This window comes from Lissotriton vulgaris, chromosome 10 (assembly GCF_964263255.1).
Source record: "Lissotriton vulgaris chromosome 10, aLisVul1.2, whole genome shotgun sequence".
NCBI lineage: Eukaryota > Metazoa > Chordata > Amphibia > Caudata > Salamandridae > Lissotriton > Lissotriton vulgaris.
The window spans coordinates 89,459,756-89,603,934 of NC_141698.1; the positions used below are offsets into that span (position 1 = coordinate 89,459,756).

Below are 144,179 nucleotides of genomic sequence, written 5' to 3' on the forward strand. Positions count from 1 at the left end.
GGGAGACGTCATGAAGGGACTGTCTCTGAAATCCTTCCTGGACCTTCAGAAAGAATTTCACATGCCGAAATCCCAATTCAATCAGTACCTTCAAATTCGGCATGCCCTATCCCCCAGCATAGAGGGTTTGGAGTCCTTGGCAGAGTTCAGCCCGCTAGGGGCAAAAGTTTTTGTGGGTGATCATCAGGATCGCAAGATCTCCAAGATCTATCAATCCCTAGTTACTCGTTGCTCCCCCACACTACAGAAACTACAGGGGGATTGGGAGGGCGATGTTGGCCCTTAGATGAAGAGGACTGGATGGAGGCCCTGGCTGCTCTGCGGGGGCGGCATAGCGGTACAGCTGCACCTCGTCCAGTTTAAATATTTGCATAGGGCTTACTTTACACGGGTACATTTGTGGAGGGCGGGGCTGATTGCCTCTCCTGTTTGCCTTAGATGTAATCGGGAGGAGGGCACACTAATACATACTGTTTTGCATTGTCTCTCCTTGGACCGCTTCTGGAGGGGGGTTCTCACATGTTTAGCAGAAGTACTGGATTGGAATCTCCCCCGCTCGCCGAAACTTGCTCTGTTACATGTCATGGAGGGGATAGGAGGCAACATCTATAAGTGCCACTTATTGCAGTTGGGCCTTGCTCTGGCTAAAAGGGATATAGCAATGGGCGTGGAAGGCACCAAGGGCCCCTTCAGTAGCTGCGTGGAAGAATGGATTGGACTTCTCTATGAGCCTGGAGAAACTCATCTTCATTGCAAGGGGGTGCCTGCACAAACACTTTAAAATCTGGAAAAGGTGGGCGGACAACCATGGACTGCTGCTAGAGCCGGTCTCAGTGGCAAGGGACCCCACCTTACGTGATTCCTCTTCTATTGGTAGGATTAAGGGGGTACTGTGTGATTGGGAATTCCAATGGTTGGACCAACTGTACTATCATAATGGTTCTGTCTAAACATGGGTGCTCTCTGCGATCGGGGGGGGGGGGTTGGGGGCTGGGGGAGTTAGATTTTATTTCTATTGCTCTTTATTTTCCTGTGTCTTAGGATGAAAATGTCAAAGTCAGTCTAATAAACTTTAATTTTGCAGATGCCTCTGGGGTACAGAGCCCTGCTATAAATGTGTAACTTGACAAATAAAATCTGTTTAAAAAAAAAAGGTGACTTAGGCTTCTGCTGACCATGGTGTTTCATAGGCACTTGCATGCTTCATCACTTAAGCACGCACACGCATCACCGCACAAGCGCGGTCCTACAGTATGACATGGGTGCCATTTTCTTTTATTTCCCAAAGTGAGATTGTATTGTAATTGTATTGTAATTGCATTTATATAGCACTTACTACCCCTGACGAGGCGTCAAAGCACTTTTTCGGCGAGTAGCACGCTACTCCGGGACCCATAGAGGATTAGTGTTGAATTAGTATAGTGAAACATGCAAGTACATTTTAAGTGGTGGATCGGTTAGTCAGTTATTTGGATTTGGAATGATAGCAGAAGGATAGAGGAGGAAAAAAGGTTTGTATTTATATAGCTCGCCTTCTTTTAAGCATTTCAGGTTGTTGTTAAAATTTGTACATCATGTAATAATAATTTAATTGTACATTAAAAGCAAGATGATCTTAACTAGAGGAAACACCTGTTGACTATTTTCTGACATAAGTCATATGTGTGCACTTACATGCGTCATGCACATCCACGAGCACACTCATGTGGTGTACTATGTGAAAAATGAAGATTTTTGTAAATTCCTGAAAACTGTTTATTCTATTTCTCAAAATCTGTACTTTGTTTGGGCATTGACCTTCGTGGTGCACAGATCTACTTGATCAGTCCAATGAAAATCATGCTTCGTTAGGTCTCTCAGCTTCTGAACAGGTGTTATTTTTCAGGTAAAATTGAATCTAAAATTTACCAATTTCCTTAAATGCAAAATTTCTGAAAAACATTTGCACCACGAGATTTAGCATAATAGCAAAAGCGATTGTTATGCTATTTGCCAATTTTCGTATTCATATTTTAACTAAATCTTCACAAACCTTTGAGAAACGTAATGAAAAAAACATGACCCAATTTTGTACATCTCTTTGCGTAATCCAAATAACCATCCTTACACTTGATCTGTGGAAAACTGTCAGATTGGAGGACAAAGTACACAGTAAGATCATATAAAAATTATTTTAATTGATTTGCATCTCCAGAAAAAAGGGCCAAAGCAAGAATGATTGCTGGTATATCATTAGTTCCATTGGTCAAAGCTTGCCTTATATGTTTATTTTCTGAAAGGGGTTAAATAATGTATTGGTTCTGCTGTTGAATAACAGCCGCAGTGGCAGTAGTGTCAATTCACGGATCCATCTCAAAGCTTTGTCAAAGAACTCATTGGTGTTGCAATCTGTAAGGAACCAAATGAGATGAGACCTCTCAAATCTTAGATTTGCCCATTCCAAGATATCTGCCATGCCTTCCTGAAGCCACCATGCGTCAGCACAAGTGTATGGTATGTGCTAAAAAAAACTGATTTCTGCAAGACAAGGCCCCAATCTAGAGGAGAATCCAGGGACAGAAAAACAGCCAAAGTCCAAGATGATCAAAAAAACTTCAATAGAAGAACAGCAAAGGATCAGGGGGAGAATTCCAGCAGGCAACAAGGGCAAAGGGGAAGAGATGGAACTTCCAGGAGGACCAGCACAACAGCATTGAAGAGAATAATAATATTGGAATGAAAAAGTATTCTTAACTAGCACAACAGGGGAAAATAGAAAACAGATGTGCATTGAACCTGCTGAAAACTACTAGACTGTGCTAAGATGTAGCTAGAAGACCTCAGAATCCTCTTTCTATTAGGAAAATGCAGTAAACAGAAATTAACTAGTCACTTGGCACAGTGTTAGGAGGTCCCCCGGGGTGGCAAGCTGCACTATACAAGACCCGATAATTGATTGGTTGACCTAACAACTGATAGCCATCTTTATCTTTCATTGGTTTTTTAAAAGAATAATATTCTCCATCTTGGATTGAGGCAAATAGATAAATTTCAATTCCTGCCCACGATTTCTTTTTTAATAGGTTCCTTTCAATTCCTTACCTAATGACAATGCTCAGCCTCACCGTCCCACACTACCACTCAGGGACTGCCACCACTTGGAGGAGAAACATTGTTTTGCATGTGCTCCCCAGGCTCCCTGAGTGGGCATACCAGAGCAGAGAGAGCCCAGTGAGCCTGCCAAACCTTGGAAAGGATACTGGCCCAGGGTCCGGCAGCTTCAACAGAGCAGATAATAAACATTTGAAGGTGCAAAAGCTTGTGCCAACCAAACAAACAATCTAAGAAATTCCCACACTAGAAAAGCCATGCAGACACTACTCAACCTCACACAAGAGATAAGGGATTTTTCCCTATTAATTTCATTTTTCAGAAAATCTAAGTCTTCCTGCTAGAGATGGAGTAGATGAGAGTGAAAATAATGAAAGTCATCTACCATCCAGTCAAGCTAGAGTCCGCCCAAAAGAGAATTCCTAGACTAGCGGCCTGAAACTTCAGGAACGTTTTGGATCTCTGAGCAGAACTGCTCCTTGTTCCCAACCATCCTCATCATTGGAAGATTCTAAAGTGTCTCAAAAGACCATACAAAAATGTTGTCTCTGTCTTATTCAGATTGCTTTTATCTTCTCACTAATCCCTAATTGGATGTGCTCCCCCTTGGGTCTTCCTTATGCTTCTTTGGGGATCTAAAGCTATCCATAGCTGCATGACAGTGTGATTAATGTAGCATCTCTCCAGTAGACTCTTTCAGACATGAACCATTAAACTGAAGAGAATAAACTGAAAGGACATATACATTTTATTTTGCAAAAAGGTAGGTCTTCATAGGTTTCCTGGATACCTGATGGGTATCCAGGGATCACCATGTTTTGGCAGTGTATCCTTGAGACATGCCTACTAGCCATATCCACCAGGTCAATTTTTACTGAGTTTGCAAATTTGTAGCAGGGAATGTGAAGCTGAGGGAAGGTTAAAATGTCACGCTGAAACAGAGCTGCAAAAATGGCAAAGTCAATGCTCCAAAAACCTGTACACAGTGCACACAATTTCAATTGAATTCATTGATCCATTGGCCTCAAGATCCTAAATGGGACCTCTGATATTCTAGTAGCAAAGGAGGGATGCATTTCCTTAGAAATCTGTGCTGATTGAAGCACAATTTCAGAACAAACTCAAGATGAATATCAAGCTGCACATTTCATTTATCTGTACTCCCAAATTTTAACCTTCAGTGATAAGACTAGAACAAGTCACCAATATCTCAAGTTGATACTCCAAAGACAAGGAAATTTTTAATCTGTTACAATTTAACATCCTGTACTCTTAAGGAACATTTCTAACATCCTTTGGTATGAGGGCAATTAAGTCAATAGGCTTTCCAACCAATGTTCTGAAATATTTGGGTGTCATCAGTTTAGCTACAAATGTGCAGTTATATGAGATTAGTAGCTCAATTTACTTATTAAAAAACATAGTGTAGGATGGACCATATGGCAGTCCAAAGCAACAAAGTAAATCAAGTGTGAATGGTCTTATAAAAAAGAGTTGATTCATCAAAGGATTGGAACCCAAGATGCTATTTGAGAGAGTCATGCATATAGGATCCATTCAATTACCCTTCTTGACCTAAAACCGGTCATAAACAAGGTGTAGAAGAGGGAAAGCTTCTGTGTACAGCCCAAGCTCTTAAGCCTAGAACACAAGTGGGCTAAATGACTAACGCAAGGCCCCCCTTGTTAGCTTACCTTCTTTATTGAAATATGGCACTAGATCCATAATGTTGGGCCTCCACTGTCATATAGGGTGACCTTGGACTAGTGATTATACCACAGAATTAGCAGGTGACCAGCAGACCCCACAGACTGTCCCAGAGGCATCAGCCATGCTATATCACCCTCTATGTAGGCCTCTAGAGCTCAACAGTGGCACATGACCCCCAAGAACTAGGCATGTATCTTTACTCCATTAAAGTTTTTTGGCTCAAGAATTCTTATTGGCAATATCCCGATTTCCCATTATCAGTCGAGGACATTATACAGGCGATACAGAGCATGCCTGGTGACAAGCAGAGACACCCCCCCACATTTACTAGCTATCTACGAAGTAGCTCTCCAAGCAGGAAGCCTACCCCCCACACTGCACAAAACATTAATTGTAACAATCCTGAAACCTAGGAAGCCACGCTAGCGGTGTGATTCTTACCTTCCGCTGTCGATGATTATTATGGATAATAAAATCCTTGCTAAATTGATTGTGAACCAACTGGCGCCATTGATGCCAGACACTGTTCACCCAGACCAACCGCTATTTGTTCCTGGGCACAACACTTCCCATAACCTTCACACAATGTTTGCGCTCATGTACTTCTTCAACCCCAGGCTTAAGGTGTCAGCAGTCCTTCTTGAAGCCACTAAAGCATTCGACTTCTTGGAGTTGCCCTGCCTTTTCAATTTCTGTAATGCCTTGACCTTAGCTCCTGCTTGATTAAGCTCCTCTATATATTGCTTTGCGCTAGATCACACATAAATGATTAAGCTACAGCCCCATTCCCTGTGCCTAGGTGAACCAGACAAGGGTGTCCCCTATCCCCCAATATTTTTGCCATTGCAATGGAACCCTTGGCGGAACGTCTTTGGTACTACCACTCACGAATGGGACTTGCCTTTTATGCAAGAAATTTCCTAGTTTACATGTATGGGGATTATGTCAAAATATATTTGTGTGACCCTCAGACCAACATACCTCATGTGATCCGCAAAATCAGAAAATTAGGCGGCCACTCTGCCATCCTTATAAACTGGTTCAAATCAGTGCTCTTTCCCCTTACCTCTGTGACTGACCGTTTCACCACTGAAAACCCACTACAGTCGGTGGATGGAACTGTTTGTTACTATTTGGATCAGCAGAGATATTGAAGAAATCTCGCAAGCAAATTATGGAACACAGATGAGATGGCTTGGGGTACGTCTGCTTGTTTGGATATGCCTATATGATGCATCATGCAGGAGAAATCACCCATTTGTACTCCCAGTGCCTATCTCAGCTGGGATTCTGAGCTTGATTCCCCTCTTACTGTGGAAAGATGCCATTATTGCTGTGGGGGTTGACCACAGCACTCTCCCCCAGATGCAGACTGCTTTATATTACATTCCTCCACAAAATGTACTGCACCCCAACCCAGAAGCATCATATGGGCCTCTCTGAAGATGTACTATGTTGCAGATACAAAGCGGAACACGCCGCCTCAATTCTTAACCTAGAATGGGACTGCCCAGCAGGGGCCCCTTTTTGAACCGGTGTCTAGAGTGCCATTTCCACTATTACTGACCATTGCCCTCAAAAGACTCCAATGACCTCTTGGCCTATGTCAAGCATATTCCCAATGTAGTCGAAAACCTAACTGTAATGCTGATACTTTTAGTAAAATGCAGAATTGTGATGGACTGGGGCCACAATCCCACTCTTCGATTCAATAGCTTGCTATGCGATGTGACCTACTATCAAGAACAACTTACCTCATATCAGTAGTTGATGCCCCCGGGTTCCCACCCAGCAGGTTTCTGCCCTCCCATTTCTATCTACCTCTCCTCACTTTTGGAATCTGCAATGGCTCAAGATGCCCAAGACTCCCAAATAGGCGAAGAGCCCACCCCAACAATGACACAGCCTATACACACTTAAGCATATGCTTCCTAGATAAGGTGACTCCTAGCTGACACGTGTCCCGCTCACGGTCACAGAAGCACACAATTACATGTAACTCATAGTTTAATGTAAATATATATAAGTGTACCTTGGGCACTACTGTACCATAACCTAATTATGATGATTGCCCTGCTGCCTTGTTTCTAGGTCCTGCTACTAATGTATTGCTCTGCATGGTCCAATTGTATTTTTGCTTCTCTGTTACATTCTGGATGGAATATGTAACTCTTCACAAAACTTTAATAAAGAAACCAAAATACTGGCAATTAACATTTCATGGGTGATATGATATGTGAAGTCATAAGCAGGCAGTACATGGCTGACTCAGAACTTTATAGTTAGTTCACTGAACTATAACTGGTGACTATATGTACGTAGTGTAGGTATTATTAGGTCAGACTTTCCATAGAGTGATTTTAGTTCTTCTGACAGGGCATGCACTGCCGCTGTGATGGGTATTGTTTACTGTAAAGGGCTTGCAGTCCACCCATAGCTTACCATTCATTGGCATCATTGTCACTCTTTTTTGCTCTCTCCTAATTGTCCAGCATGTGCCAGAAGTTGCTTCCTTTTCTATCTTTGAAGCAATAACAAGCACAGATTTATTCACTTTTATTGCTGTCTGTCCGCTGCTCGCACTGCGATTGAGGTACTATTTCCTCTTCTCCACCCTTGTCTGTGTTGCTTCTCCCCCCACCCCTCAGCCCAACATCTGAGTGAGTCGTCATGGAGGCTCCTGATTTCACCTCTGGAATATCTTTGGTTTAAGCCTCCATCAGTCTGTTCTGATCGCCTCTTCTCGCGAGAAGGGGATTGTTGCGCACTATCATTCTCTATCATGATTGAATACTGAGCACATCTGCTACTCCAGTTTGGAATTTTTTTTAACGTTTGTAGATCTACAGCACTGCCACCACCTGACTCAATCTCCTTTATCCCCTACCTGTATAACATATCTTGCTCCCGCCACAACTAACCCCTCCCAGTCTAAAACACATTTATTTGGAAACAATCTAGTTCTTGCTGAGGCATTATACATGCTAATAAGCTTCTGCATTACATCAAAGGTGCCAGATGTTTACATAAATGATGGGTCAAAATAATCAATAACATATTGTATTTTAATTGCATTTATATAGCATGAGGCTTTAAGGAGCTATAGATCAATTCAGTGGCAACTAGGGCAACGTTCCAGATGACACAATTTCACTCCACTCCATATAATGGTACTTCAATCCACGGAATATAATTCCACTTTACTCAACTTCATGCCACAAAATACCACTCCACTCAAAGCCACTCCACTCCAGACAATGCCACTCCACTCAGTGCCATTACACTACAATCCACACAACACGATACCAGTCCACTCCACACAATGCAATTCCATGCCACACAATGCCACTCCACTCCACACCACACAATGCCACTTCACTCAACACCATGCCACTCCATTCAGTGCCATTACACTACAATCTGACAATCCACACCGCACAATAACACTCCACTCCACTCAATGCCATCCCATGCCACACAATGCCACTCCACACCACACAATGCCAGTCCTCTACACACCACACAATGCCATGCCATGCCACTCCACCCCATTCTTCCCAATGCCACTCCACTCCACGCCACACAGTGCCACTCTTGTTCATGTCAAACAATGCCACTCCACTCCAGTCAAGGACACATAATGCTACTCCATTCAATGCCACTCTACTCCACGCAATGCCACTCCACCCCACATAATGCCACTTCATTGCAATCCACACCACACAATGCCACTCCACTCCAGGCCACCTAGTGCCACTCCACTCCACCTCACTCCACACAATGCCACTCCATGTCACAAAAAATGCTGCTCCACACAGTGCCACTCCACACCACACCACAAAGCCACTCCACTCCACTTCACACAGTGCCACTCCATGCGATACAATGCCACTCCATTCTACACCATACAATGTCACTCCACTTCACTCCATTTAATGTCACTCCGCTCCCCTCTACACAATGCCACTTCACTCAATGCACTGCCACTCCTCTCCATTACAAGCCACACAGTGCCACTCCACTCCACTGCACTGCACTCCACAGAATGTCACTCCACTCCACATATTGCCACACAGTGTCACTCTACTCCACTTCACAGAATGCCTCTCAACATAATGGAATTAATTCGACCCAAGGACACTCTACTCCACTCCGCATGATGCCACGTCACTGTACACAACACAATGCCACTCCACTCCATGTCTTCCTTTGCAACACCACACTTCTCTACACCGCACATAGGCAACCCCTTGCTCAGTGCTTCTTCTTGCACTTCATTCAATCATTCAATTGTAATTATATTTATATAGTGTGACATACCCCTGACAAGACATTAAAGTGCTTTGCTCAGGTCTCTCCACTCTTGTCAATGCCATTCCACTCATCTACACACCACAGAATGCCACTCCACTCCATTCCCCACAATGCCACTACAATGGACTCCACTAAATGTCACCCCACTCTACTCCACTATAATACACACAATTCCACTCCATTCCAGACAATGCTGCATCACTCCACTCCGCTTCACACACAACAATGCAACTTCACACCACACAATGCCACTCCACACAACACATTGCCACTCCACTTCATTTCTCACAATGCCGTTCTATTACATGTCACACAATGCTATTCCACTCCGTGCCACACAATGACACTCCAATGCATGCCACACAACGCAACTCCACTCCATGTTACACAGTGTCACTCCACTCCACACAATGCCACTCTACTCGACTCCACTTCATGCCACACAGTGCCACTCCACAACACACAAGGCCACTCCACGCCAAGCCATTCCACTCCACTCCATTCCACATCACATCACACTGCTCAACTCCATTCCAAATCCATTCCATTCCACTCCACTCCAATAAAGCCAATAGATCTAACATAGGCACAAGCCACTGGCTTTGCCAATGCTTGTTTTGTTTTGCTAATAACTGTGCCACTGTTTGACAAATCTTCATGAAACCTTTCAAAAATACATTTTGTTCCCCCCAGCTCCATCCTAGAAAGTTTCAGGCTGATCTTTTGATCGGAAGTCGGCAAAATCACAATTTCCCCATTCAATTGCCATAGACGAAATTACGCAATGATACAGAAAAACGAGGCTGAAGCAAATTACACCAAATTTGGCAGAAAGCTAGATGTTTACCCATGCTTCTTGTGATGTGCTGTGAATCCGTTCAGTAGTTTTGGATTCATTTTAAAATAGAGATACATTGACTGATGGTCCCTCTGTAGTCTGTTGGGACTGCCGCAGGATAGGAAATGTATACAATGAAAGCATTGTGATTTTGCTCAAATGGGCTGAAATCTATCCTGTGGGAGTGTGCTCTCTGATTGGTAAGTCACAACATCAGAAAAAATGTGCGGCTGCCATTAGAGGTTATGGGGACTCGGATCCCATGTCCTGAAAATGTTTTTTAAATGCTACATAAATGGTCAGGGTAGTTGTACTCTGACTCATTGTCCTTTGTGGAGAGACCCACTTAGGCACAGAATAAAAAAATATATATATTTTGGGGTGTCGCTGCAATCCAACAGGACTCTTCCAGGCCTGGGGAAATTAATGACAACAAGAAATGTGTTGTGGGTGTCTGTGGGGGTTTGGCCAGTCACATGGAGTTGGCCATAAACTCTGTGCGGTGAGGGTTGGTTACCTACAAGGGTTTGGGCACCTGGCATGGCTGCAGGCCATGACCTTAGCTCGTCTCAGCGCATGGACTTCAGAGTGTTGGCCGCCCGTTAGGGGTTGAGTATGGTATTAAGATCTTACTTTACTTTTAAAAAACCCTAGAAATGTAACATTTAAAACTCATCAAAAATTGACATTCCCCAATTATGTTTACTGAGGTAACTAGAATTTGTGCCCCCACCATGCTCTGCTTATGACCTAACAGATCGCAACACTTATGACATGTTCACTGATTTTATTGATGACATCACTGATAACCAGGGGCGTAACACAGCCCCCCGCAGCCCCCAAGGTGCAGGGGCCCCCAACCTCCAGGGGGCCCCCTCAGCACCGCACTTCGCCTAGAGAGCTCTAGATTGAGTCCAGAAGGCAGGGCCGGACTGGCCGTGGTGGGCACCGGGCTTTACCCTGGTAGGCCGCCTGATTGGGGGACGGTTTTATGCCCCTGGGGGTCTGTTTTTGTTAGCGGGGCCAGCAATATCAGCCCCCTTTAACAAAATTGCACAAAACCGGCCCTGCACACTGCTCAACCGTACCACCTCCTCCCCCTTAGGGGGTCCAACCAAGCAGTTTGCTAGGGCTGGTTTCGGTTCCCAGTCCAGCCGTGCCAGATGGAGCCCCTCCACGTACCCGGCAGGGGGGGCCCCCTCAAGTTTCGTTACACCACTGCTGATAACATCTCAAGTTACATAATTAATTACAACAATAGGCATGGTGTATAAGTAATATATATATAAAAATATATAATATATTTCCCAGTGGCGGTTGCCACAGGGTAGTTATAGTTAGGATTGAGTTTCCAAGGAAAATGTATATCTTTGGTGCCATTTGCTAAATCTTCAAAAAACTTTCCCAAACAATTTTTTTTTCACCTCAGCTCCTTCCTGGAAAGCTTAAGGGAGATTCATCAAGCAGGGGCCAAGAAAAAGGGAGGGTCTCAAAGCGGGTTTTCCCTATTCCTATTTCCATATCAACTTTAGACATAGTAATATCCAAAACAGCTGAATGGATTTACACCAAATGTGTCAGAAAACTGGATAAAGGTCCAGAAAGAGTGCTTTTTGTGATTTGGTGTAACTCTGTTGAGTTTTTGAGAATTAATGCTCAAAAACTTTGTATTTTTCACACCACAAAGGATCAGTGGAGCGGACAGATCTCCTGCTGAGATCTGATTGGCTGCCACCATATCAAACAGGAACTAGTTGCAGCCATCTTATGACTTAAGGCTCAGTCCTGAGTTCTGAAAAAAAAAAGCTGAGAAATAGACATTGGGCAGGGTAGGGATACCCTGACAGCCTAGGCCAAAAACATTAAGGACCTTATTACGAGTTTGGCAGACCCGTGGAACGCGGTATCAGCAGTAGCGGATTGAGCATAGTGAGCTCAGCAGTCCAGCTGCCTTATTACAAGTTGGATGGATCAGCTTTGGGAAGACAGCCGCTGGACCGCAGAGATCGCCAGCAGATCGCCAACCACTGGTTTCACAGTCGGGGAAAGGCAGACACCACAGGGCAATACAACGGAACTACACCACCTTCCGTATTATGCGTTGCCTGTTCCACGAGCTGACCACGGCGGACATACTACCTGCTTCAAGGTGATGGTGATGAAGGATTTGGGCTGCATACTCACCCCTTTCTTCTTCGTCCAGGCAGATTCACATGTGGATCCCTTTCTCCAGATCGCTAATTCACAGCAGGATCTTCACCCAAAGGATTATGACCATGTTTGCAGCGATCTTCAGGTGAGTCCGTTTCAAACAATAAACCCATTGCCAGGACTGCCCATATATGGGAGGAGCCCAGGTAATGGGTATATGGTTTTTGCAATATATACCATGCATATGTGTGCATCTGACACATCTGCAGTCGAAATTAACACACAGGCATCAATATATTTGTGAAAAATACTTATTACCGCTGCAAGATCCCTGCCTCCACATTGCCGGCCTTGTGGTCATCTCGTAATACGGCGGTCTTTGGACCACCAGAGCCTTGGGCTGCGGTCCCAGGGCAGTCAGACAGCCAAACTCGTAATAAGGCACTTATTCTTAAATTGGCAAAGGATCCATGAATCTGCTGTAGAAAAAAAGCGCAGCCCCTGGGATGAGGTCCTATGAAGGCTCAGTGTTGGAGGCCGTATGCTCTCTCCCCTTTATATGTGGTTTTTGGTGGGTGCCCCCGGATGGGCACCTGTAATTTAGAGAGATCCTGAGGGATGGGGTCCCTGGGTCAACAAAAGGTTTGTTAAGGGGACCATAAAATGTCGCCCCCCTTTCTAATGGAATTCAGCTTTGGTAGCTGGGGCACCAAGGCCCTATTAAGGCTCAAGGAAGGGGGCCCATGTGGTCCCCCTTACTTTTTTGGGGAATATGGCCCCTGGGGATGGGGTCCACACGGCCAATTAAGGCTTGGGAGGGGGGCTACATGCCTCCTCGCCTTAATAGATATGTTTTGACCCTGGGGAATGGGGTCCTTGGAGCCCGAAAGTCAACCATATGCCGCTACCGCCAAAGGATCTGCACAGCTTGGGGCTGGCAGCCTGTGGGGGTTGTTGGCTGCCTACGGGTGGGTTGGCTCTGTGACCAACCTCCTGCTTCACATAGTTAAAGGGCATCTGCAGTGCAGGCTTGGCTGCCCGCAGGGGGATTGGCAACAGGGCCGGGCCTATGTGGTCAACCCCCCTCAACGAATGGCCAAATACCATGCGCATCATTGGGGTTGGTTGCCTGTTTGGGGTTGGAAGCAGGGCCTGGCCAGAGGCTAGGCCATGAGGCCAACTGCACTGCAAATGGCTGAGGGCTGTGTGCTGCAGGCTGTTGGCTCTATGATTGCTAGCAAAATATTACTCTACGTTAAAAAAGAATACTAGACATTCACTGAAAATCACAAAGGTTATAATAACATTATAGTTAGGTGAGAATTTCAGTGACACCGTAAAATTTACAAAACCACTGAAATTCACCAGTTATATTTAGCTCCAGTAACTATAACTCGTGCCCTATGGTAACTTTAACTCGCGCCTTGCACTGCTAATTTCCCCACATATTACATCACTTTTGGCATTTCTATGACACCATTAATAATATCACTGCAACATTTGCAATAAAATGAATGATGAGAAAACTGCATGGTAGGAGCACGAGTTACAGTTACCTTAGGGCATGAGTTATAGTTACCAAAGCTAACTATAACTGGTGATTTTCAGTGGTTTTGTACCATTAAAAATGTTACGTTACTTTCTCAGTGAATTTCTATTTATTTACATACATATTACCTACTGGCGATAGCCAGTAGGTATATATAGTTAGGACCTAGCTACCATAGGAAATCCGCAACATTCTATTGGGAATAACTTTGGCGCTGGTTGAGGAATTTGCGTGTAATTTTCCAAAATTTAGGCCAGCTCCGCTCCGCTCCTTCCCTGGAAGTTTTGGGGGGATTCATGATGCGGGGGCACTGAGTGGGTTTTTAGATACTTGTATTGCTGTGACAATGGATTCAAATATGATACTCTGTATTTTACAAAGAGTGATGAAAGATTTTACTAGTGTATGAAAAGGTGTATGTGATTGTCATGTGGATCATGTCATCAGTGATGTCATTTGAGATGTCATCAGTGAAGTCACTGACCATGTCATGAATGATCTAATATGTGTCATCATCAGCAGGTCATTCCGGGTGCGCGAAATTTCAATGGTTTTGTATGAGTGAAATGTCCAGCTAACTATAACACCCCTAAAACTTATAGTTTTTTGAGTGAATTTCAAAGGTTTTTTAAAAGCTAATTCCTAACTATATAAGGCCTGAAACCTATGGTTTTTTCAGTGAATATATATATATATATATAAGGATGTGGGCAAGCTCACAAATTAAAAGCAAGCCGAGCAAGACTCCTGGCTTAGCTGTAGGAGCTCATACACGAGCCAAGCCACTTTTGTATATGAGATGTTAACATGCAATAAACATCACATAAAGATAAGCTAACGTATCTTCAAAATTCAAAACGTATATTTCTTTTTTACCATGCAAAAACCTCTCACTGTAACACATCAGATTGTTTGATTCTCTGCCATGCCTTCTTGTGGCTCTGCAACCGTGATTTATACCAACGTTGTGCGGTAGGACAGCTTTTATGGCTGCAAAGGTGTTTAAGTAGCAGGGATTGCGCTGCTGGTGAATTTTCATTGGAAAATCACATTTCATGAAATTGCAAAAAGCTGGGGGTCATCCAAGAGATGGTCCAACATTGGTGGTTGTCTCTCTAGACATAGTGAAGGCATTGTACACAGTATGGTGGCCTTATCCTTTTGACTGGTTGCTGAAATGAATGAGACAGGGTTTTTGAAATGGGATTGTTTTACTCCTCCCTGCTAACTAGGGTGCAAACTGAGAATATAAAACCTGAACAATGAGATATAAACAGTCACACAACAAGGATACCCACTTTTTGCACATGCTTTTTGCAATTGCCATGGGACCACTAGAAGTTACTTTGAGAAACAAATAGCCTGACTGGGTGATTTAGCTGCCAGACAGACAGCATTTTAGATTTTCCTTTGTGCAGATGAAACACTTTTGTACCTGAACCGGTATAAAGCCTACCAGTAGTTGTGGACACACTTAAAAACTTTAGGAACAAATCTGGGATGCAGACTTAATGGGTGAAAACTTGTGTGTGGTTTCCACTGTGGCAATTACAGAGCAACAAGTTCAATATTAGGCCCTGTACGAAGAAAAGAGGAAACCTTTAAAAATTTAGGAATACAAATATATTAAGAAGACATTATTATTGGACTTGGCTTTTTTTGCAGGGTCATCCCCAAATGTTTTGCCTTGACCCTCCAGTCTATACTTAGAGTCTGACCACCGCCACCCTGCATACCCGCCTGTTGTATTACCAGTGTGGTGGGCAGACCGCCACTGGACCGTTGCAACGACCTAAATATGCTGGTGGTGGTGTTGTGACACCACCGGTCATATTTGGAGTTGATTCCCTGCTACCGTTTTCATGGCGGTGAGACTGCCATGAAAAGGGTGGCCACGAGGCAACAAGGGGAGCCCTAACATGGTCCCCTTGTGCCTCTATACCCCCTCGATTTGCACCTCCAGTTCCTGCCACACTGTGCAGGTAGGTGCAGGCAGCGGTCTGAAAGCGGCGGTCTGCCTGTTAGGCTCTTCAATGAGCCTGACAGACCGCTGCTGTCGGACTGCTGCATGACCACCCTTAGACCAGGAATTAATTTCTGATCTGGAGGGTGGTCGCACCATGGGGTTGGCAACCCTACAGCATATGGCGAGTTGCACCATCCGCTGGAGGACCGCCAAACTCAGAATAATGCCCAAAGTCTAAGTTTAGATCATTAGTCTAAGTTTAGACCTATAGTCCACGTTTAGGCCTGAAGTCTAACTTTAGACCTGAAGTTTAACTTTAGACTTCAGGTCTAAAGTTAGACTTGAGGTCTACAGTTAGGACATGGTTCACAAAGGTATACCTAAAGTCTAAACTTTGACTTTAGGTCTAAACTTAGACTTCAGGTCAAAACTTAGACTCTAGGTCTAAACTTAGACTTCAGGTCTAAACTGAGACTTCAGGTCTAAACTGATACTTCAGGTCAAAACTTAGACTTTCGATCAAAACTTAGATTTCAGATCTAAGTTTACCTTTGTGAATCGGGCCCATACTAATTTTGTGCCAATTTAGTCAAAGGCATCATTGCTTCTAAAGGGTGTGATGCTGAAGACTGGCAATGGAACATCATCAAGACGGCTGTTGGTGCCCAGCTTATGGATGTCAGAAGGATTAAATGTTTAGCTCAACTTGCCAGAGTTCATCGTATATACATACATACAGCACAAAGATGTTTGAACCATGTGTTTAACTAACTGAGACTGTCATGTTTACACAATACAGCGGTGTTAATAATTTTAGAATTTTAGGTAATATCAAATCCAAATTGTGTTGTGGATGTGAAATGCTTACCACAATTGGAGTGCTATGTATGCAGAATTCAGGCCGAGAGGAAGCCTGTAATGTGCAGCAGTGTGTGGTGTTGCAGTCTAGTTGTCAGGCACCCATGTGACCTCACGCGCTGCCTGACGGGGAGCTCGCTGTGACACGCCATTGAGGAACTCGGCATAGCGGAGGTGGTACACGCCTCCCTTTCTGGAATAAAGAAGTACTTCCCGAACCATAATGTTGTCCCTGTGGTTTATGGTGCGGGGACCAACATTACACAGTGACAGCTGCAATCCTAAAAAAACTAACTTGAATCTCGCCGGAAGTAGGATTTCGGATATGCTATGCTGGATTGAGATCGTATGAAAGGAGAAGGAAGTCACAATATCATTGTTTCACAAAGCAGTTCATGTATGGCAGTGGTTGGGGATCACCATCTAGCCGGTGTCCTACAGCAGTAGTCTTCAAACTGGGGGGCGGGCCTCCCTAGGGGGGCCCCATCTGATCCCAGGGGGGGGGGTGCCCAGGCTCTGCCCAAAAGAAGCATTTTGCTGATAACAGTGCTTTGTTTTAAGCTGACAAAGAGCGTCACAAAGTCGCTCTGTAATGGCCCATCGCTAACATGTTTTGTCCTTTATATTCTAGCTGGGAGAAGGTGTTAAAAGGAAGGGACTCCAAATATTCTTCAATCCCCTCAACCCCCACTACTAATAGTCACAAGGCAGATACTGTACATGTATGATACGGTACAAGTAAGGCCAGCTTGGCCAGAATAGTATTTTTGGCAATCATGGATTTGATTGCATTTTTAAAACGTAAGAGAACGTAACTGCAATGTTTAAATATGTATAGACATATTTAAACATTGCCACTTTCATAAAATATTTTTGAAAAATTATGAGGGGGTCCCTGATAATTTTTTTCACCCACTGGGGGGCATGGCAATAAAAAGTTTGAAGACCACTGTCCTACAGTAGAAGTGCCAGATTGGAACTTTTGACCATTTTGAAGGCCTTGTATATAAGAACCTATTCTATTTTCTATCACTTTTTTGGCACTTTCTTATTTAGCACTTTTCCCCTATCCTATTTCATTGTGGATATTCTACATATCGTTCTTTTTTCCCTGGGGTTACAAGACCGGAGCTCTTTCTGAAATTATTTGCATCGAAGTCACTATGATAAAACTGCATTATGTTTTAGAGAAGAAAGGCGGAATGTAGGATTTGTTATTTGGGGTTATTGTGCAAAATGTTGAATATGATTTAATTGTTACAAGGCTCTATGTCTAATCTGGTGTTGTTCCATTGTAGATTCCCATAAGTAGATTCCGGAATATGCATGACGAGTCCCAAATCAATGTTTTCTCTCTTTTCCAATTTCCCTTTACTCATCTCTGTGGGCTGCTGTGATTTTGGCTACAATTACAACTCAAATTCTTTCTCTGGGGGTCAGTAGGATTAGATTCATGGCACGCCTAAAGACAAATAACAAAAATCTATGAACTACAGCAGAGACTTTATGACATCTTATGAGTAAGTGAATGTCTAGAATAAACTAAAGTCACACATATAGGCATTATTCTTCTCAGACTAAGCTCATGGACTTTAATCTTTTTTTGTAAGCTAAAAATATTCTCTTCATCACACTTAAATGTAGATCCATTGTCCTCCTCTGAGTTAAGGTTTCAACATCTTTTTAAAGACATCCAATGTTCAAGAATAATGACCCCCTTTCTTTGTAGTTCTAGTTCATTTTAATACTCCATTTTTTATCCAGTCTTTCCTGTAATGTTCTACACTTTAATACCTAAAGAAAAGATTGTGGGGGTTCATTTAGAGTTTGGAGGATGCAGGACATAAATAGATGGCACATATGTGCATAGCCCATGGGTGGTCCATAGTTGCATTACCATGTATACACTCTAAAAGTAGAAGAATGGACATCCAACTTTATTCTGTGAATGGCCCACACTCCACAAATTCTAAACAACCTCCATCATTGGTTAAATGTCATATACTTTGTTTCTAGCTAGTCTGAGGTCATGATGGTAATGTATGTTCTTCATCTCCATTTCTTCAATGGAATTTAAGCCATCTTTCAAGATGCAGCAGTTTCTATCCGGCTATGTTGATGATCATAAAGCCACTCTGTGGGTGATTGGTGTTATTTTGGTTTAAAAAGTCATTAGGGCCAGATCCCATGAGATAAGTGAGATGCATCATTTCATTTGTGAAGAAGGTGTTTCTTTACTATTTTTGTGAATGTTGCACCTGAGGTGTAACTTTTCCCACTGATCCTTCTGGCACAGTCTCATCTTTGCTAAGGGTGTCTGCTTTTTGTGTTGTCCCACATTTGCATTCAATGCACATCACTTTTGTTTCATTTTAATAAAAAACCTCCTCATTTTGTAATTACATACTGTGTCTCCCAAACATACATTGGTTCCTATGGTTATTTTTGCTCTAAGTAGAATACAGAATAACTAGAAAGTGGATTTTCAGCAGTGCAGTCTTCTATTAACTACGTATCAGGCTAAAATAGTTTTACATTTGTTAAAAGATGAAAGGCAAGATTTCCGTCTAGACTAATAATTACTATTAGCACAAGCATTTGCCACATTTCTAGTTATATATCTCACATGAGGGGCTTACCATTCAAGACTAGTCTCTTCTATGCTGTGTTATCTAGGAGGATGTAAAGTTCCTAAACTGAATGGATGTTGGGGGCATGAGCTTTGACAGCTGCGGAGGCCACACAGCATATACACCAATGCACACTACTGACTACTTCTGCAAGGGGGGCACAGTAGCACCAACCAGGCTGCAGATGGAAGCTGCTGGTGTCTGCGGCTTGACATTTTGGTTGCAAGAGCTGTATTTGCATCCTGGAGGATGTAGTGACCTGCTGCTCCACAGGGAGGTGTGATGAAAACAGATCCTCTCTGGTCTGAGATCTACAGCATTTAATAGGGGGCTAGAAGGCACAGTTGGACAGCAGTATCATGTAAGGCCCATTCCTATTGATCCTGCCTGCTGGATGGATCCGCCAACCAGGAGGCAGTTCAAATAGGTGTGCTAGCCCAGCACCTGGCTCTGGACTGACAACAGTCTCTCCGCGGAATGTCACATGATCGCACCATGAAGTGGCAGATGACAATCAGTCTCTTCTCTATATTCCTCATTGGTGCCACGTAAAACAAAAAAAATACCAAAGAAAATGCCTCAGAGTTGACCTTCACCAGTGGAGTCACAACAGAAGCTGTGCTTGTACTAAATATATGGCCACCATTATCAACCACAAACCCAAATCAGCGGATAGAAAACAGAGCAGATGTTAATGCGGAATGGCAATAGAGAAACTGGGCTTACAGTGGAGTGGAGAGTTGTTGGGGAAAGAAATAGAAAAACAGATGAAGCAGACAGATTATGCAGAAAAGTGCTAAAGGTGGGCAAAGACAAGCTGGTGGTGGCCACTGAAAGAATTTTTTTATTTCGGGAGGGGGTTTCTATAGCGCAAACTTGACCCAAAAGTATCAGAATGCTTTACATGAGCACCAGTTGTGTTACAGACGGACACATTGATTTAGTTAGGTACGGATTAAGTGATTTGCGCAGAATCACAGGATGTTGAGTGTCCCTGCCGAGACTTGGATCCAGATCCCCAGCTTTGAGGTCAACCGCTTTAGCCATTAAGCCACATCCTCTACCCAAACTTAAGTTGCAGTTGGTGTCCTACCAAAGTATAGATTGAAAAAAAAGCCATCCAATGATATAGTGGATAAAAAAATATGGAGCAAAATATCGAAGGTAAGTATGCAGTTTTTAAGTGTATTGAAGTTTTAAAATATAATTTACTTCGATATAATTTTTATTATGGTTTTAATTGTCTGGTATGTTTTTTAAAATTGTAATTGTTAATATTATTTGTTAAACATATTGTTCAAATATAAATTCTTTCCTTCCGATCCCCATCGTCGGTGTCAATTCCAACCGTCTGATTATGTATTAGCCAGTCTGAATTGAAACCAGCAGTTCATTCTGGCTGGGTTCCGACGGGCTCCAGTCGCAACTGGTGGGCCTTTCCTCCCTTGGGATTACTATACACGGTTTCCGGCATGGTTTTCATGCTGGCCTGTCCGACATGGAAACCATGTCGGATAGCGTGTTTGGGGGCCCCCAGCAGGACCCCCTTGTATGTGGGGTCCCTGGTTGGGGGCCGAGGTGGTGCCTATGGTGCCCCCCTGTTGATTCCTGCTGGGCAACGGGGTGCAGGGATGAACAGCACCTCCCATTTCCCTATGTGAGCATGTAATATGGCTGGTTATGGCCGTAATGCATGCACCCGTAGGGAAATGTAGGAATTTTGTTGTGTGCTCTAGTATTTCATAAAAAATAGCTTTAGCAACATGCTATTTCTTTAAATTAGTTTAATACTACCTATATTTTTAAAAATATTATTTATTCTCCATGTTAATTGTGTGTTTTAATATTTATTTTACATCTATATTGCAGTTTTAATTTTAGAATTCTTTCATTAGTATAATGAAATGATTTAGTTTTTAAAAAATTTATATTAAAATGTTATTATTTGTTAACGTTGTTTTAAGTTACATGTATTTGAATGACATTTATTTAAATTAATTAATGTTTACATTTCTTAAATTTTATTTATATATTTTAAAAATGTATTATAATTTCTAAACAAGTAATCTGACTTTTTTACAGTTATAGTAATAATAATTACATTTAAATACAAGTACTGATCTTCAGAGACATAATTTACAATAGGGTTCATTTACCACTGTTAGTACACAATAGCTGATCTCTAAGAGGCAGGTGCAGGTTGTCATGCTTCTTGTTTTTTGGTAAGCTCTTGGTGGCCTCATGGAGCATTTTCACATGGTCAAATAAATGTGTTTGGGGGGCGTGGCTTCAGAGCCTCGGGTGAAAGCCGCGGTTCCCGGGAGCTCCGTCGGGACGTGAGGTTTCGGGACGGCTCCGGGTGCATAATTCTTCCCATGGACCTGGAAACTGCTCAACACAGCGGTCGGAACCAGAGCTGCTCCTCATGAGGTCCCAGAGAGAGCGTAGGGTGAGCCCAGAAGCTGTATTTTGATCTATTTGTGCCGTGCTTCGATGAAACGTTGCGGCCTCCATTTTGTTTTTCGGCGCACTCGCGTTTTCCCGCCGGAACACTGTGAGATGCTGTTTCCTCACAGGAATTATTCGCTCCTTAAAATGGCACCATTTTTTTGTTGAATTTGACCAGTTGTTCACCGTTTGGACTGCCAATTATTTATTCATTTATGTTGCTGCCTCTGGTTTCATATAGCCTCTTTACTTAGCTACTGAGTTGGTTTTGGGTATCCTGCTCTCGTCTCTACTTGCTAAAGGTGGTTCTCTTCTTGCTGCTCTTCATGGCGATGCCTCGCAATAATCGCAGGGGGTCACTTCACTCCAAGGAGGCAGGTTTGGAAGATTTTAACCCGTTTAGCGTTTTACCAGATCCCATAGAAGATACTATGAGTGACTCTGTTGGTTCTAAAGGATCTGTTTCATCTAACTCCCGACCATGGGCGAAACAGGGTACCAAAATACCCTCTGCGTCGACGTCTACATCTGGCAAACGCATGAAAGTGAATCCACCTTCTCCTACTGATTTGTCATCCTCAATATCTATGGAGCTCATTCTTGATGAAATTCGTGCTCTTAAGCCACATATGGAAGAAACAAATTCCCGGCTACAAAATCTGGAGGCTAACTGGTCGCTCACAGAGCAAAGAGTTGGAGACTTAGAATCCCGTTTTGATCTTGTGCAAGGACTTACAAATCAAGTACCTCATATGTCCAAAGAAATAGTGCAGCTTGAACAACAGATTGAAAATTTGGAAAATCGCAACAAGCGTAATAATTTACGCATTTACGGACTGGCGGAAGGCCTTAAAGGCCCCAATCCCATCTCCTTTTTTCAATCTTTCCTGCCAACCCTTTTGGGTCTCCCTGACAACCCTTCTTTGAATATCCAACGGGAAGATCAACTTGGTCAGATCTCACGTTCTACATCATCTCCTACGAAAAATAGAGGTGTTATTCTGTATTTTCTAGAATATACTGATTTGCTCAAGGTCCTCCATGCTGCCAAACAATGCGGAAAAATCATTTGGAATGGTTCTTCTCTCTTTTTTGCCCAAGATTATGCCAAGGTAACTGCAGAACGTCGGAAAAGATTCTTGGAAATGAGACCTGCACTGCGCAATCTAAATGCTAAATGTGGGCTGTTCCACCCTTGCCTATTCAAAGTAACTTATAACAACAAAACAACTACTTATGAAGATTCTGCATTGCTACAACAGTTTCTGAATAGCTGCAGAGTGGAATCTATGGACATACCTCGGCCATGATGGACTTTTTTCTCTTTTTGTTGTTTGTTCCGTTCCTATTTGTATTCTCCCTCCTTTTGTATTTTGTATTAAATGTCATTTTGTATATTTGTATATTGGTATGTTTTTTGTATGTGCTTGATTAAATATCTTTTCTTTCTTTTCCATTTATCAGGTTGCAGGTTTTGTGGTCCCTCGCAGCTTTTTTCTTCAAATTTCCTGGAAGTTGTCTCCCTCTTCGCTGTTCTGTTCTGGAGTCTTCTGTTCAGCGTTTCATCTCCCTTATGTGGCTCCACCATCCCCATTCGTATTGTTTCCCTGTGGTATGTCTTTGGTTACAGTATTTTTTCATTGATTGTTTCTTCTGTTTTGTTCCTTCCTTCTCTGTTCTATCTTTCACTTTTCTCTGTTTACTTTTGTCTTTTATCCGTTTTCTCAGTTCTTTTCTCATTTCCTATCATCTACTCACCTTTTACTTCACTGTATTTATCTTACTGTTTTTCAGTATTTCATTTTTCTTTGCTTTCTCTTATTATTCTTCCTCCATTTTGATATATTTGCTTGCAATGTTCCATTTGCATTTTTGCTGGTTACTTCTTTCTATATTTGGTCTTTTTCATATTTCTAGATATATTTTTTAGTTTTAGGTCAGTAAACATAGTATATTGGAATGTTAAGAGTTTGGGTTCTCCCATTAAGCGACAACGTGTTCTGTCTCATCTAGCTCACCTAAAGGGAGACATAGGGTTATTACAAGAAATTCATATCAAACATGCAGAAATTTCTAAATTACGTCGTAATTGGGTGGGCCATGTTTTTTGCGTCTCCTGGCTCAGGGAAACGTAATGGTGTTACAATTCTCTGTCATAAAAGACTAAATATCCCGCTCATAACTCAAGATAATGACTCTGATGGCAGATGGGTTGCAGTATCTTTGTTGGTTAACAAAATCCCTTTAACTGTTTTCAATTTGTATGCTCCCACTATACAAGACAAATTGTTTTGGCCTCAAATTATCTCCTCACTGATGCATTACAATGATGACTATTTTATTTTAGGTGGTGATTGTAATATGATTATGGATCCTTTTTTAGACAGAAAATCTAATTCTTGTTTTTCACCCTCCCACATCCATACTCAGTTTACTTCAACTATCTCTCAAAGATCTCTTGTTGACTCTTGGAGGCTTTGCCATCCCACATTACAAGAATACAGGTATTTTTCACCTGTTCACTCTTCCCAATCACGGATAGACTATCTTTTTATTTCCAAAGCCCTGACCCAACACATTATTCATTCTGACATAGGTTCCATTTTAATTTCTGATCATGCTCCAGTCTCCTTACATCTAGATTTACTCCCCCCCATTAAAGGTACTAGGAGATGGAGGTTTAATAACTCTCGCCTTTTATACACAAAATGCACGACAGCTTTTCCTTGACTTTGCATCCCTGTTTTTTGCAGATAACGAATCCCCTCAGATTTCACCTCAATTGTTATGGGACACTTTTAAAGCTGCCTCTAGAGATTTCATTATTTCTTTTGTAGCCAAAAAGAGACGCTTAGCTGCCCAATCTATAACAACACTGACTACACAAATTAAACAATTAGAATATTCTTATTATTTGACTAAGAGTCAATCTGATTTGACTAAACTCATTAAAGCCAAACTTTCTTTCAATAATCTATCTACAGACTCTGTGAATTTATATCTACGTAAGTCTAGTGCAAAATATTACTCTGCACAGAACAAAGCTGGCAACCTCCTTGCAAAATATCTCAAAGTTAAAAAGGAACGGACGAAAATAGACTCTATTATATCCTCTACTAACACTATACTTCATAAGAATGAGGATATTCTGTCAGAATTCACTAAATTTTATCAACAATTGTATACTCCGGAATCCCCCCCTTTACCCGCTGACATTGATCACTATTTGTCTTCCATTCCCTCACCCTCGTTACCAGACGTAGACTTTTCCTCTTTGGATAAGGATATTCTTCCTAAAGACATTCTGGATGCCATTCACGTCCTTAAAAAGGGTAAGGCCCCTGGCCCAGATGGTTTTGCAATAGAATTTTACTCACATTTATCCAATATCCTAGTTCCCAAGCTTCATCAAATATTTTCATTTTTTATAGTTTCCAAGAAATCTGAAGGATCCTTCCAGGAGGCTTTGATTTGCCTTCTTCCCAAAGAAAGCAAAGATCATACTTTATGTAAAAATTATAGACCTATTTCCTTGATCAATCTTGATTATAAGATATTTGCGAAAATTCTCGCACTCCGTCTGGATAAAATTTTACCTCACTTGATTGGTAAGGAACAATGTGGTTTCATTAAATGTATAGGCATTTATATAGCGCACTACTTACCCGTAGGGTCCCAAGGCGCTTCGACCGCTGCGAAACCCTTCCTGGCTTCCCTGAGAGATGGTCCCTTAATGGGTATCTCCAGGGTGAGACCAGGCATCCCCGGCGGTCTGGTGGGGCCGTTAGTGAAGATGAGGCAAGCTAATGCCCAGAGTTGCCGAGTGTGATCGCTGATCAGAGTGGGCACCGAGGCGAGAGAATTATCGAGTCTGCTGACCCTGGTCCAGAAACCTGCCGCGCCGGGAATCGAACCCTGGTCCCGGGCCGTCCTCTGCTCTCGGGTCTGCCGCCTCTAACCGGTGAGCCACACTACTTCATCTTCAAGGGACGTCATCTTTCTGATAATACACGTCTCTTCTTTAACGTTCTTAGTAAATCCCATTCTTATAGTCTTTCATTGGCCGCTGTCGCATTAGATGCTGAAAAAGCATTTGATAGAGTTAATTGGCAGTTTATATTCTCAACTCTCGCTTGGTTTGGTTTTGGCCCAAAATTTCTTTCTTATATCTCGTTATTATATTCCTTTCCTAGATCCTTTATCTTTGCCAATGGTCTTGTTTCTTCTTCGTTTCCTCTTTTCCGAGGTGTCCGCCAAGGATGTCCGCTCTCTCCCCTCCTCTTTATTCTAGCATTAGAGCTTTTTCTAACAAAAATTCAAATGAATAAAGATATTACTGGTTTCCCTTATGGTGATAAACATTTGAAGCTTTCTGCTTATGCAGATGATATTCTATTATTTATTTCCAACCCTCAGACATCTATCCCAGCCTTCCTATCAGAAGTTTCGAATTTTGCAGCCGAATCGGTTTATAAACTTAATGTTGATAAATGTGAAATTCTGCCTCTTAATAAGTTTTGTTTTCATGCTGATTTTTTGGCCTCTCCTTTTCATTTGAGTCCTTTTAAAATCAAATATTTAGGTCTATGGTTCACACCCTCAATTAAGGATACTGATGCACTTAATATTAAACATTTACAAATCACTTTAAACGATTCTACAACTAGATGGCATCCTTTGTTTTTATCTTGGTGGGGTAGGTTAGATTCTATTAAAATGATGTTAGTCTCAATAATTTTATTTTTCCTTTCCAACCTTCCAGTCAATATCCTGAACTCTTGTTATAAAAATATTTACTCTACTTTATCTCGATGCTTAAGGCAAAACAAGAAAGCTAGGATGTCTTTCTCCAAACTTAAATGTCCTAAACATTTGGATGGGGTCAATTTTCCAGACTTTTCTTCTTATCACACTTCATTTTTTCTTACTCATTCGGTTTCTTTGTTATCGGAACAAATATCAGATACTGCGTCTCAACCGTTGTGGTTAGAGATTGAATCCTCCTTTTTTCATCCTTTTGCCTTTGAAGAATTTGTCTCTTTATCAAATATCCAACAGAAGATGTCTCTCCCAATCCTTAAAAGATAGTCTTGATGACCGTTCACGATTCTTGCAATCCCCTATTTGGTGTAACCCTCTTATTAAAATCAGAAATAGAACTCTTTTCCTGGAAAGAATGGAAGGATGTTGGTCTTACTTGGACTCACCAACTTTTTCAGGATGGGGTTTGTGTTCCCTTTCCTTCTTTCCAACCTCGCTTTTCCCTTCCACTATCCTTCTACCCCTAATATAAATTATTGAGTGCAGCAGCTCAGAATAGTTATGATTCCCTTACACTTTCCGTTTCTCACAGCAAATCTTCTCCTCTCACTCTTCCTTTTTTACTATCCACTTCCTCCGCATCCCAAATTTACAAAAAAATATGAAACATCTCTATCACTAGGGATAAATCTAAGGTAGAACTGGATTGGGAAATGGACTTAGAGGAATTGTTTTCTATCCTAACCTGGCATAATATAAGGACCAAAACAAGGAAGTCTTCTAGGGCAGCTAATACCACTCAAACTTTATTTTTTATATATAATAGACTTTTGATCACTCCTGCCAAACTACATTCAATAGATCCCTCTATTCCCTCTACCTGCTGGTCCTGTTCGGCTACAGTAGCTGATCTTAAACATATGCTTTTCACTTGTTCAATGATTCATACGTTTTGGTCAAAAGTATGGCAACAAATTAATACAATTTTCTCTACCCAATTCCCCTTTTCTCCTACTCAGATTTTTCTAGGTAGTCTTTCTGAAATATGGTCTTCCTCAAATATTAACACTTCCATTGTTGACTTGCTTATAGAAGTGGCATTTCAACAAATCACTAAATCTTGGAAGAATGCCTCAAATGTCTCCTTTCAAGCCTGGTGGTATGGTGTTTGCTATAATCATAGATTAGATAGGGCTTATGTTTATCCTATTACACTTGCTATCAAACGAGATTTGTTATGGTTACCCATTACAAATTTCTTGGATGTGTCTGCTCAGTCTTTACCATTACATACTCCATGTATTGAAGAAGTACCCAAACCTCCTTGATACGAATACTCATTGTTTTGCTTCTCTAATATATTTATTTCTTGGTTATTATATAAGGTGTATTTGGAAGATTCAACTTCTTTTGCTTGTTACATTTTGAATGCAAAGATGGTATTATAATATTCGTCCCCCTTCCCCACTGCCTTTTTCTGTTTCTTTCCTCAGTTTTATTGTAACACTTTCATTTCTTGCAATGTGTTATATATTGATATTGTATTCTATTGTTAGTATATTGCACTTTTGTGTTCAATAAATTACTGTTTAAAAGTTTTTTTTTTAAATGTGTTTGGTGTGGGAGTATGCTAGTAGGATTAGAGACACTTCTTGCATTATCTTGTTGCTTGATTAAATATGTGCATTCATGATAGGGCAATGGCTTAGTGTGTTCATGACTCTATTAGGCATCAAGCAGATACAAAGTTTAGCAAGACCTCTTAGAGTCAGGAATGGGTCTTTATCATTAGGATTTAAAAACATTACATAGTTGCAATATTGCATTGCACATTGTTTGGAAAAAGAAGTGAGATTAAAAAACTAGACAAAATGTCAAATGTCAAAGTAGCAGGAAGGGAATATTCTGACAGACTAAAATAGTTTCAATAACTAAAAAATAGAGTCACAGAAAGCCCTAGTGTGCATTATGTGGGAAAACACCAGTGGAGGCTTTGGGTAAAAGGTGGAATTATGTGAAAAGAGAGCTCTGAGGGAAGGGCACAGCTGGAAGATCGGGGACCTCTGCTTCTTCTAGCACCCCTCACAAGCCATAGGTTGATACTCTGGTAAACCAGATGTAGCTCTTGTGGGTCTCTGATGGGTTTAGGGGTGGTGTGAACCTGAAAGGGTGGGCCATCTGGTGAGACATTGATAGTTTTCTTCTCTGTTTTGCTAAATCAGGGTCAGGCACAGCAAGGCTTGCTGGTTATATCTGATGGGTGGGAGCCAAGGCCTGGATAGGAGTGGATGTGCAGTAATATGGATTTAGGACTTGGTGTGATTGACAACACTGAGTAAGTGTTCAATGAGGCTTGCTGCTCTGGTCCAATAGTTTTTATGTAGTCTCATTTATGACTTTGCTTTCAAATGGTGAAGTATTGGTGTATTCTACAGTTTGGGTTTGTTGATTGAAGATAGACTGATTGAAGGGTGTGGCCCAGGTGGATGGTGGGTCTTTTTATGAATGTTTGTTGCTCTGATGTGCCTTAGGACCTAGCAGTCAGCCATGTGAGTTAGTTTGGTGTCCTTGAAGATTCTGTGGACAGGTGGTATTCCATTCCAAGTGTGTTTTCACGCCTGTCTTTTAAACCGTGGTTGGGCTCACTTTTGATTGTGGCTTTGCTGTGGTCGGTCATGCGCTGGCTCAGACAGGTGTGATGCTTTGTAATTTTAGGTACTAAGTGGTTGTCCATGAAGGCGTGTTGCTCTGTTATAGTGAACCTCCATTGTGTTTAGGAAGCCTTCCTGATTATTGTTGTTGCCCTTCGATGATGTTGTTCATGGGTTGGCTCAGTAAATATTGCTTCTGCTGTGTTTGCTTTATTTGATTTAGTAGAACCAAAATCGCATCTTGCAAGGTATTTTCTGTTTATGAGTTTTATTTTCTGAAAATGGCAGGAGAACTGGACCAAGGTTGTTCTTCAACATGTTTTCTGAATAAGTAGTAAACAACTGTATGAATAGGTAATTAGTATATTGAGCCGATTAACAATATTTGTTTTTTTCATTATCCACATTGTTATGTATTCAAGAGGAAAACGACAACAGGATTACTTGTAAGGACATAGCGATTCATAAGACAAATGGGAGAGTTTACCGAGATAATTATAACCTTCAAAGGAACTCTAAACCAAGGTATGTGAACCTCACAGAGTACATCTCTGTACTTAACAACATATAGAATTACAAGCTAGTACAATCTCATGCCTACTTGTTCTACACAAACAACTGCATTGTACAGTCCCGGAAAATAGTCAATGTGAGCCTTCCAACTTATCAACATGAAAGAGGCAATGCAACCTGGGCCTCTCTGTCTACTCTCATAAGAAGTGGTTTTGTTTTACTTAATTTACTTACTTTTAGGTGGTACATTTTTGATGCACCTTTCTGGGACCTTAACCTACAATCACTTGGATAGCAAGGATACAATGGACCCTAATGCAAGCAAGAAAAACAAGCATTGCCAAAGCCAACAGTTCTGGCCTATAAATTGCACTCTTCCTATAAGTGACATTGATTGCCTCGCTGTCTGTATGGATCCAGGATCAATTCTTTGAAATGGAGTGAATGTATGCCTGGATCCATTGAAGAGTGAAAGACTGAAAAATGACTGAGCGAGTAATTGCGAACATGGATCGAAAGATGTGTATTGTTCAAAATATTTAGGTAACCTGTGAGCATGGCCTGGCCAAAAAAATATTAAAAAAGCAAGGAGGCTCTGTTCCTCAGCTGCTCAAATATTAATATAAACTCACAGCCACTGCTTTGGTTGTATACTATAACATGACAAGAATGTACTGCATGATGCTTGGGCGGCCATCATTATGAGATTATGAGATGAGCAAGTGCTTATCATCATGCCATGGATAACAGAGTCAGCAGTATGCCAGAAGTGGGTACCATCATGCCAATGATGCCCACGATATGCCAAGAATTAGTGCCATTATTCCAGGACAAGTATCAACCACAATTGAGCACCATCATGATTTAGATGACCATAGTATGCCAAGATCTACTACCATTATGGCAGATGTGGGCATCATCATGCCATGGTATGGCAAGCATTACTACCGCTGTGCCAGGAACAGCTTCTTTTAGGGGTTGGCACCATCAAGCAAGGCCACATTATGCTAAGAAGGGCCATCATTATTCTAAAGATTTCATCATCCAGCACAGGACCACAATATGCCATAAGTGACTGTCATTATGCCAAATGGAGGTCACAATGTGTACCATCATGGCTTGGAGGCCAACATTACGTCAAGAATGAGCTCAATTATAGTCAGGATGTATCAAGCATACATGCTGCTATCCCTTGGAGATGAAACTCTGGTCACCAATGTGGCTGTGGGGCTTAGAATGTAGGCTTTATGTTGTGGGGAGCACAGTTCTGAACCTCTAAACTGTGTCTCTGTTGTTCAGGCAGCATAGCACCCTCCTGATTTTGACAGTTCCACACACAGAGTGATTACTTGATGATAAAGGGCTGAGACCACCTCTTTTGGTAACAGGGGATGGCTAAGTGAAGCCCTTGAACCAACAATGCCTGACTGAGCACACCCCTTCAACCAGAGAACATAACCCGCATGTACAGGTGGATCTAATGTCTGTGCTAAAAGTGCATGTGGCTGAAGGCCTGATTATGAGTGTTTCGCGGTGCGGGATTGGTTGGCATGCCACCACCACGCTTCCACAGGGCCAAATATCACTGCTGCCCACCTGACAGATTACGACTGAAAGGTGGTCTGTCGGGCGAGAGGCGTGGCGGTGCCTAAAATGAAGGCACTGCATTGGGACCGCCAAACAAGCTTCCTGCATGGCAGGGACTCCAAAGTCCATGCCGTGCAGGGACCGGGGCATATGCACAAAGGGGGGCACAACATGTGGTGGCAGTCCCTATAAGCATACTGCGCCCCTCAAGACAACCGTGCCACCACCAGGGATCTCGGATACCTGGCAGTTGCGGCAGTGTAATTGCAGTCCGACCGCCCCACTCATGGGTGGTCAGACTGCCGGTCCGGCAGTGGCTGGACCGCCACCGCTGCACCACTGTGAGTAACAGACTTATAATCAGGCCCTAAGTATCCTTCCTGTGCCACCGCCATGTTAGTGACTCTTTGGACATTGCAATAGTAAGTGTTATTATTTTCCTACAAAATGGTATGGAATTCATGGATCTAAAAAGGATGAACGGTTGAAGGGCCGGTTTTGTCTGTTTTATTTGTAGAGATTGTCTCTTTTTAGAACTAGATACAATGAATACCTGTGATATGTTAGTGTATGCCGCACAATATGAAAGGTGTGTAGCCTTTGAGACTCCTGGTGTGTGTGAAAATCTGAAGGTACTGCTTTGCTGCTTAAATCATGCTCTCAAGCGTGAACATTTCTCAAGTGTATATCACTGGATGCGACAACCTGGAAAAGTCATTCTGTTACTTAAAATGACATTTTCCTCGTCCAAGAGAGAAAAGGTTCAGATTATTTTTGTCAATATTTAGTTCAGGTCTCTTTGTTCCTCGTTTTCAGAGCAATGAAGCGGGCGAGATCCGTTAATGCATCTGCTGCTAAGAGACTTTCAGCAAGGCTGACTCGGGGCCAGATGTATCAAGATACCGTTTTGCGAATTCTAAATAGCGATTTTTTGCGAATCGCTATTTAGAATTCGCAAAACGGTATGTATGTACAAAATCACTATTTTTTAGTGATTCCTTATTATTCTTTATTTGCGAATTCGCATTTTGCGAATTCGCAAATAAAGAATAATTTCCAATGCATTCCTATGGGCCAGGAGGCCCATAGGAATGATAGTGCAATAATTCTCAAATTGCGAATTCGCAATTTGCTAATCGCAATTTGAGCATTATTTCAAGGGTGCAGGGGTGTCTCAAAGACACCCTGCTGCACCCCTGAAATTTACATGTGTGTGCATGTGGCACACATACATGCCCTATGGGCATGTATGTGTGTCACATGCCACCCTCACAAATGCCAAATGGGGCATTTTTAAAAGAAATTGCAAATTACCACCAAGTACAAGTTGGTGGTAATTTGCGATTTCTTAACTCAAAATCGCAATTTCAAAATGTGTCGTACATATCATTTAAGGAATCGTAAAATTTGCGATTCCTTAAATGCTATGGCAAAATAAGGAATCGCAAATATTAGCATTCCTTAAATTGCGATTTTTTGATACATATGAAAAAATGCAGGGCCAGATGTATCAAGACTCCGTTTTGCAAATCCTAAATAGCGATTTTTTGCGAATCGCTATTTAGAATTCGCAAAACGGAATGTATGTACAAAATCGCTATTTTTTAGCGATTCCTTACTATTCTTTATTTGCGAATTTGCATTTTGCGAATTCGCAAATAAAGAATAATTTCCATTGCATTCCTATGGGCCAGGAGGCCCATAGGAATGATAGTGCAATAATTCTCAAATTGCGAATTCGCAATTTGCTAATCGCAATTTGAGAATTATTTCAAGGGTGCAGGGGTGTTTCAAAGACACCCTGCTGCACCCCTGAAATTTACATGTGTGTGCATGTGGCACACATACATGCCCTATGGGCATGTATGTGTGTCACATGGCACCCTCACAAATGCCAAATAGGGCATTTTTAAAAGAAATCGCAAATTACAACCAACTACAAGTTGGTGGTAATTTGCGATTTCTTAACACAAATTCGCAATTTCAAAATGATTCATACATATCATTTAAGGAATCGCAAAATTTGCGATTCCTTAAATGCTATGGCAAAATAAGGAATCGCAAATTATTGTGATTCCTTAAATTTTGACTTTTTCATACATATGAAAAAATGCTAAAAGGCCGTTTGCGATTCGCAAAGGCCGAAATTCTGCGAATTTCGGCCTTTGCGAGTCGCAAAAGCCTTGATACATCTGGCCCTTTGCCTTTCATCCTTTCTAAAATAATTATAGGAGCTATTGAGTTGAGCATGAGTACATTTATTGTGTATATCCAAAGACGCTGCGAGCATATGGCAGTAAAATCTATAAAGGATGTACAGATCATTAATGTACTAAACAAATAAAAATGACAAAAACAACCCTCATGCACAATGCCCATCCTAGTAGAGATTCTGCACAAGCCAAGGTACACAGCTTTGAATCTAGAGACTGTCTCAGCCTTTTATCCATCTGAGATTAATGTACTGAGAAAGAATGACTTGTTGTAACACGTATTATTTACAGTGCTGTGAAGTAACATAGGGGCATATTTACAAGGGCATTGTGCCACCAGTTTGCTACTTTTTCCGATGCTGCAGTGGTGCAATGCCCTGCTCCATATTTACAATGCAACGCTAAGCTATTTCGGTCGTTTAATGCCGCCTTGTAAATATGGCCCTCCTCGCCGCAGTTTTATGCGTCAAAGGGGCGTGCAATGGATGCTGCTGTGGGTGTTCCATTGCAACACCTGTTGCTTTTTGACGCTGCCCCAGATTTACAAGGATCTGTAAATCTGAGGCAACACAATTAAAAAGCAGGCATTAGAGTGGCGCAACGAGGAGAACTACTTTTATTTCTCCTCTTTTTTTGCTCTTTCTGTGTGTGATGCATTCTGCGGCACACATAGAAAGAGCAAATCACCTTTAATGAATGTTTATGTGCATAATGTGTACCTTCCGCCACATAATCAATCAACGCTGCAACCCAGGCACCCTTGCACCATGGCGCAAGGGTGTCTGCGTTGGTGCTAGGCAGTGTTTTTTTGCGCAAGGGAAAACATAAGGGTGCACCGTATTCTGAATACAGCGCATCCCAGCATTTTTTAAATGATGCGCCGCTGCAAAATTGCTTGCAGTGCCACACTGTCATGTCTTTGTAAATATGCCCTATAGTTTACTCAAAAAAGTTGTGAAGCTGGTAGGATAACGCATTGAGTAAAGTACTCTCTGGTGATCGGAGTAATTCACAGGGCCAGACGCAGCAGGTTGCTCTCTTTACATTGATATAAAGGTGTTCTCAGAGGATAAGGGTCATTAATGTTATTCCTAATACTGTGCTACAGTTTTTTTAGAAGTTTTTTTTCTCCATGGTCAGATATGTGTACAGTGATCGAGGCAGCCTATAACATTATTGCACGAGCTGTCGATGGTTAGGTTAAGAGTCCTGTGAAACACCAGCACGTATTGCACATGGACCAATGTCAGACACAGCTAGTATTATGATCCAGCAAATTTATCACTAAAGTATTTATGAGTACTGGAAGTTGCACTACAGGAGTACTTTTTGACAAACTCCTACATGACTTTAAGAACTAGCAGTGAAAAGTCCTACCTCCAAACAGTAAAACTGTACTGAGGACACAGTGCGTTTCTTTGTACGTATCGTTTATGAATATTCCATGAATATTTCCTTTTATTTCCCATTTTCAAAGTTTTTCGTCCAATTCATAAGGACATGTTGCAGTAAATAAAAGCGTACAAGAGGAGTCCTTCTTTACGTACTCCAAAATGCTTCTCTGTATAGGGTCCATGGTTTACGATGTAAGCCTTTTCTTGAAGTGTATGGAGGGGCCATTATACGCGGCCCAACAAGTACCATCTGCGGATGACCACACTAAAGAGTCTCCACATTGTGATCTGACTTCAATATCATACCATTATACGCGGCCCAACAAGTACCATTTCTGGATGACCACACTGAGGAATAGCCACAATGTGATTTGTCTTTAATATCATACCGGAATACGCATCCCAACAAGTACCGTCCACACTGAAGAGTCTCCACATTGTGACCTGGCTTCTATATCATAACATGGTACGCATCCCAACAAGTATCGTCTGCGGGTCAACACAATGAGGACACTCCACAGTGAGAGGTTTCAATATCATACCATGATGCGCGTCCCAACAAGTACCGTCCACTCTGAGGAGGCTCCACATTGTGACTCGGCTTCAATAACATACCATGATACGCATCACAACAAGTACCGTCTGCGGATAACCACACTGAGGAGGCTCCACATTGTGACTCGGCTTCAATAACATACCATGATACGCATAACAACAAGTACCGTCTGCGGATAACCACACTGAGGAGGCTCCACATTGTGACTCGGCTTCAATAACATACCATGATACGCATCACAACAAGTACCGTCTGCGGATAACCACACTGAGGAGGCTCCACATTGTGACTCGGCTTCAATAACATACCATGATACGCATAACAACAAGTACCGTCTGCGGATAACCACACTGAGGAGTCTCCATATTGTGATCTGGCTTCAATATCATAAGTGGGAGGCCATTGTGGGAGCGTCCAGGTCTGGATGGAAAATTCAGATCCCATCAGGAGCGTAATATTATCAGGTATGAAACCATGTAGTGCATTCATATTTTCAATTGTCTGATGGAATATCGTGTCAAAAAAATTGAGGACCAAAATGTCGAGAAGGTAAGTGCAAATAGTTAATTATAGATTAACTATTCTTAACTTAATTGCACATTGAAGATGTATATCTATCTAACTATCTATCTATCTATCTATCTATCTATCTATATATATATATATATATATATACTCAGACACACATCTTTGAGGTACATGTTTGTGCAGTTAAGTATAGTTTACATTCGCTTAGACATAGAATTTTAGAGGTATGTTTACAATGCTCCTCTGGCACTTTAACGCCACAGGATTGTCACTTTTGTAACACCCAGGAGGCACACTATGCCGGCCCATATTTATAAGGCCACGCAAAGCCACCCTGCGTGGCTTTTCATGGCCTTGTAAATATGGAGTAAAGCAATGCCTTGGTTCCATGGGTGTTGCTGTGGGTTTTCCCACGCAATGCCCATGGCTTTTTACACTGTCCCAGATTTACAACATAGTGTAAATCTGGGGCGTGCCAAAACTAACACCTTATCAAAGCCGTCGTAACATTTCTCCTTGTTTTTAACTCTTTCCACATGTGCTCCATTCTGCAGAAGGACATACATAGAACGAGAGACGCCTCCTTTGATTGTTTGTGTGCAGGAAAGTGTCCCTTGCTGCACAAAACCAATCATGCCTACAGCACTGACACCCTTGCACCATGGTGCAAGGGTGCCTGCGTTGGCACTTGGCAGCAGTTTGTGCGTCAGCAGAGAGGGCGGGAATGAGCCATATCTTGTAGATATGTTGCATTCCATTTCCTGCCCTTTTCTTTCGACGTAGGGAAGCGCAGCTAGAAGGCTTGCGGCGCTGCCCTATCCCAAAATATTGTAAATATGCCCCTACCCTATGCAATATTTTTATCCTTGATAGTCTTGGCACAATATTGTGGGGCTTACTTTTAAGCCCTTGCGCCGCTGGTACTCACTTTTTCCCATATTAAAAGTGGCATACAGGAGGCGCAAGGGGCTTGTAAATAAACCCCTTTTTCCACACAAAATTACAGTAAACATTGTGCCAGGTGCAAAAGAAAACGCCACACCATGGTCGTAAATGTAGAGTATGTCTTCTGCACACGTTTAACGTAGCAGCTTTATTTTCAATATATTCCAAAGATTCTACATTCTGTGCAGCAATTGCCTCAGAGTGGGTCACAGCATTATGAGTATATTATCCCTATATAAATAGGTGTAGAGTTCAACAGTAATGTTCATTATGTGTGGATGATCAACCAGTTATTGCCCATTGTGCTCCAGGTTGGAAAGATAAACGTGGAAAGGCCCTAGATATCCCACAGTCATAATGTGGCATTCTGGAGTGTGGGGTTTGTATGTGTGAATGTATGCCGCTGCTTGTCACTATGGGTGGGCGTAAATGGAAGCTAGGGTGAATTTTTGCTCTAAGAAATAGCACTAAATGCAACAGAACATGAATATCAAGCATGAGCACACCCCTGCTATATCTGCTCTTGTAGTAGAAATATTCCCTAACTTACTCTATACATTTAGAGCTATTTTCTTTGCGCAAAATACTAAATGGATGTGAGAATGTAGTTTTGCGCTAAGAAATAGGAGCTGCTCATTTATTATTCACTTTTCTGGCATGGAGTTCTCCATAACGCACTGCAAGGGTTTTTTGCGTGATTTTTGGAGGATCCTGGTGGTTCCCCTAGAAGGGAAAGTAGCACCATCAAGCCTTTTTTATAATGAAGAGGGGTGTGCCAATTGTGCAGCAGCTCCCCAGCAACATTAAAAACAGAGCAGTAAATCTCCTGGTTCATTAATTCCATAACCCCAGGAGAACTTACCATATTTTTTAAAGCGCCTTGAGCTGGAGCTGTATTTTCTTTTCTGGATTACTGGGCCCTCTTGTGCTTGTTTTTATAGCTGCATTTTATGGCCTGAAAAATGTTTACAGACTCAAAGACATGTTTTTTTAAATCAAAACTTTATTAAAACTTTTTACATCAATCACTTGTATTAAGCATTTCAATATGTGAATTATTGAAATATACATTTGATTATACTTACTGATGATTTTTTGACAAAGACAATAGGTCTGCTTTATATATGTTGATATGCTGACCCCCGGATAGAGCCAACAGGCTCACTTTTTTATATTTTGGTGTTCTGACACTTTGACAAAGTCAGTAATTTTGCCTTACTTAAAATAACAAAACACTCTTCATATTGTAACATCACATAGTCAGTCTGTTGGGTTGAGCACAGGGTCTGGCCATGGGCCAAGCCATGCGTCCAACCGCATGCCGCATGCAGCCAAAGGTTGTGCACAGCAGGAGGTTGGGTGCCAGCAAGGGGGTTGGGCACAGAGCCTGTTTGCTGAATGTCCAGAGCTATCACTGGTTTTCGCCGACGTCTGGGGTATTTGTTTTATTTATATTTCTCAGTTTTGGCCTAGGCATTTAGGGGACATTTTAGGTACGCATTACTCAGTGTTAAAACACAAACATCACCGTTTGCATTCTAGTGGCATGGTAGAAGGTCTTGCAGAGCAAACCTCATTGTGTGTCGGCAGCAAATGACAGGGCTGTGCTGGACCGAAAATGCATAATGTGCATTCTTATCGACACTAGGGAGCTGCTGCTGCACCTCACCAGGCTATGAAGAGACCAATGCCTGATAGAGCCTTACTTGTGCATGCATGGGAGCAGACTATTTTCCAGGTTCCTGGGGAGAGAGTCTACGGTGTTGTGGAAAACCCATTTCCTCACATAGTTCCCTGCAGTAGGGTTCTTGACTTCCCCTAGGCACCCATTCCCATTGTGAGAGTGTAAATTCATGTGGTGTGCATATAGGCCATCTGCTACATGAATAGTGCTTTGGTCGAGGGCACATTGTATGTGACTCAAGTTGGCGGGTCCCAGCAAATGGGTTGAGTCCATTCAATCATTCCTGTCCTTAGACCAGCTCCTAGGCTGCACCTAGGAGACCCCATAGAGCAGGTATCTGCACAGGTCAATGCACTGGCTGAAAAGTATGCCTGTGGCATCTCATTCCACATCCTACTGGCTGCTTCCTTCTCCCTTCAGGGTAGAAAACCTAGAAAAAGGCCTGCAAAGCAACTCAGTACTCTAGGTTTAAGACTTTTGAAAGTGGCAGCCTTTTCTAATGCAACTGGCCTTCAGCCAGTGCCCTTTGTTTGACATAAATAGTGGCCTTCTAGAGAAAATATCTTGCAATCATCCTGACATCAGAAGACAGCATTACAGCATCACCTGGAAGGAGGGCTTGTACCAGGGTCATGACATTGTTTCTCAAACAGTGGCATAACAAACCTTAAGGGCCCCCCTGTAAAGTACATGGAGGGGGCCGCCCATGCTCTGGACCCAGTCAGGAGCTCTCAGGCCAGGACCCACCACCCATGCACAGTGCCAGAGGGGGCCCCCGGGAGCTCAGCCCTCATGCTCCGCAGGGGCTGAGGGGGTTTATGTTACACCACTGGTCTCAAATGATCATCTGAATCTTGTGAACATTGTTCAAGTGAGGGGTAAAAATGCCAGAGGTGTTGGATGTTACTTTGTTTCATTTAACTACGTTTTTTTTCTACACTTTGGGTAGACTAAGCTACTTGCATTATTTGCCCACCCAATAGCTCAGTGTGGGAACCCTTTTGTATGCCATGGAGGGGTCATGGGTTAATATGATCAGACGACTCATGTCTATGTAACTACCACATATGCAGTACCCTTCTCAAGTACTGTCTTCATGACCCTTCAGTTAGAAAGGGCTCCAAATCTCAATGCATACAATGTTGTCTTTGGTGCTGGAAATCATATTATTGTAAAATAAAGGCTGTATAGTCAAAACTTCTAAGCTACCCATTGCACAAAACATAACTATCTAAAAGCAAACTGGAATTTTCAATGTTAGAACAAATTAAAGAGAACAGACATAACCACCCACCATACGGTGTTGAAATAGTTAAGTATATGGTCTGTTAGGATGAAGGCGTTTCTAGGAGGATGGAATGTGCCTTTATATAAAGGCTGCCCAGGTAAGGTTACCACACTCAGCAGCTGGTCGCGCACACGGTGGAATCCTCTGTTTGCCAACAATGACTGTCCTAAACCTTCTTCTACAAAGCATGAGCACCAGCTCTCTGCTGTGCTTAGTCACTTGTATTGTACTTTTATTTTATTTTTGGAATGACTCTAAAAAGTCAGTGCTCAAAATGCCCCCTGGACCCTCCCCGCTGCCTTTCATTGGAAACCTCAACGTGGTGGATCTCAAGAACATTCACAAATCACTAATGGAGGTAAGCATCATGTGACCGCGGGCGGAAAAACATGGCGCCTAGAATGTATTATTTATCTTCACCTGCACTAAATATTAACTAAAATCGTGCCTGCAAAGTATATTTCTTGGAACTATCACAATACACTGTTTTTTTGAGTTTAGAATGCTTTATTGAGGTAATAAACAAGGTAAGACATCAGTACAAAGTCATGTAGCAACAGGATAATAATAAAACAAAACATGTTATGAGAAGCCATATCAAGCAATATCCTCATAGAATAAAAACTGTACTAAGAGTAAATGCATTTCTAAAAGATTTTAAGGGGAAAAGTAAGAAAGAGGGAAAGAGAGAAGAGGAAAGAGGAAGAGAGGGGGAGGAGAAAGAGAGGAAGGAAAAGAAGAGTCCTGGAATTAATGCAACACAAACTATTTTAATTCAAAATTAGGTATAGGATGAAAAAAACAATGTATTATGCAACAAGCGGAATCATTTTGGTACTCTGGAGAGAAAATTAGTTAGTGATAACCAATGTTCCCTCTAACTTTATTCCTCTGTGTGCGGCAGTGGAGGGTCTCTGTGCGCTGCAACTATGGCTATGTGCGCAAGGAACCAGACCTCGCGTGTGTGCAGTGCCAAATGTCACTCCAAATGTTTACTTAAAAAAGTGAAAAGATGGTGCATTTTCTTACATACAGCGCCACGTTAAGGGTCTTAAGGTTTCTTTCTTTTTTGAAACCATGACTGGTTTTAAGGTTTATGTGCATTGTAATGTTTTCTCATCAACTGTTTTTTGTCAATTGTGTTAATGTACATTCACTGTTTGAATTGTGATGTCTCCCCTGTTCTGAACATATGTGAATAACTATGCTCAATTAAAAAATTATGAATAATTGAGTAGATAAATACTCCAAACCATATGATTGTTTCTTGGTTTTCCATATGATAATTGCATAACATGAATGTGATGACTAGATTCTCTTTGTTTTTCTAATAGTAGGCCTTTCTAGTTGTCCTTGAGGGTCATCCCCCTTTGATATAAAAAAACTTTCTAAAACTGGCATTTTCAGAGTTGTGACCTAAAATATGAATTTACCATTGAAGAAGATTTCAAATTACAATTATGCAGGCACCAAACAAGGCATTCCTACCTGCTACAAAACAAAATAAATCACTTATTAAATATAATTAGGTAATCCAATGTTATCCTATGGGAGAGGTTGGCCTTGAAATAGTGAACTACCTGGGCACGTAAAATGTAAAAATATATATCAACCTTTTTAAATACAACTCTTCCTGCCTTCTGGGATGTTTAGGGTCTACCTAAAGAGTGACATATGCATTAAAAGGGAGGGTGGTTTTGGCCTGGCACAATGTTTATATTGGCAGTTTGAAACTGCACATACAGGCTGCTATGGCAGTGCTGAGCCATATTTTGAAGGACAACATAACTGGGTAGCTCAATAAGTGCTGCAGGCCCACTCTTTGCATATAACTGACCAGCCATGGGTATACGGTAACTTTACTAGGGATTTGCAAATAAATTAAAAAGTGCCATGTGGGTGTAAGACAGTTTAACCATGCTTACAAGCACTTTAGCAATCGAAAGTTTACAGAGTTCTAGAGCCAACAAAAACTAATTCAGCGAAACAGGAGGAATGAAGGTAAAACATTTGGGGAAAACCACACCAAGGGTGCCAGATGTAACAGGAAGGATATGATTGTGACTAGCATTAAACAATTCGGTGAACCAGGCGTAATACCACCACAGTGCTTGACTTCTTGATTCTAGATTCATAATGTTCTCACAACCCCACGTTTTAGTGAGTGGTCTATGTGACTGAGTGTTCTCTACCCATTTGTAAAATCAAATTATTGTTGGGTTATGGTCTTGTTTTCTTATCAAAAAATTACTACCAATGTTTAGTGTGATTTAAGTTTTCATATCTCTGTAAAAGAAATGGGTAGAAAAATATGTTGAGAAAGTGATTACCTAAGAGCGCAAAATTTGTCACAAGGGTAGGCTGCGATTAATTAAGAATTTAACAATAACATGCCATTTGTTTTCATAGTTCCCATCTTGCTCATTAGACAACGGGGTGTGAGCGGTTCCATGGTGAGATCCGGGACTACTCTCACCAAGCAAATGCCACTGTGCTGTGGAACTTTCTCTGACTTTTAATAGAGTTCCCACTCAGCATATTTCGGAAAAGTGGTAAAGCCAGAATTAAACGTTAAATCTCCTAGCACTATGGCTAATGCCATTGTCCCAAATTTCATGGAGGAGGTTGGGTATTTGTGTCAGCCAACCTTGTCAAAGGCAGCTTAGAGTTCCAAGAGGAGTAGCGCAGCAACCCCGTTGTGGTCAACTGTATGTTTTAGGTCATCCCAGATGGCAAAGAGGGCAGATTCAGTGCCTCTTCCCGGACGGAAGAGGCACTGAATGGGTCATATTGGGTTTATCAAACCAAATGTTAAGGCATCAGCACTTGCAAAGTGCACAGCTTCATCAGGCAAGGTGTCCCAGCGATGGTGACGTTAGGAAGATTAAGCGAGCTATTGCACAGTCACAAGGTGCTAACCAGACATACAGGATCGAACCATGAACCCCAGTGTTCAACACCTGATTACGTCTGCCTGATCCAATTACTGTAGTGTTGCGTGGCCATAGGGATCTTACAGCCATTCATATGCTCTTTGAGGTAATCAATTAGAAAGAGACATCTTTAAATTAGAATCACCTGCATCTAAACAGGACTGAAGGGAAACAGCATTGCAGATAGAACACATCAAGATTTTCCAGTTCTTCAAACTTTAGTTTGGGGTATATAAAAATTTTGAGCAGACTAATAGGCAGTTTCTTTTTACCTCATATGATCATATTGAACACGTCAACCACCAATTACACCTGGGAAGGCGACCTAAAATCAGTCCATGCCGTGCAGGAACTTGCTTTGACATTCCCATTGCGGTGCCTTCCCCAAAGGCACCGCCGGCCAGACAACCCGAAAGCTTGTAATCTGTCAGGCGGTCATGTTTGGGGGTAGCTGGCCGCCCTGCTCCCACACTGCCAAATTTGTGATCAGGTAATTTGTCCTTTCACCATACTAAACCCCACAATACATGTGTTAAGCTGACCTATCTCCTTTAATGGTGGAACCATTTTGAAATATGGTTAGGAGTCTAAAGTGGTTCTTTCTGTACACTAGTTCACAATTTTTCTGTCAGTGTCAGCTCCCGCCTTTCGCCCACACCCCTTTTGCTTACTGCTGGGCTGGCTTCATGTGGTAGCTAACAATCAGGAAAGAGGTAAAAAGAAGTTTAATAAAAAAAAGTTAAATGCGCCAGAAAATAAAATAAAATAGCAAAGGCAAGCTTGGACATGTAGTATCAAGTTAATACTTAGTGAATTTAAATCTCACATTCTGATGGAAGTGCAGTGTAACTGGCAACGTGCAGTGCATGTGTGTGCCCTTCCATGACCATCCAAAATCTATATGAAAATTCTCCTGATGTTCATGATACATACTATTAGATGGGTTCATGATCTTGTTTTGTAAATGAGGGTTCCCATCTATTTCTTTGCATCTCTTAAATCTATACATGGCAAGCAGTGAACTAGAACTGCAGCAACCAAAGATGTTTAAAAGAGGAAAGACGAGAAAGGGTACAGTCCAGCCGGAGGAGCTGTTGCTGTCCCCTTTATCTTTGAAGAAGGGCACCCGGCACATATTTCACCATCCACTCGCTGCGGGGGGATTTTTTTATTTTATTTTATTTTAAAGAGTTTTATATAGCGCTGGCTAGACCCGAAGGTATCAGGGCGCTTTACATGAGAATCAACAATGTAACAGAAAAAGTTCAACAATACGCCAAAAAATAGGCAATACAATTAGGAGAGGAGAGAAAGGAGAGAGAAAAGTAGTGGAGGGGGCAGGGGAGGTGAGAAAGGGAGGATAAGGGATGAGACAACAGTAGAGACGAAGGGAAGGAGATGACCAAGGAGGGAATCCACGGCCCATCTCCCCTATAGTTAAACCAGGTAGCTCCATCGGGCATCAGACAAAATAGTTCGGTCTCAGGGGGCGAGGGAAGAGGTTCACAGAAAAACAGGGTGGGGACAAAGGGCAAGGGCAGGTGAGGGCAGAGGACAGAAGCTGGAAAGAGCAAACAAGTAAGATGTTGAGGACAGTGCATTCTTTCTTTGGTTAACCGTCCTTCTGTACTCCGGTAAAATCTTATAAGGTGATTGGAAAGTAGGGGTTGAGGTTGAGATGGCCAGCGGGCGAGCAGAGAGGCAAACAGCAAAACACCCAGGCGGACGTTTGTGGTCCGAGCGAGCAAGGAATTGGCAAACGAATAAAGAAGAGTAGGCAAACTTTGAGGCATTGAGGCGGTCAGCAGGGGCAGAAGGAGACGCCGGTAAACAGGTAGCGCAAGCAGATGGCTGTGATCTTGGAGGGAGAGCAGGATCAAGGTCAGGTGAGGGATGTGATTAAGTTCAGGTGGATGACCAGTTCGATTGACCAGGAGTAGTCAAGTATCGTGGAGTGACCCAACTGAGGCTGCCATCTTGAGATCAAGCAAGGGGGGTTATCTATGCAGTAATGCGTCGGGCGGACAGGGCAAGTGTCTGCATGTCTTCAGGGGGGTGAATGATGGAGAGAAAAACCGCCAGTGGGAGAGGTAACAGCCATTAGTAGGTCAGGCAAGGCACATCATGAGTCAATTCTCCTATAATCAGAGAGCAAATCTGGGTCATCCCTTTAGGACAATGTGTGACCCCCCCTCCAGCGGCAACCGTTGGTTCAATGGAAATCAATAGCCTACCTTCTCGTGATCGCTGAGGTGTTCCGGTTGTTAGTCTCCTTCCCGCTCTCCAGCTGCATCGATCTCGCAGCTCTCGAGCGCCATTTTGGAGGCAGACAGCCCCTGAGGCCGAACGGCTGCAACATGCTTGGTAAATCTAAAGTAGTGCAGGGGATGGGATTCTCTGCCACCAATCCCAGAATGGGGGAGGCAGCCCACTCATCTGCAGTGCTGGTGCCAGTGCGGGTTTACGTTGGTGCCTCTGCGAGCGGGAGGCGTGGTCAGCTACCAGCTCGATGTCGGGCGGCTTTTCTCTGGACTCGAGATAGTTAATTGTAGGTCACTGGCCGCGCGTCAGACATTTTGGGGTCAGGCATTGCTATTCAGCCGTCCCGGATCTCTGTGTCTGCCTGCTCTTGGTTGCCGGTCCTATTCCCCCGATGCAGCACTTTAGCTTCGTTGGCGAGCGGAGATCTCCCTTCCGGATGCACTCTTGAGGCAGAAGTGTTACCTGTGGGCCGCTGACCGCGCAACAGTCCTTTTGGGGTCAGGCATAGTTAATACAGCTGTCCCTGGAGTCCGTTGTTTTCCGAGCCCAGTCTCAAGCACTGCGTTTCCTCCGGAGACCTGAGCGGCAAGAGCCCAGAGTGACCTGAGCATCTGTTTACCAGTTTGGGCGACCATTCAGCGTTGGGCCCGGTCCAGCATCTCTCCCCAAGTGGCGGCAGGGCATGGACCAGGTGAAAGAGCGGCTCTGTCGTCAATCTGCTTGGGCGTTGCATTATGTTAAAAAGTTTGTTCAAGTGGGTGGTCATCCCAGTTCTGGGGTGCCCAAGTAGAAACTGTTTGGCAGAATGGATGGCTCGATCAGAGGCATACGCTTCAAACTGCTTTGCTAGAAATATAGGGGTTTCTATGTGCCATGGACAGAAGACTAGCGTTCAATGAGGTCTGATAATGTCCTATCAGGGTCCCCAACAACTTATATTCTCGTGCCCTCCCCTCCAACAACGACCATTCAGCTCCCAATCATCTCTTACAACACCGCAGCCCCAGTTCTGCACTGTGTTCTGTTGCACTGTATTAAGGTGCGATCTGCACAAGTCCACATACAGAGTAGGTGTTTAAACTCACTTCTTACTTGACCAATAAGAGATATGATTTAACGTATGCAGGTAGTTACCAATAAGGGCTCAGTACCTCATTTGGGCTTCTGTTTATGCAGAGTAAAGCTGCAGTCAACCCAGTATCACAAGGCATTTGCCTTGCAGACACGCCAAAAGAGGACTGCTTTATTCAGCAGCCCCCTCAGCAGCCAAGGTGATTTCTTTAGCACTGGTGAAGGATTGCAAAGTTCAATTACAATCCACAATCTGATCTAATTTTTTTTGCATTGAATTGACATAGCGAGAGCAGGGAGATTACATCAGGCATAGTTAGATGATGGAGCTCTTTTAGAACACCTTTCGAAGAATATTGCATTTAAATGGTCACTGAGCAGTCAGTGTTTGAAGATTTTCAATTTGAACTACGCAGTGACGGGGTTATAAATGTTTGATTGACTTTGCCATAGGAAAGATATTTTGAATCCCTAAAATCCACCTTGGAAGGACGTCTGAAGCGCTCAATGAGTCCCAATGCCTTCAGGGGCAGTCTGGTTTCTTCTTGCATAACTGAAGCAGAGGTTGCGGAGTGGAAGCAAACAGTTTGGGCAGGCGAGTCTTTCGGGGGGCATCGGATACCAACACTGTTGGATACCGTATGGCTTCGAGTCAATATTAGGTTATCCCTTAATAAAGGCGCCTTTAAATAAAATTAAATAAGTTAAATAAGTTGACAATCTTATCATTTATGTCCTGTGGGGAATGTCAAACTGTCAGTAAAGTTTCCCCTTACTGACAGTTTGTCTTCTGGTACCCTACCCCTTTGGATTGTCTGGGTCCCTCTCTTTTGTTAGAGATACTGTGGGAAATGTCACCACCGCAGCCGTGGGAATGTTACGGTCACGTACTGGTGGCTAAATAGCCAGGACCGGCTGAAGGTAGCAGGACACATCCATTTGGCACATTGGACTACCACGCCTGTCCCCTTTTGAACATCATTTCCTTCTGCAGCAACTAACGTTTTCAAATGGTAGCAGTGTTAGAGAAATCAACTGAAATTGTGAATGCAAGCACTTTGCCAAGTGGACTGCCAATTTTTTGAAGGTAGTAAACACCCCTCGAACGTAACAGCAGCAAGACCATGCTGTGAAGTACCACATCATATGCTTAATGACAGTGATGTACAGTGAAGCACAAAAATACCCTTTTCTATAACCGAGATACTGTATATTTTCTGCGACACAACCACGTGTATATTGTTTTGTTGTACAAAGCTTTGAGTTTAATTACTTTTAAAAAACAAAAAACTCTTGAATTAATTAGGAATTTGGGCCTAGATGTAGGTAATTTTATTTTACCACTTCTTAAATACCGAATTGTACCAATTCGGTATTTAAGAAGTGGTAAAATAGAGGGGGGGGATGTAGGTATTACAGAATCGGTAAATACCGAGGGCCTTATTTATGAAGGCCTTGCGTCAGTTTTGCGCCGCCGGTGTGTCACTTTTTGTGACGCACCAGCGGTGTAAAAAATGCGCCTCGTTGCGCCATATTTAAAAAGTGACGCATCTAGATAGATGCGTCACTTTTTAAACCCCTGCGCCACATTATACCTGCGTCAGGCATAATGTATGCAGAGGGGGCGTTCCCCCGCAAAAAGCCTCGTAATAGTGACGCAGTGAAATCTACGAGATTTCACGACGTCACTTATAGGACGCTGTTGCGTCAAAATCTTGCGCCTGCCTCACAGCAGGCGTAAGACTGACGCAAGCCCTTTCACATGGGGCTTGCCCCATGGGAAAGGACGCATTGCTGGAGTTGCGTCACTTTTGTGACACACTCCAGCAATGCGTCACTTTTGCGCTTACAGATACGTCAGAAATACTGACGTATCTGTAACTCCTTGCGACATGATGCGTCATACATTAAATATGATGCATCAGGAATGTCGTAAGGGGTGCGCAGTGAAAAGTGACGCATCGCTGTTTTCACGCAGCGATGCGTCACTTTTCATAAATGAGGCCCCGAATCGTTAAGATTCGGTATTTACTGATTCTGTAAATACCGATTCGGTAATACCCATTGATTCCTATGGGCATTGAAGCCCATAGGAATCAATGGGCATTACCGAATCGGTATTTACAGATTCGGTAAATACTGATTCCAGCAAGGGTGCAGGGGGTGTCACTTTGACACCCTCTAGCACCCCAAATACAGGCATGTGTGCCATGTGGTACACAGACATGCCCTAAGGGCATGTCTGTCTGTCACATGGCATAGGTGTGCATGCACACATGTGCCTGCACACCTGGATTCGGTATTTTACCACCCAATTGGATTGGGTGGTAAAATACCGAATCTGAAAGGCCTTTGGGACTCAGAAGAGTCCGACCTACATCTAGAAGTTACCGAATCGGTAAAAAACCGATTCGGTATTTTACCGATTCGGTAAATTTACCGAATCGGTAAATTTACCGATTCAGTAAAATTGGCCCCCTACATCCCAAAAACCCATTTACTGGTCGGTAACAGCCAAAATCGGCCATTACCGGCCGGTAAATGGCCACCTACATCTGGCCCTTAGTCATTTAGATTACACGATTTAGATATCCTTACATAATACTTATATAAAAACGAGTTTTACAACCAGTGGGGTTTTATGCATGAGGAACTGAACAGAGTTTGCAGAAGAAACTGTATAGACCTTCAAAGACATGGTGAACAGTCAGAAACTCATCTTCAAACTAGAAATCGCCCAAGGAAAACATTCCGACAGTCTAGAAAAACAGCTGGGAATTACTATATTGTGTGCTTGTATTTAGGTATCCATGTTAATCGCAGCTCATGAAGGGGCTGCGATTAACATGGATACTTAATTACAAGCACACAATCTCCCCCGCAGCCTCGCGTTACCACCACACCAATACAGCGAGTCTGCAAACAGGGCAGATTAGCCTAGAAAACACACGCTGTGTTTTGAAACTTGCTGTATTGTTCTGATAGTAAAGCGAGGCTGCGGGGGAGATTGAGTGCATTTGTTTATATATCATGTTAATCACAGCTCGTGAAGGGGCTGCAATAACATGGATTCCTAAATAAAAGCAGACAATCTCCCCCGCAGCCTTGCGTTACTAAGCAAACATTGCAGCAAACAGTGCATGCGTTTCAGGGCAATAGATAAAGCACACGCAAGTGGCCACATCAAAACACTTAACCTCCGCAATATGGAAATGCCCGTTTTTCGCACTGCGCGCCTAGGGGTAGGGAAGTGCGCGGCCGCGCGGCTTATTGGGAACAGTGGTGGTAACCATAATAATAAATCTCTTTTAATCAACTGAGAAGTAGAGGTAGCATAAGCTTGGTCCAATCTGTGATGGTGACACAATAAATTCCCCCAGGCTTGATAAGAAATTTTTGAGGTATCTTTCCAGTTAGTAGTAATGATCTGGAGCGAAACTGCTAAAAATAAGTTAATAAAATTGCCAACATTACCGTGAGTGTCCCAGACAGGGGAGGAGCTACCCAGAAAAACATGTGTAATAATACACTGTTTGTTAAACTTATTTTTAGAGAAATGGTGACATATCAGTGTCCACTTCTCCTTTGTACTTAAGTATGTTCAAGTGTGGACAGTATATAAACTGTGTACGTGCTGTCAAAGTATTGAAAGACATGGAAACTTAAATTTGGAAATCCGTATTCAAGACACATGAAGTATCTGTCTGTCTGTCTGCTGCCAAAACCACTGAATACTTTAAAAAACACGGAATAGAGAAAATTATTATATTAAAATCTGGGTATTATTTTATGCTCCCTTCATTTGATCTGCTTAACAGAAAAGCGGACCAGCAAAAATGTGTCAAGGCAACCCATGTTAACGTGGATGTTCTAATGCGTGATTTGATTAGATTTTTTGTCTTATATAGCGCTTGAATCACCCTCTGGAGGGTATGTCAGCGTGGAGAATTCTTTGTGGATTCTAATAATCACTAGTTTAGTTTAATAAGAAAAAAGTGTTATTGATCAGAAATTACTCATTTGTCTAAATTAGTAAGAGATTCCTTTAATTTTTAGACCCTCATTCCGAGTTACGCGGTACTGGGGGAATGGTAAAATCATATGCGATTTTACCTACCCTTACCACGGGATAAATCCACCCCCATTACTATGAAATTACAAATTAAACACATTGGAATTAAGAGTTACAAGGTAGGAACAATTTTGTTTAGGCTGTTAACCACACAGAATTACAATTTTGAGAAGTGTAATGCATATATTTCCCACTAGTTACTAGTGAGTGTTAAAAGCGTGCATGTACCCTGGTTGGGGAGGAAAGTGGAGTAGGGGGTGTGAGAAGTTTGGTAGGGAAGAGGAACATGTTTTCTGGAAAAGATTTACTCCTCCCATCAGAATAAAATCAGGAATGAGGCTTGCTGCTACTGCCGCCAAAACAGTGGGCCCGATTCACAGAACAAACTTTAGACAAAATCCTAAACTTACTACCATTTTGGTATTCACAGAAGATACATACTCATTTTGGTATTCACAGAAGGCACTTACTCATTTCGGTATTCACAGAAGTTAGGAGTCCTAACTTTAGGACTACTAAATGCCTTCTGTGAATACCGAAATTCTTAAAGTTAGGATTTTTCTCAGTTTAGGAGTAGTAAAGTCAGGACTCCTAAATTTAGGACTCTTAAATGAATTCTGTGAATACCGAAAGTCTTAAAGTTAGGATTTTTCTCAGTTTAGGAGTAGTAAAGTCAGGACTCCTAAATTTAGGACTCCTAAATGCCTTCTGTGAATACCGAAAGTCTTAAAGTCAGGATTTTTCTCAGTTTAGGAGCAGTAAAGTTAGGACTCCTAACTTCTGTGAATACCGAAATGATTAAGTGCCTTCTGTGAATACCAAAATGAGTAAGTGCCTTCTGTGAATACCAAAATGGTAGTAAGTTTAGGATTTTGTCTTAACTTAGTTCTGTGAATCGGGCCCCTTATGCGGTTATACCATGCGGAACGACAACAGGGCAAAATCTGGTATGGTTCTGCCACACCTGGAAAAAAGGGTGTGGACAACCCGAACCATCTGAAGTCAAGCAGAGCGGAATTCCATGAAGTATTTCCACTATGTTTGACTCTTAATGAGGGTCTAAGAGTCTTATCCATCTCTCTGCCTGTAAGACACAATGTAGTTGTGTACTGACTGTGGTATTTTTACAGTTCATATGAAGTCATCTAATACACGTTTACCATATACGTTTTAGTGCACCTGCATGAACTGTATTTCTTGCATTGTAACTTGCGAGAACCTTTGATGCTAGTATATTTTTTTAGCAAGAGAAACAAATCCAGGAAAATTCAAGAGCAAAATATTGTATTGGGTGCAGAGTCTCCCCCGCTATGGCGGAGGAGGGTCACACCACGCCCTCCAGCAGCCTCAAAAGTAAAAAAAGAAAACAATATTAAAACAAGTTTATTATTGGTTTTCTTTTTCAAGTTTTAACCGAGGAGTCGGGGCGGGGCCATATGGATGACAGTCACAGAGGGTGAGTGGCTGCACTGCTGTCAGTGTGCATGTGAGTTTGGACGGCCGTCTTAGGATCGACAAACCGACATAGCAGGGTCAGGATTGGACATTTAAACCTAGGGGAGTCTGGGACCATGTGTGGAGTCAGAGAAAATCAGAAGAGCGGAGATGCGGTGGACAGCAGTATAAAGTTATTTTTTAAACTTTTTTAATGTATTTTTGTCGCTGTCCCACTCCCCTTCCCCCCCGCCCCACCACTAACCATGATACCAGATGCCACTGCCTTGATGTTCCAAGTCCAGCAGTGCCACACATTCATAGTTTCCATAGAGGTTGTTGTGTTCACAGGAACACTATTTCGGGTTGAAATGTATGATACTTGCTGGTTATGGCGCATATTATGTGTAATATATGTAGATGTGCAGAGTGTAACACTATTAAGTGTCAGGGGGGCACATAACTCACAAGAGATGAAGCCTTGAATGAGACCTAATGCATTCCCCCCCCCAACAATGTTACAAATAGCATATTATACTCTGCATATATCGCTTCTGCCATGGCATTTTTCCATGTGTCCTTCTTTTAACAAAAGTTATTTGACAAACAATAGGACACAAAGGTTTAAATGTCTGCACTGTGGTGAAATCACACTGCATAGTCCTTCTGACTATTAGAAGAGACTTGTTTCCCTGTGTAAAGTAATTGCAACAAGCAACCTGTAAGGCAGTCCAAAGTGTTTTTCTCATGTCAGTTTTGCTGTACTGTGATAATAAACACACATTTGACTTTCTCACTGTAGCAATAATTGTGTGTGTTTATTAGAATCGTTGCACTAAATACCGTGTCTTGGGCTACATTCATTTTCAATGCCATGACAATCAAAAGTGTGACACTGAGTAGAAGACAAGCCTATAGCGCACAGTTCATAAAAATAAAATGTTCACCTCTTTTATCCTTGGCATCCAAACTACCTTTTAAAATCTACCTCTGAAGCTCAGTTTCATAGTGATCTTTTTTCTTCTTGTAGCATGTCTTTCCAACATGAGTAGCCCAGCAAAAGTGTATAGTGTTACAAATCTGTTAGGTAAGTGTCTCACCAAGAAACTATTTTAGATTAAAGGAGAAGGCCTTTTAAAGAGATGTAAAGCTCTTGTAGTTATTAATGCTAGGGTGCCCTCTTCAAGTAACTGCTGATTAGGGAACACAGCTTTGTAAATATGAATGTAAATGACTAGGGGAAACAACACATTATCTGGACTGATAGGTATTCAATTTTCCATCCAGTTGAATTACATCATCCCTTTAAGGAGGCTTTTTCATCCAACTGATTCAATCTACTTTCCATTGATTCCCTGGTATTTTCCTTCTCCTTTAGAAACCCTGAGTTTTTTAAGCGCATCAGCAAATATCAGTCGCGGCCAGCATGACGCACGGGTGGGGGGGAGGGGGGTGTCGCGTGGGGTTTCGCACGGGGGAGAATGTAATTTAAAAAAAAAATAAGAAACGTACCTTCCCGGGTCCTGCGCCGTTTCAGATCCTGGCTGCGTCGGTGGAACAGGAAGCAGGCAGCTACCCTCCCCTTCCCGAAGCCAATCACAAAGCTGCAATGGCAGTGCTATGATTGGTGGGGACGGTGCCCATCCAGGCGCCCATGGGGAGTCCATTTTCGGGAAAAGGGAGAGTGCGCATGACTGGTTTGGTCGGCCCCAGAGGGCCGACCAAACAGTCTGGGCCCACAGCATTGGGATAGCCACTCCTCCCTGCCCTCCAGCAGACCCGCCCACCTGACCACGCCAACCAAACCCTTCTGCTTTCTCGTAGTGCGAGAAGCGGAAACATAAAATGGTTGTTTTACCATTTTATGTTTCGGCTTCACGCACTGCGAGAAAGCAGTGGGGCGACGCTCCACCACCCTAATGGAGGAGCCGCCCCTGGCAAATATACCAATCAAACCAGCTAACTCACTAGTACCTAACAGACTGGAAAGGTGCAATCATCTATTAGTGGTCCTCCCCAAACATACCATTCGCCTGCTCTACAAGGTACTTGACTTTGCAAAAAGAGCCCTTTACAGTCTTTCTAGGCATACCCCAACCTCATAATAGCACCACAAAGCCAGTTGTCTGCCTGCCAGAACCAGGGCCATCTACATGCTATGGACTGTAAAACTACTCCTCTGACATCCCTTCTCATTACTCTCTGACATGGTACCTAACATCTGCTTGACATGATCACTTAGCTGCATCCAAGCTGCTCTGTGACACTTCTAGCTCCTTCTTCATTCACCTTCTTGACCCGCTACAGTGGAACTTCCTACCACCAATTATCATTGGAAGCCCCTCCCTCTAGGAGGTCAAAACATCATCAAAATCCCATCTCTGGCTCCTAGGAGGATATGAGTGACTATTGTCCCACTCACCTTAAACCAAAAAGTATAATTGGTATTGCACATCTAATTTCATATGGACGAGTGCTGTTTTCACCAGTGATATCCCTCCATTTGGTTAATAAATTCCACATGAAACCCGATTGTTTTGGTTCAATGGTAATCACTGTGCTCTATTGTTCTACTGCAATCGTTTCCTGTGTATAATGTTTCTGTTCTAATTGTTACAACGACTACATGCATAATCATTAAATAGATGTACTTTTGAATAAATAAAAAAGTAAATAAAATAGAAGTGAACTGAAACACCTATTTCCTAATTACCTATATTTGAGATGGTTGCTTCAATTGTACATTTTCAATTTCTACAAGGTAAATAAAAACATTATGTCTGCTGATACAACACTGATGTCATATACATGATTTCTGGTAGAGTTCCCATTCACAGACGTTTGTTCTTACATATCATGATTTTACATCCTCCTTGTCTAAAAGAGCCTGTAATATGTTGTTTTCATAAACTAGTAGGCAACATATATGTATCTCCTAAAGTAGACTATTTCCAAACGCTGGACATTTGATTCCTTCTTTTGGATCTGAAAGGCCAAAGTAAAAAGGAATACATGTGTTTCTTTTGGAGGTAGCTTATGTAGAGTGATTTAAGCAAAGAAAACTAAAAATATAATTGTCTAATTAAAAACTCAATTTTTTATTTAAGCCAGTGCATATTGTATCTATCAACGACTCTGGGCCCGATTCACAGAACTAACTTAAGGCAAAATCCTAAACTTACTACTTTTGGTATTCACAGAAGTTAGGATTTTGTCTTAAGTTTGTCTTAAGACAGACTTAAGACAAACTTAATTTAGGATTTTGTCTTAAGTCTGTCTTAAGACAAACTTAAGACAAAATCCTAACTTCTTTGAATAACAAAAGTAGTAAGTTTAGGATTTTGTCTTAAGTTAGTTCTGTGAATCGGGCCCTATGTTCTCAGGTCTCCCCAGCGTGCCTCATCCATTCCTTTTAAGCCACCTGAAGATGCAGCTCCTGTTTCTTAGTGATAACTAAGTGGAGGCTATTGGAATTGTCCAATCTGAAAGTAACTAGCAAGTCCACCACTAACTTTCTAAATTTGCTATGATCTGATTTACAAGAAGTCACAACTCTGCACCTGTATATTTACTCTTTCGAATGAGTGTAGATTTAAGACTTTACGCAATTGTCCAAAATTTCCCAACAGTACTTCTGGAAAGCTGCACCAGTTGCAGATGAAGCTTAGCGTGTTCCTTTCTTGAAAAGGAACGTACACCTGCCCAAGAGCAAATAAACGACCATTTCCATGTTAGAATGGGTCAGAGTGCCCATGACTGTTTTACCCTTCCTGTTTAAAATCATACATAGTTATTTGCCATTGTTATGATATGAGATAAGTTGTTATAAGACATGATGTTACTATATAGAATAATTGCGAAAATCAAGAGGGAGAGAGAGGACCAGATAGCTAGTCCAGATCCCCGGTTATATGTTAGTTTATCAAAAGGAGACTAGCTCAAGAGCAGGGGTTTAATCTGACATTATTATTATTGTCTTCATAGCGACTCAGTATGGTTTTGCCAGTTGGCAGTGGCACCTGTTGGGTGTCTTTGGAAAGCCCTCACCCACCAACCTAGTTGGTGGCATGCTTCATCATCGGGCCCACCCAGTGACACCTAGCGTGTCCCGGGTGTGCTTCGACGCCTGATTACAGCGGAGCAGGTATGTCACTGTGTGTGCGGTGTAGGGTGTTCAGGTATGTGAAATTAAAACGGCTTGGCGGATGGTCCCTGAGGTGAGGATACTTTATTAAAAGGGCCTCCGTCAGCGGTTAAAAATAAGGCTGTGGGACGTTAGAGGCGGGTTACGACCTCCTACGTCCTTAGAGTGTCAACATGTTTCAGCCAGTGCCTTATTACTAATCTGGCTTTCATCAGGACTATAAAATATGTGTGGGTTAAAATAGGGGTTGTGTAGTGTAGTCTATGTGTCTACACGCCCTAAAGTGTATCTAACTGTGAGAGGGGGGATTCCCTTCTCAAGATCACGCTTTCAAGGCTTGTTTTTTGCTCCAAGGTTATTGAAGTGGCAAGGTGTGGCCAGGATTTCTGGCCAGCAGCAGCGTGGGACCTGTTGTGCCTCCTTCGCAGAACCGGTTTAAACCCCTGCTCTTGAGCTAGTCTCCTTTTGATAAATTACTATATAGAATAAGCCATTATATGATAATAATAGGTTTATAATGCTTTACATGTGCAGATATGTAATACATATTGTTTTATTCTTGCTTTTTCTTCCTTCTCTCTTCCCTTTTCCTCTCTCCTCTACCTTCTTCTATTTTCTTCCTTTTTCTTCCTTTTTCCCCACTCAAAATACTAAATACAAAAAATGGGATATCATAAGTACAAAGTTATGATATTATCTTAATAAGTTAATTGTACAATTTTCTCTTTCACATTTAAGATATTATTTATTTTTGCCTTTTCTGTTAGTTTTCTATTTCATAACCTGTTTTTCCACTCTAATCAAACAGATAATTCTGTACATATGAATTTCACTTTAATAAAGACTTTATTAAACTAAAAAAAAGAACGGGTCAGACTGAAGTTGGTGGGTGTTCACAAGCTGACACAATTTGAGGACGTTCCACAACTTGAACTACTCAAGCCAAAGCCTATTATAACAGCATTTTGGGGTAATATTTTGAAGGACTAAATGAATTTAGGACTGCTAGGTCACATTTTGTGAATACCTAGTAATCACAAAACCTGCCTTTCCCAATCTGAAAAGTATTTTCACAACCATAAATGGCTTTGTGAATGGGACAGTTATAATATCTTTGTGTTCATGAGAATTTGCTTCTCATAAAACCCAAAATCAAACTTTTAGTGTGCTGTTTAGACCTCAACCCAACCATATCAGTCCTCGCTGCTCTCATTCCAGAATCACCCTGCAGCAAGATATTCCACCAAGCCATCTGTGTGTCTGTGTGTGAGCGCACCAACACACCCCACCTATATGACACAACCATCACACAGTATGTAAAAGGCCAAGGAAAATATCTTCAGGCTTGGGCAAAATTTCTCGAATTTACCATGATGCTTGCTACGCAAAAATTCCCCAAATTATGCCATTATGTCACGTCACATGTCGCTGTAGACATCCCGACATTCGAGGCTCTACAAATAGAGGGGAGTGATCACTATCCATTAAGTACAACCCTTAGGTTGGACATCGTCCCAAGAAAGATGAAGGTGCTCCCTATAAAGGTTTGGTATCCGAAACGACTAAGGACAAGAATCTCTGAGAAAGACCTACATTTATAGATGGCTCCCCAACACAAACATAGGGAATTTACTGTTGTAAAGGTACTCTCATATTTTATTTTACTGTGGTATAAGGACTACCTGGTTTGATATAGAATGTAAACTTTTAAAATGAAGAATAAGAAAGCTTGAACGCTATATAAGGTTCTCTTGAAAAAAGTGGGTATATTACATCTTCAAAATCGAAGAATAGAGTTTAAAAATCTAGTCGCAAGTAAGAATCGGGCATTTAAAGCAGAATGTTAGAAAGTAATGCTCGAGACAATAGAGCCAAATAATGTAAGGAAATTCTGGAGGCTGGTACAGAATAGAATAGGAAAAGTCCAGGAGAAACTGACAGGTTCAGTTGGAGAGGATGCTTCGGTAGAATTCCTGGAGGACGTCTACAACAAAAATGCTATAATCACTCAGGGTCCAATAACATTTCCTGTTGATGAAGAGAAAAAGGAAAGATTCTCAGCACCAATAATTAGAAAATCATTGAGATGCTAAAACTTACAAGGGCAGCTGGACCAGATTACCTAACGGCAGTAATAATGAGAACAAATATTGATTGGTGGACCAGCTTGCTCCACTTCCGTTTCCAGAAATCCTTCCTGACAAGATGTTTTCTGGAAAGTTGGAAGGGAGCGGTTATTAAACTCATGCATAAAAAAGGCGCGTATGCCATCCATGGAAACCTTCGGCAAATAAACCTGCTTGATGTGAGTTGGTAATTTTTTGCAAAAATTCTTTTGGGGATGTTGAGGGACTGGGCAGGTGCAAACTCAATCATTTCACAAGAGCAAGGTTATCAGGGAGTGCACTCGACAACTGACCACTGCTTTAGTCCATGTACCTTAGCCAAGAAATCAATAGAGCAATGTGGAGGGCTGTATTTTTGGTTCGTGGAGTTTAGCTCCACATTTGATTCAGTTCATCAGGCCTTATTATGGGAGACGCTAAATGTAGGAGAGTAGGTTCTGCTATCCTATGGTCACCCCAATTTTTGCTTTTTGCTTCACTGGTTTTCGACTTACTGGGGCTGTGGGCCTGCTAATCAGACCCCCAGCCTGCTGTTCTCTCTCTAAATTCATAATACATGTGCTGCAGGTACATACCACAATTGGAAATGGACTCCTTGTCAGCCCCTGTACCATGCACTATAGGTGCTCAGGGCATAGGTGCCACTAAGGCCTACCAGGGGCTGAAGCATAGCTTTTGCCACCCCTGGCTGGTTCTTAAATTGACACAACTGGCTGATCACTCTGGGGCAAGTGGGTGTAATCACCCCTTGCTTAGATATAGTATACCTATATCTGGACACATATAAACCTATGAGCCACTCCTATGGAAGGCCTTATCAATCCTGGAGGAGAGTGCGTGGTTTAATGTGAAATGGAGCTCTGGCATGAGCTGAGCCTGTCCGCAGCTGTCGGGAACAGCTCCCTAAGCTGATCCGGGATAATGCCATACCATATACTATTAAGTGCATTATAATCCTCGCGGTTATATAGCAACTTTGGTTTGGCTTTATCAAAACATGTCGTGTAAGGTGTCATACGATTTGGAATACTATCCCCTCAACAGTTCTGTCGACGGGGATAGCATTCCACACCTCTAGAGGGAGAAGACATGTTACTTTACTGAAACGCAGTTGATTTTTAAAAGAGCCTCAGATCCACAAAATGGATGCTTCTGCCAAAGACACGAGTCTGACCTCCTGCTGCTGACCGAAACTCAGCAGAGGAGGCCTGGACAAAGGGTTTCCTGTCGCAGGGCGGTGTTACACCACCCCAGACAGGAGATAGTGGATTGTAGCAGGGAGGTTTGAAAGAAACCAGACACTGCCTGGGGAGCACAAGGCTGCCCCTTGCATAATCTGGCCAAACCGGTTCTGGGGCACACCAGCCCCAGTCCCAGCGCGGCCTGGATCAAAGGGAAAGGGGTGTATCCACCCCCTTCCTGGGTCCCACCCATAGAAGGGGACCTAGCAGGTAATCCAGCCCCATAGATTGGTATAAGAATGGGAGAAGTGCCAACGAACTCAGATTATCCTGATGAAACATTTGAAATGAAACTCTGGACCCTTCGACATCCTACTCAACATAGAAGACTGAAGAATCTCCCTTGTGTCAAGGAGTGACCACCCTGTGCAAACAGGCACCATCCAGCACCTCGACGTCTGCTTTGTTGCAGTTCCTGCCGGAACTCGAGCAACAGAGATCAACAAGATCAAGCTTGCCTGCCTTCTTACAGCCCAATCCACAGTCCCTGCAGAGCTGAGACCCGTGGAGGCGACCGGAAGCGTGGGGCACGCCATCTTGAAAAGACCACAAGACGCTGACCGTGCAGCCCACGAGTGACCCTCGAAGCTGTACACCGGGGTTTGAGAAGCCCCAACCCTGAGCCACTCTTGCACCGAAGCTCACCCCTCTACACTCAACGAGTGCTGCGTGGGGCCCTTCTGCTTGCTTTGGCTCAACGCGTTGGCCCGGTCACTTGCCAGCTAGCTTGTGGCCCCTGTGCCAACGAAAACCTAAAACCGACTTGCGATTCTGGTTGCTCCAGACTTGCACCAGCTCCTCTGAAAAGGAGCACCCACTCTGACCCTCCTGGTCCGAGTGAAAAGCAATCTTCCGGTCCTGCATGGATTGCTCTTGCCAAGTGTTGTTTGCTCCAATCTTGAAGCCGACTGCGCCGACGGTGAGAGCCTGCGTGGGACAGATTGTGACCTGCTCCTGGACATCACAGATGCCCCAGAGCCCACGTGACAGTGGAGAGAATCTCCTCAACAACCACCAGATTGCGCCCGACATTGCCTGGTTCCATCCTGGTTCCACCCTGGTCACTGCTGAGTGACCCAGACTCTGTCCCCTCTGCTTTCAGGTACTTTTCTACTCTGATCCACCCTTGGATCACACCGGACACTTCTCCTTCACATCGCCTGCAGCATCTTCATCTTCAAGCACCAAGAACCTGCGTGACAAAACCCGACGCCATTTCGACCCTATGCACCCGCTTCCTGTGGGTGAGGTAACATTGCAACGCCGGTGTTCCCACACTGGTACACACCTCTAGGGTCTGTGTCTAAAGTTTGGTCCTTCTAGGTTCAGCGGAAGTATCCTTAAACTCTATTTGTGTAACTTTTACGCACCATTGACATTGCATTGGTGCAAGCCGCGCTTTAAGCGCTGCACCCGAATCCCGTGGGCTTTTCCCGACTTCAGCATTGCTAGCCCCGACTGCTCCCAGCGATTCCCTAGGCCCTAGGCCTAACCACTGTTCGATTGGTATCTCTTATACCACTTTTTTAATATATGGTTTGAGTGGCCACCCGCTCTCATCTATAATTGTGCAACTTTGTATGTTATACTGTGCTTTTGATTTAACGCTTGTGCCCCTTTGCTCCTAAAGAGTACTGGGGGATTAATTTAGAAATAAATACATATATTTTTATAATATATACTTGTGTGGTGTCCTTTCATTTGATATTGCAGGACTGTGATTGGTAAAACAGCTCGCATAACACGACCTCTTGAGTTAGACTTTAAGGCTGCTTAGTCTATGCTACCATTAAGATAGCTTGTCTAATAAGGTTGACTTACAACCAGACACCATAAGGGTTGCTTGGACTGATTCAAGGTGGTTCCAGAATTGGAAACATCATATATCAGGCCAACTTCTCACATTGGTGCGCAGCGGTGTGGATTTGAGCTTGCTGTTGTTTTACCATTGCAATCTTTTTATCAAATTGAAAGATCACATAAAGTACCCTAGGTACATATAAATCAAAAGCTTAGCATATTAAGTTCTACTGAACTTAGTAGTTGTAGATTAAAGGGATTAGCACACCCTGACTACAACTCACTAGCAAGGTACAGTAGGAAAACACTTAGTGTAGGTAAGTGCACCACTTACACCTCACTAGCAGTCATGTCTGATACAGGTGGAGCCTCAGGCTCTATCCCTACGACAGTTGACCTTACCAAGGCAACTTCCAGCTATGACAAACTTAGCCACAAAGACTTGAGTCCCTTGTGCATTGCAAGAGGGCTAAAAAGGGGCAGACACCCCACCATTCCTATCCTGATAGCCATCCTGGAAATGGATGACTTAGCTAAGGCGAATGCAGCTCCCTTAGGCTTAGGAGATGGAGTGATCCACCCTGAGAATGAGACAACCCCAGAAGATGAGGAGGAGGAAGAGGAGGATGGCTCAGAAGTAGATGAGCCTGAGAATCAGGATCAACAGGGTAACCAGGTTGTAGTTGACAGGCTTAACCAGGCCAACTTAAACCTACATGGGAATGGAGAGGGCCAGCACCTCCCCAGATCCTATAACATAATTCCCACAGGCAACAGAAGGGTGAGATCTCCATCAGGGGACTCTCATGTTTCTAGTGTCTCCAGGGAATCTCAAAGGGGAATGACTTCCCCCCAGAGGAAAGAGCATAGGGCCAGGATGAGGGCTGTCCAACTCCACATAGAGAGGGAAGAGATAGCCTTGGCTCAAGCTAGACTTGCTTTAGCAAGAGAACAAAGGTTGTGTTGCTTAAATGCCACTGGTGGCAGCAATATTCCTAGAGAGAAAGATAGGGGCTATGACAATAGAAACCTGACAAAAATTGTGCCCCTCTACAAGGAAGGGGATGACATCCACAAATGGATGACTGCTCTTGAGAGAGTCTGCATGGTACAGCAGGTTCCTCAGGATCAGTGGGCTGCAATTTTGTGGTACTCCTTTTCTGAGAAAGGGAGGGATAGGCTCCTCACAGTTAGACCTGAGGATGCCAAAAACTACTCTGTCCTGAAGAGTGCTCTTATTGAAGGGTTTGGCCTAACCACTGAGCAATACAGGTTGTTGTTCAGAGACACACAAAAAGCACAGACTCAGGACTGGACTGATTTTGTTGATTGTGCCACTAAGGCTCTGGAGGGTTGGCTGCAGGGAAGTAAAGTCTCAGACTATACAGGATTGTACAATCTTATCATGAGAGAGCAGATCCTTAATAACTGTCAGGACCAGCTGTTGCATCAATACCTTATTGACTCTGATCTGACCTCTCCCCAAGAATTGGGAAAGAAGGCGGACAAATGGGTCAGAACAAGGATTAAGCAGAAACCCCAGAACCATGGTGGTGACCAGAAGAAAACAGACCAGAAGGGGGGAGATAAGAAAGAGAAGAAAAAAGACCAGAAGTCTTCTTCAGGCCCACAAAATTCTAATAAGGAGGGTGGTTCCCAAAATGGTAACAAGAAGAAGAAGAATGATGGCCCAAAGAAACCTTGGTGTAATACCTGCAAATCAGTTTCACACTGGGGCAGTGAATGCACCAAGAAAAATTGGTTGCTCCAGACTTGCACCAGCTCCTCTGAAAAGGAGCACCCGCTCTGACCCTCCTGGTCCGAGTGAGAAGCAATCTTCCGGTCCTGCGTGGATTGCTCTTGCCAAGTGTTGTTTGCTCCAATCTTGAAGCTGACTGCGCCGACGGTGAGAGCCTGCGTGGGACAGATCGTGACCTGCTCCTGGACGTCGCAGATGCCCCAGAGCCCACGTGACAGCGGAGAGAAGCTCCTCGACAACCACCTGATTGCGCCCGGCATTGCCTGGTTCCGTCCTGGTTCCACCCTGGTCACTGCTGAGTGACCCAAACTCTGTCCCCTCTGCTTTCAGGTACTTTTCTACTCTGATCCACCCTTGGATCACACCCTTGGATCACACCGGACACTTCTCCTTCATATCGCCTGCAGCATCTTCAGCTTCAAGCACCAAGAACCTGCGTGACAAAACCCGACGCCACTTCGACCCTATGCACCCTATGCACCCGATTCCTGTGGGTAAGGTAAAATTGCAACGCCGGTGTTCCCACACTGGTGAACACCTCTAGGGTCTGTGTCTAAAGTTTGGTCCTTCTAGGTTCAGCGGAAGTATCCTTAAACTCTATTTGTGTAACTTTTCCGCACCATTGACATTGCATTGGTGCAAGCCGCACTTTAAGCGCTGCACCCGAATCCCGCTGGCTTTTCCCGACTTCAGCATTGCTAGTACCGACTGCTCCCAGCAATTCCCTAGGCCCTAGGCCTAACCACTGTTCGATTGGTATCTCTTATACCACTTTTTTAATATATGGTTTGAGTGGCCACCCGCCCTCATCCATAATTGTGCAACTTTGTATGTTATACTGAGCTTTTGATTTAACGCTTGTGCCCCTTTGCTCATAAAGAGTACTGGGGGATTAATTTAGAAATAAATACATATATTTTTATAATATATACTTGTGCGGTGTCCTTTAATTTGATATTACAGGACTGTGATTGGTAAAACAGCTCGCTTAACACGACCTCTTGAGTTAAGCCTTTAAGGCTGCTTAGTCTATGCTACCATTAAGATAGCTTGTCTAATAAGGTTGACTTACAACCAGACACCATAAGGGTTGCTTGGACTGATTCAAGGTGGTTCCAGAATTGGAAACATCATATATCAGGCCAACTTCTCACACTAAATAGTTATGGAATCCTGGATGGTCTACTCCTAATCTTACAAGAACTTCACACAGATAAGTGGGCCCAGGTGGAATTAGATCTCGAGGGATCCCTATCAAAGACGATTGCCATAAGAAATGGCCTAAGACAGGGATGTGTCCTGGTTTGATCCTATTTTACTTATTTCTGGCTGATCTACCAAAAATGCTTAGCCAATCGAACAGCTTCAGTCCTAAAATAAATGGCATGCATGTAAGCTGTCTCTTATACGTAAATGATTTAGTAATTTTAGACCTAACAGAAATCGGCCTTCAGAGAAAATGAGATATCTTCTTGGACTATAGTAAGAAGAAAAAAATAATAGTCAATATGGAAAAGACTAAAGTGTTGCCAACAGTTTGCCCCACATATAAAGTTAGAATTGAGACAGTCAGTAAACATAAATATTTGGGAATGTGGTTCTCAAATGAACTACGGTGGAAAGAACACCTTGCTTCTGTAGAAGCTAAGGCACTCTCATCTGTAGGAGAACTTAAGAAATTTGATAATCACTCTGGGGGCCTCTTTCTAAGACCAGTGATAGCAGTCTACCAGGATATGATAAGGCTGCAGTTCCAGTACGGACGGTGCAGAGGTGGTCGGTATCAGAGGGAAATTAAGCTGGGACCTTGAAGAGGGTAGGTGTTTAAAAAGATAACTTTCTTATCCCCATCCACAATGGTGCAGGCAGTCAGAATAGAAATGGGACTGACAGAATGGACTCACCTAGCATAGGCAGAGATAATACAATTCTGTATAATAATATATAGTTACGAGCTTCCAAACATCTCATCGCTCTGCAAAATTGAGATATTACAAAGTGAGTTAACCTGGGCACTTGTAGTCAGAGGGAGGATCCTCAACTGTTGCAGAAAATTAAAAATTGAAGACGCTCCCTGGATCAGACACTCCATTTCAATCGCAACCTTCTTCCACCACTGCAAAAGTTGAAACGTGACATTGCCAGCTGGAAAACACGTCCGCTCTCACTTCTGAGTAAAGCAGCCCTCTTTAAAATGATGCCTCTGCCCCTCTTTCTGTATGAGTTACAGAACTCCCTGGACCCCGTTCCAGCATTAAACTTCAAAGAAATCGAGGGACTGCAGTGGGACTTATTGTGGGACGGGAAACCCCAGATAGCGTTGGCCAAACCCACACTGAATTGGTATGGCAGAGGAATTATTCTCCCAGACATCAAAAAATACTACTGGGCAGGTCACCTTGCAGCTATACACCATGGCACTTACGGCCGCCCGGACGATCCGGGATATGCCATGGATAGATGGCTCCTACTGGGAGAGAACTACAATAGGCCGCTCTATTCGAAACCGAAAAAAATCTCCCTAACCTGGCCGACCAAACACTCGGTCCAAGTGTGGCACACTGCGAACAAAACATTGGAATGGGATCAAACACTCACGCTGGCAACCCCTTTATGGGACTCAGAGAAGTTGGGTAACTTGTGGAGAACAAAAGGGTTCGATAAATGGGAACTCATTGGGCTCTCACAGAGCAAGGATGTCTGGGTAAAAGGCAACGTGACAACGTTCGCCTCCTTGCTACAACAGCATGACCTAGCGGACTCGGAACGCCTCAGATAAGCACAGATTTTCCACGCCTTACGATCGCATAGCCCGACAGGATCCTCCCCCCCAGAATCCTCTCCACTTGAGAATCGACTGCAGGACGGTCACCTGCCCGAAAAAGCCATATCTCTAACATACAAGAAATTAATCAGTAATTAAACACTAATCGGAGTCTAGCCGAGACAGACTTAAGACAAAATCCTAACTTAAGTCTGTCTTAAGTCTGTCTTAAGACGAACTTAAGACAAAATCCTAACTTCTGTGAATACCAAGGGTAGTACGTTTAGGATTTTGTCTTAAGTTAGTTCTGTGAATCGGGCCCATGGAGTTTTAGGAGAATTTCCCAAAACTTCACGTAATTACATGAAAGCAAATCACTTGAATTTCACAAATCACCTACTTTCTATGTCAAGCATGTCATATTCAGCATGCATTTGAGTGAAGTCAAATGCCAAGCAAGGCACCATCCATCAAATTACAAGCTCTGATCAATCACAGATGTTTCCAGAGTATCCCACAGCAGCTTATATTTTTTTCTCTTGTGCAGTTCTTTCTAGAGTGGCATGCTGGGTAGCACATACATTAACAACAAGGAGTACATTTGTATGTTTTAGGTCTGCATCACCTGCTTTATTGCAATCAATCTTCTATCATGCCATGGTAAAGACTCACTGCGCCCAGAATCCGTCTTACCTCACGTCCCTTCATATTGTTTCTTTTACAATTGGCTGCTGGCCCGATTCCCCTGCTGTGCTGACGGGAGGGGGGCCGCGCACAGCGCCCCGGTGCTCATGACGAGCTCAGCTCGTCATGAGCCACGGTTCTCGTGTGCTCATGACGAGCTGAGCTTGTCACAGCCACTCCCGTTTCAATAGAACGCTCAGCACAGCAGGGGAATTAGCCCCGTGTGTGAGCGTTCTAACGTCCGTGACGAGCTCAGCTCGTCATGAGCACACGAGAACCGTGGCTCATGACGAGCTGAGCAGAGCAGTATGTCTTGAAAGTTGTGCCAGACAAAGATTTCCAGGCCAACATCTAGGAAAGTCAAGGGACATTTCTATTTCCACAATACATAATTGTGCACAATGTACACTTTCACCCTGTTGAAAGGCAACTTGCTGTTCTAATGCCCTTTCTTATTTGTTATTTAGTGTGTCCCAGTCTTTACAATCACAGTACCCTTTTGTAAATCAGACTTATAGTCACTGAACATGACTTTTTTCTGTTTAATATATGTCTGACTGTAGCAGTTCTCATTCAATTCATATTTTTTGTTTCAGCTCTCCGAGAAATATGGCACTGTATTTACCGTTCATTTTGGACCAAAGAAAATGGTGGTGCTGACTGGATACGAAACCATAAAGGATGCTCTAGTTAATCAGGCTGACGACTTTGGAGACAGAGCGCAAATACCAATTTTTTCAAAAATAACTCAAGAGTATGGTAAAGCAACAGTTCGTAAATAATTTATTTGCAGAACTCACGAAGGGGCATATTATTATTATATTTAAGTTTATAGAGCGTACAGCTACCCGCAGGTTTCCCGGCGCTAGGGACCAGATTAGGGGAGAGAGCTAGCTGAAAGAGTACGGGGAGACAGTTATTGGTTAAATAGCCAGGTTTTAACCTCTCTGCGAAACTTGAGATAACAAGATTCAGTGCGCAAAGGTAAGGGAAGAGAGTTCCAAAGGGAGGGGGCCAGGCAAGAGAATGAGCGGCCACCCATTCTAGCTCTTTTGACCCTGGGAACCTGGAACCTATGTTGATTGGATGAACGAAGAGTGCGGGGTGGACAGTACTGGTGAACTAAGGTGCTAAGATAGGGTGGGGCCCGACCAGCATTAATTCTGTGCATAAAACAGAGGGCCTTGAATTTCGTGCGGTTCTCAATACGGAGCCAGTGCAGGTTATGTAGAGAATTAGAAGTTGAGGATTTGTTAGGAAGTTTACAGAGCAGCCGGACCGCCATATTCTGGATAAAATTTTAAAGAAAAAGAACGGGGAGGGGAAAAAATAAATATTGGACTTAACATTCAGATTGGAACATTTTTCCAGTTAAAACCAGTTCATTATTCAGGAAGAGTCGGGTTCAAGTATTCTTATTCTAAATGTACATACAATTTCTCGCCTCGGTACAACCCACATGGGGTGTATGTTCATAGAGCCAATATCTGTTGTGATTCTTTTTGACAAAGTTTTATTTCCCGGTTTCCGCCTTGTGCATGTTTTTCCACGGTATCTATTCCATAGAATTTCAACAATTTCCAGTCACTTGCAAGTTTCAGTTCCATGTGCTTTGCTACTGCGTTACTGCGATCTCTATTAATAGTAGCCTGTACATGCTCCAAAATTCCCTTTTTTAGTTCACTGATCGTACTTCCCACGTACTTGAGAGGACTCGGACACTCCATAACAGAAACCACATATTGGGTTTTGCATGTGATTAATTTTTGAATCCTCCACACTTTTTTGTTTGCCCAAATCACTTCTTTTGTTTTTTTTGCAATTTGCCAAACCTTACCTTACAAATTTCAATTGGATCGCAGCCAGTGCGCTTGGTAGCGGGTGCGTGCGTGAGGCCGAATCCGTTTAATTTTTAAGCAAAAAGTACGCCGCACTCAGGAAATCAAATTCAGTGTCTTTATTTTAAATCCACCATTAAGGCTCCATCTGTGAGTTACACCATCACAGACGGAGATGTCATACTTTTTGCTTAAAAAAAAATATATATATATATTGAAACAACCAAAAGACGCCATAACACCTCAAAAACGGAAAGCACACGAAGAATTTCAATGCATCCAGTGCTTTTAATGTGCAGACCCCCCCTTGGCACTGACAGACGCGTTTCACCGACTGGCTTTTTCAATGTCAGTTTCCTTAGTGCACCATGGAAGCATTTAAACTAAACATGCATCACATGATCAGAAATGATAATTAAAGACGGACTTAAGCAACATTGTTGACAAATACATGGCGGCCATCTTGTAGTGACTTATTTACAAGTGCTGTCCCAATATAACAACTTAAAATAGAGTGCAGTAGGGCAAATTATATTTAAAAACACACAAGATTGCGCCATTCATTCATAGGTGCAAAAACATGTAAAGGGTGAAAAAATATTTGCAAAATTCATATATGAATATATATATATATATACAATATATACATCCTATATGTAAAAACACACTTGTCTCAACACAATTTATAGATGATGCGATTGTTTGCAAAAACAATGCGGATTACTATCCTACTTCATGTCAGTTCGCATCACTAGTGTGTCTCCCCCTTATTTTAGTTTATTGAGCCCTGAATGGGCATTAGAACAGCTAATCTGAGAGATTCATTTGCCGGTGTATGACAGATTCCTGGTCTCACTATAGGCTGAATGAACTTTGTATCTATGCCTATGAATTTGACATGTCTTTAGATGTGGACCCATAGCGCCTCATCATTATTCAACCCTACTGGGGCCTTCGTTTGGAGATCAATTATATAAGTTGATTCCAAAATGCAAAGTTTCCGAACCCTCTCTCCCCTTCTCTCCGATTTGTCAACTTGATCAATGCAGTGAAAAGTTAGCGAATCTCGGTTGCTCTGGTGGAATTGCTTAAAATGACGGGCAACCGGATATGCGGGATCCTTGTTAGTAATGGCCCGCATTCGTTATTTATTGCACATGGATTACCGCATACTTCCCAATTGTAGCACCTGGCAGACGTGTTTCGGCGTGCGCCTTCCTCATTGCCAGTTTTGTGCTCAATAGTTCCAAACATGGTTTTCGCAGGGTTTGTTAAGTACTGCATAATGGAATCCCATTGAGTCATTAAGGGGTAGTCACAGAAAGAGGACTACGGAGTCTTCCAGCAGTAAGTACTGTCCTTTCTCTTCTTACTTAATGCCCCTGGTCCAAACCCAAGTGCTCTTGCATTCAAGTAACAAAACAGTCTCGTTTGTAAGCGTGGTTCAGTGACCCGCCCGTGCACACGATTATGCCCTGACACCGTCAGCTACCAGACTGTTTCCTACTTACTTGCGGCAGGATCAGTGGTTGTTTTATTCACTGGCGGAGTGTTTTATCCAGCAGTGGATCTGTGCTCCCTCCCCTGAGAGCACAAGTTATAGTTACTTGAGATAACAATACCTTGTGAATTTCAGTTTTTTTTAATTCTAAATGTTTGTTGTCATTGAAATTGTTACCTAACTATGATGTTACAATAACCTTTTTTTTATTTCAGGGAATTTCTAGTTTTTTTTTCAACTTAAAGTAACATTTTATTACCATATGGAAAGTCAACACCCCGTGGGCATGGCGCGGTGTTGACCACGGCATGGCCTATGGCTAGGTCCTTTGTACAGTACCCCACAGGCAGCCAGCACCCCCCATGCAGGACCTTTGGCCATGCACAGCATGGGTTAGGCTGCAGGACCTGGCCTGCGGCCAATCCGTGCAGCCAACAAACACTCCACATGAATTGGGGTTGGCTACAGGGCCTAGCCACACTGTTATGATATGTTATTTATTTTTGTAAAGCCTAAAAATGAGCTCCAGTGGGCCTCACCTGCATTCACAGCCTCAAATTAAGCTCTGTCATATTAGGAAAGACATTGCAACTCAGAAATAACTTTTGTTTTTATGACATCTCATATGAGGGTCTTCTGGAGGCATGTAGGTCAATGTAGGTCACTAGTCAATGTTTTGTTTTTATTTATTTATTTATTTTAGCGATTTGTACAGCGCCTGGTGACCCGAGGGCATCCCCGCGCTAAAATCTTGAAGGCGAACCTGAGGGCAGAAAAAAGGGGAGTTTTTATTTAGGAAACAATATCGTTTTCAATTTCTTCCTGAACCGCAGGTGATTGGATTCCAGTCGGAGGGTACGGGGGAGGGCGTTCCATCTCGTGGAAGCATTGATCGAGAAACGGCGGCCACCCGAACGTGTCTTCTTATGCCTAGGGACGTTGGCCAGATTCTCATTCTCCGAGCGGAGGGACCTGGAGACTTTGTAAGGAGTAACCAGGTCTCTTAAGATGTTTGGGCCAGAACCGTTAAGCAGCTTATGTGCAGTGCAGAGGGTCTTGAAATCGACCCTTTGGCGGATTGGAAGCCAGTGGAGATCCTGGATTGCATGCCTGGCTGATGCTCTGGAGGGGAGATTCCAGAGTAGCCGGGCGGCTGCGTTCTGCGTTCGCTGGAGTTTGGACAGGGTAGATTCTGGTGCTCCGAGGTATATCATGTTACAATAGTCCAGCCTTGCGAGTACCAGGCCCTGTACTAGGAGCTTCCTGGATCGGGGCGGGAGAAGTGGGAGGATCTTCCTGATGGAGCGCATTAGGCCAAAGCAGGTCCCTGCTGTCTTGGTGGCTTGAGTCTTCATTGACAGCTCGGGCTCTAGCCAGACTCCTAGGGTTTTAATTTCCTGTTTCGGGGTGGGGATTTCCCCGAAAACGTCTGGCCAGACCGAAGGAGGGATGGTGGACCACTGCTTGTCCAGAAGCATGACCTCGGTCTTTGACCCGTTTAGTTTGAGTGCTGACTCACACATCCAGGTGTGGATGTTTTTAAGGCAGTTTTGGAGATTGTCCGGGTGTTTGTCCAATTGGGAAAGTGAGACGACTAGTTGGGTGTCGTCGGCGTAGCTTACTATTTTAATCCCGAAGGGGGTGACCACGTCTTCAAGGGGGGCCATGTAGACATTAAATAAGGTTGGGCTTAATGAGGACCCCTGGGGGACCCCGCTCGTGAGGGGGAGGGTGGCAGAGTGGAATTCGCCATCCCACACCTGGTACGAGCACCCTGAGAGGAAAGACTCTATCCACTTGAGCGCTGAATTTGCAATCCCTGCAGCAGCTAGCCGATGAAGAAGGACACGATGGTTGACTGTGTCGAAGGCTGCGCTTAGGTCCAGGAGGATCACTGCCACTGATCCTCCTGAATCCAGGATGCATCTTGCCTCCTCGATGACGGCGAGGAGGGCGGAGTCCGTGCCATGACCTGGACGGAAACCCGTCTGGGACTGCCGTAAGATGTTATTGGCTTCCAGGTATCGTGACAATTGGCCATTGACCAATTTCTCAGCCATCTTACTGATACCAGGGAGGAGAGAAATAGGTCTGTAGTTCGCCATGTCGGCTGGGTCAAGCTGGGGTTTTTTAAGGAGTGCCTTAACAATTGCACATTTCCAGCTGGGGGGGACCGAGCCTTGGGAGAGTGATGTGTTTATGAGCTCCGTAATTGTGGGTACTACGACAGGGGCTACAGTTTTAAGGAATCTGATCGGGACAGGGTCTAACGGGGATCCACTTTTCATTTTGGTTAAAGTGGATTCTACCTCGTCTCTTGTTACTGCTTTGAAGGAGGTGAGCTGAGGACGCATGCTATTTCCTGCGTAGTTAGTGGAACCCTCAGCATTCGAGTTGTTGGGTAGGCTGGGAGGGGGCAGAGATGTTAAGATGCAATTGATTTTAGCATTGAAGTAGTTAGCCAATGCCAAGAAATTGAATGCATACATTTTAGCATGAAAATCTTAAAACCACAAAGTTTCCTGGATTCAGTGGAATCTTTCACAACAGTCACTCGGCCACCTCTCTCTCCATCTCACTGAGACATCCATACATGACTGTAGTGTAGTGTGACTTTACTATTCATACTCAATGCGCAACTCGATACCGGGTAGGTTACACAGCGTACTAAAGCAAAAATACTCAACAGTACTTAAATATACTACAGGGACTGGTCCCCACAGTGCAGTGGCCCTCAAAGAGATGGTTGTTGTCTGAGTTTGTCAGGGTTTACCAACACTGTGAAGATCAGTTTGGTCCTCAAACTGTTTGTTAAAATACAAGCATGTCCAAATGTACAAACTCACAGTACACTTGCTTCTTTTCTCACAGTGTCTATCACTACTAATCACCAATTCAACTTTGCCCCGCTTCACAATATCTAACCCTTTTCACTTTCCCGAGCTTTCGTGAGGCCGGCAATGCTGATTTTGGCACTGCTTTTGAAATATCAATAAAAGGGATTGAACCATAAAACTTCTGACTTCAAACCATGGTTGTCTTAAGGACAGCTTCCTTGATGTCTTGAGGTCTCCATGGAAGTCTTGACATAATAAGATGTCTAGTGCTGGGCTGGTGGTGGATGCAGATGTGCCATTTTGTGAGCTGGTGTCATTTTTCATCCTCTAACTTTATTCCTCAGCAAGAGAGAGAAAGCCTAAAAGGACCAGATAAGAGGGAAGAACAATATTAGAAAACTAACAAAGTGTGAAATCAGGGAATGAAACCAACCTGCAAGAGTGAGATAAAGAAATAAGAAGTCTAGGGTGGTGGAAGAAAGAGGCAAGAGGTGGAGTCAAGATTAGGAATTCATGGGACCCAGGCATTCGGCAGTTCCAGTTGCAAGTTTCAAAGAAAAAAGTTTGGCCATTAACTAGTTTTTAATCGGACTTACAGGAAATGACCATATGGCAACTGTACTAAGCAAGTCTTCAAAGCCACAGACTTTTAGGATGTTACAGGGTTTTATACTTGCCAGTGTCGAGTCATTTGATTGCATTTTATTGTACGGTACAATACACTAGACTAATTTCATCCCAGATCTATAGTACCATAGACAATAGAGGTTTTCTTCCAGTTCAGAATATTGGGTTTTATGTGGACTTGATTCAGCAATGGTGGCAGACATTTTTACTGATTTGTTTTCTCCTGCCATTGAATTATCACTATCAGCTAGTATGCTGCTGACAGGATTTTATTTCTGTAAGTGTCATGGGAGAAATGTTCTTTTTCATAATTTTTTTAGGCAATTTTATCCAGGAAAAATAGCTTTGTTCATTTTCTCCTTTCTATTCTTTGTGTAACACATTTAATTTGCCACTATATTTTTTCATGTATATTTTGGGAGAAGTGAGTTGCTAGAAATGTTAATTATGTGGGTATAACTTGCTTAGTTTTAAGGATTTTATGTTATGCTTGTAATGCAAAATTACCATAAATTATGCTATTATGCCACGCAGCATAATTGTAAAAGTGTCCCCATTCACGGCGTAGGATTACGTGAATAGAACGTAAATCAGAATCCTGTGATTGTTGTTCGCTGCAAATTGTGCATTTTGTGCTATTGTTTTAGCCTGAAATGCATCCTTGTGTCAAAATTGGCGGGACTTCGAGATAAAATATGGACTAAATGACAAATTTACATTTCACATAATTAAATTGTACTTTTATCGAACATTTGCATAATTACACAAAAGCAAATTACACAAACGATATATGCTAAATTGAGTTGTGCAGGGCCAGTGCTAGAACTATTTCATTTGTACATATGCAAACCTCGTACGAATTTCCCTTTGTCCAGTTAGAATGGAAATCTGATCACCTTATTGACTTACACACAAATACGACAAATTGACCTTACTTATGCCAGCCAGGAATTCACAAATGGGTTCCTAGCAGATATAAACCCACTTATGGTTGTGGAGACCTCCACAACTGGAGCAGAGAATGATTTACCTGTAAGTAACACTCATGGTCTAGAAATGTGGGTATTCCTAGGCATTCCAAGGTGTGGTTATTCCTGGAACTTTCATTCTCCTTTCAAGCCTGGCAGGGTGGATTTTCATCCAGCACAGTGGTGGAATATATACTGTTATCACAGTGGGAAGGAGAGTGAAACACCCACAGACTTGAATAGTAAATGGGGGGAAGAGGTTGCCCCGGGAAAAGAAAATGTGCATCTACAAATATGATTGAATGTCCCCTCTGTGTGGACAATCACATGACATTCTAGGAATCCAGATGGAAACTTGTGCTTGGCACAGTTTTCCATGCAGACTCATCAAAATGTGTGTGCATTTCAGAAAGTAGTAAATATAGACTCCGAAATCTATTTAAATCTATAAGTATAGATATACTTCTTTTTTTTGTGACTCGGCCCTGGAAGACTTGGGCCCTTCTGCTGCCTAACTGTGGGCCTAGCACAAAACAGTTGTACATTGGGCCTTTGATATTTGATCAATGTGTGTGGTTGAGATGACCTGGACAATAATGTAGTATTTAATCCACCTCTTTAGAGAAATATTGAAATCCATTTATTATTTTTAGGAATTGGCTTCAGTCATGGGGAGTCATGGAAAGCTATGCGGAGGTTTACTTTATCAACTCTGCGTGATTTTGGAATGGGGAAGAAAACTATAGAAGACAGAATTCTGGATGAGTTACAGCCCCTTATTAATCATTTTGAATCTCATAAGGGTAAGTAAGGAGTGCGTTTATTTTTATAATATTATGGCTTGCGTGAGATTTAATAGATGCACTTTGGTTCCTAGTTCTTTCAGTGGATGAGAGTGTATAAAGGTACACTTTTAGGAGAACATGCATGTAGAGCTGTTGCCCTGTGATATAGTCTTGGTATGTATCGGTGATGCTCTTTTTCCTTTAAAGCATTGGATAACATTTTAATTAATATTAATATAGGGCTAGATGTAGGTAATCTCAATTTACCGATTCTTAAATACAGAATTTTACCGATTCGGTATTTAAGAATCAGTAAATGTGATGTAGGTAAAAAATCGGTAATTTTTACTGATTCAGTAATATTCGTTATTACCGATTCGGTATTTACCGAATCAGTAATAAGGAATACCTTCCCATTCATTCCTATGGGCCTGGAGGCTCTTAGGAATGAATGGGAAGCCATTCACTATTACTGATTTGGTAAATACCGAATCGGTAATAGGGGGAGCATATTCAAGGGTGGCAGGGTGTCACATTGACACCCTGTTGCACCCCTGAATCGTGCAGGTGTGCACATGTGGCGCACATACATGCCCTAAGGGCATGTATGTCTGCCACATGGCACTTTTAAAAAAGCACAAAATTGCTTTTTTAAAGGTATTTGATATTTACCACCAACTTGTAGTTGGTTGTACATAACGAATCCTTAAATCAAAAATGCACTCACTTGAGTGCTCCCTACATAGGATTTAAGGATTTGTTAATTTACCGATTTGGTATTTTAAGGATTTGGTAATTTACCGATTCCCTAAATTACCGAATTGGTAAATTACTGAATCCTTAAATCCAGCCACCTACATTAGAAAAAGCTAAATACCAGTCGGTAACAGGAAATTTACCAATTTTCGGCCGTTACCGACAGGTATTAAGCTACCTACATATGGCCCTTAGTGCTTCATAACACAATCCTGCCATACCTAGGTGCTGTAAATATCAAGCTGGAAGCTGCGTTTGCATACCCAGAATGTGAACTCATGAATTTTAGAGAACGACAAATGTTAACTCATTCTTGTTGGCTTGTTATGTGAAGGTGACAAATACCTGTTTGGATTGCCCGGACCATTAAAAACTCTGTGCATACTTGTAAAGTTATGTAGATGTGATGCATAACTTTCTTCATTATAGGCTTGCCTAAAACATATTTTTTTTCCCATCTTTGTAAGGTTATGTAAATGTATATGTCCCTATTGTGCCAAAGAACAGCCCAAAAGAGAGACACCTCTTTTTCATACATCTATAAAGTCAAAGTTCAAAAGTGTGCATCAGAAAAAAGTTCGCTAGATGATCTCATTGTTACCTTTCTTGGCAAAAGTGCTGGAGGCTCATATTGCCAGTCACCTCTGTTCCTTTTTAGAAGAATCTAATGTCCTTAACCCACATCAGGCAGGATTTTGGCCTGTTTATTCAACTGAAGCAGTCATTCGTTCAGTCATAGATGATATTTGGGAAGAAGCTGACAGAGGCGTTACCCAGGGGCTTGTCCTTCTTAATATGTCTGCGGCCTTTGACACGGTCAACCATGAGTTATTGATCAGCCTGTTTCTTTTTTAAAGGACAGCTCACAATCTATCCAGCTATCCTCCAGGGTCAGCTTAACTTGTGGAGTACCTCACGGATCTTCATTATCCCCCCATCTTTTTAATCTGTATATTCACCCACTGGTGCACTCCTTAAAAGAGATGCAAGTCAGAGTTTATAACTATGCAGATGATCTGTGGCTGTTGGTTACCATTGATCAATCTCCGCAATCCATGGAAATCTTCCAAAATACTATGCTGTATATCCGAGAATTGATGAATAGTAATTGCTTAAAACTCAACTTTGATAAGACAGAGCATCCACTAGTATGATTTTCACATGGCTTCTCAAAAGATCATGTTCAGTTGGTATCTACTCTAAAAAGAGACATTACTTTGTGATTAGCATAGATCTATCTCACCATAAGTCTTACCTGATTCTTACCTGCCAAGCGCTCATGTCAATTCAACATGCAGACCTACAATGGAAATGGAGGACTGGTTGGGTGCAGGGATCCTGGGATGTATACCCCAAAGCATCTTTCTGTCTAATCATAACCACAAACAGCCTATTTAGTCTCCAGCTGACACAGATTCTCCCCCTTTGACTATAGTTCTTACGGATAGATGAAAACACATGGCCATGACATGGAGGACATTTCACCTTCGTAATTACCCTTGTCTCCCTCACTCTCAGTGTACGGTGCAAGTCTTTGTTAACCCCTTCCATGCTGGTGACGGAACCGCTCCGTCACGAGCCTCGGTTGCGCTGTGCTGGTGACGGAGCGGTTCCATCAAGGCCCGCTCGGCGCGCCTGTGCGGCGCATTCTATTGAGCGGGCGGGGCCGTGACAGAACCGCTCCGTCACAAGCACAGCGCGCCCGAGGCTCGTGACGGAGCGGTTCCGTCACCAGCATGGGACCGCCGCCCCCCCCCTTCCCCCTAGCGTTGCGGCAGAATTGCCGCCGCAGCAAAGGTGTTAAATCACTTCCCTGATCGTTGAATATTGTCTGTCTTGTTTACTGAGATCCTACAGCAATCACCTCCTCTCAGTGCCATCTTTTGTCACGGGCATTATTATAGGTCAGGATCTGCCTACAGATAGCAGGTTGTTTGAATATTCTTCGCGCTCACCTGAGGATGATTAAAAATGGCTTCTCCTGTAGGCAGGACCTGATGATCTGCCAGGTTAAGAGAGTGGGCAATGCCTGCTTTTTTGATGCTACTGAAGTTGCAACTCATTAGTTTAAAGAAGACACAAGGTCCTACTGCTATTTGAGGTACATGATTGAGCAGAAATTAAGCAATGAAGTCTTGGTACTACCCCTTGTCAGGCAAGTCCTATCTGGACCCATTATATCAATGGGATTTCCGGTTTGTGAGACTTGCTGCAAAATAACAAAGCACTATACAAATAAATTGGACTGGAAGACTGGTGGTCATAATAAAAGGGTTACACTAGAGAATGAAATTCTAGAGGGTTAAGGAGTCAAGCAAAGGACTCACCATTCCATTTCTGCTGTGACTTAACCAGGGTCACTGGAAGTATACTGCAGGGGAGTATCAAATTATGCAGCAGTGTTGGCTAAATTATGCGGCATGAAAAGGTTTAATTATATGGCATAATGCAGCCCATTTTTTGTTGGTAATAAGTCATTATTTTGGAATTTTACACATGTTAACACTATCTGGGCATAGGTTTCACCTCATTAGTACTACTTTGATGCCCAAATACAGAAATAAGCAGCCGAGAAGTAAGCAGTCATCCTTGGTAAGTGGCCATCCACTGAGAAGCAACACATGTCGCTGCCTTTTTAGTAATTTTTGATCCGTTTGAGCAAGAAACAAATTTTTTTGGTTGAAATCTGAAGATTATGCAGCAGATGATGGATTATGTGGCAAACGCAGGAAATCCATAACTATGCAGCCCTAAAAATGCATGAGCCCCGGACGTAACTTTTCAGCACTGACACAACTATTTTATGGGTAACAGTTGCGCTTTACAAATTTGTATAACATTGAATATCTTTGCAAACTACCTTTCTTAGAGGTTGTCCATTTGGTGCTGCATTATATTTTGCACCACTATGTGTACTATAAAATATACTATATAATATACTGCAGCTCCACTCTTTTGTACAACAACTAAATTCAAATCCCCAATAAACTGCATTGTGACAATACTTACCAAAGCACATATGTTTCTATATCATATTTTAATGCACTCAGCTGTTATGTTACTCGAGAAAGTAGTTGAATTGCATCATATTTGCTTCAACCTTATCATCTATCAGTCATCTCCCATGACTGATGAACCATGGCTTGAACCATGTCTAATTCAGTATTGTTTATTGCTGTCTTAGCACTGCAAGACATGTGAAATAAAGGAGTGAAGATCTGCATTAAGGATTTCCCTTATTCAATGAGAACATCAAGGGATGTTTACAAAGACAAAATGCCAGTGGAAAAATAATATCCCTATTTTTGAAAATGAGTACTGGTCATGAAGATTTCAGGATAAAAAATGCTTAAAGTGTTAACGTGTTTTAAGAATCTGGTATTTATGAATTGGAATCTAGGAAAACCTTTTGATACCAGGATTATAATGAACAGCGCTGTATCCAACGTCATCTGCTCCATAATATTTGGGAAGAGGTTCGAGTATGATGATCCAACATTTCTGACTTTGATCCATCTCATTGGCGAAAATTTCAGATTGCTGGGTGCTCCTCAGGTGCAGGTAATTCTTGGCCTCTTCATACAATATAAAGTTTTGTTTCTAGATTATTGTATATTAATATGTTATCTCTGTGGTTGTAAAACAGTATCGATTTTTATTTACATTTTCTGTAATTTTCCAAGGCACAAATTATCTGGAACAGAAGTGTCTTTTGTCATAAATGTATGGGAGGGATGACTGACGTTTTCTTTGAGTGCTCTGTTCTGTCCACCATGTACAGTTATTCATCATCATGTCCTGGGCTCAAACATATGTAGTTTTTTTTATAGCTTAAATAATTCTTTTATTTGTTTTTTTTAAATAAACCTTAATGCAATAGTGACAGGCATATAATACAGATCATAAATGGTGTGCACTACATATACAGTAATTTGCTTTAAAAATGTACACAGATAATTATAATAAACAGATTCAAATATAGGTTAAAAAGGAGAAATATCCAGATGACTATAATTTACAGATTAAAAGTGATAATCAATATATGTCATATGACATGCATCCACAAGCATTCAAGCATATTACATCGACTCTAAATTTCATATATATCTTAGGTCTACTAAAATAAGAGCAATAAAATGATAACGTATGTAAACAAAGGTATATAGTTAGGGATGGGCGCCTTTTTTGGAGACGGCAACCTTTTGGATCATGACACCTTCCTACAGGCTACAGGTGCCCCCCCCCCCCCCCAGACTTTATCTGTTGCACGCCACAGTCACGCATTACATTAGAACGACTTGGGCGCCACAACGACTCCAACCTGCGCAGAATGAACTGGTTCATTTATTATACTACATGGGAGCAGGGGGACACCTAGTCCGATGGCTGTACACAGGGGTCAGAACATACTCAGCAATCTCGCTCACAACACTTAGGGACACCTGGGTTCAAGACACAGGCACAATGCTAACAGATAAAGAATGGCAGATGATCTTGAAACACCCTAGGCGGGTTTCACGGAACGTTACGTTCAGATTTATACAGGTGATGGTCTTGCACAGAGCCTATCTGACCCCCAGAAGGCTACACAAAATGTTTCCGAACTCCCCCCACCTGTTGCCCACCTTATGGAGAGGAAGAGGCTGGGTTCCTCCATATGGTCTGGTCCTGCACACGCATACGGGGGTATTGGTTGGAGGTATGCCAAGCACTACGGACGGTCACTCATTTGCCAGTACCCGAAGAGGCACTGCCCTGCTTGGTGGGGTCTCGTAGGCGGTCTAAGACACTAAAGGCTCAGCTGAAATTCCTTGACTTGGCACTCCTACTGGCAGTCAGAGCATTGACGATGAGGTGGAAATCCCCCAGACCACCGGGGACACCACTGTGGCATATAGAAGTAGTGAAGAAGGGACGAGCAGAGGGGACAGCTCTCCGAAGTGAGGAGGCGCAAGGTCAGAGGAAATATACTATATCACAAGACTGGGAGATTATGTTAATGGCGCTGGAGGGAATGGACCTAGTCCCAGCACATGGGGATGGAGTGTAGGGACCGTACACAATACGGAGGTTACTCTGGCGTGGTCTGTTAGTACCCGAGGAAGCGCACGGATTGTCGGGACTCATTGCTTGACAGCATACATCTTAGATATAGTTGGCTGGAGTTAGCTCAGGGAGGATTCTGTTACCACCAGGAGGAGGGAGGGTTAGAGTATGGGAGGGCTATTAGGGGTGGGGGAGGGTCGTTGGGCTTTTCATTTTGTTCTCTTCCTATTGTAATACAGGACAATGTTGCAGGCATACTCCTGATCCGCATTAGAGCCGGAAATGTGTAATATGTCAGAGACATTCAAGGACATTATATTACTCATCCCATTGTGCGTGACTCAAGTGTCACCCTGTGATTAAGAGAAGACATGGTTGGGGAGAAAACGGAAAAGTTGGCTGTTGAATGCATATGTCGATATGTAACTGTTTTCTTATGTCCTGCACAGCTATGAATAAAGTGTGTTAAAAAAAAACTAAAAAAACAAAGGTATATAGTTCAATTTACTTTCTCAGTCTCCTAGAAAAGGTCCTACCCCTCTTTCCACCCAGCCATTCACTTGAATGCTGCCCGAATTACCTGTCTTCACATAACTTTCACTTCCCTACACTTCACCACCTACTCAATGGACCCAATTCACAAGAGAGTATTGTACATTTGCACCCACAGGTCTACATCTTTGTAAGGGAACACATTTTGGAATTTCTGCAATGTACAACATGTTTCCAGGTGCCTGTTCATTAACAAGAACAAGGTGATGGATAGAATGCTTGAATCAATGTCAGCCACTGGCAGTCCCTCAGGCAACACCCGAATCCATTGGGACTCAGCCATATGCAAATTCGTCTTGACCCTGCTCCAATAGGATCAGTCCAGCCCGAACTGCCAGGTCAGGTCTTCCTTGAAACGGAACACAAGCCGCCCAGGATCAGTTTCACTCCTACTAGGGCTCATCCGCCGGTATAGCTTGGTTCCAGTGGCACAGTGAGTCACTGAAGCACATGTCTGAGCATAGCCATCACACTTAGGTCAGCAAAAACATGGTGATGGATGGAATGCTTGAATTAATCTCAGTCACCGGCAATTACTCGGGCTGCATACTAATCCATCGCTTCTCGCCCAACATGCCACTCCAGCACAGACCTGGCAGTTAGGGCTGGACTGTTCCTATTGGAGCAGGATCGAGACTGATTTACATACGGATGAGGTGGCATGGTGTGCAAAATAATGATGGACTGGAATGCAGACCCAAGAAATAACAAGTGGCTGAGATTAATTCAAGCATTCCATCCACCACTTTTTGTATACTTTTGAGCTCCTACCCACGGAGGCCCGAAGGACGCTGGTGCATGCCCTGGTAACAGCACAATTGAACTATGGCAATCTCCTCTATCTGGGGGCCACAGAAAGGAGCCTTGACCGCCTTCAGGTGTTACAGAACATCGCAGCCCGCCTGGTCTTGAGGTTGCCTAGGAGATCGGCCCCGAAGGCAGCGCTCCGAGCTCTCCATTGGCTGCCGGTGAGGAGTAGAATTGAGTTCAAAGCTCTGTGTATGTGCCACCGCATCATGGGCGGTAAGGCACCGGTGCAATTACAGGACCTTGTTACCCGCTATGAGCCGCCCCGAGCATTGAGATCTACTGGCTCTGGGTTACTGAAGATCCCCAGAGTGAGAAAGGCTCACATGGGGGGCAGGTCCTTGAGGTTCTTGGCTGCAAAAAGCTGAAATAAACTCCCACTGGAACTGCACCTAGAACCCTCAGAGTCTAGATTTAGGAGCAGACTTAAAACTCATCTCTTTGTTCGGTAGACTGGGGCTCTGTCAAGTTGCGAGGGTTTTGCTACTACCACCCACCATAGCGCGGGGACACGTCGTTGAGCGTAACCAGGCGTTTTATAAACCTGCCTATTATTATTGGCATGCGCATTTCCGCTGATGTCATTGTAGCTAGTGTGCAATTGTGCAATTGTGCCTGCTGAGGTGTGATTGCTTATCTGCACCGGCATTTTTTAAAAATCCCTTTAAGGAAAATATTCTCCCTGTGGAGAAACTCCACCCTATACACCCTTAATTAATTTGAGGAGTTTTTCGTTACCCCCTTGGGGAACTGACTCTTCATTATTATAGCATTGTAGCCCCCTGCATAGGGCGATACTGGCTATTAAAAGTTGTATCCCTGATTTAAAGGCCTGTTCCACAGTCGAGGGTCGATGACGAAGGAGAGGGTGTCAGTGATGGCAGGTGCAGGTAAGAGTGATAGGGCAGGGTGGGGTGGGGGTCGACAGACGACGAGGGACAGTAAAATTTAAAAAAAGAAAAACGCTTACCTTGCACTCGCCACATCGCCGAGTCGCAAGGTGAGTGGTTTTCTTTCTTTATTTACATCGTCTTTTGTCGACTCCCAGCCGCCATGCCTCACTGCACTTACCTGCACCAGCCGTCACTGCAACAACTGGTATAGCCCAAGGCAGAAGGCCTTAAGCACTATTGGAACATTCAAAACATTGAGAACAGAATGTTCTAAATTTAACATGGAGACACAGAGAGACAAACATTGAAATGTGGGAGCACATGATCGATACCAGGCATTATTGGTCCTCTCCAATTCTATTATTTTAATGAGGCTTCCAAAATGGCAGTGTTCTAATCAGTAATAAAACATAGATAAAACACATATTTTCTTACTACAGAGAGTCCTTCCTGTTCTTATAAAGATTCTGCATTTTTACCAGCCCAAATAAAGACATTCAGGTTCACTGACATTAGATAATGCCAAAGGCACTAATACCCGACACACCAAAGAAGTGGCAGTCAAGAATGACCCCTGTAGGCTGCAATTGTCTAAACAGATGCACATGCATGACTTTGTAATCACCCTGCCCTTCATTTCTAAAACATGTAGATGCTAACCATATAACGTAAAGAAAGCACTAATAGATATATGTTGTGCCTGGAACTCTCTGGAATCCATCATCTAGAGAATGTTGGGAGAGTTCCAGGCAGTGGCAGTGGATACCGGGGTGAAGGGTCGCGACTCACTACTCACCTTAAGTAAAGGGAGAAGCTTCCAACTACTGCGTTCATCTCCTTCCTTTCAATATATTACTAATCAATGGTCTCTAGCACTCCATTAAAAATCATTGGTTAACTCACCATTAATTAATAGTCCTAATTTTAACAATGAGTAGGAAAGCTGTTTCAGTGTCATCGTTTTATTGCTCTTCTTTGCTATAAGTGCAAAAAAAAATCACCAGACTTTTCCCCTGGTTTGTCAATCTTACTTTTGGGCCAGAAAACACAGTTTTCAACAGTATGATTTAACTGCATCATGAGATACACTCTTTATTCAAGTCTGCAAGATTGTTTCACACAAGTTATCCATTTGTATCTTTGTTTTTACCTGTAAATGCTAATTGTAATTTTTGCAACGGAGTAAAGATTGAATTTAATTAATACAATAATGTTCGATATTTCAAGAATCTATATCAATATAAAAATAAAGTTCATCATTAGTTAGGGAATATTAATGTCATGTTATCTGTCCTGATCCTGGGCAGTAAGGAGCTCAATCCACTAGGAAAGTTAGCAGCTACTTCAAGAATAGTGTCATCCGGGCAACAATCGCCTGGAAATCTTTGTTAGTTTCAAAGGAATACCTAATAACCAGTTTTATTTTATAATCAACATTTTCTTTATTACAGCTGTATAATTATTATCCCTACCTTGGATTCTTACTTGGGGCTCACAAGACTTTAGAAAGAAACGTGGATCAGCAAATCGCTTTCTTTCAGGGCTTCTTTAAAGAGCACAACATGGAATTTGATGCAAATAACATCACTGGATTTATCGATGCATACTTACTGAAGCAGGAGCAGGTATGTACATTCGTGTGTAATCGGAGCCACAGTTGCCTAGGGCTGTTTACAATTCTTGCTCTGTTACCAACAAATGCAGAGAGCCAATCTCCTTTCAGCTTTTACAAGGTCTTCCTTACCAAAGGAATTTTAGAAGGGTTATGCACTTGTAGTTAATTGCTTTGGCATTGAGAGATTTGTCTAGGGTCATAGAAGCCTCCTGGATTCCAAGGCCCTTCCCTTTGCTTCACCGTAACCAATTACAAACTTCTGTCAGAAGCAGGGCCGGACTGGCCATTGCGGGCACCGGGCAATCCCCCGGTGGGCCGCAAGGGTGGGCCCAGTTTTGGGCCCCTAGGGGCCTTTTTTGTTACAGGGTGGTTTTTGCAGCATAGTTGCAAAATCGACCCTGTAACAAAATCGGCCGAAAACTAGCGCTGGCAAAAAGCCCCAACGCACCCCTAACCCCCCGGGGGGGGGGGGGGCAGCCGAGCACTTTGCCAGGGCCTGTTTTGGTTCCCAGTCTGGCCCTGGTCAGAAGTTGGAATGCACCCAATGAGATTGCGAGATTTCTACATGCACCTCTGTCATTGGCCAGTCAAAGTGCCATGCCATGATGTAGTGATGGAACTCGGTGCTTGATTCTGACAGAGCCACGCTGTAAGAGAGGATGGGAGGCTGGCGGTGACCTTGCCACTTCTACGGTATAGGGGTAGACTCCCCCACTATGCCTCTGGATTCAAGTAGTGCTAGCAGATTACTCTCTTTCGCTCCCCCCCCATCCCCCCCACCCCCCTACCCCTCCTGACTAGCTGTACCTCCGGACGGGCCAGCAAATTCCTTTCACACAAATCAGTAATCCTTGGGTTTATCTTTCCTGGAGTGTGGAACACACCTGGCAAAATGTGTATCCTGGTGATTCCCATGCCGGTGTCATAAGGGAACATTCAGTGTCCACATTTTTGTTCAGAGAGTGTTTGCAAACTCCAGGGAAGGTTTTTCGAAGGACTCCTGGACTGCCTCAAAAGAGGCAATCACTGAATTCTCCAAAGAATTGCCTTGTGTGTAGTGCAGGGGATGAACTTCAATATTCCCCAGGGCCGTGCAGTAGCTATTAGATATAGGTACCACCAAGGGGCACTGCATGTCCAACTAACATTTAAAGTATATCATCAGAATCTTGCTGAGTGATGTCCACCACCACCCAGCTTTTCTTTCCCATTATAACTGAGGGAGAAACAGCTTCCGTTGCAGAAGACAGGTGGGGTGGAAGAGACTGGGCTTGAATGGGGCAATATATCTGTCCAGGTCTAAACTGAGGCATTGTGTGCTGTCAGATGATGCACTGACAGCCTCATGCAAGTGACTGTGATGAATGTTCATTTTAAATTTTCATTCCATTGACAGAAGCTAAGCATTCTTTGTTTTAGATTCACTGAATTTCCCCTCAATCATGTAGGGTGCAGACCCTCACCGGTTGCTTTTTTTCAGTGTCACTCATAGGCTATTCTTTTTTTGATACACTTGTCATTCACATTGTACTGTGGGAAAAACTGACTACTTCCTGTTGCTGTGTTCATTTCCTGCTTGAGAGGTTTACTCCAGCCCAATAGCTTATGTATCAAGGTGATAATACCTTCAGTGTGCTTTCCAATAGCTCCATTCACATTTTGTACCAACTTCAAGCCTAAAGCTAACTGCAAGTCCATCACTCTCATTGTCACATAAGCAGCATCAACTGTGCACACAAAACTACTAATGACCTGGTCCTCTAGTATTCCATAGGAGTGCAACATCACTCCACACTAATCTTTTCCCTTATCCAAGAAACCCTTGAAGCGCGGCAGAGCACAGATGAACGACCAGTCCCATCTGCATAGGTTTATTGGTTATTTCTCCAGCTCAGAGGTGTCATTAGTACTTACTCCATCCCAGCTAGGAAGTTTGTCAAATGAGGGATGTGGAGAATGTTTTCATCTGTAAGTAGGATTGTGCAAACTTTGGAACATTGGGAATACAGGACAAATTGCCAGTAGGCTGGACTTCCCAAAGTATGTCTTACTGGAAGAATTCACCCCTGGATTTCACTACCAGAAAACTTAAATCTATCAGATAATCTCAAATGCTACAACCAAGACATGACCACTACACCTTTACCACAAATTATTTTTTGTGTCTGTAGATTTGCACCATTCCACCAACAACATAAAGTGGGATCATGGTTTGCTTTGTTAAATATTTGTTCTAGTGACATAAGATCATAAGGCAGGATTTCTCTGTTCATTGTAATTGCATTTATATAGCGCTTTCTATTCTGGACGAGGAGTCAAAGCGCTTATACATGCAATCAGGATATGGAGTAATGACACCATCAGCACTAGAAAGACTGCAAACTTTCAGCAATTTAGGAAGGTAATGATAACCCAAGGCGTGAAAAAGCAGCACTACCCACAGAACAGGAATTACCATTGCACCTGCCCCTTGTAAATGATCCTGAAAACTTTCCCAGGTTCATACCACTGGCTCAGAGCTTCTTTGTTCCCCAGCTAGGGCTGTGCTGTACATACACAAATACATACAATTAGTGCTGGAGAATATTCCCCTAAATTTTGGTTTTTACTTGAATTTTAGCCATAAAAGCTACTTTTGAAGGATGTTTCACCCTGATTTTATAAACTTCACAAAGCTGATGAAGTTAGTGAATTTAAACAAAAGAAGTTTTGATGTGAGTGAAGAGACTGTTGCCCAACTATGCACATGCAGCCATTCAATTCAATTCAATTCAAAGAATCTTTATTCGGTGATTAAAAAAACACCATAAAAGCACCCACATATATACATAATAAAAAATCATTAAACATTTCCAAGATCCTTTGTACAGAGTATTACAAAGCATAAAATGCAAACAGTAAAACAGTGTATGACACTTAAAAGGGATAAATTTACAAGCATTTCATTATTCTCCCCTAGTAAGCCTTAAACGAATCGCTACCTTAATAAAATTAATGATACTACACAATGTTAAGGGGTCCGAAGCTTTCTGTAGAAATACTAGTGCCTCCCTAGCGTGAACCAATTTAGCTTTTTTTAAGAGGTTTACGAGAAATTTGCGCCTGGGCATTGAGTAAAAGGGGCAGAGTAAAACAAAGTGAAGGGAGTCCTGCGGAGACCTGTTGTCGCAGCCGCAGGATCCCTTCTGTTCAATTGATGACGCAAATCCTGCTGGTGATGCCAACATAAATGGAAGTAGGTTCAGTCTGAAACGGCACATCAAGAACCTATCCTGTGCGTTATACATGAGGTACAAGTATGGTTCCATTCCCTCCACGCTCTTCACTAGGTTATGGGCCCTCACTGTCTTTTTACACCCTTCAGCCTCAGCTCTGCATAGGTTTTTCCGCTCTAGAAAAATTTTCCCTACTTGCAACTTATTCTGGGCTACGATTGTTGCAGGGTTAGTGAAGAGGTTCCCAAAGCCTAGTTCCTCAAGGGTGTTCTTCACATAAAGGAGCCAGGGAATGCGCATACATTTGTCCCTCTCTAAACAATCCGATAAGATTTCTCTACTGAGTGACGCATCAGGATTGACCCAGATTTTTAACCAGGCTACAATAGGCCTCAGTTTTACCAGGTCTTCTATATACGGCCTCCCTAACTCCCTGTGGGCAATCAATCCAGCAGTACTTTGGGGTACCCTCAGGATTGATTTCAAATACTTGTTTTCTTCCCGTTGGATTCTTGTGGTATTGACAAAGCCCCATACTTCTGCCCCGTAAATTACTTTGGAGCATGATACAGGGCTGTACAAGTTCATCACCTGTTCCGGGGACCATCTTCCTAGCCTCCTGCCATAGCTAGCTATTGCCCCGTTAGATGCAATCATTTTACCACAACGCTTCTCCACCAAGGAATCAAACTGTAAGGCACCATCAAATGTTACCCCCAAATAGGGAAACGTTTTAACCTCTTCTACAATGTGACTCCCTATTGTATAAGTGAATTTAGAGGTAGTTTTTTTCCCCGCCAGGAGCACATAGGATTTGCCCAAATTAACAAAGAGGTCCAGTGCACCCATGAACTTGACGAATCCATCGATCAAGATTTGTAAGCTCCTGGGTGTACGTGCAATCAGTACCGCGTCATCTGCGTATAGCAGAACGGGAATATGACGCGACCCGACCCTTGGACAATCTGCCTCTAGACCTAACAGAAACTGCTCCAAATTATTAATGTAAAGGGAAAACAAAAAAGGGGCAAGAATACAGCCTTGTTGGACTCCGCTCATACAGGGAAAAGAGTTAGTCAGTCCCCCCTCCCTATTGAAACGGACCTTAGCCGTGGTGTCGCTGTGCAATTCCCTCAATATATTAATTAGGCCACTCTCTATCCCCATACTGAACATCATGCCCCACAATTTCTCCCTGTTGACGTGGTCAAATGCCGCTGCCAAATCCATGAAACCCATGTAAATGGATTCATCACTAGCCATGGTATATTTGGCAGTCAGCATGTAAAGGTTCAGGCATTGGTCACTAGTAGACCTCCCTGTCCTAAATCCATATTGAGTGTCCGAGAAGATGTTATTTTCTTCGATCCACTCGAACAGTCTGTTAAGAATTGCCCTTCCCAAGAGTTTTGCTGACACATCAATCAGGGAAATTGGGCGGTAGCACTTGGGGTCGTCCCTGTTGCCCTTCTTAAAGATCGGCACAATTACCGCTTTGGACCAGGACGAAGGCAGGCCACAGGTGATAGCAGTGTTAATGACCCTTGTCATTAGAGGGGCCCAAAGTTCAATGCTACTCAAAAACAGATCTGGGGGAATTCCGTCGGGCCCCGGGGCTTTATTTTGAGTCAGGCCCTCTATCCCTGCTGTGATCTCCTTGATGGTGAATTCAACAGGTGGGCCTGAGTTAGGGTAGCCGATAAGTCTACAGTGGTGACAGGCTCATGGTTATACAGACTCCTGTAGTGGGTAACCCACTGTTCTGGGAGGATATTAGCTCCTATCTCCGGGGTGTCTTTTTCCTGGAAAGTTGGGTTATTAATAATTTTCCAGAAACCCGCTAGATCCTTTCTTTCCCCTGCTTCTCTTAAATCTGCCCACGCTTCTGCCTGCAAGACAAGTTTCCTCCTCTTAATCTCTTTTTTATAATTTTCTCTGCATGCCTTAACTTTATGGGGGACCCTTGGTTTAGATTTAAGGCAGCTTTTCAGCTCCCTTAGAGCTTTAGAGCAATCTTTATCGAACCATCGGGGATTCCCGTGGTTCTTTAAGGGTACACTAGTCTTTAGTAGACCGTCGATCAGATTAGCAATCTGATCGAATGCCTCCATTAGCCTCAATCCTTGAACTTCTGTGTCTAAACAGTCATTGATGGCAAGTTTGCCGGCATCCACCAGGTCCTTATAAAACTTTTCCCCATCAATTTTGGACCACTTTAGTCTCCTGCCTTGATCTGTTGCCCTCTCAGTGATTGTCCGTTGGGCTCTATTTCTTGAGCCCACCCTGTACAACAGCTCCAAGACAAGAGGGTTATGGTCACTAAAACCACTCCATTCAATCCCTGCACTAGTTATCTTATTTATCAGAGATCTTGAGACCAGGATATAGTCTATGAAGGATGAGCATCCTCTACCCTTAAATGTGGGTGGGAGTGTACCATCCTCCTGCGTCCCCATCATATTAATAGTGTGCTCAAGGTCATACTTGAGCCGGAGCGTACTGAAAGCTAGCCCTATCGGTGTATGGGAAAAGTGCGGCCCCTTCTCCATGGGGCATTGGGACCAGTCTGTATTTATTTGAACCAGTGCCGGGCACAGATGGCAATTATAGTCCCCCATAACCAACAGTGCATGTGGCTGCCCCTTTTTTTGGCCCGTTGTTTCCTGACCCAACCTATGATCCATTTCAGCGGTGAGAGGGGTGTGGGTTCCCGCTGTCTCATTGTTGTAGATATTGAAGGCTACAAATCTAAGCCCCTTCCCGGAGAACCTAACTGCCTGAATCCTATGGGAGTTCCAGTCTAGGCAAGAGCAACTGCCCGGAAGGCCCAGGTCTATGTAAATAGATAATCCTCCCATAGCTCTCCCTGATCTTGATTTTTGGGCGGGTACAAAAAAACACTTATACCCTTACAAGTGGAAGTTATTCTCAGATGCCCAGGTCTCCTGCAGACAGATTACATGGAATTTCCTAATATAGTCGAGCCACTCTTTATTATTAAATTTTCCAGCCAGACCAGCTATATTCCATGAGATAATTCTCAGTGCCTCGCCCCCCTGCTCCGCTCCCCCAAGGTGCCCCCTTTGTAACTCACACCCTGACTTTTCCATGTCCGGCCCATGTCCCCCTCCTATACATCCAGTATCTACAACCCTAGGTACATCAAGTGCAGACGTCATGCCACAACTCGATGGCATTTGCTTTGCCGCAGGACTGTGCTCCTCCGACTCTTCTTTCGAAGCCCCTTTACCCCCTTCTCCCCGAGCACCATTATCCATTTGTCAATCTACCCCCTCTAGGCCATCCAGACAATGAAACCGGTTAAATGTGTGAAGGGGTGGCTCTGGGCGGCTGAATGCTGGCCTGGGGTTAAATTCGTGACGATCTCCCCTCCGACCAACCCTTTCCCAGTTGTCATAGGTTCGAAGCGTATGTGCACGGGCAGGGATAGGGGGAAAGAAGAAAGACACATGAAGGGTTTGAATGGTTGACACCTGCGATCTGTTCTTTCCCTGGCATATGTGAGAGACAGTTCCAGCGTCCCTGAAGCTCACCAATATGCAATCCCCTATAATGGATTTGCGTGTTCTCCCCACCCATGGGACCCTTCTGACCATTATAATTTCGTTATTTAAATGTACTGGTAAGGGTCTATTCAAGTTTAGCCACTTAATTACCCTGCTTTTTAGGGCACAAAAATCCTCAGCTTCACCCACCTCTAGCGGGGGAACGCCCGCCATGACTACAGTAAAGTCATTTGCCTCTGGTGGTAAGTTAGGTCTGCGTGGCCTGGGGGGAAGCTTCATTAGTGGTGTTAGTGCGGCACTATCTGAAGGCTGTGCTGGAGGAACAGAATCTACAGGGGGGGTAGGCCCGATGGAATTAGATGACTTCGTTGGAGCAGGGTTATTCCTCTGGGGTTGTGGTGGGGCAGCCGCAGTCGCAACCTGTGTCAGGGCTAAACTCATACCGCTTTTTGGGGGCTGTTTAAGGGCTGTTGGAGTGGCGATGAGCTCAGGGGGCCTTCCTTGAGAGTTGACCGGGATTTTCATGCTACTTAGTGTAGCCTCCAGGATGGTTAGTCTAATTTCCACCTTTTTAATGCTTTCACTAATTGGTAACAATAGTGACCTGAGCAGAAATTCCAAGTTACCTAGCGGGGCGACAGAGAGGGGGGCATTAGCAATATTATTTGCTATATCTTTAATCAAAACGGGGGCCAAACCGTCCTGTGCAGCAGGTTTAGGATGTGAATCATCCACTGTTGTCACAGTCGGTATGGGAGGTTTAGATGACTTCCCAAACTCGGAATGAGGGGTTTTGGGTTTATTTTTCCCTTGGGCACACCTCGTCTTCCTCCTGCGTTTGTTTGGGGGGGGGCCAAATACTCCTTGTGCTGCAGCTGGCTTAGGTTTAGCTTTCCTAGGTTTCGGGGCTGGGGGAGGTTGAGAAATTAGATCAATAGTCACCCTGCTTGGGCTTATGCTGCTCACTGGGGTTGAGCTCGTGGGTGACGCTAGGGGGGTTTTTGTACGATCCCTCAGCAAGCTATTGGGGTCAACTCTTCACTAGGCGTGGTGGGATATTCTCCAAGAGGTCTATTTTTCAGGTTGTCTATAGAGCGTCTCTGCTCAGCCCTGAGTCGGTTAGGAGTGCTCTCCTTGTCCCCGTCCCCCACAGCCCGAGGGAAGTAATTCTCTAATGTCTTATTTTTAAGTCCTCCCTGCTTCATGGGGGTGCTTTCCCTTGCCGGGGACGGCATGGCGTCTAGGGTTTAATAAAGACTATGGGGCACTATATCAGTTAATTGGACCAGAAGCCAGGAGACAAAACCAAGAGAGTAGGCCCAGCCCAGCCTACTCCGGCCTAGGACGGCCTAAGACGGTCCCGCCCTTGTCCCGGGCTTCTCCCGGCGCGCTCCCGCGAAGCGGTGGCACTAATCGCTTTTAACACTATAACAATGGGCTCTAAGGCTATTGGGCGGGGGGCGTGGCCAGCGGGGAGAGCAGCCCAGGTATTGCTGATTGGGCGCGCAGGGACTCCTGGACACTGGAGTCCCTGCCTATGTTACTCGCAGCCCCGCCGACACACTTGCCTGCCCCGTGCTCCTCTCAGGGTGCTCCACACAGACAGCAGTCCTTAGATTCCACACTCCAAAGCGCTGCGGGACCCGCGAAGCGGGTCCGGTGAGGCGCTGTGCGGGACCACGACAGACAGCACTAGAAATCCAGCGGGAGGCCAAAGGTCCGTTTCACAGATACGAAGAGAGTCCCAGGAGGCTATGGGCAGTGGTCGTTTTAGTTCCGTGGGCGGGGGGCGTGGCCAGCGGGGAGAGCAGCCCAGGTGTTGCTGATTGGGCGCGCAGGGACTCCTGGACACTGGAATCCCTGCCTATGTTACTCGCAGCCCCGCCGACACACTTGCCTGCCCCGCGCTCCTCTCAGGGTGCTCCACACAGACAGCAGTCCTTAGATTCCACACTCCAAAGCGCTGCGGGACCCGCAAAGCGGGTCCGGCGAGGCGCTGTGCGGGACCACGACAGACAGCACTAGAAATCCAGCGGGAGGCCAAAGGTCCGTTTCACAGGTACGAAGAGAGTCCCAAGACGCTATGGGCAGTGGTCGTTTTAGTTCCGTGGGCGGGGGGGCATGCCAAGCGGGGAGAGCAGCCCAGGTGTTGCTGATTGGGTGCGCAGGAACTCCTGGACACTGGAGTCCCTGCCTATGTTACTCGCAGCCCCGCCGACACACTTGCCTGCCCCGCGCTCCTCACAGGGTGCTCCACACAGACAGCAGTCCTTAGATTCCACACTCCAAAGCGCTGCGGGACCCGCGAAGCGGGTCCGGCGAGGCGCTGTGCGGGACCACGACAGACAGCACTAGAAATCCAGCGGGAGGCCAAAGGTCCGTTACACAGGTACGAAGAGAGTCCCAGCAGCCATTCAATATTACATATCACAAAGCTTTATTTACATTTAAAATCTGTTTTTGTGCTTCAATTTTGACACAAATTACATAAATCTTCAAAATAGGAGCATTGTAACTGGCGTCAGGCATAAGAAATTCATTTTAGGCTTAATGTATACTTTAGGAAACCTGTTATCCTTCAATGAAGCACATAGGTGTAGCAGAATTACCGTATGGAATTCCTCTATGCCTGGTCATGACTGACCCATTGTTCCCACACCCAGTTTTCCTTGGTTCAGTAACACTGGATCCGATTGTACCACCTAGAAATTCCAGCAGGTAGAAACACATCAGTCTTTGGCTGCACCATCATCCAAGACTCGTTCCACAGTCCTTGACAAAGATTTTCTCCGGCAAGGAAAATCACACAATGCTCCCCCAACCAAACCTTTCTTCCATTTCCAACACCAAAACCCCTCTGCCTTCAACTCTGCCGTGCATGGGAGTCACTGCACAGAGCTGCTGGTAAATGTGTTTTTTAACCCCCTCGGGATAGGGAATACCTTGCAGAATTCCACATGGTAGTTATATGTCTGTTTAACTATTCCCCATTTCGAGGGTTCTACTTCATAGACAACATTTCTTCAAAAGCAGTCTTGTAGATCGGTTCCATCAAGCCAACGTCCAACTTCCTCTACCCATCTCTTGGAGATCCAAAGGAAATACTGCATTTACGCATGCAGTAGGTGAGCAGGTCTGGAATCAATTGCCAATGGCTAGAAGGTGTGAGTCGAAACATGTCAAACAAATGTTGAAGATGTGGTGGTTCACCTGCCTAAATAGTTGAGATTACTATTTTTCTTCTGCTGTAGTTTCTCTCAGTTGATACCTTAGCTTAGCACTGTGAAGCTGTGGAGACTGCAAACCTCACACCAACTATTCCTCCTAGGTCTTGATTTTGGCTCATTGATGAAACAAGGACACTTTCTTAAGAGGTCCTTGGTTTGTGTGTGAAGGATGCCCCTGACCAGGTGGTTGTGGGAGATTATCATGACACCTCAAATGTATTTTGCCATTGTATCCCTTTGTTAGAGATAATGCTCATAAGGTATATTGTAAAGCAGATGGGACCTTCAACCGGGTAGAAGCTGGAGAGGGGGCCCAGTGAGGAGGCTTGTGGGACGTTTTTGTGGGGCCGTGTCAAGAAAATGAGGAAGGGCCTCTCATAGGAGAGGGACCTGTTTCATAGTTTAAAAAATGTTTGTCGGGAAAGAAAAACACAACAGATTCAGCATTTTGCACCTTATAGTGGTATTAGCCATATTAACTGTCTAGTTATTATTAAATAGGGCCACTTTGCTTTAAAATCTTTAAAATCTATATATGCTTGATCGAGTGCGGGGCCCTGAAAAAGCGTGTCTTGTGCAATAATGACCCCTCAGTTCCCGGCTTCTGTTGGAGCTCAGCTTAAAATGTCAGAGTGAAGTATAAACAGGAGGGCAGGAAGTTGGGGCAGAGAGCTTCTGAGGCAGAATAATCCAGAGCAGAGAAGCAAATAGGCACAGGCATTTCCCCAGTTATAGTGGTGCAGTGAAAGACATTTGCAGAAGTAATATGCACTATAATGTACTTATGCAGTCTCATTCTTTCTCTCAGAAGTTTTAAAATCCCTTGACAAGAATTTTAATATTTTACATGATACATGAATTCATTGGGCCACTTATACACTTGAGCATTTAAGCATTTTATTTTGCAGGAATCTAAAAATTCTAGCACCCATTTTCATGATAAGAACTTACTGTATTCCACACTGGACCTATTTGCAGCAGGCACAGAAACAACGTCCACAACTCTTCGTTGGGGTCTTCTATTAATGATGAAATATCCAGAGATACAAAGTAAGAACTGAATGTTAAAAGTCTATTCAATGCTTTAGAGTAGTACTGATTCTGAATACATCAGCCTGGTTGCTATTTGTTTTTTTTAAATCTTTTCTCCACTAACAGAATTCTGCACATATGTGAAGCTGAAAATGAGCTCAGTTTTTGGTAGCTACTTAACAAATTGCCATCACATTTTGTGGAAATCAGTCATAATTGTAGCTGCTTTCAATGTGCAGTTAATGTCTACCAGGATGCTAAGGTATATAGATAATCCAGACAACGGGCAAAGTCAGAGATGTGATGTAAGCTGTAACCGGTTCCCAACACTACTCGCAACAGGTTTTATCTGATAGTATCTTTGTTTCACCTATGGGATCCTGGCCTGAGTACCCAGGCAACCTTCAGAGAAATGTTTAACAATCCAACCAAAAAACAATGCTATTCGAGAAATGTAAAACAAACATTTTAAAAATGAAGTAGAAATACAAAAATACAAATTTAACAAGCACAATGCTACTAAATGACAAAACTCAACTAAAGCCTAAAGAGACAGTAAAACAAACTGACAGTTACATAATGCCCAATTGGAAATTATTTAAGACTAAGGAATTGTAACAGTGCAATTGCTGGAAAATGACTAAAGGGCTTCTGCTGGCTTTGGCGTGCTGCGGGCCAGAAGAGGGATGTGCCCGCTGGCCTGGCAGACTATAGTCCACCAACTTTAGAGATTGCTACCTGTCAGGCTAAGATCTCTGTACCTTCAGCAGCAGTAGCTCCAGTGCAGATCTGCTGAAGACACTGTATCTTTGCTGTATGAGCACCATGGCCTATGTGCCCACACAGCAATGTTTTTGATTATCTAAAAGAAACTACCAAAGTTTGGGGTTGCAAAGCTACCCGCTCCACCAAACTCTAAATAAGCCCCTAAGTCTATTATAAAAATGGCAGTAAGACCTAGAAACCAAATGTGGCTAAGCCAAGTATGCAAGAGGTTGGAGTGAATTGGGTCTTTGGCATGTTAACAGATCTTCAGGGCTCATTCCAACAACCCCATGATCTGGTCAACAGCTCCTAAAGTACTTGTAGTTCTTCTCTAGTCACCTGCCAATTCTTCCAGTGGGCATTGTGTGCCCTTTGTTTAGGGACATCTCAGCTTTGAAGGCAGGCTAGACACAGGGGTACAGGGCCTTTCATTAGACTCAGCCAGCAGAGTCCTTCAGGAAATTGTCTTCAGCATTTTTGGGAGCTGTCCTATCAGGCAGATAATTAAGGGGAGCTTTGTTTATCCTCTGAGGCGGAAGCCGGAGGACTGCACGCTCATATTCGAGTAATTGATTTTAAAACTGTCACTTATTGAATTCTGTGTTTTTAAAAAAAGCGAACGAAGCTCACCTGCACTACAGCGCCGGCTTGTTAGCGCTAAGGCAGCCCTCCCAGACCCTCCTGACACAGCGAGCCCACCGCTGATACAGGGGAAACGCCCTCACCGCCAGCGCGGTCACCACGCGGAGCCACGCCCACTGCGAGGCCACGCCCACCAGGAAACTATACTTAAACGCTGTCAGACAGCGCAACGAATCACTCTTCTTTGTTTATCCTCTGAGGCGGAAGCCGGAGGACTGCACGCTCATATTCGAGTAATTGATTTTAAAACTGTCACTTATTGAATTCTGTGTTTTTAAAAAAAGCGAACGAAGCTCACCTGCACTACAGCGCCGGCTTGTTAGCGCTAAGGCAGCCCTCCCAGACCCTCCTGACACAGCGAGCCCACCGCTGATACAGGGGAAACGCCCTCACCGCCAGCGCGGTCACCACGCGGAGCCACGCCCACTGCGAGGCCACGCCCACCAGGAAACTATACTTAAACGCTGTCAGACAGCGCAACAAATCACTCTTCTTTGTTTATCCTCTGAGGCGGAAGCCGGAGGACTGCACGCTCATATTCGAGTAATTGATTTTAAAACTGTCACTTATTGAATTCTGTGTTTTTAAAAAAAGCGAACGAAGCTCACCTGCACTACAGCGCCGGCTTGTTAGCGCTAAGGCAGCCCTCCCAGACCCTCCAGACACAGCGAGCCCACCGCTGATACAGGGGAAACGCCCTCACCGCCAGCGCGGTCACCACGCGGAGCCACGCCCACTGCGAGGCCACGCCCTTTATACCCAATATAAATGTGCCGGCCATACCAGCGCAGCGGACGAGCGCAGCGGGAGCGCCGTCTGCGCGCCGAAGGCGCGCCTAAGGCAAGCCCGTCTGCGCCCGTCTGCGCCCGTCCGCGCACGACCGGGCCTAGGGCCAGACTCTATGCCTATCCCAGCCGCCTCCAAGGTAAGCTACTCCCGTAGAGAGCTTCTCAGCCTTAGACCCACTAAAAACAGCTCCTGTCTGGCACTACACGACCCTACTGTCCCTTTTCGCCGCTGTGATAAATGCAAACCAGGCAATCTCTCCCTTCCGAAACCCCCGGTCCCTCCCCCTGTCCTTAAAATCTCTACTCTTAACTGCAGATCACTTCCTAAACATGCCCTGCTTATCAACCATCTCATTGTTGACCTTAATCTGGACATACTTGTCCTCACAGAAACCTGGATTACGGAGCATTCCAACGCTGACATTGTCCTAGCTCTCCCCCCGGGCTTCCTAATCATGTCTCAACCTCGCCCCCTAGGTAGAGGAGGTGGATTAGCCATTATCCACAGGGACCACTTTACCTGTCGATCCAAAGACTGCGCGATTCAAGACTCTGAGAGCTGCCTCTTCACGATTCAGCTGTCTTCGACTAACTCCCTGTCAGGCCTCCTGGTGTATCGGCCGCCCGGCCACTCTGGCCCCTTCACAGCCGCCCTCCTGGAAACCGTCTCCTCCGCGGCACACCTGACACCCAACTTCCTTATAACAGGCGACCTAAACATCCATCTCGAGGATCCCCTTGACACTGGGGCAACCGACTTTATTGACGATCTAGCGGCCTTGGGTCTGCTTCTCGCCAACTCTGATCCAACACACACGAAAGGGCACCTTCTGGACCCGGTGTTTTCCAACATCCCCTCCCTCCTTTTCATCAATTCCCAACCCCTCCCGTGGACGGACCACTTTCTAGTCACGACCCATCTCCCTGGAGCTTTCAAAAGGCCTCAAAAACCCCCCACCTTCACCAGAGACAGAGCGTGGGCCAGACTCTCGGTGGAGGATTGGTCCACAGCCCTGGACGCTTCGACCCCCAGTCTTTCTGAGGACCCCTCCACCGCCGACTCCCAAGTCAGAGACTGGATATCCTCCACTCTCGATAATATTATCCCCATAAAAAATCGGGAGATCAAAAACAGGATAAAGGGCCAGGCCCCCTGGTATACTCCTGACCTCAGGGACCTACGCAAAGAGTGCAAAAAGGCCGAGAGGCAGTGGAGAAAGGACTGGCTCCACAGTAACAAAGACCTCTACAATAGTGCAGTAAGACGCTACAAATCAGCTCTCAAACTTGCCAAGGCAGGATTCTATGACAACAGAATACAAAACGCCATCAATTCCACAAAAGAAGCGTACCTGATTGTCAAAGAACTCCTCAACATTCCATCGGCACCCACCGTTTCCCATGCCCCCCCAGACAGAAGTAATGACCTTGCCTCCTTCTTCGACTCTAAAATCTCGCGAATACTGGTCTCTCTCCCCATCATCACCCCCCACAACTCCACTGATACTGAGGTCTGTACTAACAGCCCGCGGCTGTCCTCCTTTAGAGCAACCTCCCTCATTGAGGTCTCCTCCACGTTAGCCAAAATGAAAAGCGGCTCACCTCTTGACCCGGCCCCGGCCAGATTATTAAAAGCTGCCGCCCCCAGCATAGCCACTACCATCAGGGATCTCATTAACATCTCCTTACGCCAAGGCACAGTGCCGCCCAACTGGAAAAATGCGGTTGTTAAAGCCCTGCTAAAAAAACCCCATCTGAATCCTGACGACATGTCTAACTATAGACCCATATCACTCCTTCCCTGCATCAGCAAGATGGCGGAGAAACTAGTTAATTCCCAACTCTCCCAATTCCTTGAGACCAACAAAATCCTGCGCCCATCTCAAACCGGCTTTCGGCCCGGCCAGGGCACGGACACAGCCCTCCTCTCCGTCATTGAGGCGCATTCTGGATTCAGGAGGATCAGTGGCGGTGATCCTCCTGGACCTCAGTGCCGCCTTTGATACGGTGGATCACCGTGTCCTTCTACATCGCCTGGCCAGGGCAGGAATTGTGGGCTCAGCACACGCCTGGATTAACTCCTTCCTATCAGGCCGTTCATTTCAGGTGTGGGACGGCAACTCTCGCTCAGACCCCCTTCCACTCACATGTGGAGTCCCGCAGGGGTCCTCGCTTAGTCCCACCCTGTTTAATGTTTACATGGCCCCCCTGGAAGACGTCGTGACCCCCTATGGGATCAAAATTGTCAACTACGCTGACGACACCCAACTTGTCGTCTCCCTCTCCCAGCTGGACAAACATCCAGACAGCCTGCGGAACTGCCTCCAGGACATCTACTCCTGGATGTGCGAATCCTCCCTAAAATTGAACGGTGCTAAAACTGAAATTATGCTCCTGGGCAACAAATGGTCATCAATCCCCACCTCGGTGTGGCCGGACACCTTTGGTGAGATACCCACTCCAAAGACAGAAGTCAAAACGCTAGGCGTTTGGCTGGAACCAAGCCTCACCATGAAGACCCAGGCAACCAAGACCGCTGGAACATGCTTTGGCCTCCTGCGGTCAACCCGCAAAATTCTCCCTCTCCTACCTCCGCTCTCCAGGAAACTGCTGGTTCAAGGGCTCATCCTAGCCAGACTTGACTATAGCAACGCCGTCTACCTCGGTGCACCGGAGTTTACCTTAGCCAAACTCCCACGGGCACAAAACGCCGTGGCAAGGCTCATAATGGACCTCCCCCTAGAGCCTCTGCCAAATCAGCCCTCAAGGCCCTGCACTGGCTCCCTGTCCGCCAGCGAGTTGAGTTTAAAGCAATGTGCACCAGTCACAAACTCATTAATGGTGCCGGCCCGGCCGCCCTGAAAGACCTTGTCGCCCCTTACAAAGCCCCAAGGTCACTGCGCTCGGACGACGAGCATTTGGCCATCGTCCCTAAATTTAAGAAGGCTCGGACCGGTGGCCGTCGCTTCTCGGTCAAAGCCTCCTCAGGCTGGAACGCACTGCCTCGCCACTTGCGTCTGGAACCCTGCCACGCCCTCTTCCGGAAAAAACTAAAAACTTTTTTATTCCCCAAATAGTCTTCCGGTCCCCCCTCCTCTTGGATATCGCAGCTCTATAGCGCGGGGATGCCTCCGTGTCACCAGGCGCTCTATAAATTTATAAATAATAAATAATAATAATAATTACCCACAATTCCAGTGATATTTTCTCACTAAGGCAAAGCATGGATTGTTCTGTCTTCTCTTTTTCCAAACTTGGTCCGTAGGTCCAGAAATGATTTGTAAAGTAAAGAACACATGTGTACTGGGGTGGAGAAGTGATCTAAATAACGATGATGGATTCAACACAGGTCTGTGAGGAAGAACGTCTGAAACATTTCAGTGCTCTGTCCATCATCTCCTTGTGTTTGTATTGTTCGTCCTAAGTTGGCAGGGTATGCCCAGACATGGGTCCCTAGCTCACTTTGCCACTAGATTCAAGCTAGCCTGGCTGATAAGGGGTGTTGCCCTGAAACATGTCCCAGGATGCTTGTTTCCGGTCCAGGGAAGACCTGGCTTGGTAGTTAAGGCTAGACTGTTCCCATGAAGCATAAGGCCAAGACTGATTTGCATATAGCTGGATCTGAACTGGGGTGGCCAAGTGAGCTAAAGAAGGATGATGGACTCTGAAACGTTTCAGTGCTCCCTCCATCATCTCCTTGTGTTTGAATTGGTAGGCACTCCACAAAAATCCATGGTCGACCCTATATGTCCTACACCCATTTTCTAAAGATTAAGGTGATACATAAGTCCTGTCAAACTTGTCTCTTAGCTGCATCAGAAGCAGCTCCTTTGCAATGGTGAAGGAGCATCACCCCATTGGCTCAGAGCCAGCAGCTGAAAAATAAAACAACATTTTATTATTTCTTTATTTCTTAGTTGCTGGCTGAGCCAGCATGTGTAGGGAGGTGTGGGGCTGGGCCATAGGAGGGAGGAGGAATGAAGTGTATGCACACTTGTAAGTGCGCATGTCTGTTTGGTAGGCTGTTTTAGGCTGGCTAAAAAAAACATGCACAGGTAGGTTTCTCCAAACCAACTGTATTGCAATGTCGGGTTGGAGAAACAACACAGACTCCCTGTGCCTGAGCGAGCAGTACACTCGCCTGTTCATGCCAATCCCTGCCCTGCTCTCATGCTTTTGGTAATAGCATGAGAGCAGCGCAGGGATTACACAGAGAGTCTCTTATGCTGTCCCAGTGTCTACTGGGACCAAGAAGCAGCGGAACACTGAGGTTCAGTTTCAGCTTCAGGTAAGTTTTTTTTATTATTACCCCCCAAGCTCCCCCTCCAGTGCTCCCCCCACACCTACTCACCCACCCGACCACTTTTTGTTGGAGTTGGTCACCACTGGGTTGCAGGAGTTTGACCATTCCAAACCACATAGCAGAGGCCGTCCTCAAAAAGCAAGGGCCAGTGTGGACAGTGAGCACCTATTACACTATAATGGGCCTGATTACGATGCCGGGCGGAAAGCCATACGACAGCTTGTTGGAAGCTTTCTGCTCGACATCGTAGGTTTCCCTCCAACTGCCGTTATACGATACCGGCAGTCAGAGGGAAACCCATGGGGGGATTTCAATGTGCTTCCGACGGGGTGCGTTAGAAAGCATTATAATCCCAGCCAGCCTCACTCCGCCATCGGGATTATGATGTCACTTTCCCACAGCCTTTCCGACATGGAAAGCCTGTCGGAAAGTGACATTGGGGGTCCCTAGCAGGGCCTCTTCCACCCCCAGGCCCTCCGCTATGGGGCCTGGGGGGGTACCTGTGGTGTCCTCTAAACATCCCTGCACCATGTGGCAGGCACCGCATGGTGTCTGCCACAAGGGGCAGGGATGTTTTTAAAACATCCATTTTACAAATGTAGTTTGTGCTGCAAGCTTTTTCCGCCCACCCAACAAGCTACAATTGAAGAATGGTTGGGCGGTTCCAGTCCGCAGCGGTTTCGGTCGGACCCAAGTCCAACTGACATTGCAATATGGCACAATGCAACTTTACAATTTCTTGCTGAATTATTGATAGGATATTCACTCTTCCATTCCATTTCCAACCTCATACTGGTTCATGAAGCCTTGGTGTCCAGGCAAGGATAAATGGCAGAAGGCAAACTGTTGGTTCATACCTTAGATTTGGTATTCAGTCAAGACCTATGGCACTTTGTTCCACTTAATTCCTCAATTGTATATGGTCCCTTTAAAAAAATCATATAAAGCTTAGGCTAGAAGTCCCATCTACATATCTAATTAGCTTCCTCCCTCTCAGGGATACAAATAAGCTATCAATCACTGTATACAGAATACAATATAAAATGCATACATCTGATTATGTTTTAAGCAAATTAGATATTTAAAACTAATTTCAGATTTAGACCTTTTGACCAAAATCCTCAAGCCCTTAAAAATGATGTTTGTAGCCAACACTTTTCTACAAATGGTTACTTACCAAAGAAAGATCATTTGGGAGAGACCAGTGTGGAACGAGAATCCGGTGTGACACAAAGGTTATCTCAGACCTATTTGACAGTGAGGAATCTATTCTTAATTCACAATCACATAACCTACATAGACATTTGACCAGCTGGGAGTGGCTGTTTGTACTTTAGCCAACATGTTGTGTACATTGGTAGTTAACATATGACACTCTCCTGCCAAACTTTCAGGCCAGTACAATGATAGCCGGAACTGCACTGGGAGTTACAAGAACACTTTTGTAGCATAGCATATTGTGGCTGCATAGATAGGATTTCTTATAGCCTTAGAGCTCACCATAGTGGGCTCTATCAGCCATTAAAGGTCCACGTCAGCGTTAAATACCTGAGCTGAGGTGAGGGCCTTTAACAAAGGAGCAGTAAAGTAAAGCCCGCTAAGGAGGGATCTAAGGATCTAAGGATATTAGAACATTCCACCTCTAGAGGGCGGAATGTTCTAATTTGTAAAACAAAGGCCTCACAAAGCTCGAGAGGGTTGAAATCCGCTCGGGCTCCATTAGGCTTTTGTTCACAGCTGTAGTTGTGAACAAACATTGGAATGTTGATGATGGGTTTCTACCGGCCATTGGAAGCCGAGAGCACTCCATTGTTTTCAATGTTCTACTACAGCTTAGAGTTATTTAGAGTCACTCTGTGTGGGTCCTTTAGAACCTTGTGGCAATTCTACGTGCAAAAACAGTTGGAAGCAAAACATTTGTACTGGCTATTTGGTGTGTGAAATAGTATATTATTCCATTTGAATATGTGATTTATCCTTAGAGCATCATTTTCCATTTGTAATTACCTTTACATCTGAGCTGGTCATGACTGCCTATGCAGACATAGGAGTGAGTAGAGTTTGTGCTCATATCTTGAAGGGAGCAAGTTGGAAAGATGGGAGAAAATTATGTTTGTGACTGTTTTTAGCACTTGAAATCATATTTCAGTTTTGCAAAATATTAACAAATTGTAGTGAAGACAGTTGAAGAATCACGATTAGTTTGATTTCTACTTTTATGTTTTACATTGTTATAGCCTTCCATCATTTTATGACAAGACAACCATCTGATATTCGTGGATAGAATTTGCCCTAATTGTCAAACAGATGTAACAGCCAATGGAAGGCAAGGAGATCTCAGACAGTTTAAATGTTAAAATTGAGCTATCCATAATTGATTTTTACTAGGGGTGTGCACATATTTTGCTTTTGCATATTTACAAATTTTTTGTATTTAGCGACAATACGTGTAAATACCCGAAATGCAAATCTGTCATTTAGCAATACATTTTAGTGAAAATGTGGTCTCACATTGTTTTTTGTCACAAGGACGCATTTTGCTGTCAAAAATAGCAACAAAAATAGCATAAACAACACAATGGCAAGAGTTAAAGCTGCTATTGTACTGGCTGCTCATATTATTCTACCAAGCTCAAAGTCAAAATTTGCCACAAACGCCACGTAATTGCCTGTGTTGCTCTTCCACTGCTGACTACTAGAATCATAGCAAGATTACGTGGAATTATGCGACAAACGTAACCCGGCTATTTTCGTAGTGCAAAATACACCCTCGCATTCAGAATGAACCTAAGAGTGCAAACAGCCCTAAATGCAAAGGAACCTGAACAGCAGGGCGAGCAACTGCACTTACTTACTAAATTCATTGTTCCTGTGCAAATTCCCCCCCCCCCCAACATTACTCTTAATTATGCAAGTGGGAATAATTACGTAATTCTCAGTAATTATGCATCACAAGAGTAACATAGAATTACTGAAATTACTCCAAATACTCCGGCGTAATTAAAATCTATCCCAGGACTACTCTTCATATCAGGCGCACAGAGCTGTCTACCCAATGTTCCAATGCAAACCTCCTTGGCTTTAAATCCTTTAAATTCTTTGTGTTCAACATGCCTGTCTGACCTTTCAAAGACTGAGTTAATGTAATAACTACTGCCAATTATAATATGTATACGTGGAATGGAGCCTGCAAGTTTAAAAAATAAAACATTTCCTAAAAGAGTAAATTCAGCAAAGACCACAATTGTTTATAATTAATAAAAATGTCTCCATACTCAGCATATTTTACAGATGCTAAAAATATGTAGAAGATCAGTCAAAAAATATAATGCTAATGCCCGGCTAATGCATTCTGAGGTACATTAGCAGGTGATAAGCTATTTACTCCTGAAATAAGGCATAGTGTACTACACAAATATCTGTAAATCATGTATCCATATGCTTAAATTATGACATCTAAAATGTTGACTATATTGTAGTCAAAATTTGAGCCATTCAACCATGTGGTCCCACCTTGACCTTGATCTTTTGTGAGCCTCTCCCTTTGTGCTATATTTATTTGCTTTGCATATTTTTGTGTTTTTTGCCATCTCTTTCAAAATCTGAAGGGACCCTTCTCTATGCTTTTGATCTTTTTAATTTGCTTCCGTTTCCCCTTCTCCATATCTCCAATTTCACCTTCTGTTCCGCCATACCTTATTTTGATGAATGTTCTCTCTTCCCTCTTTTTCTTTCCTATATACTGCTCATTTTTCTGGAAACTTAATTTCATCCTCTTGGTGCATGCATGATTTTCCCTTAGATCCACTTTCTATTTCTCCTTCTTGAAATACAAATGGCATTTTATATTTTCCTATGCTTTTTGGGCAGTTTCTATCTTCACAGTTTACAGGGCTTGTTTGGTTTTCCCATGAGTCTCCCTCCCTTTTTACTGTATCAGGTTGCATATGTTTTCTTGTTTGTAATGTCTGCTTGTTTTTGTGTTGGGTCATGTTTTTTTTCGTTCGTTTTGCAAATCTTGTTTCTTTATAGGTATTCATTTTCAAGAGTGTTCTATTTTAATATAAAAGCTTCCTTTATGTTGTACATATCGTCTTAAAAGATAATGAGCAACTATATTGCTTCACATTAGAAGGTGGTCTGCAAGCATTTTATCTTGGAATTATATGCAGTCATTTTGTTTTTAATTTGGTATTTTTATGGTTTATTGCAAAAGATTTGTCTCTGCACTGGTAAGGGGATTTAATAGAGATGATTCGGAAATGTTAACCCTTCCACAATAAACCAAACGCATTTTAGTTAGGATTATCTCTCCCACACAGCTTCTAATCTATAAACTCTTATTTCTTCAAATGATATCTCCAAGTATACCAGAAGAGGATTTAAGCAGTAAATCTTAGTAATTTCTATTTCAATGTGTTTATTGACTTCATATTGTCCCCTTTTGGATTATGTATATTTTCTTAAATGCAGGTTCAAATGCAATTTTTACCACAATACTCTTAAAGTTATATTCTTCTCTTTGAAGACCAAGGGATTGAGGAACTAGCTTTCAAAAGAGAGAGAGTAAAACTGTTTTCCAGGCCTCCTTTTTTCATAACTCTCATTTAAGGAGAAGCCAGAACAATTTTCATATAGTCTGAATTGATGAAGTTGTCTTTTTCATATATGGTGACTACTAATGAGCAGATAGGTATAACATAGCGCCCGCCAATTACCTATCACATATTAACACTGGACAAACCCTGATAGAGATCAGAATAAAGCCCATGTTCTTTGAGAAAAAAGCTTCATAAACCAAAGCCAATTGGTATTCAGCCACTGATGTTATCCAATCATTAACAATTTAGTTTAAAGACCTTGCTTATCCGAAAAATAAAATTAAGCAATTAGCTAAGTATTTCAATAAGTTTGTAAGGATGTAAGCATACTTTGTTATGGCACAAATGTAAACAAAATGGATGCTTTTTTTTTTTAAGGAAAGGTTCATGAAGAAATTGCTTGTGTTATAAAACCAGGGCAAGTGCCCAGGTTTGAAGATCGGAAAAACATGCCCTACACAGATGCGGTGGCACATGAAATACAGAGATTTGCAAATATTGTTCCATTGAATGTATCTCGTGCCACCATCACTGATGTGCACTTCAGAGGATACTGCATACCTAAGGTGAGTTTAAGATACCATGTGACCTGAAGATTCATAAATAACAATAATAATAACAAAAATAATAATATTAATAATAATAATGATAAAATACACATCATTACTTGCTTTTATATAGCGCTTCATAACATGCCTATTGTTTCATATCACTGTAAATAACAGATATTGCTATTACCCCATTTGATGTTACTAAATTTACCAACAATATCAGTGTCAGGGTTAATGAAGGTGAGAAGACCCCATTGTTAATAGCTTACTGTGACATATAGTGTTATGTAGAGGGTTCCTATGAAACACCATTAATTTTTACTTACTGTGTCTGATGTGAGAATACTGATAGCAACAGCTGTAGATGACTCTAGAGCAGGGGTCTTCAACCTTTTCTCTAGTGAGAGCTACTTCTCATCAGTAAAAATAATTCTGAGCAACTAAAGGCCGAGCAACTCGCACATTGTTACCAGACACCCCACGCTCAGCTTCATTAACTTTAAGCCTACTGTTCATAGGCAAGACACTATGGTTTGCGGAAAATAGTTTAACTAGGGGCACTATCACAGGGCTGTGAGAGTGTGGTCTTTGGGGATGTATGAGCATGTGTGTCTATGAATAGGATATATGTGTATGTGTGGCCGAGAGACTGTGTCTTTTGCACTTGTGGCACAGGACATACCTTTCACCATATGTGGCACTGTCACATGTATAACACAAACATACAACAATTTCTTAAATGGGAGAAATTAAAAGTGCAGAAAAATGTTCTGTACAAATGGTCATTATAAGAAACATTTTTCTACACTTTATATTTCTCCCTTTATAAATATGGCACAGTGTCTACCAGCCACTAGGAGCAAGATGTAAGTCTTATAAGCTTGTGAATGCCAGGGAACCTATACGTTTGTGGCCATTTACAAACTGCCATCTGACCCTTTCTCAACCTGAAAAGGGTCACAGATTTGCTGCAGCACAGGGTCGGAGTAACTCCCCTTCTAAGGGTTCGGAGTAAATCCCTTTCCCAGGTGGAGCCCCATCAAAAATCAAGGAATCGTAGAGGAGGGGTTTTCCCCATGGCAAAACATTTCTCACCAACAGAGATAAAACTGAAAAGTAAAAATGTGAATTTGCTCATTAGGAACTATTTCCCTGCTGCTTGTGCTCTGTGATATTACATGTGGACATTTGAGCCCGTTGAATATGCCACATGACATCCCCTATAGTATGGCCAGAACCTGTAGCTCGTACAGCTTAGTAGCCATCCTATAAAGGTGAGAAAGCCCTGAAAGCTTGAGCTACGCTCAAACCGGACAGTTGGCTCGGCTCAAGGTCCTACTGGACCCACGGGTCCAAAACAAGTGGTGCCTTCATAGAGGCTTCAGCCTGCCAGCCTCAATCCTCATTTACCAAGAATTAAAGATGTAGAACAGAAGCAAGAATGAGATTATTGCTTTGTGTATAATAATGTTTAAGCCACATATAGGATGCACATGACAACTGACTTATCTTTTAGGTCACAAATGACTTTGTAGTCTGTGCAAGAATTTTCTGAGTTTGTGTTTACAAACTATCACTTTTAATAAATGCCTCTCCATACAGTGATATAATATGCTGTACTACGGTCAAATGCCTGATAAAGAAGTACACTTTTTAAAAAAATCTGAAACGACTTTGTTGCATGATTTACATACCAAACATTATCATGGATCAGCACATAAGCAGATCTTAGAGTTAAGCCAGACCCTTGACTCAGGTCTGGCTTGGCTCTCTGTTAATTTGTTGACCCATCCACCTCTAGCGTTCTAGTGGAAATGTGTGTAATGAATGTCAACCCAACCAATGTTAAAATTCGATATTTGAATCTAGTTTAACATTTTCGAAGACGGTCATGAAGACTGTGATGTGTGTCTCCAGGGGAAGTAAAGTTCCAGCATCCATAGCACCAGCAGAAGGGCATGATGCTTACCACAGGTGGATTCTTCACGAGCAACTAACATTGTATTCTTTTGTCAGGGAACAGAAGTGATGCCCCTGCTGATCTCTGTGCTCTACGATAAGACCCAGTGGGCGACCCCCTACGAGTTCAACCCCCAACACTTCCTCGATGCCAATGGCCGATTTGTGAAGAAGGATGCCTTTATACCATTTTCCATAGGTAAGGACAGTACGAGTGTGAAGCTTCACATTTTTTCCGCTACACCTTTACATATTTTACGAAGACGCCGTGAAGGCCGCAAAGCTCTACAAAGAAGTGCATGTGCAAAAACATTCATCTTTTGTAATGCGTTTAACATTAAATAATTCCTATTTTACACAAAAAGCATTTCTGTTTTTGAGAAATGTTGCTGGGAATCCTTTGGCACAGCTGTATACATACTTTATATTTTTCTATGCCATTGCGATTGGCTGAACTTTTTTCTCGCAAGTGTCGGAGCAACTGGTAAAGAAAAGGTTTGCAAGTTTTCACTCACCTTTAAAGCACATGCAAACTAACACTTTTGAAAAATATACCGGTTTACACATGAGACAAAGGGGCAGATTCATAAAGGTAAGCTTACACATTTGATTAAATTTGCCTTTGTTTTGGTATTCACAAACACGGAGTTAATAGTTTACTACCGTGGCGGCTCCACAGTTGGGGCGAAGAAATATGCCTATCTTTTTATGTACACAGTTGTAAACTTACTATTAACACAAAAGTGTAAGTTTATCTTTGTGACTCAGGCTCGAAGTTTGCAAACGTCAATAATCAAGAACTTTGCTAAATTTTGGTCACACAATAAAGCTACAGGCAGAGGTATGGAGGATCATTTCTAGATTAAACATGAAGAAGTTCTTCTTACAAATTATTTCACTGTTAACTATCCCGTCCTGAGGTCTGAGCAGTTTAAGATCAGTCTTGAAGCTTACTAAGTGGACAAGTAAACTTAGCCCAAGGGCAATAGACTGCTTTACATTAGTTCCAGACTACAATATACATTTTGTAGTCTTCTTTTTAAGTTTTATTTCTTTACTAAGTAGAGGGAGATACAAAGCATACAATAGATGAACAAAAATACTGAGCTACTAATGCAATGTTAAACAATATACAAATGAATAACTGATATACGATATTAAACTGTAAATTGAAAGTTAATTGCAAAAGGCAGGAAAATGGAGGGAGACATATGACAAAACCTGCATGGGAAAATAATAAGATAAATAAATGATAAACACCAACAGAGGAAATAGGAAAGGAGAGAACAAAAAGAGAGAGGTGAGGGGGTAGAAGAAGAATGCCTAACAATGAAAACTTCATATACGCTTTATCAATAATAAAATAATATATAAAATGTAATTGAAGCACACAGGGGCAAATTTACAAGCCCCTTGCGCCACTTTTGCGTCACTTTTCCCATGTTAAAAGTGACGCAAAAGTAGAGCAAGGGGCTTGTAAATCTGCCCCACAGTTGTGTAAAATGCATGTGAAATCACTAACTATATATGAATAACGTGCTAGACATTTGGGGTCAGCATAGCCTGCGAACTAGCTGATAAAGACAAAATATCTAGTGAGTGGTGACCATTATACATCACGTTTGACTAATAGGGAATAAGAATGTTGAGTCTTTTCAATTTTGTAGTCTTGAAATCTGCCTATTGTTTTTCAAGTTTTGTTATTCCTGCACAGACTACAGGAAATAAGATAACTTTGTTGATTACTGTAGTTGCGTTAGACAGCGGTGCTTTGTCTGGGTGCAGCTTTAAGTCACCAAAATGCATCGTAGAGGGTTTATGTGCTCATGCTGCAAGGCATAACTGTAACATGCAGATCACAGTTTTATATGTTATGTACCTAGCTGGATGGGTCATACTCCTTTGGTCACAGAGATCCTTTTGTTACTTGCAGCTTATCGGTTACAACCCTTCTAACACAGAACACATCAAGTTCTGAACCAACATCAAAGAGCTGCAAACAAACTGCAAGGCACAGGGTAGATCTTTAAAAAAATGTTTAAAGGGTTTCTTTGGGTAGTAATACCTTCTTAATAGTGCAGCCACAGGGTTGCATTTTAAATCCTGACCTTATGCCCAATTCACAAAGGTAAACTTAAGTCTAACTTTACAACATTCGATATTCACAAATGGCATTTACGAGTAGTAAAGTTGGACTTTTGTCTCACTTTAACTTAAGTTATGCTCTTGAGTTGAATTAGACTAGACTTTCGGTCTCAGTTAAACTTAAGACCAAAACCTAAGTTAAACTGAGACAAAATTGTAACTTTACTACTCGTAAATGCCCTTAGTGAATACTGAAAGTCGTAAAGTTAGACTTTCGTCTCAGTTTACCTTTGTGAATGGGGCCCATAGTGTTTCTCCAGACCAAGTACCCATAACAAAATCCCTGACATTCTGGATGCTATGTGACCCCCCTTCACCTTGTAGCACCATTGTCTTATGTAACATTTCCTTTACATTGATGTATTCACTTATATGATTCACTATGGCCCACATGCATCATCCTGGGATTTTGCGAGTTCTAAAGTGCGAAAAATAGCGATTAGCATTTTAGAATTCGCAAAACGGGATGCATGAATATTTTCGCAAATTATTTGCGATTCGGTAGAAATCGCAATTTCTACCAAATCGCAAATATTATGCGATTTTCAAAGTGCGAATTCACAATTCACATTGATCCTATGGGCCAAAAGGCCCATAGGGATCAATGGGAATTGCGAATTTGCACTTTGAAAATCGCAAATCCTGATTGCATTTCAAGGGTGGTGAGGGGGGTTCAAATGAACCCCCCCTGCACCCATGAAATGTTGTTTTCGCATCATGTTGCACACACACATGTCCTAAGGACATGTGTGTCCGTAACATGAATGTTTAAAAAATGCATTTTCTGCCTTTTTAACACTTTTTGCAAATTTACCGAGTGGTTCAACCACTCGGTAAATTTGACACCCTAATTGCGAATTCGCAATTTCAAAACTAATCATGCATTGCTTTTAAGAAATCGCAAATTTGCGATTTCTTGAAAGCAATCACATTTTTAGAAATCGCAAAAATTTTGCGATTTCTGAAAATGTATGATGCATTCCAAAAATGGATTTTGGAATCGCAAACGGCCCATTTTAAGGAATCGCACCGTTTGCGACTCCAAAACCCCTTGATGCATGTGGGCCATTGTCTCTGTAGAATACCTGTTTGTGATGTAAAGCACTCTGACAATTTACAATGGGATTAAAAGTGCTATAACAAATTATGTAATTGCGAGCAGGTGGCTATGAAGATATGAGGATCACCTCTGGAGGGCTGTAGCGAGGGAATCTGTGAAGAGGTGGTCATGGGAGCAGGATGCCAGTAAAGATTGTCGCACAAGAAGCCATTAGCGTTAACGTTCACCTTTTAAATGAACAAGTTATGGAGGTGAAACCCTTACTGTTTAATAATGTTCTTTCCCAGGTCCTTTGGGATGTAGGGTTATCCTATATATGTACTGACCTTTTGAGGAGATTTAGCAGAAATTGCATAAGTGTTAGGTTTGGAGAGAAGAAGAGAAGAAAGTGGAATCTGCAAAATACCTGTGACATCAAAAAGTCTTACTCTTTGCTGAGAAGAGAGAAGGTTAGCTTGGTGGTGGAGCACATCTTAGGGCCATCATTATTAAAATACTCACACTGAGCATTTCTTTTCATCCCGAACGTTACCTTCCTCCACAAAAACTGGTGTTGTTTAATTTTGCAGGGCGGAGAGCTTGTGTGGGTGAAAGCCTGGCCAAGATGGAGCTGTTTCTCTTCTTTGCGGGTTTACTTCAGAAGTTCACCTTCCGCCCACCGCCTGGAGTGACAGAGGCGGACCTTGACCTAACTGAGGAGGTCGGCTTTACTCTGACTCCAAAGCCTCACGGGGTCTGCGCTGTGCCTCGAGAACGAACAGTCTAGACAAGAGTGGATGTAGCAGACACACCGACTCTGGATGAACATTGCTTGTAGTAGGGTTGCTTCTAGGGGCCATATGTATCAAGCAAATTCGCATTCGCAAAGGCCGAAATTCGCAGAATTTCAGCCTTTGCGAATGCGAATTTGCTAAATGATATGTCTTAAGCAAAATGTGGTGCAAAACAAGGAATCGCAAAATTTGCGATTCCTTATTTTGCAATTGCCTTGAAGGAATCGCAAATTTTGCGATTCCCTAAATGCAATGTATGAAGCAAAAAAAATTGCAAAATGTCCTTAAGGAATCGCAAATTACCACCAACTTTTAGTTGGTGGTAAGTTGCGAATTCCTTGAAAAATACAAATTTTTGCATTTTTTAAAGTGCCATGTGACGCACATACATGCCCTTAGGGCATGTATGTGCGCCACATGTGCACCCATGCATATTTCAGGGATGCAACAGGGTGTCCTTTGGACACCCCTACACCCTTGAAATTATTCTCAATTTGCAATTAGCAAATTGCGAATCGCAAATTGAGAATAACTTCCCATTCATTCCTATGGGCCTCCTGGCCCATAGAAATGAATGGGAAAGTATTCCTTAATTGCGATTCGCAATTTGCTAATCGCAATTAAGGAATTTTAAGAAATCGCAAAAAATATGCGATTTTGTACATACATACCTATTTGCGATTCCCAAATAGCGATTTCTTAAAAATCGCTATTTGGGAATCGCAAATCAGGTTGATGATACATATGGCCCTATGTTCTGTAAATGGGAAAAATGTGCATCCTAGGCTTTAATCATGAGTAAATGTGGAATACAGAACAGATATAAATGGAATTGTGAGTAGCAATAACACTGATAAAAGTTTGTCCTTGAGAAATGGGGAATAACATAGAAAATCAGCCTTTCTACATCAATTTCTTTATGTTCTTACCATTTACCGCTGTGTCTCTCTCCTGCATGTTTCACCTTTTGAAAAAAACCTGAGATGAAACTATCAGGCATGCAGTACTCTTGCATTACTCATTACCCTAAATCGGGCATTCACCACTGTTACTAGCTGAATATGAATAACGATTACATTTGTGGACTTTTAACCTGTGGTTTCATATGTTTAAAGAGGAAGTAGCTTGTTTACGAAAGAACAAAAAAATAAGCAGATTATTACATAAGAGTTTTACGTCTCTTGGACCTATTAGCTTTGACAATGCTGTTTGTCAATGATGTGCAGCACCTGCAAAAAGTTTTTTTTTTTTTTAACGATGCTGTGCAGGATCAGCTAAAAAAAATATTTTAAAGGCGATTTAATATGACTGAGGACAATGGAGGAACGAGTTGGGATTGTGGATGAAGGAAAAGGACAAAAGTAGCACAAGAAGTATAGAGCAACATGAGACACATGGGGTATTTGGCAGGGTTGAAGCACACAAGATCAGACACCATGCAGATAATGAGGGTGAGAGCAACACAGAGCACAGGGCGGAAATTTGGAGCAGGGGGGAAATCATATGAGGGAGACCCATTGAAAAGCACATGCATTCTCATTCAGTCTATAACCAAAAAGAACAAGGATTGGTAGGGCCAAAAGGACTGGCCTTTAATGGCCTCCTGCTGAGCTATTAGCTGTGCCAATGCTGTGTCCATCTTAGAACTGGATTGCCCATCATTTATTATCAATGAAAAATTGCAAAAAAACATATTGACGTTTGAACAAACTTGGAATGCTTTATCATTCCTTAACTGTTCTATGATGACTGACACATTGCTTTTAATTAAAGAATTTGCAGAGCCAGTGATATTGGGTTTTCATAAGAATGCTTTTTCTCATACTGGCAAGAGTGTGGGCATGTCTATGTCGATGGGTGAGTGAGTGAGTGAATGTAAGAAGGAACCTTGAAAGAATGGGTGAGCGAGTGGATGGATAAAGCGGTAAAGAAAGTGATAAAGAGGTGGGTAATGCCTTGAGGGCTAGGACATGCCACTGTGTGAGGTCAAGGGCAGTGTGTGGAACATTGGCAGGGTGATCACACAGACTGTATGTTGTGGAGGATGAAGTATTTGCTGGGGAATGTGAGAGTGAGCACTTGAAACATATTGTATTGATACATATAAATTGGGTAGCTTTTCTTAGAGTTCAGAAAATATATTTTCTTCGTGCAGACAAGTGTGTGTTACAGCATTATGCTTGCATTTCATAGAGAGCATTTTTTTTCTTAAAGACAACATATGTTTTTACATAGCTCTAAAAAGGCAAGCTTACGGTCTCTATGCATTAGAAATAATGTGTGACCATTATCCTCATTTATGGTACTGTATTTACTGAGGGGGTGACATAAATGTATGTCATGGCCATCCTGGATTCAAAACCTTGACCCATAAGCCACAGCAGTGAGCAAAGACATATATGCAGCCAATATGCACCCATGCACACATATTTAAAAGAAAATGCAACCTACTTGCACAGACCTATGCCAAACAAAACAAACTTAGAAAAACAGAGGAACGCAAGAAAATTAGCACACAAACACACCCAGACTGCATCCGCAAAGCGATAGTAACATACCAACATGGACACAGCCAGTGAATAATTGAAAAAGGATGAACACTGGTGTCCAAAGCTCTGCTCAGAAGCCCCCGGCAGGTGCTATTAAATGTCAGCATGCTGAATTCCATGCAGTCATGGGCGTCCACAGAATTTTTTTCAGAGGGGGGCATATTTAAAAAAAATCAAGATTGCGCTGCTTGTACTAAAAAAAAAAAAAAATCAAAGGTCAAGTAAAAAAATTCCAGGGGGGGGGGAAGAAGGATGGTTGCAAGCGCCCTCCTCCCCCCCAACCCCCCCTTGCTGACGCCCATATGTGCAGTCTTGAATTCACTGATCCCTGGTTTCTCACTTTGTGCTGTTTTTTTGTCTCTTCCACCTTCTTTCCTGTTTGTGTGTTTTTCTCTCTCTCAGTGTCAGTGGGCCCCACCAGCAACCACTGGTTCAAATTAAGGACTGACCAATTCTTATGACCACACCCAAGCAAATCCATAGACTGCTAAAATATCAACAAAACAATAGACACATTCAAACACAAGCCTGCAAATAATTCCATCTTGGTGACAAATGTCCCTATTTCCTTCAGGGGGCAGACTGGGAACCCAAAGCAGCTCTGGGAATTTTGTCAGACCAGACCCCCTCCCTCCCCCACCAGAAGGGGGGGGGGGGGGGGGGGGGTGGTGGAAGAGTGTAAATGACTGCTGCTTTTATTACTGGGGGCCGGCACATGGTCAGTGTGTGTACTACACAAGGAATTTCTGAGAAGAACAGAAGTACCACTTAATTAATACAACCTGAATGATAGCAATCACAGTACCTTCTTTCCCACCAGCCACCTCTGCCCACAAAGACACACCTACAAAAGAGTGATATATAAAGGGCAAGTAGGGAAGGGAAAAGGGGGAAGAGAGAAATAAATAATTTGAACAATAACACAGAAACAAAATAAGAGCATTCTGAACAGGTTTTTTTCTGTGCAAAACATTTCAACAATTTAGGTGTTACATGACAAAAATAAGACTATTGGGAGATAGATTGCATAGCAGCATTTTGCAAGCAGAAAAGCAGCTCAACCTATTCTCCCGTGAGAAGAGAGCATACTTTTAGAAGTGGGAGTAAAATGTTTCAAATTAGGCTGCCATATTCAATCTTGTCTTCTGTTGTTGCACAATAGAGGGAAATTAATCCCACTTCAAACCACGGAAATAAAAATAATATAATTATTTTTCTACTGATTCTGCCTTTTGTTTTTGCTGCCATTCGGGCGGCCCTGCAATGTAAGCAGCCAAATGTAATGGGAGCATAAAAATCTGTTCAACATAAACTTCACACCTCTTGCACGCGCACACACACACACACACAAACAAACACAGGCACATGCACACACACATCTGTGCAAGAAGCCAGTTTAGTTTAGAGCAGAGATACCCAAAGTACAGCCCGAGAGCCTCTTACGGCCCTCCTGACCTCTACATGCGGCCCCCTGGACAGCAGCAGCATTGGGCTGCTGTTTACTCGACTCAGCTCTAACATGGAAATCTTTTTAAAACATACAGCAAGCACTTATTTAAAGGTTAATTGCAGTTAGGGAAGAAGTAACTTATCCCTTAACTTTAGGAACACCTTTATTTTTAAAGAGAGCCACTAGATATACATGCTTTGCTTCCCCTACACCAGTGGTCTTCAAACTTTTTGATTCCGCGCCCCCCCCCCCAGTGTAGAAAAACAATTTGCCGGGCCCCCAATAAAAATATTTCACAATTATTCTATTTAACTGGCAATATTTAAATATGTCTAGACGTATTTAAACATTGCCGCTAAGGTCTGTCACTGTTTTAAAATTGCAAAAAAATACATGATTTCCAAACATACTATTCCGGTGAGCCAGGCCTTGCTAATGTGCAAAGGATCCACAGTGTGGTTATTCTAAATGGTAGTGCTGGTCTTGGAGAAAATGTGAAGTCCCTTCCCTTTTGACACCTTCTCCCAGCCAGGATTTAAATTACAAAGGATGTTAATGATGGCCCATTAAAAACGTGCTTACTGCTGCACTTCTAGACTGAAAACAAAGCATAATGTTTCTTCTGGCCAGAGTCTGGCGCCCCCCCTGGGATCACTTGAGGCCCCCCTAGGGGTGCCCGCCCCCCAGTTTGAAGACCTCTGCCCTACACCCACTTTACACCCCCGCTGGCATCAGTGCGACCCTCAGTCACACCATAGACCAAACTTTGCGTCCCCCGGGAAAATGTTTGTGACTATCCATGTCATGATTGGACACTTTACTCAGGAATGAGCAGACACTGATTATTGACTCATACGCTCATTGAGCAGTTTAATACATATTTTATTTAGCTGTAAAGAAAAAAGAACAAGCATTTGAAATGCAATACCCCTGCGTTTAGGAGAGTTTGAGTTATTGGCAAAGCAATAGCTTAACTCTTGCAAATGCTAGACCTATTGCATTGCAAGTATTTTTTGGTTTACTAGTGCCCATGCGGCGCTTTCACATTTATGGAGGCTGTGCCCCTTTCTTTAGACAAGCTGTGTCTAAAGAAAGGGTTGTGGTCGACATTAAAGTGAAACTGCGGCATAGGGCGCTTTGACAAAAAAAAGCATCTCTTTGTCAAGTTTTTTTTTTTTTAAATATATTTTTATTGCAGAGTTATAAACCACAGGATACAATTAATCAGCCAGTTCACTCGTGATATCCACCCATCCAATAAGTAATCCAAATCGTACACAGCCATTCAGCCCGCATCCCGGAGGCCGGGCGGCAGAATACTTCGTTCACCAGGAAAACATCACGGTGCACGTCCCATAGGGACCATGGTTGAAATATCGTTTTGCGTATCTGCTTTTACCCCCCCACCCACAACATCACTCCCGTCAGCCATCCCAGTGAGAATCAGCGGTATCGCCCTTGTCGGGACCTGCCCTAGGCGCTATGAGTTGTCACACCTGGCCGCTCTCCCCAGCCACTCCACGCTCCACACAGTACCCACCATCCTAGTAGGTCCAAGGTGCCCTAATGGGCCACCATCTAGCGGCTTCCGGCTCACCCCAAACTCCCATTAACCAACCCCCCCCGAACCCCCCTCCCCTGGCAACTGCTAAGGTGTATGCCTCGTCCTGCCGAATTGGGTGGATCCATTACAGTGCGTGGTGCAATACTTTTGTGTCCGCCCGCGGTGTCCACCGGCCTAGTTTTCACCATCCTCATCCTCTACCAGAGAATCACTCAACGCCTGTACCACTAACTCCCATGCATGCGCCACATCCAATGCCTTCTCGTTCCCCATCTTGACAGCCTGCTTCATCCGGAGCACACTCTCGCAGTCAGACCACCGTAGCAATTCATTCTTCCATCTACGAAGTGAGGGTCCCCCCCTGGACTTCCAATGCCACGATATTTCCCTCTGCGCCAGTATTAGACCCAGGTCAATGAATTTGCTTGTCACCTTGGTGTGTTTAGTATGCGGGAACCAGAGCAGCAGGCACGCCGCCATGTCAAATTCCACCTCCCTGTCTGTTACTTCGTTCAGGAGGTCCCCTACCTCCGCCCAATAGGTCCCCAGGTGTGAGCACCCCCAAAACAAATGGTCCATGTCCGCGCCTAGAGACGAACACCGTGGGCATCGGGCATCCGGCACCTGAAAGTACCGCTGTAATTTCTCAGGAGTTAAATAGGCCCTATGAAGCACATAGAAATGCACTTGCTGAAAGTGCGCGTTTCTCGTGCCCTTCCACGTGCGCCGCAGGATATGGCCCCATGCTGTATCCGGTATGGGCCGGCCCACGCTCTCCTCCCATTTAGCCTTGAGCCCTTGGAGAGGTTCCAACCCCTCATTCAGCATCCTATTATGGAGGCACGTCACAGCTTTGAACGTACCTGCCGCCATCACCACATATTGGCACGCCATAGTCATTGTTGGTTCCATGAGCCCCCCTTTCCAGTGCTTCTGTATGGCAGCCACCACCGCCGCGTGTAGGAGGAACCCCCCATCCGGCAGCCCAAACTGGTCCCGGAGCGCTTCGAACGGCGCCAAAACCCCGTCTATGTATAAGTCGCCTACCACCTGCAGTCCCGCCTCTTCCCATTCCAACAACGGGGACCAATCTCCCCCATGCGGCAAAGCCGTCAGCATTCCGATCGGGATCTCCGGTGCATAAGGCCGCGACGCCTTCGCTCTCCGAAGGCTCCTCTGCCAGCACAGCCGGAGCGTCCGCTCCTCCATGGAGAGGGCCCGCAACTCGAGCCTCTGTTGCATGATGATGTAGGATAGCACGTGGCGTTGTATCCCTCGATCTCGGTCCCCCTCTGGACCCCGAAACACCCTAGCTACGTTCTGAGTAAGGACCTGCAGCTGCGCCGCAAGGTAATACAGCTCGAAGTCGGGCACAGCCATGCCCCCTTCTAGCTTGGGGCGAAGTAGCGTGCTCAGGGCCACTCTACGGCGGCCATGCCCCCATAGGAAGCCAATAATCATTGATCGCAGGTCTCTAAAGACCCCTTGGGGGATCCAAACAGGCAGCGTTCGGAAATAATAGAGGAAGCGGGGGAGCGCCACCATTTTCAACAGTGCAATCCTACCCAGTACCGTCAGCGGGAGGGTCGACCAGAAAGACAAGCTGCCCCTCAGTGCCCGGACACAGCGACCAATGTTGCCCTCCAATAAGTCCGCTGTCGCGTGGTAGATGCGAACACCCAGATAGGTGAAGCAAGAGGGTTCCCATACCACGCCCAAATCGCTGTCAGGGACTGGTGAGCCCGCTCGCAGCGGGAACACACAAGTCTTCGCCCAATTGACCTTAAGGCCCGACAGCCGGCCAAACTCAGACAACAGATCCATCGCTCCGACCAATGCCCCCGAGGTGTCAGCTAGGTACAGGAGCAAGTCATCCGCATATAGCGATATATAATGCCAGTGCCCGCCGCTGGCTACCCCCACGTACCTGTCACCCGACCTCGCATGGACCGCCAAGGGTTCCATCGCCAGAGCAAACAATAGGGGGGAGAGAGAACATCCCTGTCGTGTGCCCCTGCCCACCGGGTATGCCGCAGACACCAGACCGCCCAAGCGCACTCTCGCCGTTGCCGAGGTATATAAGACCCTCGTCCACCTGCGGAACCCTTCGCCCATGCCAAACCTCTCTAATACTCCATCCAGGAAAGACCATTCCAAACTATCAAAGGCCTTCTCGATGTCCACGGACAGGACCGCCGGAGCACCCTCTCCGTCCAAGATGGCGTCCATTATTCCCACCAGGCGGCGAATATTCAGCGCCGTGCTCCTCGTGGGTATAAACCCGGCCTGGTCCCTGTGTACCAGGCCCGTCATATGCGGGGCCAACCTGGTGGCTAGGATTCGGCTCAGAATCTTATAATCTACCGTCAGCATGGACAACGGGCGATAAGACCTCACATCCGCGGCATCCCGGCCAGGCTTTAGGAGCGGTACAATCAAGGCCTCCCGCATGGACCCGGGCAACACCCCAGCCTCGAAGGCTTCCGTATACACCACCAGCAGCCTGGGTGCCAAGCTGTCCACATACCGTTGATAAAATTCAATCGGCAGTCCGTCCACCCCGGGCGTCTTGTTGCGGGCCATATGTTTGATGGCCACCCGTATTTCTGTGAGCGTGATCGGGCTACCCAGCTCCTTCGCGTCCTCCTCGTCCAGGACCGGAAGCTGCCTCTCCCCCAAGTATTCTGCAGTGTCCTGAACCCCCACTCCCAGCTGACTCTGGTACAATTCCTCATAATACCCCCTAAAACATTCCAATACCGCTGCCAGGGAGTACACCATTTCTCCCTGCGCATTAGTAATGCTGAGGATCGGGCAGCCCCTAAGTTCCGGGTTAGCTAGTCTGGCCAAGAGGGTACCCACCTTGTCCCTTTCTGCATGTGCCCTGATGATATACTGCCTGTAGTCATAACACCTTAAACGTTCCACCTCGGTAGCAACCACTTCCTTCGCTTCCAATAACTGGGCTTGTAAATCTGGCCTAGCCGGCCTACGGCGCTCCAAGTCCCTCAGAGTTTCTTCCGCTTTCATGAGGTCGTTCAACACAGTCGTGCGAGCATTCGAGAACCTACCCAAACACACCCCTCTCACCACCACTTTCATAGCATCCCATTCAGTGGACCTGCTCGTGGCCGTGCCCTCATTCACTCCGAAGTAGCTATCAATGCCTTGCCGAACAGCGTCGCTGAACACAGAATCCTCAAGCGTCTCCGGCCGAAGCCGCCATGTTGGTATCACTGAGCGCTCTCTCTGCCACTGAATGTGTACCAATAGGGGGTTATGATCGGAGATAGTCCTAGCTAGGTACTCCGCATGGGAAATCAATGGAGCCAGAGAACCACCGCAGAGTACCAAATCAATCCTGACATGCAGGTCATGGAGGGCAGAGTAAAAGGAATAATCCCTGACTCCCCTGTGCCGCTCCCTCCAGACATCCAACAGTCCCCATCTATCCTGCCAATCCTTCCTATGCGCGGCCAGCCTGCGCACCGGGGAGTCCACCAGGGGGGGATGGGACCTATCCAGAGCCACATCCGTGATCGAATTAAAGTCCCCCCCTAACACTATCGGGCCCGCCAGGAAAGAGGCCAAGGACCCCGAGAGGCTATCAAAGTATCGAGCTTGTTCTGTGTTCGGTGCATATACGCAGCAGAAAACCACATCCCTTCCATATAACCTCCCCTCCACCGCCACATACCGGCCATCCGGATCTACTACTTGATTCAGCACTTGAAAGGGTATCCCCGCCCTCACCCAAATCAGCACCCCCCTGGCATATGCTGAATAAGTGGTGCCAAACACCTGGCCCCGCCATCTTTTCTGCAGGGCAGCGCACTCTTTTTTGGTGAGATGAGTCTCCTGGAGCATAGCAATCTGAACCCCCCTACGTACTAGATATGCATGAACTTTGTGACGCTTCACCATAGTTCGTAGCCCCCGGACATTCCACGTCAGGCATTTCAAATTAGGTAATGTCCCCATTCCAACTTCGTACAGTCCGATTCAAAGAACAAAGGATCATAGCCCCCCCAATGCAGTTGCCCCCCCCCCCGAACATACCCAAAACAGAAAAACTTCCCAAACCCCACTCCCCAGGACAGAGCACACGAACCCAATGGCCGCCCCCATCCAAACCTTGAACCAACTTCTCGCACTCTTACCCTGTGGTCTCCACCACAGTCGGCCTTAAGGGCCCAAGGGGGGTGAGTCACCGCCGACCCCAGCAAGGGGAGCCCGCGCCCCGCACCTTCATCCCCTCCGATGCATACAGCTCCCCCTGCCGGCATCCCGTCCTCCATCAACAGGATACCACCCTACCATGAAGTCTAGATATAGTCCCAATTCACTCTCAGCCGCAGAAGATACCATCCGATGTCTGTGGGGTCACTATCGGTCCCTTCGAACTTTCCGCCTCTGAGAGTTCCTCTCCCGTCCTGCTGCCTTCCCCTCCCGAGTCCGTCTCTGCCCGTTCACTGTTCTGTTGCGACCCTGTAATGGCCGCCGTCGCTGCGAGCGCATCCCTCTTCTCCGCCGCCATTTGAGCCTCCCGTTTCTCCCGCTGGCGCCTGTTGCGGGATCTGATGCGTTGTGATTGCCTCACCCGGGGCTGCTTGGGTTGGTCTCGCCTACTTTTATGCGATCTGTCCGTCCCCGCTCTATACAACTCCAGCCATTGCCAAACTTCGTCCGGAGTCTGAAAAAAGTGCGTGGAGCCATCCAGAATGATCCGCAGCTTAGCCGGGTAGAGCAAGGAGTACTGGATGCCTTCCTCCCTGAGCTCCTTTTTCACCGCGAGGAACGATGCCCTGTTCTTCTGGACCGCTTGAGTGTAGTCCGGGAAGATCGTAACCTTACTGTTCTCCACCTCATACGGGCCCGACATCCTGGCCCGCTGGATGAGGAGATCCCGGTCCTTGTAGTGGAGGAGCCGCACCACCATCGGTCGGGGGGGGCGGCCAAGTCCCGGCGGGCGTGCAGGTACCCGGTGAGCTCGCTCCAGAGTGAAAAAAGGAGTAAGCCCCTCCGGCGCTACCACAGTTTGGAACCAGTTCTCCATATAGGCCACCGCATCCTCCCCCTCAATCCGTTCCGGCAGGCCTACGACCCGCACGTTGTTCCGTCTATTGCGGCCTTCGGCATCCTCCGCCCTCCGCTCCAGCGTGTCCAGTCGGGCCAAGATGTCCGTGATCCTGTGCTCCGGGGTCACCACCAATGGCTTCAGGTCCAGCAACAGTTGGTCATGGTCCTTGACTCTGTCCGCCAGCTTCGCGTGATCCGCGCGCAGCAGCCCCAGGCCCGTGGCCACCTGGGCAATGTCTTGGTGCAATGCTTCCTTAGTTGAGGTAATCGCCTCAAGTATGGCATCCAAACGCCGGTTCAGCCGCTGTTCTTGATCAAGCTCCGGGGAAGGACTCTCGCCCAGCCGAGTAGATGTCGCCAAGTCCCCCTCAGGGCGTCCCCCGGCCATCGGCCCTCCGATCGCCGCCATTACAGGGTGCTGCGTCACAGGTCCAGGAACCCGTTTTGCGTTGGGGCCCGCAGTTCCGTGCCAGTCTCCGGGGACCGGGCAGTGCAATGTCCCTTCCGGCGCTCTCAGGAGCAACGACCAGTTAGATTAGCTCCGTTCCGTCGCCCCCCTCGGAAGCCTGAGGGGGGAAGGATGAGTCTTATGGCGGTGGCCAACGAAGGTCCCCAAGCTTCCGGGTGAATCCTGTCAACGTCCCCTGGTCTCAGGACACAGCGCCGCCTATCCTAGTGCCCCGATCAGCCGATTACAGGATCTCTTGCCAATCGGCGACAACCTGGGTCAGGGCTGAAGTTCGGAGCCGTCCGACCTCCTCGCCGCCATTTTCTTCGCGCCTTCGGCAACACCTCGGCCGCCTCTTCAACTCGGTCTTCCCGGGGCCAGCAGTCCCCCAGCGACTCTCCGATTGTGCCCAGCTGTCCCCTTACACTTCAGAGGGCAGGAGCATCGTCTTCGGGTCGCCTAGGGTTCCAAAAACAGGAGAATTAGCGGGATTCCGCGCGGAGCTGCGAGCTCACGCCGCCATCCCGATCGGCGTCCAAGCCACGCCCCCCCTCTTTGTCAAGTTGACAAACAGATTTTACTGGTAAAAGCACCAATGCTGCGCTTTAACTTTAATAGCGGCCGATCACCCTTCTTTAGACACAGCACGTCTAAAGAAAGGGACGCATCCTCAATGAATGTGAAAGCGCTGCATGGGAGCTAATAAACAAAAGGAAGAAAAAGTAAGCACGCCCGCTATACTTAAAGCGGACTGTGCTGCTAAAATAAAGAAAGAAAGAAACGCTGCCGCTACAGTTAAAGCAGACTGCCATTAGTAAGTAAAATAAAAGAAGGCGTCATGCTGCGACCTAGTGGCTGGAATAGGGGCAAATCATTGAACAAAATAGTGCTCACAGCCAAGATAAAGCAGACCATGTAACAAGACAAGTAAAAGGTCCAGTCGCAATGGGAGATAACAAATGCGGACAAGGCGATATATAGGAGGGGCTAACAAGCCTAATAACGACTCGGAAGCCAGGGTTTATGAAGGACAATGGCACAAGCCAATTAAAAATATGGGTGGAGAGTGGGCGGGGTTCAAAGCCATACTCCAATACTGCATGCTTCACACCAGCTCATGCGCTGCCCAGACTCGACCTAAAAATTAGTAAGGCAGGAGAGTTACATGGGCATACAAATTTCCGCTTTATCGATAGTAGATTACACAAAGAATAACAAGTAATGGGAAAAAACTGAAAAAAAGACATAGGAAGAAACAAAGAGTCAGTTTTAAAAAATGGAGCAAAGAAACAAAGTGTGAGACAAACCCAGGAAACCAAGTCAAAATCACAATTTGTCAAATAAAAATTGCAGTATAAAGACCAGAACAAAGAAAACATAAAACCAATACAGATTACACAAGACATGTGGTATGCGTGAGAAATAAACAGAAAACATTACAAAAAAGTGCAAGCTGCTTTCAAGCAGACACTGCAGTAATAGCATACGTTGCAGCACTGTAAAACAATGGCTGAATGAGGCTTACTCGAAACCATCTGTTATTTTTCTGAAAAGCATTTGTCATTTTTCTGATGATTTATTATTTGCCTTTATTACAAAAGGCAGACAGCAAGTCTCATTAACGTGGTATGTGAGGTCATCAGTTTAATATTACAGAAAGGCTAACTTAGTATTCTATCTTTCCAAGAGGAAGAAACCATTAAATATCCGCAATACGAATGCTAAAACGCTTTACAATCTGCCATTTACAATGCTTAGAAAAGGCAAAATGTGTGGCATGAAGTGCTACATAAATACAGTTCCTTATTATTAAGTTATCGTCTCTTCTTCCAAACTTAAATTCACAAACGCACAGTAAAATTAGCAACAAGACACTAAGGGGCATATTTACAAGAAAATGGCAGAGCGTGAAGTTACACCAAAATTGGTAACGCTACGCTTTCAAAATACGAGGATGCGCTATATTAACAAGAATGTGGCGAAACTCTGCGATACCCCTAGCGCTGGCACAAAAAAAGCTGCCTATCACCAGCGCAGGCACCCTAGCACCATTTATCTATCTATGTGTGCTGTAAAATACAGCACACATGGAAAGAACAAAATACGAGGAGAAATAAAACATTTTTACTCGTATCACCTGCTTAAGACAAGGTATTCCCTAGTGGTATTTTGGCGCTGCCCCATACCTTGTAAATATGGAGTAGTGCCAAAAAGCAATAGCTGTTGTGGCAGAATTCCGACTGCAACACCCACTGCACACCCCTTTCACTCTAAGTGGTGCATGAATAGGGGCATTATTTGCAAGGCGGCATTAAGTAACATTAAGTGGCTGAACGCCGCCTTGTAAATAAGGCGAAGGAGTTAATGCTACAAGAATGTCGGAAAAAGTGATGTTCTGGTGGCTTTATTTTCTTGCAAATAAATATGCCCCAAAATGTGGCCAAGTTGCCCACCAGATTTTCAAAACATGCTGTACCAGAAATCAATTCGTATTAGAATCCATTATTAGCCCCTGACTAAAATTGCACATTGAAATCCCTTATACCAGACTGCTTCAAAAGGAAAGAAGGAAGAAACTGTAGGTATTATACAACAAACGGAATAAAGAGCACAAGGCAATTACAAGCCCGTGTAGTTATCAATGCAGTTTAAAGATCATGTTTTAAGTGCTGGCTGTTGATAGAGGGTGATATTTAAATGCATTTCTCGATTGAATGCAGACCTTGGTCACTTAACTGAGTGCAGCTTTTGAAGTAACCAAAAAGGTATTGATTGTAACAGACTCACATTAACACATCATATAAATGTGTAACAAACTCGTAGGAGTAGACATTTACAAAGCAGAGAGGCGAACTCACTCATCCTTGACGCACAAGAGCAGCCCCCCCCCGCCCTCCCCCCCGCCCATTGTCATTCTGTGTGCGGCTGATTGTCACATACAGAATGGGCCAGTTTGGGCTGTTACAGCATGTAGTGGCCTCCTCCAGTCTCAGTCCAGGGCACTCTGTTATGGTTAGATGGAAGAAATGTACAAAACAAATGTACAAAAACGCCATTGCTGCCAGTTCATGAAAAGAAGCTGGCGAAAGAAGTACAAAAAGAAGGGGTTATAGTTCTTATACAGTCTCATCATTTCAGAACTAAAGCATTTATAATATTTTATATAACAAAGTCATAGTTGCTGCTTTTTAATTTATTTTAGGCAACTAACATCCATTGATAACGCCAATAGTCATGGCTTGTTGTAGGTCTAATGTTACCGGATGCAATGACAGAAATAGAAAAATACCAGTCTGGCGGCACATTATGTTCAGCACATATATTTAGACTAGGTGTTTTAAGACACGCCCTTAATTACATCAGACACGCCCTTTGGAGACATCGCCAATTTTTTCATCTCACTTTAAGCCCTGGAAACAACACCATGTCACAGTCACCTCACGTCCCGGCACTGTGCATCATGCATGACTCATGACTTCCAAGTTTTCAGATTGTCTAAGTGCAGGGGCATAGTGAACCCTCGCCCAACCCACCCCACCCCTTGCTTAAGGAACTACAGCGATGGTGAAGTTCTTTATCGGCCTCTTCTGTCTGCAACTCAGTAGACAAAGGCTAAGCTCATAATTAATGTGAAAAGGTGGGTGCATGAATAAGTGAAGGAATGAGTAAATGGCTGAATGGATTAGTGAAAGGATGAATGGATGAGTGAAAAGGGGAATGGATGGATAATGAAAGAAAGGATAGATGGATGCGTGAGTGGGAGGATGGATGATGGTAAATAGATGGAGGTATGGGTGGAAGAGTAAATAGATGGGTAAAAGGTTGGATGGATCAGTAAAAGGGTGGATGGATGAAAGAAATGATGGATGGATTGATGAATTGATAAGTGAAAGGGTGAATGGATGGATGGATGGATGGATGGATGAGTGAAAGGGTGGATGTAAGGATAGATGAGTGAATGAAAGGGAGGGTAGATGGACAAAAAGATGGTTAGGTGAGTGAAAGGGTGGATGGATGAGAGAAAGGATGGATGCATGAGTGAAAGGATGGGTGAGTGATAGGGTCAATGAAAATATTCATGAGTAAATGGATGAGAGGGTGGATGGGTGAAGAGTGGATCGAAGAATAGGTGGCTAAGTGAAAGGGGAAGGGAGAGAGAAAGGGAGGATGGATGGATGAGTGAAAGCATGGATGAATGATCGGGAGAATGGACGGGCGAATAGGTGCCTGGATGATTGAAAAGAAGACTGTAAAGATGGATGAGTGAAAAATGCATACATGAGTGAAAGGGAGGGTGGAGAGCTGTAAGAAACAATGAATGGATGGATGAGTGACAAGTTGAAGGTGTGGACAGATGAGTGGCAGGGTGGATGGATGAGTAAGTGAAAGGATGGCTGGATGGGTGAAAGGGTAAATGGTTAGATGGATGAGTGAATGGATGGATGGGTGGAAGATTGGATGTATGAGTGAAAGGATGGATTGAGTGAAAGGGTGGATGGTTGGATGGATGAGTGAATGGATGGATGGTGGAAGAGTGGATAGATGAGTGAAAGGATGGATTGGGTGAAAGGGAGGATGGATGATGGATGGATGAGAGAAAGGGTGGATGGAGGGAGGGATGAGTGAAATGATGGACGGACAGAATAAATGATGAAAGACTGAATGATGGATGAAAGAATTAATAGATGCCAGAATGTTAATTTGAAATGGTGGATATCAGGGGTTTGATGGAAGAATGAAGGGCTAGATCCTGGGACAAGAGAGCTCTTCTGGGGAGGGTTGTGATGACTTACTTTGCTTTCTTGGTGCCATAATAGCTTCAGTTCAAAGTGGGAGGTATTTAAATGTTCTGGCTACGCCCTTGCCTATGTGTTACTATTCTGTATTTGCTGTGTGCTTAAGTGTGAGATCTACACGTCATGCACTCAGCTGCTACTTGAATGTTACACTAGTAATTGTAAATGTTTGCATGTTTTGCTTTAGGTGTAAGGTTTCAGGAAGAGAGCCTCATAATGCCATGAGCTGTGCTTGAGATGCATATTGTGTTTGCAGCAATAGGCAAGGCGTAGAAAATTAACTATGTAATAGTGTATCAACAGTGCCATCTTTAAGAAAGCTGCAGGGAAAAGCACCTTTGTGACTCCCGTCGCTAGTGCAACTCTCTATGAAGCCCCCATGAGCAAAGTCAGATTCCATATTTTAAGTTTCATTTGCTTAAACACCCATAATGCGTTCCCTATAGTGGGTCCATCACAGCCATCCTCCTTTTAGTTCACCTATGCATGCCGCTTTACATCTCACAATTACAAATGAAACAATTGATGGACGGAATGCTGGACAATGCAAGCTTTCACCCCCAGTCACAAGGATCTGGGTTAAATCCATCATTCTTTTGCTCAACACACCATCCCAGTTTGGACCCAGCCATATGCAAATCAGTCTTGACCCTGTTCCTTGTGGGAACAGTCCAGCCCGAACTGCCAAGGCAGGTCCTCCCTGGACCGGAAACAAGCATCCTGGGACCGGTTTCAGGGCATCACCCTTCATCAGCCAGACTAGCTTGAATCCAGTGGTGTAGATAGAATGGGACCCACGTCTGGGCATGCCCATCCCACTTAGGGTGACATATGCAAAAGAAACAATTGATAGACGGAATGCTGGACATTGCAAGCATTCACCCCCAGTTACAAGGATCTGGATTATATCTATCATTCTTTTGCTCACCACACCACCCCAGTTTGGACCCAGCCATTTGTCACCTCGAGTGGGACAGGTATGCCCAGACGTGGGTCCTGTGCTCTCCATGCCACTGGAGTCAAGCTATCCTGGCTGAAGAGGGGTGAAACCACAAAACTGGTCCTAGGATGCTTGTTTCCAATCCAGGGAGGACCTAGCCTGGCAGTTCGGGCTGAACTGTTAACATTGGGCACAGGGTCACAACTGATTTGCATATGGCTGGGTTCAAACTGGAATGGCATGGTGAACAACAAAATGATGGATTTAGGCCCAGATCTCTGTACTGGGGTGAATGTATGACATTGTTCTGCATTCTGTCCATCAATTGCTGTTTTTGCATTTGTCACCCCGAGTGGGACAGGTATGCTCAGATGTGAGTCCCGTGCTCTCCATGCCACTGCAGTCAAGCCATCCTGGTTGAAAAGGGGTGAAACCCCAAAACCGGTCCTAGGATGCTTGTTTCCAGTCCAGGGAGTACCTGGCCTGGCATTATAGGCAGGACTGTTCCCATTGGGCACAGGGTCAAGACTGATTTGCATACGACTGGGTTCAAGCTGGAATGGCATGGTGAGCACAAATATGATGGATTTAGGCCCAGATCTCTGTTCTGGGGAGAATGTATGACATTGTTTTGCATTTTGTCCATCAATTGTTGTTTTTGCATTACATCTCACAATGGCACTCAGCTGTGAGATGCTAGTAACAAAGTCTATCCGAGCAGATCTTCCTGACCACTTTCCTCCCCAAACAAGCCTGCTCAGGACCATGAGTTGTAAACAACATATTAGACTGGACAACCCAGTGCAGTAACCATATAAATAGATTATTATCATATGAAATACCACAAAAAGACCTGCATATTGGCTCAAAGCTGCGCGCATACCGAAAAACTGTGAAGTGCACGATTGTTTCAACCTAATATAAACTTATTTTGACTTGTACTTAAGTGGTTCTCTATTTACTTACTTTTATACTATCTCACAACTTCATCTGATGTGTCTATTAAACCTACCTTTTGCCCAGAAGTTTTGTCTTGAATTTTGACCTAATGTCCTGAATTTTTGTCCTGAAATTTGACCCTTTGTCCTGACTTTTTACACTTAACCGTCCTGAATTTGCACCCATGCCAGTTTGTCATCCTACCCGGAAGTGACTTCCTCCTTGGTGAATGCACAGCACCACTGATAGTGACTCATTTGCAGACAGATTAAAAAAATACATGTTTTTTACTTATCGAAAGTGAAAAAGCAAATGGTTTTTAAAATGTTGAAACTCACACATGTAACAGACAAGACTGGTAAGGAGTGGCTGTAGTCTCTTACGATAGGTTGGATACCAGGTAAGGATACATGAAACACTGATTAATTAGGAACAGTTCGTATTCATTTTATTCGGCTATATTAATATGCGTACGTATTGTTTAACCCCTTCCACGCTGATGACGAGCTGGGCTCGTCATGGCGTAGCCTCCTCGCACGCTGATGACGAGCCCAGCTTGTCATGTAAAGTGCGTTTTCGCAAATCTCAGCGTGCGAGCAGAATAAAGCTAGCGCGCATGGTGTTAATATTAGAGACAAGGGAGTAATGAGAAAGATGAGACCCCTGATAACATAATATCCAAGCGAATGTTTAAAAAGAGTCATCGCCATGTTCAAGTGCTGTGATGCACTCTGACCCCTTAACTAGCTGGTCGATGAATCCATTCTTGGCATGCAAAGAAATGCAAACACTCTTTCTTACCAGTGTTCAATAAGCTGAAAGAGAATTCCTATCCCTTATGAATATTTTTCAGTAGAAAAGGCACATAAGACAATATACCGAGACATACCAGATGGTGGCGGTAGTGTACAACAAATCACATTTTGGTGCCTAAACTAATGATTGTTTCGATAAACTTCTATTTAAGAAAACATGGTATGGAAAGAATTTGCCAAGGGGCGGCCAATAACCTTATAAATATTGGTGCACTTGTAATTGTAAATGTAAATTGTTTTTATATAGCGCTTACTACCCCTGGCAAAGTTCTTTGCCCATGGCTTTTCGGCGAAACCCAAGGTTAGGGGTAAAAAAGTCAGTATAGTGGGCTTCCTTTTAGGAAGGGGGGGGGGGGGGGACAGAGAGAGATAGAGAGAGAGAGAGAGAGAGAGAGAGAGAGAGAGAGAGAGAGAGAGAGAGAGAGAGAGAGAGAGAGAGAGAAAGAGAGAGAGAAATCATTTAATCTACATATATTATTCAAATGAATGCCACTCCCAGGGCAAATTATTTAGAAACACCACAGTTGCTTTATCTAAAACGGTTTCACGTTCTGCCCACAGAGACCTTTTACCTATAGCCCTTCCATTACGGGATTGTCGGTCAATGTACGTCTGAACATCCACCCCATTTCACAATACAATTTTCCAGTTCAGGACCACCAGGGAATGCATGACAGCCCAAATAAGAAACAAACGAATTAGCCCTACGCGTAAAGGGAAAAATCCCACTTTGTGAGGGCTATCGAGTCTTTGTTTTCAGAAATAAATTCCCAGTTGGGAATTTGCTACTGAAAACAAAAAAAGAGTTTGCTTAGTAAGTATATCAGGCATGGTGCTAACTGAACTGAGCTCGTCATGAGGCACAGCTGAGCTGCCCTCATGAGCTCGTCACGCCACACCCGTTTTTAGAACGTTCAGCCCAGCGGGGTAATTACCCCCGCGTGCGAACTTTCCAACGCCCGTGACAAGCTCAGCTCGTCATGAGTACAGCTCAACTGTACTCCATGACGAGCTGAGCTCGTCACCAGCATGGGTGAGGTTAATCCAGCCGTGGTCGGTAGTGGGAGTACCTGCCGGACGGGGGCATGGGGAGGGGCAGGGTGGGAGGTAGTAATCTATGGATTACGGAGGTTTACAGGTAAGTAAACATATAAATAAATAAAACAAATTTAGTTGCGGGCGTGCATCCCCTAATGCGATGTAGTGCGCTCAACGAAATTAGTTTTATTTATTTATATATTTACTTTCCTGTAAACCTCCGTAATCCATAGATTACTACCCACCACCCTGCCCCTCCCCTCCCCACGTCACCGCCCGGCATGTACTCCCACTACCGACAGTGGCTGCTTTAATCCCTTAATTACTGGGCCTCCCCCTCCACCATCCCACCATTGCTGAGAAAGTTTTTGCTATTTGAGGTAGTTTGTGCTTAGGGCTCCCAACTTGTTTTCCACATAAGGTATCCACACCAAAATTGTGTCCTTTTTTCCCAACATCCAGGGGATTCAAAATGTACCCAGCGTTTGGGGATCTCCCTGGAGGGGACAGACAGAGAAAATAGTCAAACTCTAGCTACATTTTGAGTTTTGGGGGAAAATACGAAAAAGTGCTTAGATAAAAGTGTCTTTTTCCCTAAATATGGCATCAATGAATGGTTTGCTGGGCTAAAATCACCATCTTCCCAACTTTCAGGGACATGCAGAGCTGAAAAGAAAAAACACAGTGTTGGCATTTTTGAAAGATGTAGCCTATTTTTCTATTTTTGTGCTCTCAACTTACTTCCAGTTTGTGGTGGTAACCAGTATGAAACATGCATGACACTGAAAAGCTATACATTTCTGAAAAGGATGCACCATTTCGAAATCAGCAAGGGGTCATATGTGTCAAAACCTCACGGTTTTCCTAAAGAAAATACCGTATGATGGTTTTCATTTTGGAGTATAGACCAATTCATAGGGTGAAATATGTAGAGTGAAAAATGGGTATCAAGGGAACCTATGTATTTCTGCAATGGACACAAGATATGGATTTTAGGAGCAGTGGTATCTGTACTTTTCTGAATTTGTGGGAGCCCATTCTAGCATATGATTTCGAGAGTATGTTTCCAAATGTCTTCTTTCTTATATACTTGCTTACATTTTAAAGGCGGAAATGCAGTAAACTCCAGTTGGTAATAACAAATGTTCTACTATTCTATGCTCCCACATGTCTTCCAATACAAATGGTACCTCCCTGTGTGGGTAGGCCTGGAGACCTTGACAGAAAACTCCTCTGAATTCACCATGAATACATCACATTTTTCCACTGAAAACGGACAATATGTTTCCAATATGGATAGCTGTGGGTGTTGGGCCTTGCAAAGCCATGACCTAGAGAAACCTAGCAAACTTGCTTATTTTTGACAACTACACATCTGGGGGAATCTACGGTGGGGTTACTTGCATGGCTGACACCAGGTTTTGTTTACCCAGAACCCTTGCAAACCTCAAACCTTAACTAATAAAACATATCTTTCTCACATTTCTGTGTTGGAAAGGTCTGGAATCTGCAGGGAGCCACAAACGTCCTTCCATCCATCATTACCCAAGTGTACCGATAAAAATGATTCCTCATTTGAGTGGGTAGGTCTGCTGCCCGTGACAAGACACGGCCCAAAACGCAACATGGATACATCACATTTTTGTCCCGCAAATCTGTCTCTTTTTTTTACAAAGACGGTAGCTGTGGATTTTGGGCTCAGCCTCAGCTTACACCTAGGTAAACCTAGCAAACCTTGACAGTTTTTAAAACTAGACAAATAGGGGAGTCCAGGGGTGTATGATTTGCATTGCTTTCTCTAGGTAATTTTACCTAGAAGCCCTTGTAACCGTCAAATTTTGGTAAAATATACACATTTTCCTTACATTTCTGTGACAGAAAGTTCTAGAATTTGTGGTAAGCCACACATTTCCTACCACCCTGTGCCCATATGTCCCCCAATAAGAACCATCCTTCACTTGTGTGGGTAGCCCACAATACAAAAAGCCCAAGCGTGCTACATTGATAGAAAACAATAGAGGTAGCTTCAGTATTTGGGGCCGTGCTGTCGTGCCACGCATGCAAATCTACTAACCACAGACATGTTTGAAAACTAGACAACTCAGGGATTCTAGGGTAGTTTGTCTTGCGTGGATCAAGTGAGGTTTTCGTATCCACAATCTCCTGCAAACCTCAAACTTTGCCTGACATCACACATTTTCCTTACATTTTTGGGATGTAAACTTCCAGAATCTACAGGAATCCACATAAGTCCTACCCCCTAGCGTTGTCGCACTTGAGCAGATGAAAACGCTATTCCACTTTTGTGGCTGGACCTAGTGCCCGTGACATGAACAGATCAAATCTAGGTCAATGCCAGCCCTTGCGAAGAGACTTCCATTGACCCCAGGTTGATCCCCAGTTGGGACAAGCCTTATCTGCCCCATTGGGGTAGAAAGACAATATTGATCCCACTGGGAAGGGATATGATTTAATGCCAATAAAAGTCTTTTGTTTGCTTTGGAGCCATTTAAAAATCCCTAGTGCCTAGTGGGGATTCTGCCACCCCCAACCTCAGGCGTAGATTGGGGGTGAATAATCTATCCACACGGGGGTAGAACGTTATTGGGCCATGGGGTGGGGTGAGCATCGACCCATGGGCAGAAACACAGTCTGCTCTATTCTTGGGGTGGATGCAGGACCATGCCAATGGTGAGCAGACCTACACCTATATTGTTTTTAGAAAAAAGCATTCCCTGGTGTCTACGGGGCTTTCTGCCCCTTTGGGGTTGGGGGGCAAATTGGGAGTAATCACCCTTATCCACCCCCTGGGGGTGGGGTTGACAGAAAGAGTGATGCTACATTTAGATTGTGTGGGGGCATGACCATACCCATGGTGGGCAGCCCCCACCCCTATGCTTTTTTTTTCTAGAAAAAATTATTTCCCTGGTCTTTCTGCCCCCCTGGGGCGGGGGTACTTACCTCCATCTGTCCCGCAAGGGGGGAGGGGGGGGGGGAGAAATGTTATGCATGAACTTACATAACTACATATTACCCCAGTGTAGTATAAGTCAGCCCTCCTTAAGTTATCACCCTAGCAAATGTAGTTTGCTTGTTGGGTAGTTTTCAATCTGTGGATTGTGAGCTAAATATTGAGCATAAGGGTGCGGCTGTCTTACCAGGTTCTGTTGCTGGGGTGTGTGTTGTTTTAGTTGTCTTGGAAATAGCCAGGCGTTCAACTGTCATCTGAAGTTTATATCCTCCTGGATACTTTGAATGCTGGCTGGTGGGGAATTCCAAAGCTTGGAGGCTTGTACTGAGAAAGCAGTGCCTCCTACAGATTTCTTATGGTAAGGTGGTATGATGATAAGTGGTACAAGCCTAGAGCGCAGAGTCCTGATTTGTGTGTATTGCTTGAATTTACCTTGTAAATATAGCAGTCCTTTTCTACAGGCTTTGTGAACAATGCAAACGTGCCAGATTGCTTTTCTGGCAATAGGTAGCCTGTGGAGTGATTGCAAGACTAGAGTCACTCTCTTGGGTGAACACAAAAACAAAACAATCAGGCTGCTGGTACTCTCTTCCCAAGCAGCATGATGCTAAAAAAAATAAAGGACACCCTCTATTGTAGGGCACTAGAAGGGTCTTTCTTTAAGTACCTCCCCAATGGCCGACAGACGCACTGGGGAGGAAGTGCGGTTGTTGGCCATTGGTCGATGGCCGCACTTGAAGGGTCAATGGAGACTGCAGTGGTGGCTTCCCAGAAGGCACAAAGGTTACCATCTGCTTGCTGGGATTTCTAAATATGGCAGACAATCTTCCACCTAGAAATTGGAGGTCATAGCTTTTGCTGACCTGGATGGCAGGAAGGCCATTCTTGAATGTCTAAATGAGGTCCTATATAAATACTAATGTGGAAACTGATCAGATGGATAAGGTGTTATATTAGGTTACCCTGACCTTACTTAGCACTGGTTAAATATAATGTAAACATACATGGCCCTTCACCCTCCTTAAGAATTTAGAATTACCTATAGATGATTTACTCTCATGAATTCATTGTGGTTTCTTGGAGTCTGTTTGCACATTTATGGATTTTGCTTTATATGTGCCTAACAGCAATTAATTTTGTTATACAGCTTCCAAGTCAATGTTTATCTTCAGAAAGTGACTGTCATCCTGTGCTATCGTTAAACTAGAGCAGTTTTGCAGATTATAAACCAAATGAATCCTCTGGTAGCTTGGCACAAAGCAGTCAAACTTAACTTAGAGGCAATGTATATAGTCTTTATGCAGTGCTTCGAAAAGCAATAACACAAAGCATGGAAAACCACACCAATTTAGAAAAATAGAGTAACATTTCATAAATTATTTGAAACAAAACAACAAAAATAGAATCAGTAGTACCGGTTATTTGCAATTTTAAAGATTTAAGTAAAACAAGTGCATAAAAACACAAAGAGCAACTGTGGTTACCTGGTTGCGCTGGACCGGGACAAAGTCACAAGTTCAGGCTCACCGCAATGGAGCTTGCACCAGATACTGAGACCCAGTTAGGCCTGTTGAACAAGCTACCTTAAATCCTGGTTTGCGGAGCATTGCGAGTTCCCGAATCAAGGATGCGTTGCGCAACATCGGTTCTGAGGTAGAGGCTGAGCTGTGATTTGGAGTTCTTCATGTTGTCGAGGATGCTGTTGATGAAGTGCTTGCAATTCAAAGGCCTGTATTAAGGGTCGTCGCGCAGCGGCTATTCCCGAGGAGACTGCGCGCTGCAATGTGGAGTCTAGCAACGGGTGTCAATGTGGCTGTGAGGAAATGTGTTGTGCTGCATCGGTTCTGCTTACAGGACCACAGCTGGGCAGGCAGAGCACCTTCAGGCCCACTTCCAATGGTCCAGGAGTGGGGTCGCACCTATTGGGGGGCAAGACTCACAACAAGTAGAGTTTAAGTGCTGCCAGCCCACTAGACCCTGGAGTCACTCTGGTGGTCCTGGGATCAAGATGCAGGTCCAGTCCTTTTCCCAGGCAGCAGGGCAGAGGGTAGCAAGGCATCAGAGTGGCAGTCTTTCTGGCAGAGCAGCACAGAGCAGAGGTCCTTCTGAATCTTCCACAGGCCCAGAAGTCTACGGAAGAGTTGGGTCTGAGGGTTATTATATTTATATTATATTATTTATACCTGGTGACAGCTTTGTAGTAGGAGAAGGTTCTGGAAGTTCCACTCCCAGAGGTGTTTGGAATTTTCTGCCTTCCAACCTTGGCCCTAGCTTATCTGGGGTGAATAAGAATAGTGTCAAACCCTTTGTGAGTGTGCCCAGGCAGAGCCTTTGTGATATGGAAGTGTGGTAGGTGACAGCTCCTGCCCCTCATCAAGTCCGAGGTGACCTATCCTGCCAGATCGAAAAGGCAGTTTTAAACTGCACACACAGGCCGCAATGGCAGCCCTGAGAGGTGTTTAGAAGGATACTTAAGTGGGTGACACAATAAGTGCTGCAGGCCCACTAGAAGCAATAAACTTACAGGCCTAGGTGCATGTAGTACCACTTTACCAGGGACTTACAAATACATTAATTGGGCCAACTGGGTGAAAGTCAATGTTACCATATTTAAAAGACAGAGCAAAAGCACTTTAACGCTGATTAGCAGTGGTAAAGTGCACAGAGTCCTAAAAGGCAACACAATGCGCTCAGAAGACAGAGGGTGAAGGCAAAATGTTTGGGGATGACCCTGCAGAAAGGACCAAGACCAGCACCTTTCCTATATGGTATGCCAAACACAAAGTTGCTGTGTGAAAAGATTGTACACCTGTGCAGGTCATTGAGTCATGTTGTTCTTAAACCAGCCACTTTCATTAGCTTTGCTATTCAGAATACATATGGGGTTGTCACTGCCTAAACTTACCCGTAATTCAGAAGCAATGTCTAACATTGAAACCTCATATTCCAATATGGCATAGTGCATTGATTAGCCTATTATGCTGGGGCAGAGTCGTCACAAGTCAGGTACAACTTACATTTGATTATATTTTGTTTGCAGGAGACATATATATTTTGTTAGGTTAATCTGCTTGCTGCAGCAGGCTGCAAATACCCCAACCCGCAGCACTGTGAATCTGAAATGATCCAATATAATCTGCCATGTCACAGAGGGCTGCTACAACAGAGCATTCATCTTTCAAAAATGGTTTAATATCTAGATAACCTTGCCAGGGTCAACACGCTGAGAATCCTTCCCCTTGGGCAAAATATCCTGGAAACCATAGTCAGGGCATTTAGTTTCCATCCTTGCCAGAGCCACAAAATGTTTAAAACACACAGTTTGCCACTAATTTCTCAAAATGTTCTTGATGGATGTGGTCAAAGCTCTCTCTCAAGAAGGGTTGAGGGTCCACCTGCACTGCAGGAGCTGCATGGGCCTGTGTTGCACCCCTGGGATTTATGGTTAACAAAAGCAAATACCATAGTTCTACAGCAAAGCACTAACCACTGTTTGAACTTAAGTGAGGACTTGCCTATTTGTCAAGAATATTTCAAACACCTACCTAATCTTCAGCAAGTACTTTACAATATGCTTTTCAAATTACATTGTGATCAGGCCTTCCTGTTGATATATCTTGCAGGAAAATTTGTGGTGTATGTCCCACAGAGAACATACAGATGGGAGATCTATTGCACACATTTGTATTTTATCCACACTAATGCAGTGGTAAATAATTCTGGTTTGTAAGTCACATTCTCTCATTACAGTGGTTGCCAAAGGGAACAGCTGATACCACTGACTTGCACTTTGCTACACCTGACACCGCCCTTTTTCCCTGGTCTCCGTAGTCTTCAAGGCACAGCGAAGAACAGAGGATTCACTAGACTCAACGGATCCTATTATAACCTGTCCCTGCACTAAACTGAGTTCCTGGTGTAGGGAGGGTTAGACCCTTCTCAAGCAGCAACCACAATTCTTCTCAGGGTGAAGTTACAGGTGAACCCTAAAATAACCTCTGCTCAACCCTCGGGTAGCTTGGCACAGAGCAGTCAGGCTTATCTCAGAGGTAATGTGTAAAGTATTTGTGTATCACTTCAAGCAGTAACATAGTGAAAACACACCATAAAAGTACCCCACAACAGATTTAAATGAATAAAACAAGAGCAAAATGACAAAAATCCAATCAGTAGAACCGGAGATATGCAGTTTTAAAGGTTCAGTGAAAATAGCGCTAAAAACCACAAAACACCAACTGAGGACATCTGGTCGCACCGTACTGGAATGTCACATGTTTAGGCCGACCGCGATGGAGCTCGGCCCAGTTACAGGGACCGACTTAGGCCCAGAGAGCAAAGTACATTAAATCCTTGTTTGTGGAGCGTTGCGAGGGCATGCGTTGCGCAGCTGAAGTGATGCGTCGGTTCCGAGAGGGTTGCAGCGAGAATGTAGCACATGGTCCTGCATAGCCATCGAGGATCCTGTTGTTGAGGGCTTGCGATGAGAAGTCTAGCGTCGAGGATGCATCACACAGTCAGGGCGATGAGTAGGTTTCAAGGAGCTGAGAGGCTGCGCTGTGGAGTCTGGTGCCATTGTTGAAGCTGCCATTGATGAGGGATGCAAGGACCTGTGGCGAAGAAGTGCCACACAGGGGATGTTCAAATGGGGCAACGGGCTGCGATGTGATGCGGGTCCATGCAACGGAACCAATTTATGCAGTGGTGGCGATGCGTCAGTTCTGCTCAGGGCTATGCCATGCAGCAGAGGAGATGTGTCGGTTCTTCTGGATCCACAGAGGCTAGCAATGCGCCTTAGGTCCACTTCCAAGGATCTAGGACAGGGGTGGCACCACTTGGCAGGGTAGACTCTCAGATGGTGCTGGTTTCAAGTTTGTTGGAGCCTTCTGAGACATGTTTAAAGGGCTACTTAAGTGAATGACATGATCAGTGATGCACGCCCATAGTAGCATTTAATTTACAGGCCCTGGACAAATTTAGTACCACTTTACTAGGGACTTATAAGTAAATAAAAAATGTCAGTTGGGGATAAGCCTATGTTACCATGTTTTTTTAGGAGTGACCACATGCACTTTAGCACTGATTAGCAGTGGTAAAGTGCACAGAGTCCTAGGGCTGGCAAACAAGAGATCAGTAAAACAAAAGGCAAACCGTTTAGGGGAAGATCACCCTAAGGCTGACATGTGGAACAGTCCTTAATTGTGACTGGTAATGACACATCCATTAATATCAATACAGGAGGGTACTGTATTACTGTAGGATTCTGAATTATATACCTCAGCATGGAAAATAATCAAGTAGTACTTCGAACCCCATTTACAAAGGTAAATTTGATCATAATGTTATGGCTGAATTTACTATTGGACAGAACCGAGATCCCCGCACCAGTAAATCAACTTAAGGGATAGAAAAGTGGGCATTCCAAGACCTGGTTAGCCTTAGAAGTTTATGAATGGCCGCAAACTTGGGGGAATATGTTCAATGAACTGAGGAAGCGCGGGTTAGCTCCAAAATTGCAAATGCCGTGCTCTGCCAGTTCAAAAATGCTGGATGCGCCGTATTTACAATGATACGGCACACCCCTGTGTTTTCTCTAGCGCTAAATTAAGCTGCCTACGGTCAACACAGGCAAGCCTGCACCATAGTGCAAGGGTGCCTGCGTTGGGGGGAATGATTGTTTATGTGCAGGAAGTTGCCCCTTCCTGAACCTAAACAATCCAAAATGGCGATTTGTAACTCCTGTGTGTGCGGCATTGTGCAGCACACATAGAAGTTGCAAATTGTAAAAACATTTAATGATTGTGTATGTGCAGGAAGGGGCTCCTTCTCTGGATTCACAAACTCCTCACAACCTCCTTTCCAGCCTGGAAAGGATCTTACTTTTACTCCAGCCACAGTAAGACATAAATCCATTTCCAGGCTGAGAAGGGGAATTGATTACGTCCATAATTGGTGGAAGTGTAAAGGAAGAAGTTTCTCTATGAGGAAAAAATTATTTACATGTGAACAAAAAGAAATGTGCATTTGCACAAGGGATCAAATTGCCCCTCTACGAAGTTCTCTGATAGGGAGAACTCCGCAAGCGGGAATAGGATCCCATTGGGAATGTCGCATGACCGTGGAAGAAGTATGCCTGTAAACCTTCACCTAGCGCCGCTTTCCAGGTATACTCATGGGAATGTTTGTGAATTCCAGAACGTAGGAAAAGTGTGTGCAAGAAGTGGTCATTCCGCCAGCACCTTCCCTATGTTCTTGTGAATCAGGTCCACATGTATTCTTTGGATGAATAGACGACCTTGCACTCTGCTAGCAGAACATAAGGAACCAGCTTCTGAAATCAAACAAATTTAAAATAAAAGGAGGACTTAATGAAATGAAATGAAATGAAATGAAATGAATGAAATGAAATGCCAATTCATAAAGCGCAGTTGCTGCCCTGGGGCGTCCAAGCGCTAACGGCCAACTGTAAAATTGCTTAGAAGGCAGAAAAAGGAAATTAAAGAGAGGCATTGAAAAGAAAAGTCTTCAGCTGTTAATGGGTGGCCAGGCTGTCCCTTCCCCATCATTTATTTAGCTGGAGGATGGTGCTATAAAATAAGTAAACTATTCCAGCAATACCACAACGGGACATGTCATTCATGCAAGATGTTAATTTCCATCCGCACTCTGCACGCCAAAGTCAGGCACATCTGTAATAATACCACATAATTCAACTTAGGGGAACTCCAGCCCGATCTGTTTCAAATAAATAAAAGTTCTTCTCCGCGACCTAGGTGGGAGGTCTTCTTTCATTTTATTTGTGGCACTAGGGAGGCTCGGGGTGTTTTAGTGCTGGTTTGCACTTCCAGGGATGCTGAGGGGGTCAGGAGACCGTGCAGCCTCACAGGAAGTGACATGGCCGGGTGCACAGCCCAGTGTAAAAAAGAACTGCCGAGGCATAAAAAAGCTAATGCTTCAGTGACGTCCAACTTAAGGGATTTAAGTGGGTCACATTTGGCCTTTTGGATTACATAAGTGTGGCTGTGTTCTTTTTTTTTTACTGTTTAACACTTCTGTTCCTATCACACAAAAGATACCGGACAAATTATGAGAAAGGTAAAACAGAGATTTCTGTAAGAAAACACAAAGCTGTATTGCTATTCTTGTTCTTTCCGTCCTTTCGCGCATAAAGCTTGAATCTGCAACTTTTCATGCACTGATATAAAGTTTTGGCCCATTGTGAGTTCCAACTGAAAGGTACTCGGCCAGAAATTTGGAATATTTTTCACAGATCATTTGTAAAGACTGATGTAAAGTACCAATAACTGCTGTGATACATCAACATGGTTTTAAACTCACATTTTAATTATGCCAGTTTTCCAGAAAATGAATCACAGTTTTAGCGAAGATGCAAACAATCACTCTTAATATACACTAACTTCCGGTAACTTGAAGGAAGGACAAGGCTATGTGTTTTTTGCAGTTTTACACTGCGGAACGGGCACAAATGCATTAGAGCCCTAGGTTATTTCTTTATTTTAGGCACGAGGGATTTAAGGGCCATATGCAGGTAGCTTATTACCGGTCGGTAACGACCAAAAATCGTTAAATTTCCCGTTACCGACCGGTATTTAGCTTTTCCTAATGCAGGTGGCTGGATTTAAGTATTCGGCAATTTATCGATTCGGTAATTTGAGGAATCGGTAAATTATTGAATCCTTAAAATACCGAATCGGTAAATTACCGAATCCTTAAATCCTATGTAGGGAGCACTCAAGTGAGTGCTTTTTTGATTTAAGGATTCGTTATTTACCACCAACTACAAATTGGTGGTAAATATCAAAAACCTATTTACCGAATCGGTAATAGTGAATGGCTTCCGATTTGTTCCTATGGGCCTGGAGGCCCGTAGGAATGAATGGGAATTACCAAATCGGTAAATACAGAATCGGTAATACCGAATATTAAGGAATCGATAACATTTACCGAATTTTTACCTACGTACTGTTTACCGATTCTTAAATACTGAATCAGTAAAATTCGGTATTTAAGAATCGGTAAATAGAGATTACCTACATATAGCCCTTCAGTGACCAGCGGGTAAAGTCAGTGGTAGGGTAAAACACATGTAGACTACAACAGCGTTGGTAAACAGCAAGGGGACTCAACTCAAGAAGTGATGAGCCTGCATGGAAAGTCAAGAATGCTGGCTAGGGACGGACTGACCATAGCGGGCACCGGGCATTTCTCCCATGGGCCGGAATGATGGCGGACGGTTTTCCAGCAGCCTCAGGATGGAAGTTCAGGACTCATTTGAAGAACATACTAATGGAGGTCCTAATGGACAAGGCTCAGGACTGGAGCATGGAAATGTCTGTGTTAGAAGGGATAATAAAAACCAGAAACAAAGAAGCCTCTATTCTCGGTGGAGGAAAGCCCATAGCTCCAACACCCACCACCCAACACCCACGCTCACCTGGGCACCGCTACAGCTGTTATCTTCTACCTGTTCAACTACAGCAATAAAGATGCTCTCCATTAGGTGGCTTCACTCAATTTGACACTGCTGACAAATTACTATGTTTGGAGTGCACGTGACTGGTGCAACATGAGAGCTGCAGCTTTCATGCGATGGAGAAGAAACAGAGGCATATGGGTGTCAAATATATGTTGGCACTCATGGTGTGACTCAGGGTGGTGGACGGTTGTTAGATCGCTCTTCCTCAACATCCTGGAGCAAGTAGGGTCCCTGGGGCAGAGAAAGGAGCAGCATAGACAGGGAAGAACCAGGCTTCCGTAAGTGGTACTTCCTAACTTGCATCTCAGATGGACTTTGA

The 144,179-nt window shown here is 43.8% G+C and overlaps 1 protein-coding gene across 1 annotated transcript; it reads left to right on the top strand.

Annotated features, from left to right (window-relative positions):
* Positions 1-39,831: 39,831 nt before the first annotated feature.
* On the top strand, positions 39,832-112,877 carry LOC147684725 (cytochrome P450 2K1-like). Its single transcript, XM_086942386.1, has 9 exons — positions 39,832-40,032; positions 66,561-66,723; positions 74,389-74,538; positions 78,677-78,837; positions 84,026-84,199; positions 95,067-95,208; positions 106,668-106,855; positions 108,857-108,998; positions 112,574-112,877. Exons 1-9 carry the CDS (start codon positions 39,832-39,834, stop codon positions 112,768-112,770), a joined length of 1,518 nt encoding a protein of 505 aa, XP_086798512.1. The 3' UTR covers positions 112,771-112,877.
* The last annotated feature ends 31,302 nt before the right edge of the window (positions 112,878-144,179 follow it).

Coding starts and splice junctions, on each gene's coding strand:
- LOC147684725 (XM_086942386.1), top strand. CDS start 39,832: ATGACTGTCCTAAACCTTCTTCTACAAAGCATGAGCACCAGCTCTCTG. Junction 40,033..66,560: donor TTCACAAATCACTAATGGAG/GTAAGCATCATG, acceptor TTTTTGTTTCAG/CTCTCCGAGAAATATGGCAC. Junction 84,200..95,066: donor ACTTACTGAAGCAGGAGCAG/GTATGTACATTC, acceptor TTTATTTTGCAG/GAATCTAAAAATTCTAGCAC.